Below are 121896 nucleotides of genomic sequence, written 5' to 3' on the forward strand. Positions count from 1 at the left end.
TAGATTCTTGTGTGTGTGTGTGTGTGTGTGTGTCTGTACAAACAGCTTCAAGCATGCCTGGATCTGTATATAGTGTCTGTGCCCTTTATCTGTTATGGTATGTTTTATGTGACTTGTGACAAGCATGAATGTGCCCTTTGACACTCATACATGTCCTGCGAGACATACAGAGTATGTGTGCTGTGACACACATGTCCCATGACGCACACTGCTGCCCTGGGACACTAAAATACTGTAGGCCCCAATTGGACGCTTTGCTGAATTAGAGTTTGTGAGAGGCTGGAATGATCTACTGCCCGAGGACTGTCATCCTGCAGCTCTGCTCTGGTTGTCCACCTGTCGTTGTGAACAGCAAGGAGAGAAATTTCCGGGCCATTCCAAGGTTAAGATGTATTAATTGGTGATGATAATGCATAAATGCAATCCTAAGCCAAGAGATAGCCTGGTCACATACTGACCGCAGTTTTCCTTGGTCAGTATTTTTTAAAATTAGGTCAGACTTTTTTGGGGGGGAATAATAGTGGTTTAGAGTTTGATGCAGGATCATGGTTGCAAGAAACCAGTTTACCCATGTTTTGATTTTTGACTGGGGAAGGGGGGGGTATATTTGTGTTCTGATGACACAAGGCAGGATTGTGTTGTGATTGGAGCCAGCGTGTATTCAGCAGTCTGAAACTGGAAACAACGGACACCGCTTTTTACCACTTTTGAACCGTCCCTCTGCATTAAATACAACAGGCAGTTCTGGGTCAGAGGGGTGATGCATGGCTACTTGGTCAAGAATGATCAAGTAACAAGGAATTCCTTTGTGACCGGTTTGAAAAAGAGGAGAAGGTCACAAGTTTGAGCAGCGCTAAACCTCACCCTGTCTCTTAGTTCCTCTTGAGTTTTCTTCAGCCTATAAAAAGCCTTGCGTTGCGCTGAGCTAGCCTGCACGTCCTGCCTGCAGAACGTGCGTTTCTGTGATAGCTTTCACATACTTGAAACTCCATGGGAACGGGACAATGTTTACATTATCAACGGAGCCTTGCCAGCTCTCTCTCACTCTGCCAGAGGAAACCTCCGCTGCACAGTCTCTGCCGGGCCTTCAGCGGGCAGATAAGATGCAGATTATTTGCCGGTTAATTTTTTCCATCTCCGGCGCAAAGGAGCCAACCTGGCAGCAGCCGCATTCACTCAAAGTTAAGCGAATGAGTTTTCCACGTCGTCTCGGCGTGTCGCGTTGCCGCCCCTGTGGTCCGAGCGCGCTTTGGGCGACAGAGAGGTTGCCTGTCTACGTCACAGGGCTGTTTTTGTTCCGTGCCACCTGCTCCTCTGTGACACGAGGGCTGGGCTGAGTTTGTCCGTCCCAGGGGCGCAAAGCCGGGTGGACCTGTCTTGGTACTTGTGGCGATCCCTCTGGGGCGGCGATTGCGAAACGGCAGCGCTGCTGGAACACGCAGCCCTTGGTCGGTGACCCCGTGACGTCAGACGCCCGGCTATCGCATTACACCGGCAGCACGCCGCTCCCGTGTTTGCACACACAACCCCAGCAGCTCCTGAACTTGGGCCAGGACCAGCAATGGCAGTCCAGCCTTCGTTTTCATGATGACTAGTTTTAGCATGACAGTAAGTAGTCATACATCTCAGGAATGCATTAGCACAATATCGTGGTTCGCTAATGCCATTGCAGCTCAACTCAAAGGCAGGATGAGTTTACGCTGCCATTTTTTATTTTGGAAATTGAACTGTCTTTGTTTTTGATACGCTTTAATTTTTTGACTGCAAGAAGCCATTGTTAAAGTTTGGATATATGTTGTTTTTTTCACATTTATGTGCAGGTACCTGTCCTCCTGTGGCATCCTGATGACAAAGACTTCCAGAATGCTTTGCTACCAAGACTGGGAGACGACAACCATTCCCGCACGCAGAACCTTCATTAGCTTCACCAACAAGAGGAAAGAGTACTCGGAGCGCAGAATACTGGGGTGAGAGGTGCAGCCTGGCTCAAAATTCCATGTATGAAAATATAACTGCAATCCTGCTGCTACTGTGCACAAGGGAGGGATGTCTGTCAAGCAGCAAGTCTTGAGACAAAACCTTAAACCATCATGAATCGGAGACTGTTTCTCCCTCCAGTTTTGAATTGGGACCTACTGTAATGTTAATGTTTATTTAGCAACAGGAAGTGAGGCGTAATGAGGCAGGGTTTGGAGAGCCTTTAATAACGCTGTCGCAGTAACAAGGGGAGTGTACTGGCCTGCTGTGCTTGTGTGGACATTTCCTTACACTGCAATGCAATTTTCGATACTTTTGCATTGTTATGATTGCAGATTAAGCTCCTGGTGCTGTGATAATTTACCGCAATTCAGAAGTTCACTGGATGAACTGCACAGAAAAAAATGGCGCATGTGACAAAGATTTTTTTTAAACGTTTAAAGAATAGTAAATCATAAATGGCCTCTTCACTGACTTTCTGTTTAAAAAAGTGAACACGTGAATTCTTGGGATTGTTGAAATGCACACCTCTTGCCCCCTCGGCGCAACATTATGGGGAGCGAGTGCATTTCGTAACATTCCGTCGCATGCTGCTCCTGTAGCATGGTCCCAGCTCCTTGGATTAAACGGCCCCCAGAGAAATGAACAGGAGCGAACTTGCGTACGATAAGATAATGTCCATTTCTGCAGTTAGGAATGTCTCCTCTCCCTGTGTGTAAGCAGGTACTCCATGCTGGAGATGTACAGCGTGGTTTCCAACGTCGACGACTACAAGCTGTTTGTCCCGTGGTGTAAGAAGTCCCAGACGATAATGAAGAGGAGTGGGCACGCCAAAGCGCAGCTGGAAGTGGGGTTCCCCCCCATCGTGGAACGATACACGTCCATGATCACAAACGTGCGCCCCCACCTCGTCAAGGTCAGTGCCTCCGCCCCCCCCCAACCAAAAACAGGACTTGGTGTTACGGCGGACGCGTGTCTGCGTAGGCAAGGGGCTTTGTCCCAGATCAGCTCAAAACGTCCAACTAACTAGATGAGAATGGCAAACTTACCGAAAGAAAACAACAGGACCATTCCAGAGTTACTGAGTAAAATGCTACACAGCCCACGCCAAAGGAATGGCTAATAAATTAAATTGCTGTTTTCATAACGAGTTCTGAGCTGGCTGAGAAGTCATCTTTACCTCTGGACTCAAGGTCTGATGTGCTGATTGTCGGAAACGATGGCAGCCGTCGGCAGACGTTCATGAACTCAGTGGTTAACACTGAAGAGGTGGTCTCTTAACGCCGGTGAAGGTGCTGACAGGCTCTTCTGCTCTCCGCGCCCTGCAGGCCGTGTGTACGGACGGGAAGCTCTTCAACCACCTGGAGACGATATGGCGCTTCAGTCCTGGGCTCCCGGGGTACCCCCGCACCTGCACCGTAGACTTCTCTGTGAGCTCCCTTCCCCGTGCCGTACCTCCACCAACTGGGGACCCCCAAACAAGCACTGCCACTGTTCCTCTTTGGGACATGTCTCTCTATCTCTCTCTGTCTCTGTCTCTCATATTTGTGCAGTCAAAATTTGTGATAAAACGTGTGGTGGTACAGCCACTGTTTACCCACTATAGACCATTTACGTACTCTTTACTCTGTCACACGAACAGCCAGTTTGGTGTATGTTCCTCCCACTGTAAGTCTAATGATTTCTATTGGTCACTCATTTATATGAATTAGGGAACGCATCATTGAAATGTCTCTCTCCTCTCTCTTTTTCTTTCTCTCCCTCTCTTCCTCCCTCCCTCAGATCTCCTTCGAGTTCCGCTCGCTGCTGCACTCCCAGCTGGCCACGGTGTTCTTTGACGAGGTGGTGAAGCAGATGGTGGCGGCGTTCGAGCGGCGCGCCTGCACGCTGTACGGCCCCGAGACCCGCATCCCGCGCGAGCTCATGTTCCACGAGGTGCACCAGACGTGAACGTGCGCGAGTGTGTGTGTGCCGCCGTGCGTGTGCGAGTGTGTGTCCCCTACCCCCCCAAATGCCATTTCAGTGTACGGTCAGTTAACGTGTTACCCCCCCGCCCCCAGCCTACGGGACACTCAAAACCAGAGACCCTCCTCACACTTTTATTCGGCCACACAGCTCCAGCTACTGCATGTCATGTTCCAAACGGATGGACCAATCGCCTGGGCCCTCTTCATCCCCCTGTCTTTACACTGGACCCGTTTTCAGCACCGATTTCAACGAGCGGCGCCTTCTACCTCTTAAACTGGGTCCCCGGTCCACACATCGCTGTTTTTACACCTGCCACTACGATCACGAAGTCACTGTGAATAATATCAAAATCGCCTCGCTTGATGAAGTGAATTGTATCGCCGCCCGCTAATTAGCGAGAGATTAGCGATCAGTTTGAAAAGCTGAAGTGTAGACGGCAGTTCTCCTGAGTTCACAGACTCTGGGCCCCCTGTTGAGGTCTCATTTTGAATGTTTGAACTGACAGCTGTGAGCGGTGAAGCCTGAACCCTCAGCGCTGAGGTTCGCTCTGTAATCTGTGACATCATCCCGATCCACCCATATTCCCTTGTCACAATCCTGGTGTCCAATCACGCGTGGCGTGGTTCAGTTGGCAGCGTGGCCTCATCGATGCTAGTGGATGGCATCAACAGCAGAAGGTTGTTTGGTCAGTTTTCGTATCCCTCCCCAGTTCCGTTTCCCCATTGCGCACAGCCATTACGGAGATACTCTTATTTCTTATTTTTAAAACTCCACGCCATTGCTCTTAGGTCTTGAATATCCTCTGAAATCAATAGGGACTCAATAAATGTATTAAACAAAAAACTGTTATTGCTATTTTCATATTCTAGTGCATTTTGGTTCCGTTTTATTAAACAGTGAATTGAAAGCGTTAAGGCTTTTGCTTGAATGGCGGCATCGTTTGAAGCCAGTCGGGGTTTGATAGGTTATGGTCAAGCATGTGTTTCTGTGTGTCCCCTCTTTTCTCTGAGGGTTTTCTGTGAGCCACCATTCATCTGGGAAAAATAATTCTGCACTTTATTTGTACAAAGGAAAAATTTGAAGTCTGGCTAATAAAACAATAGTCTTTTAGAGGAGGCTGATTTGTGTATTCACATATTATATATTCAGTGTTCAGTACACATCCAATTCTGAAATGAATTCATTCACTCCTTTTAGATGGTTTTAAATACAGCTGGCTCTTCGCCAGTCTTTTTGTTCTGTGGTTGGGCAGAGAGCTTGAAGGTGCTTGAGTTTCCTGTTAGTTTATTTCTTTCATGAAAATGTTCTTTTATCGTAACCAGGCGTACACTAATCAGCAAAAATAAATACTCTGTGGCAGTTATGTTTTCCACAAACTGAAAATCTAACTTAGTCTGGGTACAGTACAAGAGAGTGATTTTTTCAGTTTGACATTTTCCAAATGTACCGTTTGAAAATCATTAATTCACCTATAAAATCCTTCTAAATTGAATTGCTATTGAGGGACCTTGAGAAGTCTGAAATTTGCTTTAGAAACACTGTAGGAACCTTGTAGGTTAAGTGCCAGTTCCAGTGAATTGCTGAATTTGTACAGGTACCTTCTAGCCTGTGGCTCATTGAGTTGTGGGTGACACAGGTGTATGCCCTGACTGATTGGGTTGTGGGTGAGACAGACGTTTGTCCTCACTGGTTGGGTTGTGGGTGACATATGTGTTTGCCCTCACTGGTTGGGTTGTGGGTGACACAGATGTTTGCCCTCACTGGTTGGGTTGTGGGTGACATATGTGTTTGTCCTCACTGGTTGGGTTGTGGGTGACACAGATGTTTGTCCTCACTGGTTGGGTTGTGGGTGACAGGGGCGTTTGTCCTCACTGGTTGGGTTGTAGTGGATACAGGTGTCTGCCCTCATAGGTTGGGTTGTATGGGACACAGATGTTTTCCCTCACTGGTTGAGTTGTGGGTGACGCGGGACACAGGTATTTGCCCTGACTGGTTGAGTTGTGGGTGACGCAGGACACAGGTATTTGCCCTGACTGGTTGAGTTGTGGGTGACGCGGGACACAGGTATTTGCCCTGACTGGTTGAGTTGTGGGTGACGCGGGACACAGGTATTTGCCCTCACTGGTTGAGTTGTGGGTGACGCGGGACACAGGTATTTGCCCTGACTGGTTGAGTTGTGGGTGACGCGGGACACAGGTATTTGCCCTCACTGGTTGAGTTGTGGGTGACGCGGGACACAGGTATTTGCCCTGACTGGTTGAGTTGTGGGTGACACGGGACACAGGTATTTGCCCTGACTGGTTGAGTTGTGGGTGACGCGGGACACAGGTATTTGCCCTGACTGGTTGAGTTGTGGGTGACGCGGGACACAGGTATTTGCGCTGACTGGTTGAGTTGTGGGTGACGCGGGACACAGGTATTTGCCCTGACTGGTTGAAGCCAAGTGGGTGTAGAACAGCTGCTGTTAGCCTAGATATTTAACATTCCAGAGTAGTTTGAAATAGATCTGGTCTGTGTGGTACTTTTTTTTCTTTCTAATTGGGATGGACGCCTAGTTTTGTGTCATTTCATTTCAGCCAGCCTAAGCTCCAAGCAGCCGCTCTGCTAACCTTCTGCCAGAACCGTTCCAGCTCACATTTTTTCTCTATCAAACCTCACAAGTTTCCACCGTTACTGCAAGGGTAGCAGGTGGTGTTCGTAAGAAACATTTGTGGAAAAACTGTGACTGGTGGAACTTGGCCCTGAATTCACAGGGCCCATAAAGCCTTTATAACGTCTCTGAGCTTTCTTCATTGGTCATGCACAAGCACCCAAGGACAGAAATGGGTGTGACGCTTACATCTCCCTTGACTTTGGTTACTGAATAGACACTAAAATCCACTTTTAAAAGCTATTTAAATAGTTAGAATCTCAGAATTGCTACTCTTCGGCCTGTGGCTGTTGTGACTGCTGTAACCCTCAGCCTGTCAACAGCACTGAGTTTTCACTTTTAATGAGTGGGTTGTGTGTGTGTGTTTTTACCTGAAAGCTGATGTCTTTTGATGTCTTCTGGTGTCTTCCTGTTTCCAGGCAGCTCAGCAGACATTCTGCACACGCACACCTTGCACAAGCCTCACTGCACCAATCAAATCACGGAAAAGGAAGCTCACTACAGCCTGCGCCGTTAGGCCTCCGGGCACTCTCGTGGCAGAGCAGCTTAGCGCTGGTTTCTGTCAGGTCGATATTTCAGAAGCCCCATGGAAAGGCCCTGATCACAGTAATTCACACATTTGGTCAGTGATTTTTAGGGCCTAATGTGTGATTTATTATCCCAGAAGGAGGCCAATTGGGCTGAGGCGTGGGGGAGAAAAGACGTTGATTTGTCACCCAGGAATAAAATGGCGATATCTAATCAGATAATCTCTTTCGAACAAATGATCAGTCGGCGTTACAAAAGGCTTTGTGATCACCGTCGCTGTCTCTTTCCAAACGGCAGGTATTTGTCTGAATGTGCTGACGATGATCTTCCAGCTGTCTAATTTAGTCTCGGTTTCTGCAAGAGCGCGAGAGCTCGGATATCTGGCACTGGGGAAATGCGGGGCTGCATCACAGTGCCGATTCAGCCTGACCTGGTGTTTCTTTAATCAGGCTTGGGGCCTTGTGATTGGTGGATCCCAACACATAGATTTGTCGCTTGCAGTGACAGGCTAAAGAATCATCATGTTGCTCTTGATCCTCTGTCAAGCATTATTTAATGAATGTTCCGGATAAAAAGAACTGGGTAGAACAGTCTATGACCTGCACAAAGCCTTCCTGAGTACCGCATGATCTCTCAAAAGGGTGTAGAGTGTCAACATGTATGTCATAAATTATGTTCTGTTAAGGTGGCATGGTTTATGATTTGGTTGGTAATGTGGGAGATGTTACGATAGCGTTGTCTGATGACATATGGGCTTATAACCGTTGCTGTAGTGCTCATTACGGTCTAACGTAGGCCTAATGAAGGCCACATGCAGTTCTTATGTATGAGCCTTTGTAGGAAATTAGGTGAATTTCTCACAGAACTGGAACAGTTTGCAAAAACCATATTTTAGCCTGAATTGATGCAATCAGAGAGGAGGATCTTAATGAGCATAATGGATGTAGTTACGGTACCCAGTCTAAGTCTGAACCATTGAAAAGACTTTAGGAAAGGCTTTTGGGCTGAACTGAGTGGCTGTTCCAGTGGATGTGGATGGGCCCCACGGTCTGGTATTGAATCTGGACTGAAAAACAATATAGCTCCACATATTTTGCGGTTCATGAAACCTCACAAATCATTAGTCCAAGAAACTGAGAATTTATGGCTGAAAAAGGCTGAATTTTTGTAGGATCAAGGCACTCCAGTCACATTGTTTTCCAATTCACTAATCCTCAGATTGACCAGTTAAACAACAACAAAAAAAATTTCTTCCTTTTCCAAACATCTTTGTTCCAAATCGCAACTGTGAAAGTACCAGTTGAAGTTTTAAAACTTAACTCGACAGATCCATTTCGACTGACCTTGCCTTCACCTGTCCAAGTTCAGCAGTGTCCCATGTGATATTACGCCTCGTACGTTATATAATCATCCTGACTGCTGTTCCTGTAAATACCCATATCCACACTTCATTCACACAGCGTCACAAGGGGGGGGGGGGGGGGGGGGGGGTTTGATGAGTGGTGCATTTCCAGCAGTCGGGCTCGCTGACAGGCGTACGCTCGGGCCCGTCCGAATCCGCTTCGCCTGGAGCGTTTTCACCCGCCTTGCACTCCACCTGCTGTGGCCAGGGGGAATAAGTGAGGAAATGTCCCTTTGCTCCCTTTAATAACCTGTCATTATTATACTTGTTTATTAAATTCAGGATGTAGGGTGGTCGCGAAGTGTCCTTTTTTCCTGTATACTGTATATATGCTGCTTTTATTTATTTTTCCAATGCTGGTGAGGACCCGTCAGAATGTATGTCATTTAAAAAAACTGTTGTTTCGTAATGAAAGGGATCTCCACATTATATATAAGTGGACATTTGGGGCTAGGTGTGATGAATTTCAGTAAAAATGAACATTTTTAGCAGCACAGATTATTGTGGAGATTGGAGTGGGGGAGAATCCCTGCAGTTTGCAGTTTTGTGGTTGAATGTCCATCCATCTAGAAATTGAACCGAGCTGGTGATGGGTGGGTGTAACGACACTTGAAACTCTACGGTGCTTTATATTATATTAATATTGTGAAGAATGATGACTTTAGCATGGTTTAATTTTGATGACTTCACTGAATTTTCATGTCAGACAGCACTGCTGGCAATTAGAACTTTTTAGTTTTTACTTTCATTGAGTACCTGGAAAAATAATCTCATAGTATCATATATTATATCATATAATGTACTGTAGTATACTGTAATTTTCTGATTTGAGAGGGGGCTGCCCATAGTGGCAATACTATCACCAAGCATTTAAAATATTTTTTAGAAGACTGTTCAGTGTTTTTTGTGTATTTATGCCAGGGAGAATCAGGTATTAGAGTCTTCGTTTCTATGAGGAGGTTCACTCCTGATTGGCTCCTTTTGGAGTGATATAATTGGGTCTTCAGGCCCAGTGTATAGTCAGGGTGTGCCTGGTTCTGCTGGTCCTGGAGCTTTGAAGGTGCATTTCAGTGTCCCATTTGGCTTTGGTCATTTATCTCACATAAGATTGTGTAGATACTCACAAAAATTAAACTGGGTTTAGAGCTTGTTCAATTATTTATATTTTTTCACATATTCATTGCAATATTTTTGTCAAGGCTGAAACAGGGACATGTTTTGCGTTTTCATTCTATAACTTGACAAAAAACAAAGCTGACACAAAGCAGCTGTGGAACAATACACATAATTGTGCTTCCTTTGGTTTTAAACTGTAAATATTTTTTAAAAATGACTTTCCTGGGGAATGTCAGCTGTCAGGAGCAGGTGTGTGTGCATGTGTGTGTGTGCTAGTCTTGATCACTGTTCATCTCCGGTAATAAACTGACTCCAACTTTTAAATGAGCTGGCCTTAGGACTGTATTCATTGTAACCCCAATTCCCTCTGCTGTCATCATTGCATAGCAGAATGCATTAAGTGTTATTAATGCAAACGCAGAACAGATTACAGAACACCAAGGTAAAAGGAGGAGGAGCAAACTACTTAAAGGAACACTGCTTAATTTCCCCCATGCTGTGTTAGGGACAATGCAGAGATTGAACGGTACCCTGATGGAACATACAGTGCACGGTGGTCTGGGCTTGGGTCGACCTGGGTGTTTCGACTGCTCTTGAACCAGACTTGATTTGCGTTGGTGTGAGCAAGTCCTTACTGTACCTGGTCATTTTAATGGACTGATTGCGTCTCACTTCACTTCCTGAAATTCCCAACCTGGGTTTTCAAACAGGAAACTGCTTCTGTAAAGGCGTCACATGGCCCATTTCCTCCTTCGCCCTGCTTAAATCTTCAGTGCCAACCGATTGGCCATGCTTTGACCCTCAAGTCATGTGCTCAAGTTGTCACACACGATACTGGAAGCCTAAAGCAAAGCTTTTCACATACATACATATAATTTCCCGTGTTCAATGCCACCTTAGCTCATCCATGTATATTATTTAATTTGTTTGAAGAGGTTGTAAACTACTATATGAAATATTTAAAATAAAAAATTGAAGCTGCTTTTGTTTTTGTGTCGATCTTTTGTCAATCCCAGTTACAGGGGATTACACACTTGAATCAAAGGGTGTAAATTGTGTATAAATTGTGTTTATAGAAATTAATAAATTCATATTTTATTGTAAAAACACACAGTAAACATTCAATGAATGTATTGACTTTGTACAATAAAAGTAGAGTTAAAATATATGAATAATTACCAATAAAAGTAAAAATTTATTTCCTGGGTTTTTTTTTTTTTTAAAGAAATTGATCCCCTGATGTTTGACCTCCTCAAAATGAATCCAGGATCAAATGCTGGGGGATGGTAATGTGAATTTAACAGGCTGAGGAAAGGGGCTCTACCGCCCTTCATAAACAGAACAAATATAGAACCTGCCGGAACGGGAACGGAAACTGTGAAGATGCAGGGTGTGAATGTATAGAAAGAATGTGAAGGAACTCTGGACCCGTGATGTTTGGAGGGGGAGGGGGGTGTCGTCTTCTGCCTTTTCAAAGGGCGATCGGGGGTGGGGACAGAAATCAGAGTGGGGTAATGGCATTTAGGCCAGCTATTTATAAACCGTAGGCAGCAAGCAAGGAGCAACCATAAACAAGACAGACAATCGCTGCATTACACCACTCACTCTCCAGAATACACAATATAATGCCAGCAGAACACCATTTCAGGCACGGAACTTACCATGGTCTTCACTCAGCTAATCAGACTGGTGGAACTGGGTGGCTGTGGCTGAAGTCACACTCCAAGGACACACAGCCTTGACTTTACCAACCCCTAAAATGGACCAGAACAACAAAAACTAACTTCTCCCAAATATACTCTGGTCAGATTCAAGGCCATCTTTTTTATTTTAACACAAAATGAATTATAAAGTTCAGAATGTTAAGAAAAGTTCAAGATCGCAGATGGATTTTAATTCCAACATGTTCAGTGAAACCCTTGAACATGTATTATTGATAAACAATATCTAGGATTAATATGAAAATCACGTGACATTTATCAGAAGCTGTAATCCAGAGCAAACAACATCTGCATTTTTAAGCTAGTTTCCATTTATACAGCTGGATCTACAGTGAGCTCCATATCGTTTGGGACAAATACTTTTCCTCTTCTTGATTTGGGTCTAAATCAACAATTTTAGATTTGTATTTAAAAATGTAGAAATTATATGCTAATGCTTGTTGAGGTGTTGCCGTCAAACTTTCCAGACGCTCTCAAACTCCAGAACTCATACAGACCTGCCAGCCTGCCTGTACTCCTGACAGATCTCATTGCTCTGAGTCAGCGTAGAGCGAGGACCAGAGCAGGTTTCTATGGTGCTGTAGAGTCAGGTTATGGGCAAAGGTTATTACACTGCAGCCAACAGGACAGCCCCCATCTACTTGCAGGACATGATTCGATCCTATGTGCCTGCTCGACCACTCCGCTCTGCGGCAGCAGGGCGCCTTGTAACCCCTCCCACCCGACCAAAGGGATCACAGAGCTTCTCCACCCTAGCTCCCCAGTGGTGGAACGGTCCCCGTCCCTCTCCGAACCTCCCCCTCACTACCCATCTTCCGCCGCGGCCTGAAGACTCATCTCTTCAGACTATACCTAGACTAACCACCACCACGCTGTATATTTCACTCTAAAACCCCCCCCCCCCCCTTTTCATGACACTTGTTACATGTTGCCCCATCCCAGCACTTTTTGGTCATTTGTATTTGTCCTAATACTGTAGCTTATTCTTTTGCCTAGTTGGCTTTGCAGAGGTTAGGCCTGAATAGTGTTCACTGTGTGAACTAAACTGTGTTCTTGGCTAGAAATAGGTGTACAAATTAAGTATTGTATCTTACTGAACCTGTGTTTAGTAGTTGTCTATGACCATGAAATGCACTTTTTTGTACGTTGCTTTGGATAAAAGCGTCTGCCAAATAAATGCGATGTAACGTAAAGGGGAACAAGGAGACCTTCATCTCACGGTTGGTTGCATGTCCCTGTCAGACATTCCTGAGGAGGAACAGACCAGCAGGTACATCAGCAGCAACTTGTCCCTCAAACATACCAGTATGTCCCAGCACCATGAATGGCACGGTGTCAGTATGTGCAACTATGCATTTTGGCACAAAAAAGTGAATCTTAACATAATGCAGTAAAAAATAAAAAAAATTTTAAACCACAAAGTCACAAATACCCACCTTCACTTGGGGAACTGTGCTGGTCAGTCCTGTATTGTAAAAGGACCAAATAGAACCATTTTAAATCAGAAATAAATAAATATCACAGGAAACAGCGTTCGTTAATAAAAACATTTATTGGTTTTCATTTTTTTTGTTGCATTTTCCATTTTTTACTCCTATGCATTGCCCTCCCTTCCAAGCCCAATTCCCTGTCCCTCTACAGTTCCCCCTTATTATTCCCACCTCAATGCCCCCCTCACCGCCTCCACCCTCGTCTTCACTGCATTATCCAATCAGAGTAACCTGCGCTGTGACCTCACAATGGGACCAAAATCACACGGATATAAACTGGACAGACACGCACACGCCGACACACGCAGACCCGCACACACACAGTGCGTGAGGGAGAGAGAGAAAGAGACAGCAGGCCACACGCCACACGAGAAAAACAGGACCGTCAGACCTCACTAACCGAGCACAGAGAAGTGGGAAGCGCTGAAGCGAGACTCAGGCAGAAGGAATCGAGTGCACCCAGGTGCGGAGTGTTTGAGGGCCTGTGCGGAGACAGGTAAAGGTGCACGGGGGCTCCCCGTCCCGTTAGACCCGAGAGCAGCCCAGGAGTACAGCCTACAGCAGCCCGTCCAGGAGGACTCCCCTAACTACACCCCTCACTGGCCAGCACAGTGTTATTTACAAACAAAGCCGATTAAAGGGCTAGCCCCTTCCTGTTAATGCCGACTAAATAATGAAGCTACATAAGAGTAGAACAGCCTGCTGTGTGTACATGCGTACGTGTGTGTGAGCGCTTGTGTGTGTGTAAACCTGAATTCCAGCCTCAACACCACTGTCGGATTAGAGTTGAGCACCAGCAAAATAATAATAATACCACCAATTAAAAGCAGACAAAATAAACAATTCTTTTTTCATTACAACATGGATATCGCACACCAAACCAAGTCATCTAAAGGGGGGGGAACTACGTCAAACAAGGGGCGACCACTGGCGAGATCAGGACTCAAGTGCTCATTTAGGAGTAGCAGATCACTGAAGTGCTCCGATTTAGCAAGAAAAAAAAAAAAAGTACACACACCATTTAAACTCTAAAAATTTAAACTGGCTTCAAACGCACAAGACGGACTCCTGGACTGCTCCTTCCCAATGTTTCCTGGCTGCTCTCAAGTGGGGGTGGGGGTGGGGGGGAGATGAGGGGAGAATAAAAGAAACAACCAAACTGAAAACTGACCTCCGCCTCTTCAAGCAAAAGAAACCAGAAACCCAGCACCCACTGTACCCTTTTCCACAAACCGAGCTATAATTTAAATTAGTTACACCTTACCCACTTTACACTTCTCCAACACATCCGGGTTTCGGGCATAAAAGGCAGCGACTGAGGCGGCCAGCGGCAGGTCACTCTGATCAGAGAAGGCGGCTGCGCGGGCCAGAGGCCAGAAGGGAGGCTCGCCGAGGCAGGAGAGCCTCATGAGGACCGTCGATTTAAAGGGGCAGTACCCATTTAACTGGGGGGTGGGGGGACAAAAAAGAAGAAAAAAAAAACGGCCTGATCTTTAGTTTAACGGGAGCTGGGACAGGAAGCCAAGCGGCTCCCCCTTTCGTGGAGTGCTGTGGCGGGGAGTTCTCCCGCCGCGGGCCGTCCGCGCTGAAGCAGGGGCAAAGACGCGCGGGAAAGCTTTTTTTCGGGAGAATTCGTTCGGTTCAGTTTCCTTGTTCGTGCTGGCGAGATGCGGAGATTCGGCAAACGCTGGCAGCGCCGTTCGAGAGAACTCGGACCCTCAGGAGCAGCCTGCTGCCAGCCTCTGCCCTGTCAGTTTCGTTTGTGTGCGTGTGCGTTATGCCGAATGAGAGGGGAGCGGATTTGCGCTGGCCGGGCCTCCCTGGATCAGAGGACACTAAGGTGAGCGCTGTGTGTAAACACTGCAGCCATGTCACGGGCCTGGTGTGTTGTGGCGAGGTTGTGTTGTGCGTACAGGGTTGCAGGTTCTGACGAGCCGGATGCTTCCGGAAAACCCCCCGTCCTTATGAAGGGATCCGTACGCCATGATGTCAGAACGGTGGCTATGGCGGTTAGCGCGCGGCGGCCCGCCGTGTCAGTCTCAGCGTTTGCCCCGGCTTCAGCAGGAAAGGCCCCCTCACCAGCGGCCCCTCCTTTTAACGGAGCCAGGCTCGGGGCTTCTAGAAGCTTCCAAACCACGGCGTTGGGGTACAGACCTCATCGGTGAGATGCGGCGACACGAGACCATGCGCCATTGGCCAGCGTGGAGCACGAGAGCTTCACGATTGGCCGGTCGCCTCCCTGAACCCAGCGAAGAATAGGGTTCCTTTTTAATTAAGCTGCTAGACTTCAAACCAATGGCGCATGTTCTCAGTGGAAAAGAAGCACTTTCTAAAAACTCTGTTTTAAGCATGTGATGTTTCAAAAAGGGGGAATAAATACAGAAAGAAAAAAAGAAAAAACTTCCCTCTCTCTTTTTGAAAACTGTTTTTTTGTGTGAAAACATTTATCAACGAATACCACTTTACTTGGTAACCTAATGCAATCTAATGTAAAGGCCCTTTTTACAATTATATCTCGAAACTCATTTAAAAGCGTACTGTCTCTTTGAATCCCCCTCCCCAGGGGTAATCTTGCAGCTCTTCCTCCTCCTCCTCCCCTTCTCTCGCCCCTCCCCCCCGACCCCGTCCCGTTCTTTAACCCGACTTGGCCCCCACCAGCGCCATCAGCCCGTCCGTGCTCATGGACTTGGGGCGCTCCAGGGGGAACCCCAGGGCTCGGCTCCACACCAGCTGGGCCAGGACGCCCAGGGCCCGCGACACGCCGAACAGCACCGTGTAGTAGTTCATCTCCGTCATGCCGTAGTACTGCAGGGGGGGGAGAGAGGGGGGGCGTCATCACACCGCTCAAAGGATGCAGCACCGCACAAAACGCACGTCCCAGTGACGTCTAGGGATGGGGCAAATTCCACTTAACCCTCTGAAGTGTAAGATCAAATACGTGATTAGAATGTTCTGAATGTTCTAATGCTGATGTAACGATCACTACTGGCAACTGAAAGCAGTGGAGTTCTACAACATATACTTAGAATTTTTAAAAACATTCCACAAAAACCTACCATTCAAAGGGTTAAATTCAGTCAATTCTGGAAATGAGCAGAAACTCAATTCACGAACAATTTCCAGGATGACAATCCTATGAGCCCTTTCTCTCTCCAGTTAAAGAACTCAACTGCACCAAAGGCAGTACGGGAGACAGTCTTTCTGGGCAGGGCCTTGGAATCCACCTCGTTTGCATCCCTTTTGCCTCTCCAGGCTTACTGTATGACATTCAATTCACAAAACTATTCATGATTACCATTAGAGCTTCACTCACAAATGCACATGAATAAACTGAAATAACAGCATGTGCCTTGCTAAGCTCCAGGAGTACACAAGCATTAAAAAGAACACTTGGCTGGGATTCAATCAACATTCAACAATTGACCAACAGTTACAATCACGAGGTGCTGCTTTTCCTTTACAAACAGTTTGTGTTGTGAAAGAAGTTCAGCAACTGCGAAAACAGACTTGCCAAACAGTTAGTGAAGAAAAAAAGGTGACATTTGTGTTCAGATGCAATTGAAAGGCAGGTACAAATGTTGATTGAATGCAGGCCCTTCTTCATCTACCGTTACCATACTGCGTAAATGCATTCACAGCATCCTCTCACAGACTGTCAGTTTGAATTCTGACCTTAAAATGAGTTTTTAAGTCGCGTTCCTCCGAGCACCTGCTTTTTCCCCGGGTATGCACACTTTCGGCTCCCCCGCAGGGGTAGCGACCCCACACCCACCTGCAGCAGGACCCCGCTGTGGGCGTCCACGTTGGGCCAGGGGTTCTTGGCCTTGCCCTGCTCCAGCAGGACGTTGGGCACGATCTTGTAGAGCTGGGCCACCAGTTTGAACATGGGGTCGTCGGGGAGGTGCTTGAGGGCGAACTCGCGCTGGCAGGTGTACCGCGGGTCCGTTTTCCTCAGCACGGCGTGGCCGTACCCCGGCACCACCTGCGCCGAGAGGGGGCAGGAGAGGAGGGGTGAGGGGGGGCAGGACAGCCCAAACTCCCCATCCCTACTGGACCCATCTTACACATTCCAGCATCAATCATTCCCACGTTCAACCAATAAGGCTTTATTTTATTTTTCACTTGGCATCTACAATCCCATCTGAATTTGAAACGTCCAATTTGCGAACTGTGTACAAGCACTCTCATATACAGCCGCTGCTGCTGGACAGGAAGACTGAAGACAACTCGCGGTCCTCCTCCAAAACGCACGGTGTCAGCCAGCTGCTGGTGTTTACACAGAGCGGGGGCAGAGGAGACCCAATCATATGCACGCCCAGACAGCTAGCCACGGCCTGCCTGGATGGCCAACAGGGGTCGCTCGGACAATCAACACCGCTATATATGTCCCTCATGTATCTCATATGTCCCTTGGGCAACGCAGAGCTAATTATACACCGGCCCTGCAGGGCTGCCAGCCACAGTCGGCACAGGCACAGATTTGCCCCGAGGCTGTGCTGCTCACCACAAGCAGCACGTTTACCGAGTGAGCTCCCGACTCACATTTCAAACATTCCAGTCAGACACGATTAAAGCTCGTTTTAAGTGAAGCTTTCAAACTGCACCAGCCAATGGCCTACTGCTCGCGTGTCCCCAACAGCCGTTTATGTCAGCGCGCGACACTGAAACGGGCAGTGCTGCACAGGCGGGGGGCCTCCTCACCCTGCCGGACTTCAGCGTGTTCCAGATGTAATCCCTCAGCTTCTCGTCAGACACCTCCCCTCCCAGCTCCTTCTGCAGAGCCGTCAGCCACACCAGCACCTCCTGCAGGAGACAAAGGGAAAGGCGGGCGATCAGCATCCCCTCCGCGCTGGCCTGCTCAGTGCGCACAACTCTGCCAAAAGCACAGCGGTTATAATCAGTTTCCATACAGAAGATAAATACTTCAGCAACAAAGAAATCCATAAATAAATTAATACACAAACAGAGATGCAGAGAGCAATAAATGCCCCAAGATATATAGATAAACAGATTCATTAAAAAGTGGCTGCATGATGTTAGTCATCAAGATGAATAGAGCAGTGTTACAGATGAAGATTATACATATTTATAATAGTTAAGTTGGTACAGAGAGAGAAATGTATATGCAGAAACATGTAGGGTGCATCAAACAGAGATAAGTGGATGAACAGAAACAAACAGGGAGGGTGAACATTATTTAGAGCAGTATGAATGGATTCAGATAGACTTTAGATTTAGATAAGGATTCACATGCAGGGTTATATAAATGAGATGAATGGATATTGGGACACAGTGGGTAAAATACACAGACATGCAGTCAGACCTGGTTGGCCAGCCCGTGCAGGGGTCCTGCCAGCCCGTTCATGGCGGCGCTGAAGGAGAGGTAGGGGTCGGACAGGGCACTGCCCACCAGGTGGCTGGTGTGGGCACTGACGTTTCCACCCTCATGGTCACTGCAGTGGGGAATAATCACAAGAGCTGCCTGCGTCAGAGACTACAACATCACCACCCGCTAACGAGTGAGGCAACGACATCACCGCCTGCTAACGAGTGTGAGGCAACGACATCACCGCCTGCTAACGAGTGTGAGGCAACGACATCACCGCCTGCTAACGAGTGTGAGGCAACGACATCACCGCCTGCTAACGAGTGTGAGGCAACGACATCACCGCCTGCTAACGAGTGAGGCAACGACATCACCGCCTGCTAACGAGTGTGAGGCAACGACATCACCGCCTGCTAACGAGTGTGAGGCAACGACATCACCGCCTGCTAACGAGTGTGAGGCAACGACATCACCGCCTGCTAACGAGTGTGAGGCAACGACATCACCGCCTGCTAACGAGTGTGAGGCAACGACATCACCGCCTGCTAACGAGTGTGAGGCAACGACATCACCGCCTGCTAACGAGTGTGAGGCAATGACATCACCGCCTGCTAACGAGTGTGAGGCAACGACATCACCGCCTGCTAACGAGTGTGAGGCAACGACATCACCGCCTGCTAACGAGTGTGAGGCAACGACATCACCGCCTGCTAACGAGTGTGAGACAGCAACATCACCCGCTAACGAGTGAGGCAGCGACATCACCGCTAATGCGTGTAAGACAGACATCACCATCCACTAAAGAGCCCGAGATGTTGCCAGCTAACAAGCGTGGGACGATGACATCACTCACTAACAAGCATGAGAAATCCAAATTACCACCCACTAAAAAGCATAAGACTATCACCATCCGCTAATGAGCCCAAGACTAACACTGCCACCCACTAACACTCGTCAGCACTTCCACAGTGCAACAGAATATAAACATTTCATATTTATTAAACATTTTAAAACAACTTAAATGGTGTTCAGGCGAGTCAAACAGTAAGATGGCAGGAGAAAATAAAAAAGTAATAAAAAAAGAGAAAAGCATAAAATGAAGTACAAATACAAACATACTGATCCCAACTGTCAATTACTTAATACTGCACTGCCCCGTAATTGTATACATTCTTCCCTTGCTGTCCCCACAGTTACCACTAGAGGGCAGGGTCTATAAATCCAAATACAACAACCTCCAAAATGAGTCATTCTAAAACCCCCGTGGCCAAAGCACGGCCCTGGTCCTCGTGCACCAACACAGAAGTACGCAGCTGAGCTCTAATGGACTGCAGCAGTCACCGAACACCGCAATACAACGCAGAAAGATAGGGAAGACATGGGAACATTTAGGGCTTTTGAACTAAATTTAGTCACAATTGCTGCTCTTCTTTCCATATACTTTTTACAGACAGAGTAAAAACCGTAGCAACCACTAGATATAAATGATTACTGGTACTAATTTCCTTAAACCAACATGCAAAAACTATAATTCTAATTTCTACATACACATCATCTATTTTTACACAACTGCCACTGTAAACTCATAACAGCACACACCAAAAGCTCAGCGGCATACGTACTGCAGCCAGCCGCTGCAGCATACAAGCATAAACAGGACTGAAATAAGATTCTGAAACTATGAAAATGATCATGAGGTGTACAGGGCACAGTTCAGGGGCAGGGCACTGATTGGTCACTGCCAAATCACACCAATCACTGCCCTGCTTCGACTAAAGTACAGCCAAACTCACACATCAAGCGCTACACCGGGTGCAAGGGAAGGCAGACCGTTTCAAAGTCTAGATGCACATCTCTCTTATGGGGGCTATTAATTTGTACTGCATGACATTGCTAGTTAATATTTTGCAACTATTCTATATTCATTAGCAAGCTAGACAGCACTTAGCATGCTCCCAATTCCGTTGTCATGTTCCATCATGATTACTTTGCCGTGGTAGCCTCAACAAGGCCAATACTGGAAGTAGCCAGCTGTATGTATTTATTGGCTATTACACAACAGTTAGCTGCATGGCTATGTGTACATGACGTGTGCATTCTACTGGCAGGTGTCTCATCTGGGAGTGGTCTTCAGGCACCTAGTTGCCATGGTACCGAAAGCCACAGCAAAAAAAAATATCATTAAAATATTCTTGTGATGCGATACTAGAGTATTTAAACAGGGTACCTCTCTCCCTCTTCCCCGTAAAACAGAGTTCCGGCAGGCTGCTGGCTTTCGGTGCGTTTCGGCACTTAATGCAAGTCACTGACTGGCTAAAGTCCACACAGCTCGTTTCAAAGTGCGAAACTGGCAGCTGATTGAAAGGAAACCACGGCAACCTGCATGCCCTACAGCCTGCCAGGGCTCCAGTTAAACCCGTCTGTCCAGTTAATTCAGGAAGTAAATTGAATTTCGGATTCATTTCCTGAACGGAGGAAGCTGAGATTGGATTGACCCAAACCCTGATTGGACGGTGTTCCATCAGAGGGATTGCACCAAGCAGACTGGAGTCTCGCCTCACAGATCACAGAGAGGAACAGCCCTCACTGCAGCGATAGGCATATTCCAGGGCCAGTGTAGAACACGGGTTAGATTCTCAGAGGATGGTTTGCAAACTATACTGTATTTGCCACAGACCTCCTCTCACTATTCAACTAACTAAGCCATTGGTTAACTGTTGAAAAGTAGGCAGAATTATTGCTTCGAATTGGCAGGCTGAGAGCGGAATGGTAAGCAATAGGCTAACAGCACTCTGGCCTAGGTATAGTTCACAGGTAGGTGCACACTAACCTGTGAATGGTTAGCGCTAGGCTAAGTGCACCCTGGCCTGGGTATGGTTCACACTAGGCTAAGTGCACTCTGGCCTAGGTATGGTTCACACTAGGCTAAGTGCACACTAACCTGTGAATGGTTAGCGCTAGGCTAAGTGCACTCTGTCCTGGGTACGGTTCACACTAGGCTAAGTGCACTCTGGCCTGTGTGTGGTTAGCGCTAGGCTCACTAGGCTAAGCGCACTCTCACCTGTGAACGGTTAGCGCTAGGCTACGCGCACTCTCACCTGTGAACGGTTAGCGCTAGGCTATGCGCACGCTCACCTGTGAATGGTGAGGTATAGCCTCATGAGCTCGGTGAACTGAGGCTCGCTGTAGCCCAGCATGTTGGTGAAGTTGTGGGACCAGTCCAGGTTGGAGTCGATGGCGCCGATGCTGCTGCCCTCGCGGTACAGGTTGCGGTAGATCTTTGCCGCCACACACGGCAGCTTTGCGATCAAGTCCATGGAATCCTCATAGATGAACTGAAAGAGGCAGAAAAATCACTGCTTAACATCCCCATACCTTATAGTTAGACAAATATAACCAGTACTGCTATACTAAAGATTTGACTGGCTTGCTGTGCACTTCTTTCATTGCTTGTAGTTAATCCCTTGTCACTATGCATGCATAGTATGGAACATCCATAAAGCTGAAATGGATAAACAGGAAGAGGAAGAAAGGGTGTGGGGATGGGGCTTCAGGCAGCCTAACTGAAGTATAAGGTAGACTCAAGGTCAGCTGTCATTACGCAAGTCCCCATAAAGAAAGGCACTTCAGACATCCAACCAGTGTTGAGCAATTCAGACCAATTACTTTGGTTTCAATCTTAGACCGAGAAAAACACCCCTGCATTCTTCATATCTATTATACATGCATTGCGACAGCAGACATCAAACACATTAGTCATTCCAATTATTATCTGTATACAAAGCGAGAATGCAGTTGTGAATTATGCAGGGAATATTCTTGCCACCAGACACTAGCCTAGAGGATAAAATTTTAGTGAAGCAAGCAAAGAAGACCAAGAGATTTTTTTAAATAAGTGAAAGATTCACATTCAGAATTGAGGAAAATATTACTTTCTTCCCCCTTCCCTCCAGGGACATCATATACCAGCTTTATTTCAGATACTCTTTGTGAAGGAAAGAGTGGATTTTATAGGTGTTTTATGTTTTGAAACTTTCTTTCTTCAGAACAGTGTGAAACTAACCTTGTACAACTGCCTCCAATATCATAAGCATTGTTAAGCCCAGAAAACAAAACAAACTACTTAACAACCACCATGACAGAGGGCACAGCCTTTCATCACCGAGGGAAAACAAAGGTAATATCACAAATTGTAAGTCGAGCGGCCCCCGGTGCTGTCCTCGCTGTGAGCACCCCCTGCTGGTGAAGCCCCGCACGCGCGCTCACCTCCCAGTACTTGGCCTTGTTGACGCCCTCGGAGTAGGCGCGGGCGAAGCTGCTCTCGCTGTTGAGCGCGGTGATGGCGGCGCTGAACTGGGACATGGGGTGCAGGTTGGTGGGGAAGTTGTCCAGCATGGTGACCACGTGGGACGGGAGGGCCGCCCGTTTGGCCCACTCCTTAGACACCCAGCTCACCTGAGGCAGGGGGGGGGGCGGGGGCACACAGGCTCAGTCAGCACAAAACACATCCTCTTCTGAACTCTGACTCAGTGAAGACCCCCTGGGGAAAGGGCCCATGCAAGACCTCACTGGCCAACTATTAGCCAACACCTGTCAATCATTGCAGTTGGGTGCAGCCTTTGCGAAACATACGTCCGGTACAAGACAGGAAGAGAAACTGCTGGCAGCCGATTAAGACCTGAATGTTCCCTTTCAGATCAAATGAAAGTGTTTACAGAGTGTTAAACAAATCCATACATGCCTTCGAGTCTGATATGGCTGAAAAAATCATTCAACTACAGTGGTGTTTGGGTATTGGTTGGCAGTAAACCAGCATTAGCACTTTAGTGATGCTGCATCTAAATTCACTGGTCTGGTAATGTTCACCAGGACACTATTGCTCATATTAATCAGGTGAATCAGGTGAATGCCTATTACAGGTAAAGAATATCTGCTAAGTGAATGTAATGTAATGAGCTTCAACATATTTATAAAATTCCCGATTCTGCTTTCTTTTAACTGGGCTCAAGTTCATGCTGAGGTTCGCACAGGCGCTGTGATTTTCTCACTGATAAAGACACTCAATATAGCTGTGAAGTCCTCATAGCTCTCCAAATACAAGCATGAAGAGCAAAATGGAGAAAATGGCAGGAAACACCATTTCATTCAAAAAGTGTCAAGATAACTGTGACCTGCTGCTGGGGTGGCTGCCAGTGGTTGGTTGGAGCAGATGTTGCAAGGGGCTAAACCTGCACACAGGCCTACACCCGCACACAGGGCTACACCCGCACACAGGCCTAAACCTGCACACAGGGCTACACCCGCACACAGGGCTACACCCGCACACAGGCCTAAACCTGCACACAGGGCTACACCCGCACACAGGCCTAAACCCGCACACAGGGCTACACCCGCACACAGGGCTACACCTGCACACAGGGCTACACCTGCACACAGGCCTAAACCTGCACACAGGGCTACACCCGCACACAGGGCTACACCCGCACACAGGCCTAAACCTGCACACAGGGCTACACCCGCACACAGGGCTACACCCGCACACAGGCCTAAACCTGCACACAGGGCTACACCCGCACACAGGCCTAAACCCGCACACAGGGCTACACCTGCACACAGGGCTACACCCGCACACAGGGCTACACCTGCACACAGGGCTACACCTGCACACAGGGCTAAACCTGCACACAGGCCTAAACCTGCACACAGGGCTACACCCGCACACAGGGCTACACCCGCACACAGGGTTAAACCTGCACACAGGGCTACACCCGCACACAGGGTTAAACCTGCACACAGGGCTACACCCGCACACAGGGCTACACCCGCACACAGGGTTAAACCTGCACACAGGCCTAAACCTGCACACAGGGCTACACCCGCACACAGGGTTAAACCTGCACACAGGCCTAAACCTGCACACAGGGCTACACCCGCACACAGGGTTAAACCCGCACACAGGGCTCCCCTTGCTGGCCTCTCACCTGCTCCTCTGTGGGGACCTGCCCGGTAACCAGGAGCCAAAACAGGCCCTCTGGGAGGGGCTCCTGGCCTTCGGGGGCCTTGGGCAGCAACTGTTGACATTCAGGAATGCTGTATCCACGGAAACGGATTCCCTGGACACAAAAAAAGGGGGGGGGGGGGGCACAAGAGAGAGGTGAATCCTCATGACGGATGAAAGGTGAGGACAGGTAAAAACAGGTAAAACAGGTGGAACCAGGTTAAAATACAACCTGCAGGTGGTACATTACCTGAAAGCACATTCCGACAGGCTTGCAAACGTTCCTTTCAGATGGTAGTAAAATCAATCATTGATTTCCTCCACACAAAGCTCCGTAGTCACACATACTCCAGGAGTATGTCCCAATATTTCAGTAACCTTTCTTCCCCCTCCCCAACTCGGCCCACCCCATCCCAAACCAAGGTCAGCTGGCTCAAAATGGTTGCATAACCCGGGAGGCGTGGGAAGTCGCGTCTGCTGGCCAATGACTTCCCACGCGCAGGTCTCGTGATCTGGCGCGTTATGCACGCGGGAGATAGAGGCCTGGTTCCAGCCCCTCCCCTTTACCCGGGTTAGTGACTCACGCGCACAGCGCTGTTACTCAGCTACAGTGCGCTTGCATAACGGGAGGTCTCGGCACAGGCCCTTACATGCAGGACACATCCAGGGGCCACTCCCTACTGTACCCTGTACCCTGAATAGCTGTGCTTCAATTACAAGTCCCCTGCAGAGTCTAAATAAAGTTCGCTAATCCCAAATCAAACAAGTGTGGCTCATTTTAACTGTGACTGACCTCCCCCAGACTCCACTCACAGGGGAGTTAGGGCTGTATGTGCTGGGTGCAGGTGCACTGGTGTGTCCTTAAGTGAAGTCGCTGTAGTGGGAGACATGGCTACGCAGGGCTCCCTGAGATAAGGTCGTGGGGTTGCCAGCGTGGAGCGCAGGACTCACCTCATCTGGATCCAGCACAGAGGTCTCGTACACCAGGCCCTTCATCCCCCTCATGCCGCCGTATACCTGCAAAACACACCCACAAACACACACACAGACACACACACACAGACGCACACAGACGCACACACACACAGACGCACACAGACACAGACACGCACACACACGCAGAAAGTCAGTCAGCAGTAGAGCCCAGCACGGTCCCGTATTCATTCCTTTGACTGCACTGAACGCTGGCGTTACACTTCGGCTTGAGAGATTTTCCGACTCTCTCGCTCCGGTTTTACTCTCCCACTCTGATTTTAGATCGTACCGTTCCAAAGGGAAACCTCAGCCGGACAATGTTTGGACTGTCAGTGCAGGAGGAAGAAGGCCAGCAGCTGAGTCACTGAGCGGCGGCCATGGAAGGGCAGAACCCAGCCTGCGCACGGCACACGCTCCACTAAAAGACTAATGACTTAGTGCTAGGAGCGGCAGAACTCAACGCAAGACCGCTGTGACCTCCATTCAAAAAGAAACGGGGGTCTTGTTGTTCCCATTTACCATTTCAAACACTGACAGGCTACATTATCAACAAGACGTTGAGTTAAACAACATTGTTGTTCAATTAAGAGTTTACACAACACTCATTTACGTAACGGAAAGGCCGTGACCTGTAAATTAACCTTTGGGCATTTAAGACTTTAAAACAAGGCTGACACTGGTCTGAGAGTCCATCGCCAAATGGCTTTTCACCTCAATATCCCATAATAATGCAACCTTTTCATTCAGCCCTTCCTCCATGCAATGCTATACTTGTCTCACATCAATAATTAACTTTCAGACTGATGATGTGGGCGTGTGTGAGTGAGTGAGTGAGTGAGTGCATGCAAGCCCTCATGTCAATGTGCATCTGTCACGGGTCGCATGCATTTTAGCATCAGAAATCATGTGTGTGTCTGTGTGTGCGTGCGAGTGTGTGTGGGCAGCAGTGTAGTATAATGCGTAAGGATTCGGTCTTGTAACCCAAAAGTCACAGGTTCAATTCCCAAACAGGACACTGCTGTTTTACCCTTGAGCAATGTACTTAGCCTGTATTGCTTCATTATATGGATGCAATGTAAATGCTATGTAAAAAGATGTGCAAGTCACTGTGGATAAGAGCGTCTGCTAAATGCCTGTAATGTCAACTTTAAGATAAAACTTAATAGCATAAGGAGGATGTGGTAGTCCTCCACGCAGTAGGTGGCACTGGTCATTTCACAACAGAGGATTGAATCAGCAGTGCCGTCATGAGGGTACACTCACCATGTCCACAGTGATCTGGCCGATGTTGGTTTTGCCATACTGCTGTTTGAAGTTCTTGATCCTGCTCTGTTCTTTGGGGATGAGGTCTGAGAGAACATCCTTCAGGTTCTGCAACGGATCGGCCAACAAAATGTCACAAATGCACCACTCGTACACAAAATAAACGCACAAACCAACTACCCCATCAAGGAGGACCTAAAAAAGGCAGAACAGACCAGAAAACCCAGGCGGCTACGTGCTAACGGCGCGCGGTTCTGCAGACTCACCGCTGACGCGCTGGCGTTTCTGGCGGCCACGAGGACGCAGGCCGCGTTCTGAAAGAGAGCAGAGGAAGAGAGTCATGGACCGGCGGGACAGAGCGCCGCTTTTCAGAGTGAAGGACGCTGGGAGCCCCGGGGGGGCGGGGTGACCGCAGTACCAGCTGCTCAGGGAAGGCGGTGCCACCGCCCGGCTCTTAATAATGAAGGACAGCTGCTCCGTGCGTCTGCGGCACGGAGGCCGGAAACTGATACGAACAGGAACAGCTCAGGTGGAGTCACTGATCAGACAGGGAACAGGCTGACTGCCATTTTCCCACCATGCTTTCAATTCCTTCCCAGAGAAATGTTATTACTTCAGGGATGAAGGAGTCCCCATCTGAACCCTGGCAAGAGGCCCGGCTCGCTTTCTCCAGATCACTTCTGCAGAAACAGGCCCACGAGTCAGTATTCTAATCGTGTTATGAAATCCAATCTGATGCCCTACCTTTCTTCTCTCTCTCACACACACAACTATTTATCTCTAAAAATAGCTTAAAGGATTAAGACCAGTGATGTTACGCAGACGAGGCGTTCTCCAGGCGCGATCAGTACGACATGCACACGCACGTCACCAATCGCTCCCGATTCCTCTGCCACCCGGGATACCTCAAATTTCCACTTTAGGTGTGCCACAAGACTCAGGCCGGCACGGGGGAGGCGCCCAGACTAGGAGACTGGGAGGGATTAGGGGAGTGCGCAGGTCGGGAGAGGGGAGGCAAGCTGGACGCGGGCCGGAAATCCCGCCGCAAGCCTCGACTGGCACGCTGCCAGGTTCCGTAAGCGAGAGTGACCGTACCGAAACGGGACACCTGGGGGGGAGGGGGGGGGGCTGAAAGAGGAGTCCCGTCACTCTGGTCACCTGGACGGACTCCCGCAGCACACTGCTGCAGAGAACGGCCGAGGGCAGCAGAGTGCCTTCCACGGGCCTCGGTAGTTTCCAGAATAATCCGACAGCGACCGCGGGTTTGGATTACCGCCACACCATGACTGTGCCGGTTTCGTTCGCTAAGAGATCAGCAAAACTACACCCGGCAGGTCGGACAGAACGGTCACAAACAGAGAGTTGTCCATCCGCAATTGTGCTGAAGTGCGCGTGGGTGTTCTATTTTTGACCTTGGTTGCACCACTGCCGTGCATCTGCTTCGGATAACTACGACAGTCGAACATATTTTTAACCCCGCTGGTGGCATCATTCCACTTCCTACTTCCTGCCAAATCTGCAAAACATGAGTCCGCAGAACGGCTCCCTTCAGAACATGGGAGCTGGACCAACCGATTGCTGGTGTAAAGGCACGCGCTCAGATTTCTGAATGCCGTGGGAAATATCACGATTCACACTGAGGGGGAGCTGACTTCATAGAACTGCAGCCAACACAAGACGAGTCTGACGCCATTACAGAACTGGGAATCAGAGGGGAATCACTGGCAGCTTCTCAACGGCCACGTGCTCTTCCCTGCAGCTTCCGCCGTTCTGGCCTGACATCCATGGTTACTTTGTGCTTTAAAACAACTGAGTGGAATGGCAACACTATCAACAGGAGCATCGCACACTGTTAGTATGCACGCTATGCAAATACAACATTGTACTAAAGTGTTACATATTTGCTTTTTTTCAAATCTTGAAATGTAACCAAGTCCACGACTCTGGAATACAATCAATGCAGTCAATGCAAAACAAAAAAATATGGCCCTCCATCAAACACCTAATGCTACAGGGGTGCCTTATTTTAGAGGGTTGGGTAGTCAGCTGCATTAGGGGCAGACACTGGACAGACCAACAGTTTGGTGTCAGAGGGCATCAGACTATTAGCCCATCATTTAATTTATACATTACAGGCAGAATCTGAAGATGTCCATGGCAACACATTTTAACTGAACGGCTTGCTTTTGTGGGTTTTCTGATTATCATTTCGTTTTTAGTATATGTTTTCAATTGGCCCTGATAGAGTTTGATAGAGATGAAGGATATTTCAAGATATTTACAGAAGTCTGACAACTAGCAAGAAACATGCTTCAGCACATACAAAATTGTAGGGGCCAACTGAAAATATATACCAAAACTGAAACAGTATTTAAAAACTCAGTATTTAAAAAAAAGTGTACAAACCCTTTAACTTCCATGCAGCTGCGAAGGCCAATCAGAACCTAATGTGTCGAGTGGTTGATGAAGACAAACTCAACCCCACCTGCCACTGATTCTAGAATATCAAAAGAAGCCAAACACCTGCTTACAGGAATGTCAGCATTCTGTAGCTTTTTAGGCTGCATTTCAGCAGGAAGGTTCCCAGGGGGCATAGTCAGAGGTCATACTGCTGCTCGCTGGAAACAGTAGCAGAAATCACATGACCACCAGAAATAGAGCACATATGGTTTTTGGCGCACGGGGCACCAGAAGAAGATTTAACACTAGACGCTGCCCAAGGCAGTTAATGGAGCACACAGCCGAGGCCATGTGTGCTAGCCCTGAACGGACAGCCCCACCTGTTCACCTTTCACCTGTGCCTTAGAGTTGAGCCTGACAGGCCTGGTACGTCAAACCAGGCCAGCTGACACCCAGTTCAGGCAATCCTGCTAAGTCTACCTCCCCCATTAATTTTGTACAAAAGTTTCTCTGGTCATTCACAGATCAGCCAGCAGACCTTCTCAAAAACAACCTGACGCCTATCGGTCCGTTGTAGTTTTCTGTGGTTTAATATTGCAGACAAAATGACCTTCGGCAGTAACAAAACACTGCCATAGTTTTGCTTCACAGCTAGAAACTATACCATTGCATTTTTCCATCATCTTGCATTTCAGAAGAGTGCACATTTGATGACCCCCCCCAACCTAAAAAATAATCGCATACCAATCATAGCAACATTTCAACGCTGATAAGTCCTACCTAACTCCAGCCTATCTTCAAATCAGAGTTCATTGTAATTTCTTAAAAGCAATTTACAATAGCACCAATAGTCGTGGGATCAATGTGCAACATGACAGCAGGTCATTGGAACAGGGCAGTAGGACCACTTCCTTCTAGGTCACAACCGTTGTCATTGTGGAAATCTGATAATGCTGTCCCTTAAAATGTTATGACCTTGTACACAATAAGGGACAGGAGAGAATGTATGACTTGGCTCCACCCAACAGTCACATTAACAAATTTGGGAAAACAAAGTCGTGGTGACTCAGCTTTACAGGGGGTGCATTTGGAAGACCAGGAAGAGCTCTATCAAAAAGGTAATAAATTGCCAGTTTTCACTGAGCCCTTTCATGCAGATAAAACGATATCAATCGCCATAAAACAGTCCTTTCGGAGTCTGAATGTGCTAACCCGGGCTACAAAGAACAGATGAGATTACTTCTGAGCAATTTATATGACAAATATGCATTTGCCAACACATATCACAAAAACTAATTGTGCTTTTAAAGCGACAGACTTGCAATCCATAATTGTTTTTGTATTTATACTAGAATACTTAGGCACATTCAATTTATTGGTCTTTACAGCACCATAGCGATAAATTACCATATTAAAACACGTCTGTCCGGTCTGTACCATTTTCCTACAGACCATAGCGCGAATGCACACATTGAACTTAACTGATGGAATGTAATATGCATCATCCGTCTGTATCAGAAAATAGAGCATCCACCCAATAGCACAAGCCATAAAACTCAACCATCCAAAAGCCTCAGCAAAGGTTTTAGAGATAGGGACCGCGTCCAAAAGCGTAATGTACATAGGACTGTTGCTGCAGAAAGAAGTGCACTTTCTGCCAGAGGTTTTAAAAAAACTATGGCTATAGTGCTGCACTGCAGTTTTGATGCACCTAGTTAGATGGCTCATTAGCTAGCCCACTGATTAAGGCAGTGTAGCGGGCTTCTGTGGCCTAACGCCATTAAGGGTGGCTTGCTAACGAGTTTGAATATAGGTTACAAAGACATAGGTTACATAACAAAAACCTATACGTTCATTTAAAAGGCATTTATAGCCAGAAGCAATAAAAAAATAAAAAGTACCTAACTAACTAGTCGCCTAATAAACCCAGTTAACTTGCTAGTGAAGGACAACAAAGTTAACTCTGAAACTAGCCAGTGCTCTCAGCTAACGCTCGTTGGACTTCCTTCGCTTTAGTCACAAGCCATCAGGAGCATTGGTCGTCAACTATCGAGCTCTACTTAAGAAATGAATCAATAGTATCTAGCCAACAATTAACGTTAGTCCAAGTGTAACAGTCTTTGTGGAGGGCAAATGAATGACCATTGTGTCAGTAAATGTAAACGCGATCGACAATTTGAAAGGTAAAACTAGTCAAATAACTTCAGCTACAGAACCAGAAGCTAAGCTAGGTAACGTTAGCTAGTTACTTACGTGCTCGCGAAAATGAGCCCCCCGACCAGGGCAAACAGGAGGCCATCCGTGCCCGTAGCCTTTCTTAAACTCTCTAGCTAGGTATAGAATTAACTACACTACTAACTAGCTAGGCCGGTAATATCAGTCTTAACTTCAACAGGCTAGCTATCCAAGTGCTAGTTCATGTTCATCCATATGAATCGAATGAATTAAGACATTTTAGCTAGCCTTTGCTGTCTAGATAGCTAGCTACTTGAGCGTGCGATACCACAAAAGGTCTTCATCGCTCAGTCAGCTAGTTAGTTTGCCAGCTAGCTAATTACATAATTTAAACCGGCTAAATTAGTATCGATATCTTACCATTTATAATGGTTAGTGCGCTGGCCGGTGATTAAGGGGATACAATAATTTCAGTTACCTAAAATATCCAACCAGCAATGCAGCCAAGAACTTAGGGCTAGCGCTAGCTAGCGCCAGCCACCGTAAGACACATCGGCTCATACAACTCTGCAGACAAACAACACAGAGTTGGCATTGTTTCCCTCCTCTTACCTTTGAATTGAGGAGCCTAGGCGCTAGCCTGCTTACAGTCAGAAGGGACATGATGTTTCTGGAGAATATTGTATTTTCCTTTAATTATTAAGCCGCTGCCGATGCACAACGGAGCTTGGTGAAGGTGCCCCTCCTGATTCAGTAGAGTGAAGGTTGAAAGAGAGACTCGGGGCCGCAAGTAGTCGCAATTTGGATTGGACGGGGCCTAAAAAGGTGGTAATGGCGACGAGGCATGTGATTGGCTGGTAAAACCTTCAGAAAGAAATTATTGGATGCCAGTTCCTACATTTTGTAAAACAATTGGCTAAAGTTGGGTCAGTCAGTTTTAAGCGACTACATTGAGCAGCGGTTTCTGAAGTTGCCTGAAACTCAACCTGAAAACGAATGATAGTGTTTTGTCAAAGCAGGATCAGATCATTTGTTTGACTAAAGAACAACTGCTCCCTTTTTAGTTGAAAATAAAAATTATTCACAAATCCACCGTAATATTAACATTCTAGCGGCATGTCGTTTTTATTTAACACAGGCGCTATCATGAAAACCTATTTTCTAAAAGCGTGTCTCCGCACCATTTTTTGCATAAAATAAAAATAAAAATACAAAATGGAAGGAACTATATTGTATACAATGTATAATGCTGTTTTGTGAAGCCATGTGTCTGCGCTTCTTTGAACTTGAAGGTTAAGATAAGGTCACATTCAGAGAAATTTAAAGACTGTAAAATTTAAAGATCCATCCCTAACACTGTAGTGCGAGCTCAGTGAAGTTCAGCTTATATATAGTTTTTTTTCTCCCTGGTGAAAAATAAACAGAGGACTGAAGCCATCAAGAACACAGGTTTTGGGTGATTAAGCATCACATTTCTACCGTGAATAAGGAAGGGTGTGTCTGTGTTTAACGTAATTTGCACACTAGCTTGCTACTGGCTTGAATTTGGATGCAGCAATCTTACAGCCTTTTCACATATACACATTTCACCTTTATTTATTTGGAAGATAATGATCTCAAAACAATAGGACGCGAACGGTGCCAACAATCGTATCGGTGAAGTCACTCAGGTAATATTAGACCATAACCCCCCCACCCCCCATCCTTTTTATGTGCAATGTGCATATGAGCGAGTCCCAGTTCACAGTATTTTGAACCTGATCTGTGACAGTGAAGTCAAAGAACCCACGAGGTGATGCAACATGTTCGTTCCGAGATAGAGATCCACTGAGCTGACAAAACCACTAAGGTCAAACCAATAGGTCAGATCTTTGCTGTCCCAATACTTACTATAGGCTGTGAAATGGGCTAAAAGTTTCTATGTGTACCTTTTTATACATTAAACCTTGCCACTGAGTGACTAGTAATAAAGTAATACGTTGCCTCTTTCGCACCTCAAAGAACACAGCATCACAATAGCTTGTCTCAGCTGTCTGTCATCATAAGCTGTCTCCTGTTTGAACATATAGTGAGCTTCATAATGTTAGGGACAAAGACATTTTTTCTTGATTTGGCTTGGTACTCTAAAATTTTATTTTCCATACATAGCTCCCCCATTTCAGGGAACTGTAATGTTTGGGACATATTAATGTTGTGTAAATGAAAGTAGTCATATTTGATACTTTGTTGCATACTCCTTGCATGTGATGACCGGTTGTGTGTGACTCATAGACATCCCCAGGTGCTGAGTATCATCTCTGGTAATGCTCTGCCAGGCCTGTACAGCAGCATAATTTAGCAGAATGTTTGGGATCATTGTCTTGCTATTGGGTGAAGCACCATCCAATGAGTCTGGATACATTTGGTTGAACTTGAGCAGATGTTTCTGTACAATTCATTCTTGGGGGGGGGGGGGGGGGGGGGTGGCTCTTGCCATCATTCTAATACAAGGGAATCGTGGTCTCATCTGTCCACAATACATTTTTCCAGAACTCTCCAGGATCTTTTAAGTATTTCTTAGCAAACTGTAAAGAGACTATCCTGTTTCTGCCGCTAAGTAGAGATTTGCATCTTGCAGTGTTGCCTCTGTAGTTCTGATTGTGAAGACTCTGCAGACAGTAGTCAATGACACATCCATGCTGGCCTCCTGAAGTGTATTTATGATCTGTCGGGCAGGTGTCTGTGGGTTTTTCTTCATTATGGTTGGAATTCTTCAGTCATCATTTCTCGTGCACTCTGGCAAAGAAATATACCCGACATCTAGTGAGAGCCGATGGTTACTGGTACATTACTGTTGCATTTTTCCCATCAAGCACAAAAGAAGCAGATGTAATAATTGTTCAATAGGCCTTGTTGCATTTTGCCAAAAATTAGCGACCCCAACTGGCTCTGCCAGTGAATTCGCTAGCGATGAGCGTAGGATTGATTCTCAGCTAAGTTATCAGTGAACTGTAACCAGGCCTTTACGCCGGTGGGACAAGATTGACTTTCGCCACCAGGGCTGGGTGGATTTCAGTCAGCCAGGGTTACTGAAGAATCCAGTGTGCCAGGTGCCAACAGCTGTTGTCAGGGAGAACTTCCCTCTAGTTGATCTTGTGGTGCTGTGAGAAAATGGCCATTAGCTCATGGGTGAGAGCACTGGAGGAGTGCTGATGCTTCAGCTGCAGTGCACCTCACCTGGGGTGAGCTGCAGCAGTGATCTCTTGAGAGACACAACTAGAGATTCCACACTCAGGAGCATAGGCATAGGGGTCTTTTCCACTTTGGGGGAGACACACTGGCTTGCAAGTCTCACTAGCATACCAGCTCGTAGCAATTAACTCATGTGAAAATATTGGGGGTGAAATGTGTCCCTGTCTTCTCCCAAACCTATGCCCGTTCTCAGGAGAAATAAAATATCCTCTAATTTCTGATTGGGAACTTTGGAATACGATTTTACCAGTTTGAGGTCATAGACAACTATTGTTTGAGTTGTTGCATTCATTTTTAAATGAACTTACTAACAGGCTTTGAGTCTATTGAGCATAAAAAACCCAAATGTATATAAACCAAAGAAGACAATACTTTATTTTAAAAAACACATTAACCATACCTTTTCGTGAAAGAAAAATACAAAAAGAAACTTAATGGCTTAAGGGCATTCATTTACAAACAACATGCACATCACCACGTTTCCATGGCTTTGGTAGAGACAAAGCAGGCTGGGAGGGGACTGTGTGGAACTACAATCTAGTGCATTCTGGAACATGAAGTCTTGAGCAGGTGCAATGTTAGTCTATTTTTGCAGTTATTGAGTTTTCACATTTGCAATACAAAGGGAAAACAAAAGATATTTTCATTAAAAGTACAAAAAAAAGGGGGAGGAAATGAGGCTGACTTTAGGCGTACACGCTAGGTAGCACTCAGATATCTGGTTATTGCTCGTTATCTTGATTTGTCAGCTTCTAAGGAATGTAACATTTCCAATTGAATGATTATATCCTTACACAGTAGAATACAATTTTTTTCAGTGGGATATTACACTATATGAGGTTACAGGTAAGACACAATGAGAAATAAAAACAAATTCTTTTTAAGCAGCCAGATCATAAATATTGTCAACCATGCAATAAACCTGTATTAAGATACGCATTCACAATCCAGTCAAGTGAAACCATTGGGGAAAATTCTTCTTCATTCAGGGAAAGAGACTGACTCATTAGCCTTATAAGACATACAAATCAGCAAAAAGAAAATGCAAGGACTGCAGTTGCTTGTAAATACAGCAAAATGGGTGGAACCATGTGTTCAGCAATACAAATAATACTCATAATAAAAAAAGATCAATTCATTTTGCACAATAGGCTGATTCTCAGCCAGCAGAAAAGTCATCCCCTGCATTCCTAAGGGTGTTCTTTTCTGAACTGGTGCAAGCCAGGCATCCGAGCAGCAGTCTTTTTTTAAAAGGTGATCTTGAATCCCAAGCATCCACTAGCTGTTCCAGCATTTGCTTGTAAGTCAGATCCTCTGCACTGAGTCACACATACCAGAGGCGTGTAACACCTTGCGAGAGCCCCCCGCAACAAAAACATTTTATACAGGCCAACGAGGGAGTGCTTCATGCCGAATCCTACAGAAGGCCAAAGTAAACTGGACAGGTCTCTGGTATCAGCGCGCAGGTGATTCCACGTGCACTGATATGAAAAGAAATTTTTCTGCTTCCCTCGTCCCGCACCGCGTTGGACGGTCTGATCTGGGGCAGCGTCAGACCAGCATTGGGGTCCGTCATCCCTCCATCAGCTTGGGGAGGGGTGAGTGGGTGGGGGGGATTCAATAATGGTCCTCCTGGCTCAGGACTGCAGGGTAGTGGATGTGCAAGTGTGGAGAGGGAGGGGTTTATAAATTGTCCTCTCTTGACCCTCAGATGGTTTGTGGTAGGGGAAGCGTTAGCGTTGCTGGAGTGGGTGAGGGGGGGGGGGGGTAGCAGGGTGGGGATTCAGTAGGCATCCTCTCGGCCCTCGGCTGGTTTGGGGTAGGGGATGCGCTAGTGTGGCGGAGTGGGGGCGCAGCAGGGCCTCAGTAGTCCTCCTCTGGGGACTCTGGTTCGGGGGCGTAGGGGAAGTACTCCAGGCAGGCCTGGTAGAAGTGGCAGAGCCTGCGCTGGCAGTGCTGTCTGCTGCTCTCCTCTCGCAGGGCGTGGCCCTCGTCCGGGTACAGCTGCAGGGAGTAGTTGGCCTCCATCTTCACCAGGCGGCTGAGGAGCTCGGCACTGTGCTGGAAGTGCACCCGCGCTGTCACACACAGGCGGGAACGAGAAGGGGTGGGGACAACGAGAGGGGGCGGGGACAACGAGAGGGGGCGGGGTGAACGAGAAGGGGCGGGGACAACGAGAGGGGGCAGGAATAATGAGAGGGGGCAGGGAGAACGAGAGGGGGCGGGGTGAACGAGAGGGGGCAGGAATAATGAGAGGGGGCGGGGTGAACGAGAGGGGGCGGGGTAAACGAGAGGGGGTGGGGAGAATGAGAGGGGGCGAGGTGAACGAGAGGGGGCGGGGAGAACGAGAGGGGGCGGGGAGAACGAGAGGGGGCAGGAATAATGAGAGGGGGCGGGGAGAACGAGAGGGGGCGGGGTGAACGAGAGGGGGCGGGGTGAACGAGAGGGGGCGGGGTGAACGAGAGGGGGCGGCGAGAACGAGAGGGGGCAGGGAGATGGAGAGTGGGGGGGGGATGAGAGGGAGTGGGGAGAAGGAGAGGGGGTGGGGACAATGAGAGGGGGTGGAGAGAAGGAGAGAGGGCAGTGAGAAGGAGAGAGGGCGGCGAGAAGGAGAGGGGGCAGGGAGATGGAGAGTGGGGGGGGATGAGAGGGAGTGGGGAGAAGGAGAGGGGGTGGGGACAATGAGAGGGGGTGGAGAGAAGGAGAGAGGGCAGTGAGAAGGAGAGAGGGCGGCGAGAAGGAGAGGGGGTGGGGAAAAAGAGAGGGAGCAGGATCGAGAGAGGAAGAAAAGGAGGGAGGGAGAAAAAGGAATAACATTTCCATAACAAAGCAGAGGTATTCAGGACATCAATACAATATAAAAATGATGTTTTATTTAACAAAAAGGAAATGGAGAGCAAAAAATGATGGGGATCTATCCGCAGATCGTATTTTGAGATTTTAAGCTGTAAACCTTAATAAAAATCGACATCCTATATCACAGCAGTGTGCTGTATTACATTTATATAGTTTCGACATTTAGCTTATTAAAAACGTTAAACAGATTCTGAGCAATCAGCTTGTCTAATGCAAATTAATACTGCAGATTTTTATTATCTGAGGATAATGAAGCTTGGGACTCATCCGAATCCCCTTCAAGATTTCTGTTATTTTAATAATAGTGTACAGTATATGTTCTTCTGAAGAAATTTCTGAAAGGGAGTTCCCAACTGCATTTCAGGGAATCATGTGAAACTTCCTAACACGATACAGCAGCATTTTCAGTTTCCTATTTAAAATCATATTACAGAGTATTACAGTAAACAATAACACTCCTCTATTGTATGAGCACAAATGAGAAATTACAAATCTACAAATAAAAGGAGGACAGGACAAAGAAAGGAGGGAGGGTGTTATTGCTGAGAGAATTTCCTATTACTTTTTTAAAACATAGCTTAAAAAATACAACTCACTGTCAGCAGTGCCGTGCAGTAGCAGGAAGTTCTCATCTTTCAGTCTGTGGACTTCCTCTAGCACTGACGCAGCCTTATAAGGAGAAAAAATGGACACCCTTCAGAAACACAGATTCTCTACAACAGGGGGCCCTTGAAGGTACTGTAGGGGGTCCCTGGCCAGACTTGATAAGCAATGACTATATTTACAATTAAGAAAAAAATTTAAAATATATTTTTCAAATATAGCACTTATTTATAATGCGGTTCCCCTTTAATTCTGGGTGGGTCGGGGTCCCTGGTCAGAAAAACCCCTGGCTCTACATAAACCAGCACCATCAGAAGGAAGCTAGGAAAGGGAAATGAAAAGTCCGTAATAATGATGATTGCATCAGTGCCTTTAATCTAATCATGTAACGATAGTACAGTGCTGGTCATCTAATCCAGTGTTACTCAAGTTCGGCCAAGGGAACCCCTGAGTTATCAGAATTTTAACAAGCTGTTTATTACTCTTAAGTAAGCTTTTCGTGTCTGAGGGATTATTTACCCCATTAAGCCACATTATGTCAGACCTGTCTATGCATGCCATGAAGAATAAAAGTCCCACATTATGCTATATTGCAAGTGATTACATAAAGACCGGTAAAACATTTTTTAACTGATAAAATTAAAGACTGAAGTGAATCAACAGGCTCCTAATTGGTGAAATTGTGGATACATGGCCACTAAAACTCACCATTTAGTAGATAAAGAAGAATTCAGGGACAAAGCAAATGATACTGAGCCAAACCTGCATTTTGTTATCAGTTCAAGGGAAAAGCCATTAAAAGCTTAAACTCCTCCCCCCCCAAACCATTTGTCAACTTGTGTTGTGGCTACAAGACTGCTCAATGCAGTCATGACACGACCACTTTTCTACCTGTAATAGTAGAAATCAGTGTTTTGTACTCAGTGCATTACCAATGTCAAAAAACTTTAATTTCTGTCCCACTAACGGATGTCATATCGACCTCCATGACCAACGTTGACTAAACATCTAACCGACATCAAAACGTTCGGTGGGATTTGTTCAACAACCTTAATTGAGCAAGAGAAACAAAAACCAGGATACACCAGGTTCCCCCGGGACTGAACTTGAGAGCCACTGATCTAATCTGAGGATCTGAAAGCACTTCACTGTGAAATGGGGTAGGACACTTTTTTTCGATGCCTAGCACCCACCCCTTGGGAAAATGCGCGGCAGTCATTGCTCACCAGAACAATCACCACACACCAACTGAGTGAGGAGGGAAGTATTTATTAACACAATTAAACTGGGGGATAATTAGAGTTCAGAGAGACAGATGGGGAATTCACCTCGGATAGAATCTAATCCCCCCTGTTTGCAATAAGTGTCACAGGATCCTTAATGACTACACCGAGACACAACTTTGATTTAAAGTGATAGTTCACTTTACGGAATTTTTAAAATAATATTGCAGTTTTAGTGTAATAATGTTCATCTGGCCTAGGCAAATTTGTGTATGCGATGAAGGAGAGCTTATTTTTAGAGAAATTTCTGACAACCTGCCAGAAACAGGATGTCACTGCACAGGCAGCTTTGGAGTTACTTGAAGTGTTTTTTCTTGCTTTAGACTACAAACCACTGAATACCATACAACAGGCATGTCATATGAATATCTGAATATCAAAAATATACTTTACACCATGGTCTGGGCCAATCTAAAACACTTTAAAACCAAAAATATCAAAAAAGAAAGTGAACATCCCTTCAATATCTCATCTGAAGGACAGTATCTCCTAAAGCACAGTGTCCCCATCACTACAGAACCCTGGTTTTCTGATTAGTCCTGAGGTAATACTTCCCCTACACTGGCTACACTAAAAGCTGTGGTGTCAGCATGAGCTCTGCAACAGAGGTCACCACTAGGGGAGCTGTGCTCAATGTCAATACTGAAGGGTGAGGAAAGTATTTATCATATCAACTCGTGTTTCTAATCAGCTGATCAAACTGGGCCAGATCACATATCCTAGCACAGAGGTTCATTATCCTGGCACACAAAAAACACAGGTGTTCTCTATAAGAGAAAAAATTATCCATCATTGAAAAATATTATGCAGTCAGCTCACTGCACCCAGTTTCTTTGGTTTGAATCGGTAAATAAGTTTAAGGTGAAAACAAAAATCAGCTAAATCTGTGGCTCTCCAGGAGGAAGGTTGGCCAGCCCTGTCCTAGCCGCTGAAGGTCAGGGAGAGTTGCTCTGAATGGGTGGAGACAGCCTTGTGCCAGTTTTGTAAACAAACAGTCAGTGCATGAGGGACCTCACCGTATAGAAACTCTCTTCTTTGGCAGGAAGACCCAGGAACCTCTCCGAAAAGGCAGCACCTACACACAGAGTTTACCTCATATTTAAACACCTCTAACACACAGCACAGAGTTTACCCCACATTTACACACCTCTAACACACAGCACAGAGCTTACACCACGTTTACACACCTCTAACACACAGCACATAGCGTACCCCACATTTACACACCTCTAACACACAGTACAGAGATTACCTCATATTTAAACACCTCTAACACACAGCACAGAGCTTACCCCACATGTACACACCACCCACATGGAGGACCAGCCAAAGACTTACTATAGAGCCGGAAGTCTGTTATGGGAGCCATCACAGCTGCACACTTGAACAGCTGGTCTGTGGCAGACAGCATCTTTAGGGTTAAATAGCCTCCAAAGGCCTGTGGGAAATAAAACAACCAAAGTACAACAGCAGAACAAGAAAACATATTCATATATATTCCACATATTTGTATTTTTAACAAGGAAAAGCTACTTCAGTTACATCAGTATAGTAACAATTACAGGTTTGGCATATAACTGATAATTGTATAACCTATGCAGCTTTTCTAAAGCATTAAGGAAGTATGTTTAGATAACATTTTGTGATATAAATGTAATTCCTTAATGCTACCAGGCACCTGACATGGAAAACAGTATGTGTGTGTGTGTGTGTGTGTGTGTATGAGTATTTGTGTGTTTGTGTATGTCTGTATGTGTGTGTGGTGTGTGTGTATGCATATGTGTGTATAAGTCTGTGTGAGGCCAGGGACTCCAGAATATTTGGGATGCAGGGACACACCCACACACACCAAAATGATAATGTCACATGACACCTCTGAAAGCCAGAGGCCCCAAGCCCAAGGAGACCTGCATGCAGGCCAGCAAGGGGCCCGTTCTGTCCGGCAGGCCACAGAGCGCAGATCGCAGCGTGCTTTAAAGTCTCATTAAAGAAAAAGTACCTTCCCGTAAAGAGCGATCCGTCTGTGGTCTATGTAAGGCAACTGCATGAGCCACCTGCAGGGAACAGGATAACGAGGCAATTAGTTCACTCAACGGTCCTTCTGTGCCGTTCTGCCCCCTTCCCAATTCGAGGAGGGCCCTGCAGTAATGGGCCAAGTCTATGAACCTAACGGGGATTTCCAAACTGGAATTTAAACTTAAGAAATACAAATATATATACTTTCAAATGAGAGTATTTCATGGCAGTTGATCTTGAGGGTTCTACCTGACTGCTACCGTTAGCACACACAATTCAAAAGACTTAAGCATGTAAAACAAAACTATTATTTGCACAAGGACGTTGTCAAGGATTTGTGTGGCTTCAGCGTCATGTACTTTCTGTGCCATGCATCTTATAAAAGAGTCTGATAACAGCTATACAGCAGCGTAGTAACACAAGCACCAATGGTTAAAAGGTAAGGAGTAATGGCAGCTCAGTGGCAGTATATCTGGGTATGAAATTCTTAAGAAGGGCTGTTTTATGAGTGCAAAAATAGAATATGAGTTAGACCAGAGGTAATGTTGGACACCCCTGAGTTGTAAAAATATTTTTTTTGCTCATAAATAAATAAATGGGAATGAAAAGGATGAAAATATTTTAAAACTATATCAGCCCTGTAGGACCAAAAACTGAAAAATAGTTTCAAGAGAATCATTGAATGCATAATTTAAACTCCGGCAATAAAAAAAACAACATTGGCCCCCTAGTGGACAACTCACTCAACTACACCCAGCTGATCCTTGACCGCCAGGGAGCCCAGTTTTCGGGGGTCGAGGGCGGGTGACTTCTGACCCCGCGCGACCCCGTTCCTGCCGTCCACCCAGGCCAGCGCCACCCCGTGGGAGCTGCACAGCGCCTCCGGCCAGCCTAACGAGAACTCCTCTGTGACTGCCTGGCTGCCAGGGACTCCGTCTCTGAGGGAAAGGAGGGGTAGAAACAGGAAAGTGAGAGACAGAGAGATCGGGAGAAAGAAGGGGAGAGCGGAGGATGCAAGACAGTTGATGATTTGCTCAGAGGATGATTTTAAGAGACAGACGGCGAAATAGTATGCCTAAGATCTGTCATGGTCCTGTTTTCCTGTCTGTGTTTCCCTTGTTGGGCCGCCAGATGGCGGCACTTCTGTTTTGTGTCCTGCTCCCCCCCTGTTAATTGTATGATTGTTTCATTGTCTCGTTATCCCGTCATTGTTCCCACCTGTGTCTTATCCCCTCCTTTTGGTTTGATTGCTTTTTGAGTTCACCTGTGTCTTGTTACCCCTGTCTATTTAAGTTCTCTGTTCCCTTGACTCGGGTGCTGGTTCCTTGTGTTTGTTGCCCATGAATGTTCAGACCTTTTATACCTGCCTGTGTTTTTTTTTTTACCTGTTTGTGTTTGTTCCCGAGTTGTGTTTGTTTCCAATCTCTGTTGCAAACTGTATTTACCTGCCTGCGTTTGTTCTCACTTGTGTTTGTCCCCGAGTTGTGTTTGTTCTGACTTATGTTTTGTTTCGGATTGAATATACCTGCCTGTGTTTTGTTTGACCTGTCCTTGTGCTCTGTTTGACCTGCCCTTGTCCTCTACCTGCCTGTGTTCTGCCCTGCCCATGTTTGTGAGTTCCTCTTGTTTTCTGTTTTATTTAGATATTTTTTGAGTTGGTGTTTTTGCCCTTCGTGTCCTTTTATGTTCCCTGGTTGTTTGCCCTGTAAGTAAAGTCTTTGTTATTTTCCCCTTTTTGAGTTTCGTGTTTTTTTTTTCCACTCTGCGCCTGGGTCCCAGCACCCGTACCCTTACAGAAGGAACCAGCCAGTTTGGGACCCAGCAGAGGTTTTTTTTTTTTTTTTTTTTTTTTTTTTTTTTTTTTTTTTTTTTGTTTATCATGCCACCGGGGTGGTGGAGTGACCCGGAGGACTCGCCACCCAGCGACTGGGAGTCCCTCGCCCTTGAGCTTCCCAGCGCCCGGGGCGGACGGTCACGGAGGCGCCGTGGTCGGGCTGCCTCCCGTTTGGCCAGACCTCCAGCTGCCCAGCCAGCGGTTCCCGGCCCTGCATCATTTGAAGGGTCTCGACTGGCGATCTTCCCAGGGTCCGGCCCGCGGGGGTCCCGCCGGTCCCGTCCGGCTGCCCAGCCGGGTTCCCTACAGCTGTGGTCTGTGTTCCTGTCCCCTGCCCAGCCCAGACGGCAGGGCCCTCGCCCTGCTCCACCCCAAGTCCAGGAAGGGCCTTCACGGCCTGCTCTGCCCCAAGTCCCGGAGCGGCCTTCACGGCCTGCTCTGCCTCAAGTCCCGGAGCGGCCTTCACGGCCTGCTCTGCCTCAAGTCCCGGAGCGGCCTTCACGGCCTGCTCTGCCTCAAGTCCGGGAGCGGCCTTCACGGCCTGCTCTGCCTCAAGTCCCGGAGCGGCCTTCACGGCCTGCTCTGCCTCAAGTCCCGGAGCGGCCTTCACGGCCTGCTCTGCCTCAAGTCCCGGAGCGGCCTTCACGGCCTGCTCTGCCTCAAGTCCCGGAGCGGCCTTCACGGCCTGCTCTGCCTCAAGTCCCGGAGCGGCCTTCACGGCCTGCTCTGCCTCAAGTCCCGGAGCGGCCTTCACGGCCTGCTCTGCCTCAAGTCCCGGGGGGGTCCCCAGAGCCACCTGGAGCCCCGGAGAGGCTCCCAGATCCGCCTCGAGCCCCGGAGAGGCTCCCAGATCCGCCTCGAGTCCCGGAGAGGCTCCCAGATCCGCCTCGAGCCCCGGAGAGGCTCCCAGATCCGCCTCGAGCCCCGGAGAGGCTCCCAGAGCCGCCTCGAGCCCCGGAGAGGCCCCCAGAGCCACCTGGAGCCCCGGAGAGGCTCCCAGATCCGCCTCGAGCCCCGGAGAGGCCCCCAGAGCCGCCTCGATCCCCGGAGAGGCCCCCAGAGCCGCCTCGAGCCCCAGAGAGGCCCCCAGAGTCGCCTCGAGCCCCGGAGAGGCCCCCAGAGCCGCCTCGAGCCCCGGAGAGGCCCCCAGAGCCGCCTCGAGCCCCGGAGGCCCCGCCTGCTCTGACCCTTCCGCGAAGGCCGCCTGCTACACCCAAGTTTCGGGCTTTACTTGCGCCTCGAGCCCCGGGGGGGCCTCCGGAGCCGCCTCAAGCCCCAGGGGGGCCTCCGCAGCCGCCTCGAGTCCCGGGGGGGCCTCCGGAGCCGTCCAGAGCTCCGGAGAGGCCTCCAGAGCCGTCCAGAGCCCCGGAGAGGACAACGGTTCCATCTGTTGTCCCGCAGGGGCCGCTGCAGACTGCTCTGGCCGCCCCGCAGGCTAAGCCACCTGCCTTGCCCCCTAGCGTTCGTGCTCCCCCTAGTGTTCTCGTGCCCCCCAGTGTCCGTTATTCCCCTAGTGTTCTTGCTCTCCCTAGTGTCCACACCTTGCCCCCTAGCGTTCGTGCTCCCCCTGGCGTTCGTGCTCCCCCTGGCGTTCGTTCTCCCCCTAGCGTTCGTGCTCCCCCTAGTGTTCTCGCGCCCCCCAGTGTCCGTTCTTCTCCTAGTGTTCTTGCTCTCCCTAGTGTCCACACCTTGCCCCCTGGCGTTCGTGCTCCCCCTAGTGTTCTCGCGCCCCCCAGTGTCCGTTCTTTCCCTAGTGTTCTCGCTCCCCCTAGTGTCCACACCTTGCCCCCTGGCGTTCGTGCTTCCCCTGGCGTTCGTGCTTCCCCTGGTTTCGTCGCTCCCCCCAGTGGTCGTCCCTCCCCCGGTGTCCGTCCTTCCCCCAGTGGTCGTCCCTCCCCCGGTCTCGTCGCTCCCCCCAGTGGTCGTCCCGCCCCCGGTCTCGTCGCTCCCCCCAGTGGTCGTCCCTCCCCCGGTCTCGTCGCTCCCCCTGGTGTCCATTCTCCCTTTGGTGTCTGTCCTCCCAACCGTGTGTCCGTGTGTTCCCCGGCCCCCCTGTCTAATTGTCTGCCCGCCTGTTTGTCTGTTAGTCTACCCGTATGTGTGTCAGCCAGTTTGTTGGCCTGTTTGTCTGCCCCCCAGGCCGTCAGCCCATCGGCCAACGTGTTTGCCCGCCTGTCTGCCTGTCTGTCTGTGTGCCAGTCCACGTGTGTTTTGTCTTGTTTGCCTGTGTGTCAGTCCCTATGTCAGTTGTTGGGTTCCCCCCTCGCCTTCCCTGTCTGCCTGTCCCTTTGTGTGTCCATCGGTGTCGCCGTGTGCCTCCCCGCCTGCTTGTCCCTGTGTCTGTCTTTTTAGGTCTCCCTATTGTGCCAGTATCTGGCAGTCTGTTTCCCCCTCAGTCTTGTCCAACCCAGTCCAGTGTTGTCGTGCCCCGTCTCGTTGCTGTCCTGTGTCCACCTCGCCCCAGTCCAGTCCTGTATGTCTGCCTTGCCCCTGTCCTAGTTCCCCCTGGTTTCCTGAGTCCCCCTGTCGCCCGAGTGCGGGCCCTGATTTTCCCCCGAGTCGCCCGATGTGCGGGTCCTGAGTTTCCCCCGAGTCGCCCGATGTGCGGGCCCTGAGTTTCCCCTGAGTCGCCCGATGTGCGGGCCCTGAGTTTCCCCCGAGTCGCCCGATGTGCGGGCCCTGAGTTTCCCCCGTGTCACCCGAGTGCGGGCCCTGAGTTTCCCCCGTGTCGCCCGATGTGCGGGCCCTGAGTTTCCCCCGAGTCGCCCGATGTGCGGGCCCTGAGTTTCCCCTGTGTCGCCCGAGTGCGGGCCCTGAGTCTCCCCGTGTCGCCCGAGTCCTGTTCCCCCGTCCGAGTCCAGTCCCGAGTCCTGTTCCCCCCGTCCGAGTCCAGTCCCGAGTCCTGTTCCCCCCGTCCGAGTCCAGTCCCGAGTCCTGCGTCCCGTTCCGGTCCTGAGTCCCGTCCTGTTCCTGTCCAGTCCTGTTTCTGCCCTGAGTCCTGTTTCCAGCCCCGAGTTCCCGTCCAGCCCCGAGTTCCCCTCCAGCCCCGAGTCTTGTTCTTGTCTTGTTCCTGTCCTGCCCAGTCCAGCCCCGAGTCTTGTTGTCTTGTTCCTGTCCTGCCCAGTCCAGCCCCGAGTTTTGTTGTTGTCTTGTCCCTGTCCTGTCCAGTCTTGTTCCTGCCCCAGTCCTGTTCCTGCTCTGTGTCCAGTCCCTATTCCTGTCTGAGTCCTGTTCCTGTGTTCTGTCCCTGTTCTTGTCTTGTCCTGCCTCTAGCCCCCATCCCTCTTGACTCCCTCCCCGGGTCGGCCTCCTGGGACGTCAGGAGCCGTCCCTTGGGGGGGGGGGTACTGTCATGGTCCTGTTTTCCTGTCTGTGTTTCCCTTGTTGGGCCGTCAGATGGCGGCACTTCTGTTTTGTGTCCTGCTCCCCCCCTGTTAATTGTATGATTGTTTCATTGTCTCGTTATCCCGTCATTGTTCCCACCTGTGTCTTATCCCCTCCTTTTGGTTTGATTGCTTTTTGAGTTCACCTGTGTCTTGTTACCCCTGTCTATTTAAGTTCTCTGTTCCCTTGACTCGGGTGCTGGTTCCTTGTGTTTGTTGCCCATGAATGTTCAGACCTTTTATACCTGCCTGTGTTTTTTTTTTACCTGTTTGTGTTTGTTCCCGAGTTGTGTTTGTTTCCAATCTCTGTTGCAAACTGTATTTACCTGCCTGCGTTTGTTCTCACTTGTGTTTGTCCCCGAGTTGTGTTTGTTCTGACTTATGTTTTGTTTCGGATTGAATATACCTGCCTGTGTTTTGTTTGACCTGTCCTTGTGCTCTGTTTGACCTGCCCTTGTCCTCTACCTGCCTGTGTTCTGCCCTGCCCATGTTTGTGAGTTCCTCTTGTTTTCTGTTTTATTTAGATATTTTTTGAGTTGGTGTTTTTGCCCTTCGTGTCCTTTTATGTTCCCTGGTTGTTTGCCCTGTAAGTAAAGTCTTTGTTAATTTTCCCCTTTTTGAGTTTCGTGGTTTTTTTTTTCCACTCTGCGCCTGGGTCCCAGCACCCGTACCCTTACAAAGATCATTGTTGCGTGGAGGTAAAATGTCTCATTTTTATTTTATGGGATCAAACATATTGTGGGACTTTCGTGTTTTGAAAAGCTGAACTGTGGGGAGATTTTAAAAGCACAAGCTGAAATCTCACAAAGAAAATTCTGTCATTCAGCACCAACTGCTGCCGTTAAATCTGAGAGAGAAAGTCACAGATCTTATGACAGGAGTTGTGGTTCATGTGAGCGCTCTACCTCTGGAGAGGAAGGGCCCCCCCGCTGACACAGCTTGCTTTGAAATTTTACTCGTAAAAATTGGACGGCTTCCATCCTGCCACAAACACCCACAATGCCTCTCTAGATGGGGCTGGGCGGTGTATTCATGAAGTATTCATTTTTAACAAGCAGCTGGAATGAATTTTACATTAAACCAGCCTGGACAATGGCCAGGGTCCTAACAGAATTTCACTATTCAGAGGTGCAGAGCCCTGACGCTTGCGGTCCTCCAGGCAGTTCACTAAAAGGCGGGGACTGGCATTGGTGTGTGGCGTGTGGCGTGTGGGCAACGGCGGGGTGGCCTTACACTATGAGGAGGAGCGGGTGGAGGTTGCTCTCGTACCCCAGGGGCAGCGCCATCTTCAGGTGAAGATCTGAAATGCAGAAGCAGAGCTGGTGTTTCGCTCACACAGTCAGCCTGCTCCTCTATGCAGACCATAAGGAGGCTGGCGGCTCAGGGCTGCTCTCATTATCCCAGAACCCCAACAGGGCCCTGAGAGGGGCGCCTGAGCACTGCGTCCCAAATACACCAGAGTCCCTGTCCCCACATGCACTTATACACACACACACACACACATACACACACACACCGTTACATACACATGCACTTATACACACACACACACACACACACACGCTGTTATACACACATATATACACATGCACTTATACACACACACACACACACACACACCGTAATACACACATATATACACATGCACTTATACACACACACCATAATACACACATATATACACATGCACTTATACACACACACACACACTTATACACTCTTATATATATATAAACACACACACACAAGCTGTTATACACACATATATACACATGCACTTATACACACACACACACACACACACACACACACCGTTATATACACATGCACTTATACACACACACACACGCTGTTATACACACATATATACACATGCACTTATACACATACACACACACACACACACCGTAATACACACATATATACACATGCACTTATACACACACACACACACCGTAATACACACATATATACACATGCACTTATACACACACACACATACTTATACACTCTTATATATATACACACACAAACACACGCTGTTATACACACATATATACACATGCACTTATACACACACACACACACGCTGTTATACACACATATATACACATGCACTTATACACGCTTATACATACACACACACACACATACACACTTATACACTCTTACATACACACACACACACACACTTATGCACACATATACACAAACACACACACATACGCTGATACACACATATGCACACACACCTGGAAGATTGCTCCTTTGGGCCATGGTAGAAGAGCAAAGCAAAGCCCCCCGTTTAACACAGCGACATCAAATGGCTGCATTTTTTATGCGATGCTGCCATGGTGACGCTTCACTGTCTGCATCAAGATATAACCGAGTCGTGATTCACTCGCAGTGCATCCTCAGCATTTGCCAAATAAGTACCCAGACTAATAAAATGCTGCTCCAGGCCGTGCTGGCGGGTCTGTCCCAGTACTTAGTCATGCCAGAGTGGGTCGCCTCTGATGGAGATTTGTGTGAGCAAGTGCTCCACAGGAACCCAGTAAACCCATCAAGAGGGTTCAGTGACTGCCAAACAGAGCAGTGCGGGACAGCTAGGGCCGTCGCACGCACTTACCGAAGTCCACGTCCGAGAGGGTCTGAAACTGGATCTCTGGCAACCGCTTTCCCTCCAGGGCCTGAGACAGTGGCCAATTATCCTCCAGCACAGTGTATCCTGGGTGGTAAAAAAAACCCACTGTGATTGGACAGCAAGGCTTCACGAGCCCACCCACCCCTTCCAGTTTGTAGTACGTCGGCCCTGTGTTGTCATTTGCATTTGCATACATACATAGGGTATGTTTCAGGCCTCAAAGCAAGTATAGACCCTAAAGCAATGGTGTCCATCTCCAGTCCTGGAAGGTACTTGGTGGTTCCCTTTCAATAAGCAGCCAATTAAGGCCTTGAGTCTAGGCGTGTAGACTCTTCAGACAATGAATGACTTAAATTAATCACTTGTGCTAAAACACACCAAAAACTGGCAGACAATGTGGCCCTCCAGGACTGGAGTTTGACACCCCTACCCTAAAGCCTATAATACCTGGGGTGGACAATAAGGGCCGATCTGTTTCAAGATTGTGTTGCAACTTCTGCTCTTGATAATTCATACCTCGGTAATAATAATCAGTCATACCTCGATCTGACATCTGTATAAGCACCAGTGAGATCCACAGGCTGCAAGTGTATCTTAAAGAGTTTACTGTGCTCAAGTACCGAAGTGAACCAGTATAGTTTATAGTGCTGTCAGAAAACTAAATCTAAGGTAATTGGTTGGAACAAAAACCACCACGCAGACCAGCCCTCCAGGACCGGTGTTGTGAACCCCTGTTAAATACTAAAAATGTTACCCTTGAGGCGAACAGTACTGCTGAAATTGTTTACTACAGGGATGTCAAACTCCAGAACTGAAGTTTGTCCAGCAAAATTCTATGCTGAAGTAATAAGGATCAAAAATATTACATCTGAGTCAGGTGCTTCCAGGAGCACGGCATATGTGGGTTTGCAAATACTGTCCTCTAGTGGTCCTTATAGGAACCACGTCATATTAATGGGTCGCTGTGCTTGTTAGATCCGAAGACGGTGTAAAAAAAAAAAAAAAAAAAAACACCACTCACTGTACGGATCATTTGTCCTGTGAACAGTAACTTTGGGGATACCAGGGCCTGGAGTAACAAAAACAAACGGCACAGGAATGTTACTTCATAAATACAGAATCAATGAACTGATTACATAATTCTGTTTCAGTTAATAAGGCAAAAAGAGAAACAGGCACTGAGACCTCACCCAAGCAATGGAGGATGAACTGAGTTTGGTTGGGGCTGAACTGAGCCTTGAAAAAGCTGCACCCCTCAATAAGATTGCAGGTAAGGCACTGCCTCAGGAATACTCCCCCAACATCCACACTGTGTAAGAAACAGAGATGGAGAGAGAGAAAGTTGGAGTGGGTGATGTTAAACAAACAAAAAAAGAAAAAAAAACACAATTCTGCAGTTTCTCTTTCCTCTTGGTGGAATTCTGAGCTTCAATGAAAGCTGGTGTGTTACTGAAATGATGAGTTGCTGAAATGTTGAAATGAGCTGACTGAAACTGAGGTGGGGGATTAAAGATAATAAATTGGTAAAGCTAAAACTGTAAAAATAAATAAATAAATAAAAAGTATTTAATTTGAACTAAACCCTGCTTATGAAGTTTGGAGCTGCGGTCAGAACAATTATGCTGAGCAAAAGAGAATCTAGATTGAATCTGATGACTATGTGAAAAGACACAAGAAAGCAATATTTCAACATCAAATGAACAATCAGAAGAAGGTTTTAAAAAGAACATATAGCGCCTCGTGCCCCTCCCCAAACCCAAACTCCCTCTTCCCCTCCCCACACACATTGTGCCAAACTGCATTTCGGACTCATTTAGGGCTCTTCACAAAGGCACTCTGCTTCACAAACGACTCCCCAGGCAGCCCCACAGAGTGCAGCGTGGGAAGGCAATGTTGGAGAGAGCTCCCATAACTGGTTTCTGAGCCCATTGCCCTCTGGCAGTGCGGTGCTGTTTCAGTGGGAGCGGTCCGCTCCGATCACCGAGTCAGTCACCCAGTCCGTCAGTGACTGACAGGGGCCGCCGTTTCCTGCAGGCACAGCCGACCGGTGGAAAAGGACCACAGCCTCAGAGGTGGAAGGGAACGATAAGGGAAGGTAAAGGGACGCATCACCAGAGTATTTCTGCTGAGGGAGGGGGGAACATGATACTCCAGCTATACACGTTGCATTAAAAAATGTTTTACATAGAGTCCAGATTGCATTCATTAACTATGGATTACTAATGAATGTGAGGTGTTTGTTTTTGTTGTTTTTATTGCTGTTGTTGAGAAATAAAATGATTAATATGTAGTACAAAAAGGAGCAACAACAGAAAAAAGAATGAGATGGATGGTTCTTTCATGAACTGGAACACTTCCTATTTCTGCAAAACTATCGAAGCGGGCAAACAATGGTTATCAAAACGAGGGTCATTTTTTCTCTCTGCATCTCACCAGCCAGCACTGCTCCTTAATGCAGCTGATGAGTTAAAATTCATTATTCCATCCATATTGGTCCTTTTCCAAGGACGAGGAGTTTACTTAAATTAAATTAAATTTAAATTTTGCTTTCCGGGAGATACAGTAAAAAAGAGCAAATTTGGCGTTGCTTCCTGGATGACTGCCCCTGCGTATACAGTGCAGCCGGCTCCCTGGCAGTCCGATACGAGGCTGAATGAAGCCCAGTAAGGAGGGCCTCCAGCCTTAATGAGGACCGTACATCAGCGGGCTTTTCACACGCCGATGAGTCACGCTGTCGTAGCCGTCCGCGCTAAATGAGCGAAGTGGCCGTTTGGGAGGAGGAGCTCCTCCGTGCGGCAGCGGCGGTCGCCTCACTGGTACCGCCGAGGCGCTGCTGGGACGTGTGAAGTGTGTTCTCCGTGACTTCGGGTTTCATTAATGGAACGGCCCCCTCCTCAGCCCGTTCCGTTAAATCTGCGCTGCCACCAACGCCATTTTCCATTTTCCCTGCTAATTACACGACAGAGGTGTGGAGAAATTCTGCATCTTGTGTGTGTGTGTGTGACAGAGAGAGTGAGCATAGGTGTGTGTGTGAGAGAGAGAGAGAGAGAGAGAGAGAGTATTTGTGCACGGTTGTGAGTGTGTATGTGCGTGCATACGTGTGAATGAGCAAGCATGGGTGTGTGGGTGTACATTTGTGTATGCATGCATGCATGCATGTGTGAATTTATGAGTACACGTGTGGGTGTGTGTGTATATGTGTGCATGCACATGTATGTGGGTGGTGTGTGTTTAAATTTCCATGTTAATCCTAAGTACATAAACAGTCACGTGAGGAAGGCAATAACATTATAGTAACAGCCCCCACTGCTCAACGAGCCAGTAGACTACGTAAATAGAAGCGCTGGAAGGAATTTCTCTTTCCTGGATTTGGAGCCATGTGATTATTTTTTCTGGGATATAACTGTCACTCCTGTTTGTGCCAGCAGAAAAAAATATGCGTGTTGGAAACATCAAGTGTGGCACCTACTAACCACCCACACTATTAATATTCATGAATACAGCCATAAGGATGCATTTATGCATCTCAAAACTGTGCTTCTAAGCATGGCGACACTTAAGGCCGTTGTGCAGATGGTTTCTATGCCTATATCTTGTGCATTGAGCAATAAAAACTCATAGATGCGTTTGTTTCCAATCCCAACACAATATTCTCTCACGAAAGAAATCACTGCACTGGGACTTTAGTGTCTCAGAGCTCCAAAACAAATAAACTGCTGAAAAAATAAACGGACCTTTTTCACAGGGGGCAAGGAATGGGTACATTATTGTCACTTGCAATAAAAATGTCGATGTTGTTGCAGACAACATCTTCTCACAGGCAGTCCGCTGGTCTAAGTGTTGATTTCCTTTCGGTGCATCAATTATTGAAACTGTTTGAATGAAAAGCAGGCCCGCTTCACAAACTACCTGAATTTTAACGATAAGAGCACTGCTCCTTTAAAAAAGTCCCCACAAGTACTTTATGAGATGTGAAATACAGTGCCAGAGTATAGAGACAAATCATTTTAGAGTATTGAAAAAGCATTAAATAATGCAGGAAGGAGGGAACTGATAAAATAGTTAATAACCTGATAAAGGCCTCAGGCGTCCTGAAGCAGCAGTCTTACCTGTATAAATGTCTGCTCTGCCTGGATTCTTCAGTGCTCAGGAAGTATCTGTAAGCAGCAAACAGGGCGGAGGAACGTCCTCACACTCATTCCACACAAAAATGGATATTTATGCATTATGACACACAAGACCAGGGCCTCTGAACAGGCCGTGTAGGTAAGCCAGTCACCGAAAATGAGAAAGGATCAGCCCGTAAGCTCCAGGGCGTATAACCCACAGGCTCTGACTGAGACAGAGGTTCAATTCAATCGCTGCAGGGTTTCTGAACTTTTGAGCGCTTTACTCTCGAGAAAGCTGCTGAATTGAATCTGACAGGAACTTTTTTTTCCTTTTTGGGGATATGAGATAGCCCTCCAAATTTGAAGGGGAAGGCGGGGGTGTTGACATGGCAACAGTGTTCGGTCCCTCTGCGTTGGCCTACTCTAAGGTCACTGCCACTAAAACGGGGCTAATTAACACCTGGTTTTTATGGTCAAAACTTGTGAAAAGAAACTCCGCAAGGTCTCATGGTGTCTTATAAATGCAGCCACTGCTCTACACATTTGGCAGCAACATTGTTATCATCATTTCCCATCTTGTACCTCTAGATGTATGCAGATACCCTTTTAATTAAATTGTTGTTATACTGGTAATTAGGTGCCCCTGTATTCTCAGCGGTTTAAATATAGTTTTAATTACGATCAGCTGGCTCCAGTAATAACAACGCGCTGCCATATTCTGAGCATTTCGCCTCCTCACATTCAGCTCTACATGGCACAGTTTAGTGGGTAATCTGTGCTGCGGTGCTCTGCTGCTATTAGCCGCGCGTGCTAATCTGTGCTGCGATAGCTCTGCTGCTATTAGCCGCGCGTGCTAATCTGTGCTGCGATAGCTCTGCTGCTATTAGCCGCGCGTGCTAATCTGTGCTGCGATAGCTCTGCTGCTATTAGCCGCGCGTGCTAATCTGTGCTGCGACAGCTCTGCTGCTATTAGCCGCGCGTGCTAATCTGTGCTGCGATAGCTCTGCTGCTATTAGCCGCGCGTGCTAATCTGCGTCGCGGCACTCAGCCAGGCGTCACACCCTCCCGTACATTTTCCCCTGCTCCTCGTCCAAGGCGCACAGTGACGTGACGTCCCAGTTTCCCGACGTCAGGAAGCGAGGGGGGACAGAGGGGACGGCGGGCTGCTCAAATGTCAGGGAAGAAAGAAAGAAAAACAAAGGGAAGAATTAAGGAGGGATGAATAAGAAGCAGACTCAGGTTATATCATCAGTGGTGCTGTTAGCATACTTTAATATCAGTCCTTGGTTACCCTCCCAGGCCAATAAGTACCATGAAATGTACCAAGCAGGCCCTCTGAGGGAGGTCGTAATGCAATTACTGAAGGATAAAAGAATAAATCGCATCATCCGTGCTCACTATTTGACTGAAAACAGAACTGACAGAGAGATTGGTACAGCTGCAGCATGATGTTAGCAGCGCTGGAATTTGTGCAGTCATTGTCATTGTGCAGAGATAGCTTTCACTACCAGCCCATAAATCATATGGGCACAGAATGGCACGCACGCACGCACGCACGCACGCACGCACGCATGCACACACAAAGGGTATTATTGTCTCCTGGCTGACCTGAACCGGAAGGGCCGCAATGTGTCGGAATTCGCCGCGAGCGCCCTGCTTGGCAGGGAGAGTCAGGTAGAACACGGAACCATCTCCAGAAAACAACGGCACCTCCTGTTGGAAGGGAAATGCAATGACGCTCAGCACCAGCGTAATCTACTGAGTTGCCAGCAATCAATACTTTCACTTTGTTGGGATGAACCTGGATCTAAATCACTTGAAAGCAGGACAAGACAGCTTACGGATGAAAGGAGATGTGAAAAAATACGATTCGGAAAACCACAAACTGCAAACTGCAATTAAAAAACAACAAAGTATAGAATCACAGGGTCCAAATTGCACAATGCAGCAAATTATCCCAGCACAAACTCTAAAAAAATGTATTCCGTCTTCAAGGCTTTCTGTCTTCTGTAAGAACTATTGATTAATGATCTGTCACTAAATTCAGCAAAGTTTACAGTATTTGTGTCAAAATATTTGTATCTCGCAGTGGCTCTGTGACAACAGTTGTCACAAATGCATTGCTGGAATTTTACACAAATACAATTTTTGGGTAGTTTATGAGCTCCTATGATATGATAGCCAGAAGTGGGCGAATAATAATTACCTGCCGCTGATCCTGCCAGACATCCACAGCCATTTTGTGTTTCTGGGATTGAAGAAAAAGGCAGTGAAATCATCCACGACTGTCATGAAAAAACACTCTTGGGAACTACCCCATTTGACACCCACATACATGCACACACATACGCATGTATTCCAATCCAGTCTCCCTGAGGTCTGTATTCCCCACAGACTCATTAACGGTTAAATCAAACATAGGGCAGATATTGGAGTGGGCCACTGTGGATTGGCACATGACCTTTGACCTCTCACCTCTGAGCACGCCCCGGTCGTGGCCTCACACACAGAGAGCACTGATTGGTTCTGAGGCCTGTTCAGCCAGCGCACGGCGAGGCGGGTGCTGCTGATCCACTTCACCATGGAGATGTAGTAGTTCCTGTGCAGAATGCTGGCTTATGAGGAGGTTTATATACTGTAAATAACATAAAGTAATGGCCCTAATGTTGTTTATATGCGGATTCTACTCCATAATTTGGTGTATTACATACACTGCACCTCAAGCATAGAGGCTTCTAGAATGAACAAAAAAAATTTCAGTCACACAGTCTTAAATGTCACCCAGCTCTTAGAAACATTTTCAAACATGCAGAGGTTCATCCGTCTCCAGGGAAATTTACTGGATGCTGGCGCAGCACTTGAGTGAAAAGATATGAAAAGATGGAAATAAAATATGTGGTTTAGCTTGATGTTAGATTTTGGGAAGCTCTACCTAAAGGGTACAGAAAATGTAATAGATTTTTTTACTTGGGGGTGGGGGCGGTTACCTGGTCCTGAATGAGTCTGGGGGAATCATCTCCAAGGTGTGGGCGGGGCCGTAGAGATTGACGACGAAGAGACCCACTGCAGGGATATTGGCACCAGCCTATAGGAGCAATCGTGCGTCAGGCTGAGAACCTTCCTTCCATTTTACACCAAAGCTAACCTCAACTCTTCACCCATTTTGTAAAAACACACAGCCTGAAGACCCTGTTAATGCATTACACCGGCAAACACTCTTAGCGAACTTGCTTTTAAAGGAGTGCAGGTTGCTCCAGATTTCATTACAACATGCTCTGTTCAAAGCATGACATCCAGCAATGCCAGCCTTGGAGGCTCTTTCCAGCTAGAATATAACCTAAATTTGAAGAATAAAAAACTAATGCTATATATGAGAAGAAGTTTCTCTGAGTTTAATATTGGCCCTAAATGACCCATAATCAAAGCCATGCCAAGCAGAACAAGCAATGATCAAAAACAGTCCTGCATTTAACTTAACTCTTCTGCCTTAAGCTGACAGTTCAAAGCAGATTAGAAAACGTTCTAGCCTGTTTCTCTCAGACCACGGCTCACCTTGGGATAAGGGTAGAACATATTGGAAGGGTAACCCCCACCCAGGAAGTGAGGTATCTCCATAAAGGGCGTGGCTGAATTGTTGATGGTGAGGTAAGCCAATCGAGCTCCATCCCTGGACCACCAGTGGGCGGGGTACGTCAGCAGCACCTCCTCTGTCATTTTCAGCCAGTTGGGATTCAACAAGGAACAGAGAGCACAACAATGACGTTTTCCCAATATTCTACAAACGTTCTTTTTACATTTTGCCTACCAGCTATTCTCAGAAAAAAATTTTAAAACAAGAAATGCAAGTAGACATGAACCGTTTAGATTTTTTCCCTTCTTATTAAGCCAATTACATCAAATACCTCATAAACGCCACTGTATTGATCAGAACAAACAGGCGCCCTTAATTAGCCACACTGAGGGAAACTAGAATGAGATGTAAATCGACTGAAATTTGACAGATGCCCAGAACCTTTCTTACCCCCATAGATCCAGTCAGTCACTCCGTTGACAACCAGACCCTGCCTGCCCGAGGATGTGAGTTGAAGGGGGCCACTGGACACCTCAGACTGGTAGTATATGTTGTTATCATAGACAAAAGCCTAAAAAGAGGAGAGTATTGTTCAGTTAGACAGGAGAGTATTGCCCAGTTAAAGAGGAGAGTATGGTCCCTTTAGAAGGGAGTGCAGTCTTACCAGCTGGTTCCCTTGGGGTCCCCATGCAGCATACTGCACAACAGCAGCCTCCATCTCAGGGGGCTTGAGAGCAGATAAATCCCTGGAACATAAACACACACACACACACACACACACATGCATATACACACATACAAGCATACACACATACGCGCACACATGCACACAGACACACAAACACATACACTCAGTGAAACAGAATAAATTTTAAAGGCGACATGAAGGGATACTAATGTAGGTATAACTAAGATTTTGAGGCAGGGCTTCACAGTCCATCCATACCTGTAAAGTACCTTGAGACCATTTCCCCCAAAAAACAGGATGCAAATGCAAACTGAACAGAAAACGTGGGCATACCATGCACAGAGAAAAATCTTTGGGACAGATCTTTAAAAACAAGCAAACAGAATATCCCGTCCCAAGACATTCTCAGGAGGCTGGGTTACTGATCGCAGTCACTTGTGGGGACTGGCCAGTCCCACACAGCAGGCAGTGGGGTGGAATCTCAGGCAGTTGCAGCCCCCCGCTTACATTCTCCGGAGCAAGGCCTTCCATCAACAAACAGATGACGCAAATCCTAATGGATGAACGCAAGCAACAGGGGCTCCTGACTGTGGATTGAGTTTTGAGTAAAACACACAAAACATTGCCGGCACGGCCCTACATTAAACGCAAAACTACAAACCTGAGACTGCAGCTAAGAGGGCAGATGACGCAGGCCTTTTCTCTGGGACGTGGGGACCCACAGTAACACTATGCGTGGGAATCAGATGGAGGGGATGCCGACGGGAATGGATGGGGCATGTCAGACTCTGGGAGCCAGGTTTCTGTGGCTGCGAACATGCTTAGGAAAGGGCCAGAGAACAGCCTGGCTCTACATACCCAGTGCCCACACTGTAGACCACATAGGAGGCTGTGTAGGACTGAGAGAACACCTGCAGGAGCAGAACACAGTGGGGACTCAATTCTGCCTCGGTCACACACACACACCCGATCTGACTCGTACAATCACACACGCGCGCACACACACACACACGCACACACACACACACACACACATGCACGCACGCACACAGACACACACACTTATACATGGCCACACACACACACTATGGCCTCTTTTCAATCTGAAAGAAGAAAACACCAAATGTTTTTTTTAGTGCTTCATTTCAGTGAGACTTGCTTCTCTCCCACAGCATTGTGAGTTTAGTACTTGCTTCATTTTAAAAGGTAACTACATCAAATAATCAAAGGTTTATTATACCGTTTCTTCCCTTAAAGTTTAATAGGGATGCCAGTATCCTGCTTCACAGAATGGAGAAATCTGTTTCCTTCTGATGAAACTGAGGTCAGCAAAGGACACTTCACCACTTCAATGAATAGCTGATGAACGGATGCATGCCTTCAAACAGTATCTCCTTAGCCTTCAAAGAACAGATGGTTATCTGCTATGAACCATTAAACCTTTAACTTTTCAGTGAAATATCGATATTCCTTAAATGCACATAAACTGGCTGCATGCCTCGATTTTCAGTCAGCGTGCAACTAGCAATCCGCTAAAACCGCTATACATTTAAGTTTCATCTAGTTAAGACACACACCAACTTAGTTTACAAAGCGCGTGCTATATGCACTGCCAAGCAATGCACCCAGTTTCTATATTTCTATACTTCAACATTTAAGTGATCAAGAGAAGCATTAAAGAATCAGTGATGCGACATAAAAAAGCCATTTGCATTTGAGAGGAGAAGTGGTGGAGAGATTAGTTCTGGGTTTTGAATGGGATTTGATAGCGGGATCTAACAAGTAACAAACAAAAACAAATGAAAATTTCCAGTGAATAAATAAACTATAGCAATTAAAGGAAAGGCATAACAAAATTACAATTCAGATTTTCAGGGGCTACCGTTCAGACATTGGGAATCTTTCAAATATACCGTTACAATGGTGATTCAAATTCATGGACAAAGAACGTTGGCGTTAGATTGAATAATCTACAGCTGTACTTCTGTCAGTTGTAATCAAACATCATACTGTTGAGTATATAGAGGAACATTACCCAACCTGAGCATAATCAAGCAGCCTAACGCAGCTACATGCAGAAACCAAGGCCCGTGGAAACCCCCAACGTTCATCTCTCTCACCAGCACCAGGCTATTATCTGTCCTCACAGGCTTCAGTTTTGATTTATCCATCATATCATTCACGACAAAGTCATCAAACTGCCTGGGAAATAATTAGTAAGCGCATCGCGATCAATTCCGCAGCTCGTCTGAGAGTCCAGGAGCGGAGCCAGCGTCGGGACCAGCAGAGGGAGGGCTCTAACGGGGAGGGCGGGGCCGTCCCCACGGCTCAGTGGCGCAGTTACCGCTAATCTACCTCCTAACGAGCGCGACGCGGAGCGCTGCCTCGGCTTCGATGGCCTGTGAGAACGGCGACCAAAACCGAGGCCCGCTGAGCCAGTTTGGCCACTAGGGGGTGGATGTTCTCTTACAGTTTTTTCTGATTGCTTAGGCACTATCTTTGAAACTACAGGCTATTTTTGCAAAACTCTACACATTAACCACAAAACCTTACACCAAACCAGCAAAACATACATACACACAGGTATCCAAATGTGTAAAGTATGGATGTGTATTCTGAACATAACACACTATCAATACAAATAATGGGAAAAATGTATATTTTTTTTCCTCAAAATGTTATAACACTCCTCAAACAACAAAAGCGCAGTAGAAGAAAACAAAAACATTTGTGTTAGAAAAGAAGAACAGAAAAACATTAGGCTAAATCTCGCCTTCTTTGTGGGTCTGGTCCTCCTCTAGTTCTCACCCCTTTTACGTTCTATCCAGTATTGGCCTCCATTGTTGTCCAAACGAAATGTTTACCTGTGGCCTATTTATAGTTAGAACATTTGCAAAACACAATTTTTTAAAAGAGTTTGAAGAGTTTTGCAAGAATTGTTTGCTTTTGCAAGAGATGTATAATGTTTTGCTGGTTTGGTGTAAGGTTTTGTGGTTAGTGTGTAGAGTTTTGCAAAAATAGGCTATAGTTTCAAAGATAGTGCCTAAGCAATCAGAAAAAACTGTAAACCGCTCTCGTTTTTTTAAAACGGGAGGTTGACTCACGCCTCTTACCAATGAGCACAATCTATTAACAACCCACACAAAGACGTTATTGATTCCAGGCACGGTGTCTCGCTGGAGAACTTCGGCCAAAAAGGAGCTGAGGTTGTCCCAGTTTGAGTGCTGAGCCTCTGTGAGACTCCATACCTGAGCGAAGAGTCAGTCCGTAACGAGGCTGGGTCCACAGCCTCCACGGCATACTAAAGAGCAGTGGGGTTATTTTCTTATTCCCACCAAGGCCTGCCTTCAGGATGGAGATGGGGGGGGCGGGGGTGGGAGTGGGGCGGTGCTGCAGGATAGGGGGAAAGCTCAGGCGGCTGGGTCGGTTTTGCAGAGATTGCTGATCCGCATAGATCTCCCAGTCTGTTAGATTAATGGCATGGTTAGAGTTTACACAACTCCGCCTATCCTCCCGGTTCCAACGCGGGACCGTGCAGCAATGAGGCAGGGCGGCCTCCGATGGCCACCCAAACAAAGCCATCCATTACAGGGCCGCGTATCTCTCACATCTGTCAGAGGAGCGGGAGGCATCTGCAGAGTAATGCAGTGCCGAATCCCGTCTGGGGCCCGAACGCAGGCTTCAGGACCTCACGATGTTCCCATCACGCCTCAGACCTGCTGAGCGAGAGGTTTCACAGAAAACTTTTAAGGAAAAGTTTTCATCTTGGTGGTCAGCGGTGAAGTCAGTGGATTAGCTGAGCTCACTTTAAACGCAACAGAACGTGCGCATCACCAGCAAGGATTCATATTAGTATCTTACTAATCTACCGCAACCAATTCACTACAGAAATGAAGGAATGTCTTTCTCAGACGTACATTTCCCCAAATGAAAATGAACATTTAGTAATAAAGACTGGAGCAGGAGTGTGCCGGGGGGTGGGGGGTGGTCTCACGCGTCAGTCCTACCTCAGGAGCCGCACCATGGGAAACACAGTATTATAAGAGAATGACAGCTGATATTAAAACGGTGAGAAGCAGCAGCAGCAGCCATTAAGACCAGAGGGAGGGAATGGCGCTCATGAGGCTAAATGAGCTAATGAGTTTTTACAGGCTGTGGGGCCGGGGGGGGCGGGGGGCATGAGGCGCAGGGCGGGGGGGGGGGGGAGGGAGCAGACTCGTCAGCTTAATTAGCTGTTTCGGATTTGTCAACAGCCGTGGCTCCGGCTCATAAGTCACTATTAGGGAAACACGTGCGAGTCGCCCAGAGCAACAGGATGAATCTCGATGAGGCTTCGCAGAGCGTGGAAAATGGGAGATCCCCCCACCGTGCCTCAGCAGAACGCCTGGCTCCCCCCACAGGCCTCTCGCTATAATAGGGCTCGGAAGGGGGGGAGGGGTTTGAGTGGGAGAGGAGGGGTGTTAAGCACGTGAAAAGGAGAGGAGAGGAGAGCGACAGCGCCGTGGCTCTGAGGAGCCCTTTACACAGGCCGCGTAAAGCCGGTTTTTAACGGGCCAATTAGAGCGGGGGCCCTCGGGAGAGCGACCCCACGCCCGCGCGCGTTCTCCACGCACACGCTTCTCCCTCATTCCTTCCATTCACTGTTTGACTGGGCGGCGCCGCCATCTCCTCCTGTTCTCCTTCATCTCTCCAATAACGCATTGTCTCCTATCATTCCTCTCCTCTTGGCCTCCTGTCTCTCCCTCCCTCCCTCCCTCAGTCCTGCTGTGTCTGTACACCTGTGCAGTTCTGCCGCTTTCACCTGATACGACCTCTCCGTTCAGCTGCAAGGTGTTTCCTGCCACACGTGCACCCCCCCCCCCCCCCCGCCCCCGCCCCCCCCTATCAGAGCCGCACCTCCTCGTATCAATCTTTCCGTCTTGCCTACATATCACCGGCCCTCCAGTGAACCACAACGTCCACGGCACTTCGCTTACTGCCCCGTTGCAAAAGAAAAAAAGGTTTCGATTTACACCGAGCCCACGCTCCCCCCCCCCCCCCGGCACTCCCGGCACTCCCTCTCCCCGGCCCTGCGTTTGATTGATACAGGCTGGACGACTGGCACGCGTTGCCTCATCCCTCATCTGCCGTGCTCAGGCCTGGCAGCCATCTTCCGCAGACCGCCCCCCTCTCAGCCTCCCCTGCGAACGCGGCAGCCAGCTTTCAGCGCAAACCGCCCCAGTCAGCAAAAACAGCCCTACAGAGAGAGCGGAGGAAGGAGGGAAAACGGGAGAGAAGAGGGGGAAAAGCCAACCTTTCCTCTCGCACGTTCACGGACGCATCCTCACTCACTCCAGGGTGACATGGACGCGCGTCCGATTACAAAAAAATCCCCGTAAATCGTTGAAAGGCGCACGAGTCCCTCACACACAGAGGTATGAGCGCGCACACGCGCTCTCACGCATTCCAGGCTGCGGACGCATCTGCATGCACGCAGACGGCTGATCCTTCTGAACCTGGAGCGAATGCAGATTGGCAGGAAGAGCGCATGCAAAACAAAAGGTGCATACAAAGAGGCAGCAGCCCGCTTGCGGTCCTCCTCCAGTGGGCCACGCTCGCTCGCACGCTGCTGGTAAATGCCAGCGCAGTCCCTCGAGCGCGACCAAAACCAGCCCTTATCCTGTAAGAGAAATCCAGATCGAAGGCTATTTGGGACTCTCGGTAACCAGAGACTGCTGTTGGAAAATGCTTTTTTGATTTAAAGTGCAACGATGACAACAGAGTAATGCCAAAAATGTGATGTACAGCGTAAAGGGCATACGCGTGTACACACACACACACACACACACACAAACACAAAAGAGAACTGTGATATATATCAGTACCAGGTTTTAATAAGCAATAAGAATTGTGCCGACAGAGGATTTTTCTCTCTAATACCCTTTCTCTCTTTATTTCGACTGCTCTCCCACAGCACCTCTCTGTCGCTCTGCTGGGAAAAGTGAAAACAATTTATTAAGCGCGGCGTTATTTACGCTGTGGAGAGGGTCAGCGCAGGACTTCTCGCTGGCGGAGGCGACGGGGAAAGACGAACGCGTTTCATTCGGTTCGCAGAGACGGCGAGGTGATTCAGCCAGCCTGCGCTCTGCCTGCGCTCTGCCTGCGCTGTTCCCAGCGCTCTGCCTGCGCTCTGCCAGCGTTCGCCTCGCGTTCGCGGTCACAGGAGCGCGCTCAGGGAAAAAAAGGGAAACGGCGGGGCGATCCGTAGAATCTGGCACACAACTTTCATCATGAGAACCCCTCCTCTGTTACGCTCGCCGCAGTTCTGCGCTGGCACGAAGCCGATTCGTCTTCCCACTCGCATATTCCCCCCCCCCCACCCCCCCACCCCACCCCGTTTCCCCCCTCCCGCCCCCGAGTTCGAATATTCAATTCCCCGCACGTTTTCTCCGTGATTCGTCGCGATTCGCGCAAAGAACAGAAAATGCAGCAGCGGGTGCTGGCGGCTCTCTCTCCCTTTGTCTTCGCGGTGCCGCCGTTACACGCCTGATGCTCTCTAACGGCCGGCAGCCAGCGGGAGAAGAGCGTCGGATCAAAGCAAATACTGAATAAAACCGCTGTGCGTGGAGCAGGGCTGCTGTGCCTGTCCTTCACAAAGGAAACTAGGCCAGCGGCAGACCGAGGGGTCGCCTCAGCGTCTTTAATGCAAACGGACACTTCCCTCTCCGAGCCTCGTGCCAGCGTCACTCTCTCAGCTATGCAACAACTGTGCGTGTGGAAAGGTAATGATGAAAACTACTTTGTTCATTAGGGCAGGGTTTTGGAAAGGACTGCATCTCCCATGATGCTGTGCCTGGAAGGAGAATGGTTTCACCGACGCACATCTTTCTCACCGGGTGAATGTCATAGGCCAGCAGGACAAACTTCTGGTCGGCAGACACCTGGAATTTGATGGCTTTCAGGTCCTTGGAAAGCAGAGGGAATAAGAGAGAGAGAGAGTGAGAAAAAGAGGAAGAGAGAGAGAGTGAGAAAAAGAGGAAGAGAGAGAGGCGCTGGTCAGGCTCTGCCCCAGAGGACCTGGCTCATCTGCCCCCTTGTGTGTCCGTCCCCGAGTTTAACCGTGAGCCTTAGCGTGCGGGAGCACTGGTGTGTGTGTGTGTGTGTGTGTGTGTGTGTGTGCAAGTGCGCGTACGTGCGCGCACGTGCGTGTGCTGTACATGTGTATACGGGCCAGTGTGTGGGACTAATGAAGGTGCATATCAGAGAAGCGTGGTGTGGCACAGGAGGGAGTGGCAGAGAGCTCTCTGAGTTTGACAGAGACGCGCTGAGCTGCGAGGGGGGTGACCCACATACATCTCTGCGCTGAACGAGGACGTTTCAAAGCATTGCCATCGCTCCACTATCTCTTTGAAGCCAGATGCAAAGGCTTGGTTTGTGAGTCAACCCCATGCATTAGAAGAGAGAGGAGGCAGCCACTGCATGAGCATACTTGGGTGCTCTATCTCTCTCACACTCTCTCTGTCTCTTTCTCTCTAACTCTATCTCTTTCTTGTACACCATCTTTCTCTATCTCTCACTGTCTCTCCCACTGCCTGCCTCTCTCCCTCTCTCTCTCTCTCTCTCTCTCTCACACACTCTCTCTGTCTCTTTCTCTCTAACTCTATCTCTGTCTCGCACACCATCTCTCACTCCCTGCCTCGCTCACTCTCTTTCTCTATCTCTCCACCTCTCTCTCCTCCTCTCTCTGTGTCTTTCTCTTTTCACACCCTCTCTCTTTCCCTCTCTCCCTCTCTCACTCCCTCTCTCTGCCCCATTCTCCCCCTCTCTCTCCGGCCAGTGCCAGAGCCAGCGGCTGGGCAGTGACTCACGAAGGTGGAGTTGTCCAGCAGGGTGGTGGTGAGGTTGAGGTGGAGGCTGTGTTTCAGCACGTATCCCGCCCGGCTGCGGAGCGCCACCTCGTTCTCTGCGACAGGAAACGCAACTGGAATCAGGCGGAAACAGGAAACACTCCGGGGGGACAGGCAAGGGATCCAAACAGGGGTTGGGGCCCCAAAAGGGTTATGAACATGTGTGTATTTGTGGGGGATCCTCAGAAAATTTAAGAATAAAAATATATTTTTTGAAAGAATATTTTGTTTAGTTCCACAGTTCTTGAATGATGGATTACAGCCATTTAGATGAAATAAAATGGTATCTGATTTACACGTCCTTATTAATATTATCATTATTATCATGTATTATATGTTTATATTTATTATTACATTTTAATCAGTCTGAAGTTGATATATAATCTAATTTGAGACATGACTGAATGCAATAGTATGTGAAATAGCATTAAAATTTAATTGCTGCCTGTAGTCACAATTGGATAAAGAATTTTTTGTCAACGTTCTATTAGCCTCTGGTGGTCTGTGGCTTAGCTATTCAAAGGCATGGCAGTTTGATTGTTACAGTCAGGTAAGGACAGCATTGGGAAATGTTTTATCTCAATTCAGAAGGTGATACATTTGGACGGTTAAAACCATGAAAACATGCACGAAGGGGTGCATAGGAACAATAACCCCCCTGGATCTGTACGGCAGCTCTCACCATTCAGCCAGGTCACGCAGGGGTCATGAACTTTGAACTCCTCAGTCTCCAAATCCTCTACAGTCAGGGGGGACAGGAGAGTGAGCCGAGACTCATCTGAAAAAGGGAGGGGGCCGCAAAGGATGAATGAAAACACTTTCCTGTCTTACTTTCCTTCCAGAACTCAACTGCCAAAGCTAATGAAATTCACAGGCGGTCATAACGGTTGATGTCAGTTATCAGTGAGTTCTCAGCCTGCCATAAAAGCAGCTATATTTTATTTTTTAAACATGTGTATGTGTGTGTGTGTGTGCATGTACCTCTGTCTGTGTGTGTGTGCATGAATTGAATATGAGTGTGTTCACCTCCCCCTCTCCATCAACACCCCCCACCCCCCCGGTCCCCCACCACTCCCCCTCCCCCAGCCCTGCACCCCCCTTCAGGCCGTCTTACCAGGGCTCAGTAGGATGACAGCAAGGATGACCAAAGACATAACCCCCAGGATCACCACCATCGCAATCCCAATGCCCTTCCAGTTTCGGGGGGGTCCCCCTGAACCCCCCAAGTCCTGCTACAAAACACAAATACAGAAACAGTTACAATCACACACAGACAGACACACAGTCACACAGATAGACAAACACTTCAAACACACATATACATACACACACAGGTAGACAAACACTTCAAACACACATATACATACACATACACACAGACTCACTAATTCAAACACACACACACATACACACGCACAGAGACTCACGAATTCACACACACAAACACACTAATTCACATACACACACAGACACACTCACTCACTCACACACACACTCACTCACACACACACACATGCACACACACACACACACACACACACTTGCTCCACACACACACACACACACACACACACGCAAGCATGACCAGGTTCGTTTAGTTCTCACTCGTAAAACTAAGATCAAACACGTTCCTTAAAAAGCGATGTTTGCATCAAATGCACCGATTAAGAAAACATGCATAACTTGTGTGAGGCAGGAGATTTAAAATTTCAATGGTACATTGACATTATCAGCTTTTGTGAATACGCTGTACATGGAGCACATGCCACACCACCCGTGCTCATCAGAGTGCCCAGGATAAAGGGAAGACATATGGATGCGCAGGTTGCTCAACCCTTTGCTATCCACTCCCCCCTTCCCAAGTGGCCTTGCATAAACCACCAAAATCCCAAAATGCCTCAATACAAGAAGAATATTAAAACAAACCAACAAATAAAACTAGATAGGCGATCACAGAGAAATACAGCAATATGAGGTCTAGTGAAATAATTACACCAGAATTAATCCTGCGACAGAAGCACACACACTTTCACAGACACACACACACACAAACGCCCCTCCATACTCACACACACACACACACACACACACTCTCACACACATATACACATACACACGCACACTCCAGACTCTCTCTCACACACACACACGCACACACACACGCGTACACACACACACATGCTGGGTAAGGCGTTTCTCAGGCGCTGAGAGGAGCACATCAGTGCCGCTTCATTTCCACAGCCTCGCTGCAGGGATTGTTTCAGAGGCTGGATCAGTACAGAGGGCCTCCGGAGGGAAGAGAGAGCGTAACTTAGAGGGGGGGTTCAAGCATTAAATGAGAAATTAATTGCCGTCTGTATTTTTCTGTCAAAGACTAATTTCACCTGTAAGAGTATTTGCCTGTGTGCAGGAGGGGGGGAGAGGGGGGCAGCTTTATAGTACCATAAATAAAATGCATAAACTCTTCAAGCCCATGAAATATTCTCTTATCAATACTGCAGCCTTTATGGACGCCGTAAGCAACTGCTCTTTGGCGCAACTTAATTAAGCAAATTGACTGCTCCTGTCAGTAAAAAAGCCAAATAAAGGAAGACGGAGGAATTATGTAAAACAGTTAAACGCAGCAGTACTAGAGGTCTGAGTCTGTGTGGTTTGTGTTTCTCTTTGGTCTGTAATAAATTGTGGAATAACTGCTGGTCACTGGGACCCAGGCTCAATGACTCGGAGGAGGGGAGCGGTGGCTTTAGTCAGAAGCGATCGTGGCCCTTTTCAAAGGCAACGTGAGCTCCCTGGTAATGATGGCTCAGGCAGTAACGTGTGGCCTGGCGCTGCCACAAGGAGCTCAATCACGGGCTCCTGCCGTAAAACCTTAAACCTAAAAACCATAAAACAGCCTTTATTATCTCCGTCTTCATGGCTAGCCTCTCAGGCCGGCCCGAGATGCACCCCCCCCCCCCCCCCCCCCCACTCTGGTATGCAGCCAGGGCCCCTGTGTGCCACCAGCTGTCAAGAAGCTGGGGCCAAAAGAAACAGGAACACCCTAACACACACACAAACACACACACACACACTCACACACATACAAACACACACATACTCACACATGTGAAAACACACACACACTCACACGAACACACATATACTCACACATGCAAAAACACACACACACACACACACACACACACTCACACATGCAAAAACGCACACACATACACACACACACTCACACATGTGCACATATACACACACACACCTGCACAATCATACAGTCCAAACACAAACACATTCATACACATTGAGTTGCATGCTTATACAGTATACACACAAACACACTGATACACATATACATTTATGCAGCATATATACATACCAAAATGCGCTCACTCACACACGCGCATACACATTTATGAAAATAAGCACAAACACATAAACGTGCTCCCGCACCACAGTAGAACACAGATGGGAACCTCAGAGTTACTAATAACGAATACAACTTCAAAGCAGCGTAATGCAATCACGTCTTTTCAAGCTTTCTTATAAGATACAAGTTTCCCTAACACACGGCAACCATTAGCACTGATGCAAAAAGGTGAGCATTAAGCGGTAATGGGTCACACATTCCCTTAATGAAAAAAAACTGGAAAACACTCCCCCCTCTATTACTGTGTGTCGGGTTCCATCTAAATTCGGACAGATTTTGAGCTGAGCAAGTTTCCAAGGGAGTGAGTTAATGAAGCAAATCTGTGGTATCTATTTGTGTACAATAAAACACACATTTCGAAAAGCTGTTTGACATTTTAAAAGAATCATGTTTCTTCCCCCGTTTTCACCCCTGCACTAGGTGCTTTGGGGTCACACACAGGGCGTTCTTATTTATTTTTTGCTTAAAACCACAAACCCCTGGATGCCCCTATATCTGTCACTGTAAAGCTAGCAGGTCCTCAGAAACGTCAATAACGTAAATATCTGCAAACTATCCCTTATCGCACACAGAAACAGCCTGGGCCAATCGCAAACACCGTAAAACTGAAATACTAGCGAAGAGCTCCGGGAAGGGAACTTTGAGCGGCGCTGGGGACTGAGAACCCCCGGCTCGCAGGCAGACCACTGCGTCCCATTAAACGTCCCCTCTCTGCCCCCGCTGTGTCTTTATTGGCACGGCCAGACCTGCCCTCAGCGTGCTTCTGACTCACAGTCTGGCCCGAGTCTGCTTCTACACAACACTTCTCTCCCCGTCAGTTTGGTCAACAGCTTTCAGGTCCTCTGTAACTGATATACATACGTGCACGTTTCTTATGCATTTTTTCCACTTTACTTAGACCGCTACAGACAGCGGATGGGATCGCGGCCCAGACAGTGCCACGGTGGGGGAATCTGTATTTGGGTTGAGAGTCGGCCACCGCGAGGACTGCACCACGCAGTAATTTACAATGTCTTGTGGGTGAGATCAGAAGAGACATCGTAGTATTTTGTGCTACCCGTTTTCAACTGCACACTTTATTCTGATGCTGCATGCAAACAGTAATTACAGCATGTCCACCTGAAGAATAGAAGTATCTCCATATTTTGTGAGCCAACTCCGCAAGCATGAATATCTGAACCCACTAATTATCAGGGACTATCAAAATTATACAAGGGGCATCTCTTTCACTGTTGTGAACATAATCAAGAACAAACAATATTATACAGTACCTATAAATACTCCTGCAAGCATGTATATTTACACACACATACATGTATGCACATGCTTGTAATTGCATACACAGACTAACATTTAATTCGTTCATTGAGACTACAGTTAACACAAAATAAAGGGCACCAGATGTTTTGACGCTGGGATGTCTTAAGACTTTGAATCTACTCATTGACGGTGTCGCTGGCAAAACAAGTCATAATTCTCACAAGGACTGTTAAATGGATTAATCGGTCCGTTAAACTAGACTCTCACAGCAGTTATTCGGGGACACAAAAAGCAGCACCTTCTCCATACCAAGAGGCTGCCCATGATGGTGGAAACAGAGCAGAACATCCTTTCATTTTTGAAGAGGCCTCTTACTTGCAACCCTCTCACAAGTAGTCAATGTATATACCCCAGACAACCAAACATAAAAATGATAAATTGGTTTTATTGGTATTATTATTATTATTATTATAGGTTTGCCTGTGTGCTTAGCCCAAACAAAACACATATGGCATACACACATTTCCTTGCACACATATATACAGACAGGTATACATACATGCTCTCTCACACACAAAATTGCACAATATGCACACAGAAAATAAAAGCCCAAATCATCCTTAATCACTTGCGACATAATGACTATGTCAGTTATGATGGAAGCAGTGTTAGAATGGTGTGGAGCAGCAACTGTAAATGGCACTTGCAAACACACACACACACACGCACGCACACACACACACACACACAAACGCACGCACGCACGCACACGCACGCACGCACACACGCGCACGCACGCACGCACGCATACACATGCTGCACAGGTGTAACTGACATTATGCTCTTATGGAAAGGCAGCAGTGGGACCAGAGGGGCTGAGATTACATCATAAATCTAAAGACCCAAGGCCTGATCACAAAGTATAATGCCGCTAAGCCCCAGCGCAATTCTGCTCCTCCCACCAACCAGTCAGTTGACTCCCCAACCAGTGGCTGGGGAGTCAAGGCTGCAAACTGATATGGCTGGTGCTATTAAAAAAGACCCTGTTGGTAGGGAATTATATGAAAATGTAGGCCAAGCACAAGTAGAGCTTGATAGTCAATAATTCAATTTCTAATCACATTTGTAGATCTGAATGTTTTACCAAGCAAACCCCATTCTAAATGTCAGGGTTTCTGTGTAAGTGTATGAGATAGGATGGCGGCGGTAACAGTACAGAGCTCCCTTTCACGTTTCAGATAATCGACCAATCACTATCGCAGTCGGACTGGCCATCAGGCAATTCTGGCAGGTGGCAGATGGACCAGTCCATTCACTGGGGCACTTTTGGACCACGATCCTAACAATCCCCCCCTCCCCCCTCCAGGTCCACGATTCTAACCCTTCTCCCCTCGGGGTGGGCCAGTCGAGTTGCCAGAACTTGATTTTCCTCCCGGTCTGGCCCTCGTCACAATGACAAATAAACACAGAAATGTGGGAAGAGAGACGGCTGAAGGGGCGAGGAAGAAGAGAGGGTGGGTGTTAATCAAAATGAGAGAACAGCAAAAGGCTGAGTTTTACTGCAGGACCAATTTTACTGTCCCTTTACTTTGAGAAGTAGCCATCACCCTCCTCACCTTCCTACCTCACGTTCTTCATTGGCGGGCTGATATTTATTTCTTGTGTCACATAAATTTGTGGCTCTGTTCTTAATTTCATTTTCAACAAATAAGTTCTGAGGAGGTAAAAAAAAAGATATTGATCGCTCTGCCGCGTGGACTCCAGCCAAAACCTTATTTTTTAAAGGCTGTCCCAAACACCAGTGCTACAACAACCCCCAAATTAAAACCGCTGAGCCCTGGCCAATGGGGACACGTCCGAACCGATGTTCTGCCTCGGGGCAGGCCAGCTGTCACCAGCAGATCGATGGGTCGGGGTCGGCTTCATCAGCGGGGGATCCGGGAAAACACAAAACACCTACAAGGATAAAACGAGCTGCTCCGTGACTGCCGTTGTCTTTTTTTGGATTTAATCTCATTACGGAGATTCAGGCGCACACCGCCCGCGTCGCCCCCTTCTCGCACCGAGACACGGGCGAGGCGCGCGCCATTAAAGCGCCGCGCGGGGCGAGCACCCCCGGCTCAATTTGTGTAATTTGTTCGCCTGGCTGATCCCGGCTCTGACTCTGGTGTTTTTATTTCTGAGTTGTCTGTATAATTACGGTACGCCCAGATAACGTTAAAACTCCTCTAATGGGATTCACTGCGGCTCCGACTACGTCCCCCCCCCCCCCCGGGTGTGGAAATTAAGAGGACGCTTTCAATTAAAAGTGGCGCGCTCCGGGCGGAGGGGGGGGGGGTGGCAGGAAAAGGCAGCGGCCAATGGAGAGGAAATGTGGCTGTCACGCGGAGAGGAAGCGAGGCTGGAGACTTGGGAGCCCGGTGCTGACGCAGACGTAAGGCTGACGCAGAGATACATCGAATAACAACAGCTGCGGGGGGGGGGGGGGGGGGGGGACATGCACACATCGGCCTCAGAACATTGATTTGGAAAGGCACCGCGAGGCTGACATTACAACGAACCCTCGATGGATCAATCAGCCCATCGGAAACGCGCACAACAAGGGAGGAGCGGGCGTGGGCGACCCCCCTCTGAGACGAGGAACGGGGCCTACCTCTCTGAGATGGGGGATGGGGCCTACCTCTCTGAGACGAGGGACGGGGCCTACCTCTCTGAGACGAGGGACGGGGCCTACCTCTCTGAGACGAGGGACGGGGCCTACCTCTCTGAGACGAGGGACGGGGCCTACCTCTCTGAGATGGGGGATGGGGCCTACCTCTCTGAGACGACGGACAGGGCCTACCTCTCTGAGATGAGGAAGAGGGACTACCTCCCAGCCCCCCCTGCCATCGGCCGGGCGGCTGGCACAGCGCTGAGTTCGCGTGAGGAATCGGTGCCAGTAGCCAGTGGTGCTGGGAGAGTTTAATACATCCAAAAGAGGTAGCCAATCAATATGAAGAATGACCGTTTGGCTCCAGGGGAAACAATTAATTGAAAGAACACACTACAGGATGGAAGCGGATAGACAAGCCTCCTGGGGACGTCTCTCCCTTGTAAAGTTCAATAATACACCCCCCTGGAATCCTAACGTGATACACACACACATACACACGCACATACACACACATATACTGTACGCACACAACACTTCCTTTCTCCTCTGAAAAGCAACGTGGCAAAATTTCACTTTCTTCCTCGCTCAAAATCTACACTGCCAAATGGGAAGTCATTGTGAAGATCAGAAACAAAGAGGGAAAAAAAGCACCTGAGCTTCGAAACCACGAGCAATTATTCAACCAATTCCCTGTGCGCAGAGACCACTTCCAGTAGATTCTGCGCAGAGTCAACAACTGAAGCGATTCATAAATTAGACTCGCGGGATCACCTGCAAAAGACGGCATAAACAACACCATAAATCATGCTGAGAAGACTTGTAACACTACTGCAGCTGTTGCTGAGGCCGCTGGGTGAAATCTGCATAATTGTATACGACCAATTACGCTGCCATGCCTGCCATAACCGTGACCAAACCCAGCAGCCTTGGAGCAAATGGAGCCTACTCAAAGCAATGGAAGAGCATGCGCATTTATGTCAGAGACGAAGAGACTGCTCTCCTTTAAAGTTGTGTTTAATCTTTTTGTTTTTTTTTTGGAACTACTTACTGTGGTGCACACAAACTGAGACTGCTATGCTCGTAAGTACGGGCAGAATAATAAAATGAATATTTATGTCTACAATTGTAAATAAACACTCTTACAAATGAATCTGTTGATATGTAGGCTGCAGCCTTTTAAAGCTACCTGATGTTCTGAGAGCTTCTGAGAGCTTTTTAAAAGTGCAGCTCCGAAGCTTATGATGTGAGTTTTCTTTCTTTTGGCCAAGAAACCCTAAAATGCTCTTATATCAGCCACTGGTCTTCAGAAACTTCTGCATGTGTCTTCATTAGGCTACAAATTATTCATTACATATTCTTCATTACACATAAATACCATATTGGCAAAGCAAAAACATACAGTAGAGTTGAAAAGAATAAAAAAACAAAACAGAATGTGAACAGCCTATTCCTTCAAAAAAAAAGATTCTGATTGTTGATGGAAATATTCCAATTTTGCGAATGAAGTTTTAAGAATAAACATCCAACTGGTCTTACTAAATCAGCATTTAAATTATTTCATGTACATAAAGATAATGCTATCATGAGAAACAAGAGAATTTCCAATTGATAGCATGCATTCCACCCATATATTCTGCCTCATCAATTTCACATTCACCAGCTACCACAAGCCCTTTGTGAGCTATGCTAACAGTTCCCAAACCACAAATTACGAATTAAATTCTATTCAATGAATGTACATAATATATGAAAAAGTACCAATTTTACATAAATTTTCCAGTGTGACATTTAAAGGCAGAAAATTTCCAACTCACCAGGGAAGGGGGAGAGAGGGGCAGCTCTGAGCAGAGCAAGAAAAAAGAAAGGGGGAGGAGCTAGCACACACACAAAACCATAGTATAAGAAAACAAATTATAATCCTGCTTACTGTGAATAATTTTGTGACAAAATATAAATGTAATAAGCAATATAAAAAAAACTAAATCACTACTTATTTCAGAATTCATGAATATAAATGATGTCCTTGGCTCTACGGTTCATAAATATGGCCAGCTGAGATCCTGCAGTGTGCACAAGGAGTAATCAAAGCGTGGAGACTCAGCGGGTGAACCGCTCAGAGACAAGAAGCAGTGACTAGCTTTGCATGCTTCAAAGAGGAGGCACGCATTTCTGAACACGTCTGAACTGACTTAAGACATTGCGGTGATTGATGAAGCAACCAGATGCATCCAGGCACTTCTCAGTCAAAAAGGAGAAAAGTAATAGAGGGAGAAAAAATAGGGGATGCACAGTTTCTTAAAAGATAACTAAATGACACACAGTAGTTATGCACTGCCACTGATGCACCACTTGCAGCTATAAACAATTTCTATAAATTTTCTATTAATATTTCTTTTTGAATTTGTACATACAGAAGAGCCCCATTGATTTATTTTAATTTAATTCAACTCAATATATAAAATCATGGCATGTGATTTCTAGTGCGCCTATTTCTAAAGCATTAGAATTAAAGTCAATGCCAAATTTTTGGTGAAGAATATCTAAAATAATTTATATAGTTTATTTTAATTAGAGGAAAATTTGAATAGTAATCAATGCCCCCCCCCCCCCCCCCCCCCCCCCCCCCCCCCCCCCCCCCCCCCCCCCCCCTCGACAACCCATCTGCTCAGCCTCCCTTCCCCCTCCAACCCCCTACCACCAAAATGAATTCCTGGCTATGCCATTGGTAAGCTTAGCTCACAATAATAATGCTGCATCCCAGTAACAACCCACAAAACCATGATAAAAGAATTAAGATTAACTCACAGTGTTTGCACCCTGTAGATATCGCAGGAGCACATGTCTTTTTCAGGTTGACAACCTCTAGCGTGTTTTTAATGGATAAGCAAAACTGTAAGGACAGTGCTCTGAAAACAAGAAATCAAAACAAAAACCTGACCCAATTGCTTGAAAACAAAGGTCTGCATGTATTGTATTACAATACATCTAAAATTTGTAATGAAAAATTATTTCCAAGTTTGGGACCAGGTTGGTCGCTATGACATAGATAGCGTATTTAGGCAAAGTTGGATTAATGTTTTCTGTTGGCACACGTTATTAGCAGGGACACTGCAAGGTAAAGTAGCATAACATGGAGATTTGCATCTCTTCAGATGCTTCGTTACAGGCGAACGGAGCGTCAGGAAAATCGCAGGACCCGGCATCTCCCGCCCGCAGGGCTCCTCGCTGTCCCTGTCATACGCCGCCCGCCGCTGCAAAGAAGCACAAAAGCCCCCCTCGCCTGAATCCCCCCACCCCCTCCCCTCTCAGGCACATAATCGCTATCCAGCCCCTCCCCTCCGGCAGCCATGTTCCGTCTCCCGCCGTTTCCCCCCCACACACTGCCCTAATTCAGCCAGCGCCTGACAGGCGGTCTCCCTAAACCCGACAGGCAGAGTGTCCCGCAGCCCAACAGGCAGAGAGTCCCCACAGCACGACAGGCAGAGTCTCCCTTTAATCCCCATTACTCAAATCCCAACTGCCACAAAAACACACAACCAAACGGAGACACTGCCCCAAGATTCAGAATTTTGCTTCTTTTTTTGTCCAGAGACCTTTCCCCATATAGACAGCTCTTATTCACGCTAGGTAAATGAATGCTGTTATGTCACACAGTTGAAGCATCCAGAAGGGAGGGTAAGTGCAAATATGAGCGTTTCCAGAGCAATCCCCACTTCTTCATTCTAACGATCCCGCGGGCTCCCGGTCCAGAGAAGCCGGGGCGCTATATATGGGCAGCACATGGGAAGAGACAGCGAACGCATCGTAACGCGAGCGAGAGAGCGGCGTGAGGTGTGCTTCTGCATCGCCCCCATGACCCGGCCTCCCGTTACGCTGTCCGAGGCCTGACCCTGCCAGCGGAGTCTGTCCGTCGGCAACGCAGACTGGCGCATTAATAGCGCTCCTGCTGCTGTCGCCCAGGGAGGGAGGGATTCAGTCCCTGGGGTACGGCCCCCTCCTTGTAAAAGAGTCACTCCTTTGCTCGTTGGCGGGCCTGCAGTCTGGTTTCTGCATAAGCAGCTGAACTGGTGCAAACGAAATCGCTGCAATTGGGGCTGACCGCAGAACCCAAAGTGACGACCAGGCTATGTGCGTTAGGGGCCTGGAGGATGCATGTGCTTGTCAGGCACTGAAAGAGGATGTAAGAGTGAAGGGTTGAGCCTGCAGTTACAACTGGACTTTACAATTCAGGAGAAGAGAAAAATGCAATAGAGAAATATAAAATAACTGTGTGACCTACACTGTTTGGATAGCCAGAGAAATGTGACAGAACCATCTGGACGTGCACATAATGGGAAATTAACTGTCTGTGTGTGTGTGGGGGGGGGGGATGTGGGGTCATTTTCCATTTTCTGCTTGTCTAGCAGAACATTTGAGAACATCTGCTGATTGAGAAGTCTGATCACTGATGAGATGACAGCCGCAAACAACCAGAGTATGCGTGAGACACCCCTGACAGCAGGATTGTATGTTTGGGACTTTTGTGGTATTTTTCACACTGTGTCCTCCACAGATGCTGAAACATCTTTGTTTACCTTGCTGTAAAAATTAAAACCCTTCAGTTGTAATTGAGTCTTGTCATAACAGGGCCACAAATCATAGGTCATAACAGGTGTCTCTGTAGGAAATAAAGCAATATGTGGCCATACTGGTGCACTGTACTACTACAACTACTACTCTAACTTTACTCTTACCCTTTTAAGTTTTGAAATGAAAGCAATAATGTGTGTAATGTGTTACAGCAAAATTATGGATGACCGGTGCACACACACACACACACACACACACACACACACACATGCCCACAGAACACCTTTAAAAGCAAGCTGGGAGGAGGAAACAGCTCTTCTGCTCCCTGTTTCAAAAGACTCAACAGGCCTTTTCTGAAGCCAGACATGTTGCCGGTGTTCTCTCCTCCAGCTCGCTTTTAATGCAGCCAGTGGGAATTACCTTTATCTTATCTGTAAATCAAACAGATCGGATTTACTCTATGTTTGAGAAGTTCACCTCAGTTTCTCTTTTAAACACACACACACATAGAGGCACACACACAGTCAACAGCCACGCACACACTCACAGACACACACACATGCACACCCATAGGCAACAGGCACACCACACACACACACAGTGTTTTGTATGGTCTGTCTTTCATGTTGTTCCTGAATAACTGCATCTGTATACACATGAAAATAATGACTGTACACCAAGTAAACCACACAAGACAAGGTAATATCATGAACGTTTCCAAGTGACAGTGCTGCATCGCTCTTGAGGCAGCCCACAATGAGAGAAATTTTTCTATCTTCTAATAAAATGAATTAGCATATTATAAATGTATGTTTGAACATAAATAATGTATAACATACATGCCTAATGTAAATAACTGATTAAAATGTGCACTAGTTGTAAAAATAAATTCGAAAAACAATAATTTTACAATAGTGAAAGAGATTTTGTTTTGTTGGGTTTCAAAGTAGAGATTCTTTTTACATGTGAATCCTTTTAAAGTGCATTCACCAGAAATTGCACCTTGTTTTTTAGGTATAATTTGAATTTATCACCATGATATTCCAAGTTATTGTGGCACGCGTTGAAGTACCGCGCTGATTAAATATTTCTGAGATCAGCTTGCGGATGTTCATCCCTACTTTGATTCTCAAAAACAGTTATCAGAATCACCAGACAGAACTAAAAAGAACAAAATTAAGAAGGGCAACTAACACCAACAGGGGCCACATTATGCTAAAACTGAAGAACATCACAGAAGGAAGTTTTGGTTTCTCACTGACGTGTACTGCAGATTCCACTTGCCTGCTGAAGAGGCCATATTTCCCTTTGGAGGGGCCTGTGCTAATTGAAAGGCGATCGTTTCCTATGCAGTAACTACTCTGTCGTGGGATGAAATATCAATTCCATGATACGGTCAGTTAACTTGCGGTCGCCCACTTTATCAAGCACAAAAGCATATAAGCCATAGCTAGCTGACTTATCCACGATCCCCTGGAAATGGATCGGCTATCCCTGTATGAACATTCTGACAGGGAGACTGATCCTTTTCTTATATCAATCGGCCGAGGAATACATTGGATACAGATGAGGCTACTAAAATTCAAACTGGGAAGCACGTGATGATGTTGCAGTCAGAAGCAATGCCATAACCTCGATAAGGATGAGAGAAAAGAAGAAATTAACCTCTTCAGTAATGGAATCGGCCTCAAAAGGGGAAATACAAAGAGAAATCGATCTCATGGCAAAGCACAAAAGAGTTGCTGCCAGTTTTGATAAATGGCACTGATCGTAGTAAATATAGTTGACTGAATACGCTCTTCGAATAGCCAAACGCGGTCGATGCCACAAGTGAGGAGGAAAAATGGTAAATGCTGGAATGTGAAGAGAACAAATAATTTGAGAGAATTTAAAATTCTACATAACGATGAAGAAAACAAATAATAGATGATGGAACATGAAATGGCAGATTGCAAGGGTCCCAGGGGGTTTGGGGGAAGATTTATTGAGATAATCTCTGTACTCCAACAAAGAAAAATTGGATGAACGACCCCCTCCAAATATATATATATCAGATATCAATACTATTGGAATTGTGTTAATGAACAGGGTTATTTGATGCATGGCGATGGAACTTTCCCAAGGGACAGAGATTAGGCATCGCATTTCCTGAACAGTTTCTGAGATATTGGGTCAGAAAGATACTTTAGCATAATCTTTGGGAAGTTAACATCTAAAGTTGAGTGCATTGAAGAAACCTCCTAATTATATTCTTAAATGACAAATTCTGTGTTATAATAACCAATGCAGGCTGAAGTATTTTGTTTTCCCTGTGCATACATAAAGTAATTTTCTAAATCTGTTTTAGAAATGGTTCTGTTTCAGCTATGCCAAAAGAAGACAAAATATACCACAGGACCAGAACAGAAAATGGGACTTGCCTTCTTCTCACTGGAATAAAGTCGATGCAAACAAGGTTACAATTTTGTCGCTCCCCTTTCACTGGTTTTGGTTTTCCGTGACTATGATAGACCCTTTCTTAATTTAGGAATATTTTTTGGAAGAAACATTTTTTAATTAAAAGGGTTTGGTCTCCCAGACTGTAAAAAGTCTGCACACTCCCTCCAAAACTCCTATGTGGCAACAAGTCATCGGAAAGGAAGACAGGTGGCATTTATCTTCACTGTGGGCCTTTGTCCAAAGCAAAGAAAATGTCATTTTAAAAAAACAAGTATAAAAGGTTCAACTGTGATTTCCGTTTGCCTGATTTAAACTGATTTAATTAGGGCATCATATGTAATAGGAAGCCTGAAAAGGCCATTGGACATCGGGAGGTGCAGTTAAATTAATCTCTGAATGTTTTTCTGTAGCACTGGAAGTTTGTCTGCAGAGTGTAGATTACGTATAGTATCTAAAAGCAATTATAAATGGCACTTTTAACAGCTAACACAGAACAAAGACAAAGATAAAGGCGTTTGCTCATATGTTCAAACAGAATGGGTAGGATGTTAGTCTGTTGTAATAAATGACTGCTATAGGAAAGAGTGAGATACCATCAGAATCATAGCTACGAGTACTGAATTGCTGAGCTCACGGATTTCTTACAGGCGAAAATAAATCCCGAGGGGTCGAGATATCAGGGAGTCCTTAACAAATGTCCAACATAATTTACAACTAGCAGTTTAGCTTTGACGATAACTTAAACGGTGCATATTTGATGGTCCTGAACTTACCTGCACACGGTCCTCAAACATTGATCACTAATAACAGAAATAATATAAACAATGTAGTAACATACCACAAAAATGATAACTACAGCGCCTCAAAAATAGTAGTAGTAACGTCCTTTTCAGGAATTAATTCCTGACAGGGAGAAGCCGTACAAATTAGCTCGTGTAGGGTTTCCTCATAATTTCAGGAATGTGTAGCTACAGGCACATGGAATCCGTGATACAAAAAATAAAAATAAACCGCTTAATAAGCAAGTAAATAAAAATATAACGGGGTTGCGTAGACGGTGAAAGTTCAGAATTTTCTGCAGTAGGTGAAATTGATAACAGACTGTTGGCCGTAGAGGCTGCATCGGCGGGAAGTGTATGCAGTCGTGACAACAGAACATACGAGAGTTCATTTTAATCCTTGGTAATGTTGTGTAACAATGCCTGTATATTGTACCGCACGGAAGGGTAATAATTTAGGAACAAAGTGGAAGATCCTGAATTGAAATTCAGGAAATATATCTGAAAACGGGCAGACTCTACTGCCTGGACAACCGACTCATTATTTAATTTTCTGCTCATTTTTATTTTGTTCATTCCTATCCATCCACATGAAGGCTAGGCTACGTTCAGGGTAGCGCGAAAACGTCTGTTCCTATGTTGTCATTAAAAAACCAGCAGCAAACTAAGCCAGATTTTAAAAAAATATTAGCAAAAACTGGGCGTATATTCGCGCAAAACAACTAATTAATTTGCAGAATGCAGATGTAACAATACCTTCAGTACAATTTGCAATCGCGGTCATTTGCCCCCAAGATCCACAGGGCAATGTTTGGGTAGCTACATATTGCTTCGTGCCGACACTTTCCACAATATAACACACAAAAAACTCATTTGTGGGGGCAGGAGGTAGGTATCCCTTGTCTGCAATACGTTTCTCACCGCCCATAATTAAGCCTGATCCTTCTCCGGTTCCGCTCATGTCGTCACGCTCGACTGCTTTTGAAACTGAAATGAATTTTTATTTCACGGGAGCAGCGTAACCGCTTCTATGCAATGTGTACTGCCCTTGAAAAGCAGCCGTGCTCCCGCATTCCCCTCCTTATTATTCCAGGAGCATGCAGGTGCAACGGCAAAAGCAATACAACAGCAACTTTTCGTACTTTTCATGTTGCGCGTGGGTGACGGGTGCAATGAGGACTGATGACCCAAGTCCCGTGGTGTGCAAGCTCCTTAAATATGAAACGTGTGGTGATTTCTTGTCAGCCACCAGCAAATGAGACGTTCATTAAAGGCAGAATATGGCAGAGAAGAGAAACGGAAGAATCGCGGCCCGTTTATAATCCTGTTCTGCACCAACAAATAACTGAATTTTCTTTCAAGGGGGAAATAAATTTAACTATTTGATTTCTTAATTAACCGCAGCCAGCCACAATATACTGTGGACACGCTCACTTAAAACTAAGCTTATGGTATTCCATGACTACTCAAAATCGTTTCTACTTCCATGGGAATACACTTAATGTAGATTCAGTAACTAAACCTCTAAGTACAGTATTTGAAAATGACAAAGTACTTGTTTGAGGATTTCAGAGTGTATACTGTCATGGGCATGCACATATTAACATGTCAACATCGAGACCTTATTGGCACCTAACTAATCACACAACTCATCACACACACGCACATACAGACAGACAGACACACACACAAATAATATCAATATTAAAACTGTACAGCCCAACCGTTGTTATTTCTGTGTTTTCCCCATAGCTAATATACTTCAGATGTACAAATGAGCAGCTTCAGTAATTGCAGATGCAAATCATGCATCTTCACTATCTGACAATTACAGTAGGCTACTGCCTGCGTCTGTTCTACACACGCATAATGCCCAGGCCAAGCGCACGCAATCATACCAGACCAGAAATATTGAACTACAGTCTGGTTGAATTAAGCAACCTAACGAGTTTCGCAAAACTTTAAGGCAGCGATGATCGATATAAATGGATGGAACTGGTGGAGTATTAATTTAATCACTGAGTAACGTGGATACGGTACCCTGTGTGCCTAATAGGAAAATAGAGGTTTTGCAATTAGCAACGAAGAAGAAAAGCATTAAGTCAATGGAAGTAATTCTCAGGCGCACACTGCAGTAGGCTACACAGAGTAGGCTACAACTAACTACGGACAGCGATTGATTTTATAGGAAGTGTGAATGGGATCGTGAGGAGAGCATGACGATGAATGAACGGTAGCATTACAACGGTCAACATGGTTTCGCCTGGGTTTAAATTGCAAATACACAGAAACAATTAAATGGCACTGCATTCTTCATATGAGGGACCTCCTTCCGACACCCACATACGCACGCACACAAACACCTACACTCACATTATCACATATGCACCTCACGCACGCACGCACGCACAAACACATCGTGCTACGGCCGAAGTGGCTTGCGGACCCGGTGTAGTTTGCTTATGTCCCAGTGAGCGGCTCAGTGACAGTCCCCGGGTGTAACCAGTTTCATTTGACAGTCTGCGCTCACTGGTAATTTCTGTCAGTTTGGAATCTTCCATGCGGTTTATCAAGCACGACATGCTGAGCACATGCATTTTGGTTGAGTTTACCAGCTCTGTGGTCATATTCTGTTGCGTGGTGGCGATCATCCTTGCAGTTTTCAATTAGGCTACAGCTTCTTGCTAAATGTTGGAGCCCTCAGTTCCTCCGATTTCTTAAGCGGACCCTTTGCTTTCTTCCTTGATCCTTTGAGCGCCTCTAGTCCTCAGCTCAGTGCCGAGGGCTTTTTATTTTTTGCGTTAACTTGCTCAGCTAGAGAATGTGAATAACTGATCTGTATAACTGCTCTCTCTCTCTTTCTCCCCCCACCTCTCTCACTCTCTCTCTCTCTCGCTTCTTCCCCCTCCTTCTCCCTCTCCTTCTCCCTACACACAACGACCATAGAGCGTACCAAGATTCTCTTCCCTTTTCGCCTTTGTCAATACTATTGACCAGCTGGGAAATTAATCAAGACAGCACGCCACCTCGGCTTTTTCAGTAGTCCTATTCTGCTCGCGATCTTTCTTTTGTCAAGTACCTGCCCATAGAGCGATTTAATAAGGTGAAAATAAATGTAATAATTGTAATGGTTATGATGATTGATGTGATTATGACAACATTAACAACAATAATAATAATAATACGAAGAAGAAGATCAGTTCTGTGGTTTTAAACGTTTACTTGTCTTCAAATCCATAATTTGTTCACATGGTCATTTGTGATTGGTCAAAATTAACGACCATTTACAAATTACTGTAGATGGCCGTCGAATGTAATGGTTAAGGAACTAGCCTTGTAACCGGAAGATTGCAGGTTTGATTCCCAGGTAGGACACTGCTTGAGCAAGATACTTAATCAGCATTGCTTCAGTATTTATCCAGCAGTACAAAAAAAGCTGAGTAGGTGACTCTACATAAGTGTTAAATGCCTGTAATGTAAAAAATGTAATTTACTGCCTATTTGTAGTATCACACCGTGCATTACAGTGTTTAAGTCCCTCTCTCATGAGGTTTGTAAAAGTCCATTGAGCATTTTTCTTCTCATGCAGCCACCATTAACTTATGTTTCTATAGTCTCTCCTGAAATCCAAACACCCAGAAACAGACAGTTGAAGCCTCCTGAATATATGTAGCTACACATTGCCAGCTAGTGGCCAAACCACACATTTCCTGCAACTACATAACTGTGTTTGGAGTGTCCTAGTTCAGATTTTTTCAAAGTGAGGTTCAACTCAGTTCCCAGAACTGTGCTTATGAAAAATTGGTGACTGGGTCCTGGTAGCTACACTGCATGTCTTCCATTGCCTGTTCTCGCTGTATACTGTGAATAGGAATTCTGCTGTGCCAGGGATCTCACCTTTTAAAATTATCTCTGTGTACGGTTAGCCTGTGGCTAATATCTGTCTGGTTACTATTTATACTCTTTTCAGCATTTCTAGAAGCACCTAATCTCTGTTTCTCTGTTTCAGACCAAATCTCTTTGACAACATTCCCACACTTGCTCCTGGCTTGTTTGAAAAAAGGAGAGATTGTATATTTTCTGTTATGTTTATTCTTATTAAAACTTCACATCCTGGGGTAAAACCATGTTTCAATGTCTAGGCAAGAATATAATTGGGGATCCTTTTTTCCAGGTGCAGTGGCAGTTGGTGAGCTGAAAATGGGTGGGTCTGGAAACTTCCCCTTAAACTGATTACTATTCTCAACCTGTTTTCAGTGATTTTCCTTGATTATTAATACAGCAACGAATTCACAAAATGCTCAATATCATCAGATATAGCCAGCTCTCCTCTATTAGGCCATTTAGCGAGTAATAAAATTATTTTAATTTGCATTGCAGTTTGATATTTAATCCTGATCAGTGTAGTGATGAAGCATGCAGTTTGATATCTAATCCTGAGCAGTGTAGTGATGAAGCATGCAGTTTGATATCTAATCCTGAGCAGTGTAGTGACACAGCATGCAGTTTGATATCTAATCCTGAGCAGTGTAGTGACACAGCATGCAGTTTGATATCTAAACCTGAGCAGTGTAGTGACACAGCATGCAGTTTGATATCTAATCCTGAGCAGTGTAGTGACACAGCATGCAGTTTGATATCTAAACCTGAGCAGTGTAGTGACACAGCATGCAGTTTGATATCTAATCCTGAGCAGTGTAGTGACACAGCATGCAGTTTGATATCTAAACCTGAGCAGTGTAGTGACTCAACATGCAGTTTGATATCTAATCTTGAGAATGCTGAATGTGGCAGGCAGTTCTGCTGGGTGCCACATAATTGGTTATTGTGTCACCCAAGGAGGAAGTTTTTCATTCGGCAGGATTGAGCCCTATGACAGAGTGATTTATTGGGGGCCATAAGCCTCACAGTTCCAAGGTCACAGGACACTTCTTCAGAGACACTATGTGGAATTTTTTGTGCTCAAGCAAGCAAGCTACCTTAAAAAAACAATACTGCATGTAGGTAACAAGAAATGTGCGGCACTCCCTTAAAAAATGCAAAATGATGAGGTAGATTTGCATTTTTGTACACAGGCCCTAAACATAGGCGACAAGGGTGGCTGCCTAGGGCACAATCCATGATAGCTGGTCCCCTGGTCTGTGATCGCAGTTTCCCCCTGCACCCCAGTATGTGATTGCAATTTTCCTGTTTCCATGTTTCTTGTAATAAACTGTTAAATATTTTGATGCTCTTGTTAATCATTAATCAGCACATCAACAGACGAACTATCAGATTGTACTGCCTGAAAAACATAATCCTTACAATGATGACACATACTAGACTGGTTATGTGACTCTTTCATTTAGAAGCTTGTGTCCTGTTTCAGCCCTGAACTCCAAAAATTCTCCTGCCATTAACGACTACTGCACTGATGGATACATGTATAATTTTTCTTTAAAAAGTGCAGGGTGTTCCAGGCATAGACCTCTGTAGGGATTTAGCCTTCCGCCTCTTTTCAAACACAGACAAATATTTTTTATAAGTCACAATGTATGTACATGTTATTCAACTAATAATAGCCTGTTAGCACATTCATTATCAAAAACTCAACGCAACAACCCAAAAACTTTTAACAAGAGAACTAAATTATATAGGCTAGTTAAACCCAGGGCACTCCTGTCTACCAACAATGCTTTTTAAATGGTCAGGATAATAGATCACATTTGCACATATTAGTTTTTTTACAAATTTTTTTTGCAGCAAGTAGCTACAGTAATGTTTTTTTCCCCCACACATGGCCAGAGGCAATTCTTATGAACAGGCAATGCAGGCAACTGCCTGGGGCTCCAAGCATTGGGGGGCCCCAGAGGGCTTAGTTTGAGTGATTTTCAGTAACAGGATGACAGTGGAAGTCAGTCAGAAGGGTTGCATGGGATTTTCTGCCTAGGGCTACCCCCCAGTCTCTAGAACAGCCTCTGCATATGGTTTAGGTTTTTATGCCAGTTTTCTCGTAGCTAAATATACTTTAGCAATTAAAGGGAATATCACATCTATCATTTGTAGCTTTCCTATTTGTAGGTTATTTCCTTACGCTCCAGTGCGAACCTTAAAAACTAATAAACTTAGCTGAGTGCTATATCAAGTAAAGTTCTGGAGTATAACCTTAGCTTGCGTCTGGCCCCACCCACTCTTACGTTACCCTGCACGTAGGCGTGTTGACGGAAGGGCAAAGTCATTGGCTGCCGGGTAAATTTGAAATGTAACCGAACTGCTCGTAGGAGGAAACGAACAATTTGCTCCTCTGTTGGATAACTTGGACGGGCAGGGGGAATCATTCGGATTAATTCCGCAACTTTTTTTTCGTGGAGCCGAAATATTCGGCAGCGGAGGACAATAAAAGAGTAAGTTTACAGTTGTATATAACCATAGAACTACGTGACCGCTAACGTGCTCAAAATTAGATAGCTAGCTGGAATAGACTACACTTTAATCTCACGTTAACTAGCGACGTTCGTGGGTGTACCAGCGTTTTGCAGATTGATCCAAATTCTTGGGTTCACATTGGTTAAACGGAAACATTGTTGCTATCTCTGTTGATATTTTATGTTCGTTCAGTTAGATAACTGCTGTCTAAATACAATTGGCTATATAACGTTAGACAGTATCACAACATGCTTTGGGTGTCATTGTTGTCCACGTTAGCTAGCATTAACTCACAAATTTGCTTGCTAGCATGTCCATGCACGGCTAACGTCCCTACACGGTCATGCATTAGAACTAGCTGCCTACAAAATTCAGAAGATCACTGGCCAAAAATAACTTTCAGACGTTTACTCTTCATGTACGTGACTCTTCAGTTTACGTTTTTGAACACTTCAGGTTAGGCAATTTGGAAATGTTTAGTGTGTACTTCTATGATAGGTAGATTTAGATCTCCACTATTTGAAGTGCTCGAGTCTGTTTTGAGGAAGTTGCTGGGATCAATCATCACAGTATGTGCCGTTTCCATTTGCCCCAGGACATGGACACCGCGATGGTAAACGTGCAGGGCCTGTTTGATAATCTGCGGGCGCACGTGGAGGTCCTGAGCGAAGGCGTCGAGCCTCGTAAGTAGTCACATTGAATAGCAGGATATGAGTTCTGGAATCACAATTTTTGGGGCGGGGGTAAAGGTAGGGTTTGCACTGACACCCACACCTCTCCCGTCCTCAGAGTTTATCCAAATGGCGCTGAACTTTGAGGACTGCCGGCGGAAGTGGCTGAAGCTGGAGCAGGACCTGGGATCTTGTAAGGAAGTTCTGGCCAAGGCGGAAACAGAGAGGGGGTCCTTGGAAGTCAAGCTCAAGCACGCTCGCAACCAGGTGGACGTGGAGATCCGCCGGCGCCAGAGGGCAGAGGCTGACTGCGAGAAATTGGTGTGTTTTTGTGCGCTATCGTGGCTTGTACCTGCCTCTGATTCAAACTATTACATTTGTGTTTGAATATTAATTTGTCATTTGACTTGTGTATGTAACCTATCGCGTGCATTCTACTGTACGTTGCATTGAGATCCTAAGAATGTAAGTGCAGTTGACTCAAGGTCCTTGGAAGTGTTAAAAGATGGAGAACATGAAACTGTCATAATTGCATGTTTACATTTTTTTCTTCTGCTTTTCGGATCGGTTTGGAGTTGGGTTTTGTGATCCACAGCATGAAAATACACTTTGGGCAAAGAAGCTTGTGCGAAGTTTTGTTTCCAGAGGGTGTACATATGAATATATTAATTTCATAGAATATATTCACGATTATAAACATAAATATCAGTTTTTATATTGTGCCAGTACTTAATTCCTTGAGTGCAGCGGTCTTGGGTAGCACACACCATAGGAATCCAACCAAAAATAATACTAAGCATAATTTTTGAAGAATAAGCTGGTAATATACATATATATGACCTCTAGAGGCATAATAGTACAGTGCAAACTGCTTTGGACACTACAACTGAAGTAAAATTTTTGGGGGGGGGAAATCTCAGAATGTCAACTGTCCCTGAGTATAAGTCTAAATACAAGTTTTCATCGCATTCAAAGACAGTGGACAGGGCACAGGCTGGCATTATCTATGCTGAAATGCAGGCAGTGAGTTTGAGCCGAGCCCGCCTACCTGAGGAAGCGTGGGTAGAACAGCGCGTTCTCACCCCCCCGTTTGTGCTGCAGGACCGTCAGATCCAGCTGATCCGGGAGCTGCTGATCTCGGAGAGCTCCAGCAACAGCATCCAGCTCAACGAGGAGCAGCGGTCGGCGCTGGCCTTCCTCAACGCGCGCTCGCAGGCCTCGCAACTGAACACCAGCCGCAGGTGAGGCCCCAGTGCGCTCGCCGCCCTGCTTCAGCTCAGCCAGGGGCTGCCGAGCGGCACGCAGTGTCGCGCGTGCTCTCTGCTGATTCACTGTTATTATAATCACACCGTGTCTCGCTTTCCGTTGCAGGTTAACCACAATAGACGAGTCTGCCTCCAGTCTGTCGGACATCAGCTACGACCAGACCAACGAGTCTCTGGTAAACGCATCCAACGCAGATGGTCTTTGTGTGCACTCTGTGTGCAGTGAGCAGTTTGGACCACTTTCAATGGATGCTCTTAACAAATTTGGGCTGAGGCTCATAGATTATTAATTTTTTTCATCAATGGAAAGTAGAAGCAGCTTTAGTATATTGGAAGCGGTCTCTGCTTTGTTGTTCGGGTAGGAGACTGGTCATGCCATGCTGAACACGGTCTTTTCTTTATTGTGCAGGACTGGGACTCGTCTGCGGTGAAGATGGTGCGGCTGAAGAAGAGGCAGAAAAGAGTGAGTCCCCTTTACTCTCAGAGCCAGGCAGCGAAAGGCCGTTTTCACCCCATTTATCAATCCAGCTGAAATGCTCTCTCCCCCTTTTGTGACATCAGCGCTCCTCCCGAAATCACACCGAGGGGCCCCTCTCTGTCGCCAAGAGGTCCCGTTCCACTGGCCGCCCGTCTGATAAGGTACGGTATGGTGCGGCCAATTAAAAGGGTGGAGACTGACTTTAGGGGTGGAGCCTGGGGGGTGGGTACAGGGGCGGAGACTGGGTACCTTATAAATGGCATCACCCCTATTTTTCCTTACAAGCTTGTTTCTTTTGTGTTGGCCTTCCGTAGCTGAACGAGTCCATTGTGGCCAGAACCACTCTGACGGTGCCTGCAGATGGTGGCTCCATCGAGGCTGTCGCCACCATAGAGACAGTGCCCTACTGGACCCGCAGCAGGAGGAAGACATGTGAGAGGAGGGGGGGGGGTGGAATCTAACTCACCGTTTCCACATACATCACCACCCTGGCAACCATCCAGAGAATTAAAGTTCCACCAACAAAAGCTCACTGAGCTAACCATTCATCAAAGACACAACTGAGGCATGACTGCTGAGGGCTGATTCATCAAATTGGCCCTCAGCAGAGTTTAGTTCAGTTCCATTTTAATTCAGTCATTGGGGGAAATTAAGTGAATGTTTTTTTTCCATTTGTCAGTTGGTTAATTAAATTTCAGTTGGCTTCCTGAATTGTCGGAAATTAAATTAATTGACTCCACCCACCTACGTGTAGAAGGTAGTTTGAATTCCCTGCCAGTTCTGGCCAATCGGTGCCCTCTCTCCTTAAAGGGCGCTAGGCTGTGATGCCTAAGTAAAGCTTGTCAGTGCTTTGTGGTAGACGTGCTGGATTTTGTGAAGACCCTTTCAGTGGGTAGTTTATATGTGGCTATGTTATCAGTGTCTTAACATGGCCCACCCCTTTCTCAGCAGTAGTTCAAGGCTGGGAGTCTGATTCCACCTCAGCTGAGAACGTGCCAAAGCTGATCAACAAGCCGGAGAGGGTCCCTGTGTCCGAGCCCAGCACCCCGCAAGGCAACGGAGGGGTCCGCCTGCACGAGTTCATCTCCAAAACGGTAGGGGCTCCAACCCCCTTCCCCCCCCATGCTCATGCACACAGACTAGGAATGTGAACGACACATTTCTGACTGTCGACTAGTTACTGTCTGAAATGGAGTAAGAGTTAGACTTAGATAGACGTTTTTTTACCGTTTGATGTAGGACACCGCTAATAAAAACGTGCTATGACTTGAATCAGCGTGGGACCCGAGATTAAAACATTTAGAAATAATCAATAAGCATTGATTTGTTTTTTCCAGAATGATTATATGCTGCTTCGCTCACTGTACAGGTTAACACATCACCCAGGCTTCAGGTTATAGTCACATAAGCCTCGGTAGTTAGTGCTGTCCACACAGATGTTTATCACAACATTGTCGGACTTGGATAGAGTGGTACGGAGAGAGGCCGCTGTTTCACTACATTCAATTTGAGTGATGGTTTGTCATGCAACAGTACATCGCACAGGAGTATATTTGGGCTTGACAAATGGCAGTTGGTCCCTAAACCCTTAGCCCTTTACCATGCTTACTGGGAGCATGTCTTTTGTTGCCATTTTAGCTATTAAATCTGTTGTAGTTTGAGCTGGACAGCACTGACATTGATGGGGTCTCACTACAAAGGTGGGTTCTTGTTTGCTGTGATCTCTTGGCCTTGGGTGTTAAATTCTTAGGTGGGTTAGCATCATTGATGTTAACGTGTGGAATTTGGCAGCACATATTTTGCACTGACAGTGTTTTCTTCAAAATCGGTCCACGCGCCACATTTTGCAAGCTGGCCATCTTTTCAACTGACCATAAGTAACGTTAAAATGTTAAAGTGAATGACAACAGGCCCCGCCCCTCCCCTCTATTTCCCATTTAGAGCAGTAGCCTAGGTCACTTTGGTGGTCTTATTTTGAACGGTCTGAGCGTTTAAAAAAAAAAAAAATTAAAAAAAACTTCTTGATTATTTCATTTAACATTCAACATCGACAAATTGTTCACGTCCCTAACAGTCTACACACGCTCTCAGAATGTTAAATAAAAGTGATGCATCTTTAGTGTGTCTGTGGCCAAGCTTGTTCACCAGGGTCTGTGTTCTTGCCAGAGGCCACTTTTACAGAGCATCATTGGGTGACAGCGGACTAAGAAAAATATGTTGACAGTACCTGTGCCTAATATGTATTTCATTGTGGCTTTCTCAGTTTAAAAAAAACTAAATACAATTTTTTAACTGATTTATTTGAAAGGCTGTCCAGACCCCCTGCGCTGCAGTTATAATGTACTCATCCATTAGGGAGGAGCCGGTGTTGTGAGCTCTCTCTGGCAGGCTCGCTCACCTTAAACGGCCCCGCTCTGCCGTGGCGGACAAGGAGCGCCCGCATGCGTGTGTGGACGGCATCCGTAATCGCGGTGGAAAAACACCGAAACCACAGAAAGCACCGCGCCGTGGAAACGCCCTCGGGCTCCGCGCGGGAAAGAGCACATGAAGGGTGAAAAACTGCCCGTTCTGAGCGTGCTCACTCCTTCCCGCGCAGGTCATCAAGCCGGAGTCGTGCGTGCCGTGCGGGAAGAGGATCAAGTTCGGCAAGCTGTCCCTGAAATGCCGCGACTGCCGCGTGGTCTCTCACCCGGAGTGCCGGGACCGCTGCCCCCTGCCCTGCATACCCACGCTCGCCGGCACCCCCGTCAGGATCGGAGAGGTACTGCAGCCTCCCCATGGTAGCTCTGTTTTGCTGCATCTGCTCTATGACTTTGAGCGGGTTCACTGAGTCTTTCTCTCTGTGTCCCCAGGGCACCCTGGCAGACTATGTCCCTGCCTCATCTCCCATGATTCCCTCTCTGGTTGTTCACTGCGTCAATGAGATTGAGCACAGAGGGCTGCATGAGGTGAGTGGATTTAGATTTTATTTTTTGTATTTGTTTTTGTGCATTGGATAGAGGAGCCTGTCCTCTAAATGGATTTGCTGTCTCTTGCTTGGTCCTACATTCAGCCCACTGTGTGAGCAGCATCTGATGTTCAAAAGCAGCAACTCCATTTTGCCACTAGAGGGCGAATAGGCCAGGCCATAGCTGTTAAGCTATACTGCTGCCCAAGTGCCCATAGTGCAGACTAGTATGCACACAGACTGCAGTTGCTTGCCCAAAAGAGTCCCAATTGTATACATCCCTGTTAGTGTCCTGTGTGATTGGCAGGCTGAAACTGCGTGCATCCTTTGGGGGCCGGGCTGTACCGGGTCTCAGGCTGAGCTGTATGTTCTTTGCAGGCCGGGCTGTACTGGGTCTCAGGCTGAGCTGTATGTTCTTTGCAGGCCGGGCTGTACCGGGTCTTGGGCCGGGCTGTACCGGGTCTCAGGCTGAGCTGTATGTTCTTTGCAGACCGGGCTGTACCGGGTCTCAGGCTGAGCTGTATGTTCTTTGCAGGCCGGGCTGTACCGGGTCTCAGGCTGAGCTGTATGTTCTTTGCAGGCCGGGCTGTACCGGGTCTCAGGCTGAGCTGTATGTTCTTTGCAGGCCGGGCTGTACCGGGTCTCAGGCTGAGCTGTATGTTCTTTGCAGGCCGGGCTGTACCGGGTCTCGGGTATGGACCGCACGGTGAAGGAGCTGAAGGAGAAGTTCCTGCGGGGGAAGACTGTCCCCCTCCTCAGCAAAGTGGAGGACATCCACGCCATCTGCGGCCTCCTGAAGGACTTCCTGCGGAACCTCAAAGAGCCGCTGCTCACCTTCCGCCTCAACCGCACCTTCATGGAGGCCGCCGGTGGGTCAGGGGTCAGGGGTCACACAGGAATCCGCTTTTTCACCACAGATTCCACACAGATGCACCGCTTCAGTGTTCCCTCCTTCCTCTCTGCTCGATTACAGGAGGTTCTGGGTGGTTAAGGTTCACACGGCTACCATAGTCCATTGTCACGCTTTTGTACTTGGTCACGGCCTCCTAATTTTCAGAAGATAACTTCAAATTGCAGTGTTTTTGCTTCTGTAATAGAGACAGAACTTGTTAAGAATGGAGAATGAAGCTGGGGAGACATCCTGTCAGGGTTTTGGCTTCCCCACCATTTCCTCCCTCTTTGACCTTTTCTGCTTACCCGTCTGAATAAAGTGGGAAAATACATGAATATATAAATAATGTAAGAATACAAAGCTGTGTATCTAAGTCTAAAGAATGAATTCTCCACAAGGATGCTGGGTAATTGTTGCTGACTGGGAGGGGCGGGGGGATGCAGTCCTGTGGCTGTGTAGGCACAGGTGTCCCAGACTCTGACCTCTGAACTCTGCTGGATATCCAAGTTCCATTTAGCAGTTTCCGCAGACTGATTTATTTTATGTTTAATACTCTCATGAGCTGCACGGAGCTCTTTCCAAATGATACTTCTTAGATATTCTGGAGAGATCATTGATGAATAGTTCAGAGTTTCCAGCCATGATGATGCCGCTGTTTTCGCTTGTAAACAAATATCTTCTACAGAGGATGAAATTTATCATGTGAGATTGTGTGAGTAGGGCGAGGGATGTGTTCAGCAGGCAAAAAAGTCTGAAAAAGTGCAAATTCAAACGTGCCACCGTTTTGTTTACACTTCTGAATACTAGTTATTCAGTTCTAACTAAGCTAATATATTTTCACCGTTCAAATTATGCTCGATTTGCAAAATTTGTTCTGAGAGTCCTATTCTCAGCTAGGAACCTCTGCAGATTTGCAGAGAGACTGATAAATCACTGCATTGAGCAAAAGTGCAAACCTGAGCTTTAACGGATTATAAAATGTGCTACGTGGTCTGGGTCCAGACTTTGACTTGTGGTAATCTATGATCATCAAAAAGCTTCACAAAAAAGGGCTCTTCTCATAATGTACGTTATTTAAGACGTCTAACCGAAAATGTTTCAAATGTTACAGTTTCTGGAACAGCTTGTGTGTTGGGCTGCTTGCTGCATTTTAACAGGCTCTGGCTTCTTTCCCAGAAATTCAGGATGATGACAACAGCATTGCCATGATGTACCAGACCATCAGTGACCTGCCCCAAGCCAACAGGGACACGCTGGCCTTCCTCGTCATTCACCTGCAGAGGTAGAAACGCACACACACACACATACACACATTCAAATACACGCACATACACACACATGCACGCACATACACACACGCACATATGCATACACACGCTCATACACACACATGCGCATACACACACATGCACATACACACACGCATACACACACACGCGCATACACAAGTTAATTCAGTTCTCTTTTTCTACTGCATTGTACTGTGAAAGACAGGGCCTGAATCCCCAGATAAAGGCAAGGTTCCCCATAGTGGGAGAAAACAATTGTGGTGAGAAACTGGTGCACATACTTGCACTCAATCACAAATCCCTCTCAGGGTTTCCACGGTTCTTCAAAATCCTTGAAAGTATTTGCATTCTGGAAAAGTCAGAGAAAGTGCTCAGTTATACTGTTGTCCTCGAGCCACCAGTAAATTGGCCAATTTAAAACAAAAAATAGACAAACTGTAAAGCAAGTGAGATGCATCCATCTTTCTTGCTAGCTCATTAGCACAATGTCACTTAGTGTGCCGATTATGCTAACAAATTGGAAAGCTTTTTATTGCATTAAGTCACCTACAAAAAGCCATTGCTCACTGGAGAATGAGGCGTGTGCCTTTGTACATGCAGAATATTTTGAAAATAATGTAGTTACACCTCAAAATAGCCCTACTGCCCAAGGCAGCACTATTACACCAAAAAAAAAAACCTTGAATTCTACATTCATCTTCACAATGTCATTAAAAATATTATCTCAAATAAGAGTCCAGAGAAAATCAAGCTTGGGGCTCATATCTCAGGTGTCTGATCATGAACCCTCATCCAGGGTCAGGTTCACCCAGTCCATAGCCTAGCCACATCCATTATGAGCTAAACGGCTAACCTGGCCATGAATCAGTGTACCTTTTCTGAAGCACTTTGTGAATGCAGGCCCTGGTTGAGTGTTGAGCCCAGGGTAGTGTGCCCTGTAGGAGGGCGCAGGTTTTGACTGGTCCGATTCTGAACCGGGTTGTGCTTCCAGGGTCGCTCAGAGCACGGACACCAAGATGGACGTGTCAAACCTGGCTCGCGTGTTTGGCCCCACGCTGGTGGGTCACGCAGTGCCCGACCCGGACCCCCGGACCATCCTGCAGGACACCAAGCGCCAGCCTAAGGTACTTGCTTTCCCTACCCAGGGCTTCAGCTAGCTGTCCTGCGGTCTCGCAGCAGTCGCCTCAGCTCTTTCATTACCTACACCCGTCTTCATCTTCAAAAATATTTGTGTAAATGTGTACAAGTCATGCTACATTTTAGACATGGCTGAACTGATGTAAGAACTTGCATTCCCCTGTCTGAAATGGCTTATAAGCTGTTTTAACTGAGATGAGACTTAAGAAAGCTGGCTAGTGTTCCTTAATTGGCTCAGAACTGAGCCCTCCTGTCTTTATTGACCTTTTGTGGAGCTGATGCAGTGTGGCTCAGGGCGCTGATGTAATTAGTGTGTGATTGGACAGGTGATTGAGCGTCTCTTGAGCCTGCCTGTGGAGTATTGGAGCCAGTTCATGATGGTGGATCCTGACCAGGCCCTCCCAGGTCACATGATCATTGAGAACACCAACTGCTACGCCACCCCTGAACATAAAGGTGAGTCCATGCCCTTAATGCACTAGCACACAGAAGAGGCCACACTCATAACGCACTAATACAAAGGTGAGATCACTCTCATAACGCACTAGCACAAAGGTGAGATCACTCTCATAACGCACTAGCACAAAGGTGAGATCACTCCCATAATGCACTAGCACACAGAAGAGGCCACACTCATAACGCACTAATACAAAGGTGAGATCACTCTCATAACGCACTAGCACAAAGGTGAGATCACTCTCATAACGCACTAGCACAAAGGTGAGATCACTCCCATAATTCACTAGCACAAAGGTGAGATCACTCCTATAATGCACTAGCACAAAAGTGAGATCACTCCCGTGATGCACTAGCACACAGAAGAGGCCACACTCATAACGCACTAATACAAAGGTGAGATCACTCTCATAACGCACTAGCACAAAGGTGAGATCACTCTCATAACGCACTAGCACAAAGGTGAGATCACTCTCATAACGCACTAGCACAAAGGTGAGATCACTCCCATAATGCACTAGCACACAGAAGAGGCCACACTCATAACGCACTAATACAAAGGTGAGATCACTCTCATAACGCACTAGCACAAAGGTGAGATCACTCTCATAACGCACTAGCACAAAGGTGAGATCACTCCCATAATGCACTAGCACAACGGTGAGATCACTCCCATAATCCACTAGCACAAAAGTGAGATCACTCCCATAATGCACTAGCACAACAGTGAGATCACTCCCATAATGCACTAGCACAAGGTAACTGTTACAAACAATAGTAATTTCTCTATCTCTTGCAAATGACAGAAAGTGGGGAATGGGAAGTTATCCATAAATTGCTTTTCGGACAGATGGCCTAGTTTCACACCTTTATTGTAGAGATTTACACATTGTAAAAAATTATTTGTGTAAAAAAAAAAAAAATTTAAAAAAGCAAAGAAGGTCACACTAACACAGCTGGTTGGTCTTCAGAGCGTGATTCTGATTGCTGCAAATTATGTTTTTATCAAGTACTTTTTGTGGATATTTCTCACTGTAAAAAATGTGAAACTTCAACTTCCGTCCAAGAACCGATTTATGCGAGTTCAGTCTATTCCCCTCTTTATCGTTTGCGAGAAATGGAGAATTAATCTTCTTGAGTCCTGCACCCAATCAGCTGCTGTGTGGCTCATGGTCTGTGGCGGGAGGCCCCCCCCCGTCACTGATTAACGGCTCTTATCTGTGTGCCTCTCTGCGCTCCAGTGAGCATGCTGGGGCCCCTGACCACCCCCGAGCACCAGATGAACAAGACCCCGTCCACCAGCTCGCTGTCCCAGCGCATGAAGTCCACCTTCGGCCGGAACACTCCCATGTAAGCCCCTCCTCTCCCGGATCAGCCCGTGACCGCCCCCCCCCCCCGTCCCCCCCCGGTCCCGCTCGGTGATTCTTCAGGTGCGGGACCTGGCTAAGGTTCACGCGTTTGTGCCGGCTAGCTAAACGCGGAGAGGACTTTGCACTCCGGGCAGACTCTCGCCTTTTCCGGGTTAATCTTTCACCGTGTTATATGGTCGACCGGAGTCTGTTCCCCGCGGGGTGCATTCTGAACATGCGACCTCGCCGGAGCTCGATAACAGCTTCACTGTCCTTCACGCCCGACATCTCAGAAGTGATTTATAACGTCGGCTTTTTATGCTGCCAGCACTTTTTTTCCCTGTAGAGCTAATGGGTTGGTTTATGATGTCTGGATCTTGGTTGTTTTTCAGATTCGGATGCAAGACCAAGTCTGCGACCAACTTGGGCCAGCAGTCCGGCTTTTTCTCTCCAATCGTGTAGTGGCCCCGGTGCATCCTGGGAATCGGCTCTGTTTCCGTCTCTGTACGAGGCACAGGGCGGGGCTACGAAGCCTTGCAATATTTTATACCCATTTTTATTTTCTAACTAATTTTACCAAGTAATACTTCCAGAGGTTTTAGGTCTTCTTTACTAAAATGCCTTGTATCCTGTAACACGACTACATTTTTAACGTCTTTTAAATGTTCAAGTAACGTATTTATAATCAAAGGGAGGAATAAGCTATGTATGGCTCTTCCGTCAGTGTTTTTATGCTTTGTTTCTGTCTTGCCAGAGCTCTGATTTACCTCCATATACAATATTTAGAAGCTCTGCTTATGAAACCAGATTGTGGTTGAAACTGTTTGATCCAGCGGTGCCCAATCAGGTGCCGTGGGGGGGCCGAGGGCTTGCAGGGTTTCACTGCGCCAATCGCTACGCCTGCTGATTTAGCTAACACACCTTCAACCAGAGAAGAGGGCACTAATTGGTGGAATCAGCGGGCGAGATGATTGGTTGGAACAAACACCTGCATACTGCCGGCCCTCCACCTCATGATTGGGCGCCGCTGGTTTAATCTAAACCCACATTGGCTGTGCGAAGCGCGTTGGTATTTCCGCACCGATTTGGGTTGCGTTTTACCTGTGTTTTTACTCTCACTAACCGGCAGGCTGAGGTGGTTAATCTGTACCCCACAGCTGCGCAATCAAGTGTAAAACGGTTCACTGTATTTGTGTGATTCAGAGACCAGCCATGTGCACAGGGGGATGGCAACACTGGCACAATGTGTTTTGAAAAATGAAGAAAATACTGAAATTTACCTTTAGGTAAATGTAAATATAGCCACACGCCCCCTGTGCAGCTTTTATGAACAATTTTGTGAATTGGTGATCATACTGATTAATTTAAAAATATTCAGAGTAGGAAAAAAGTATCACTTTATATTTGAACCCAGTTGTGTTTTATATGTTGTGCCCCTCAGTATAATGGTAAAAGCTTAGGAACTGTCGCCTTGCAGGCACAGAACTTTGTAATACGGGCCTGTAAGAATTTCGAAGCGGTTTCCATAAGAGTAAATTACAGTAAATTAGGTCGGCAGGGAACAGTGGTTCTGATCTGCCTTGGTTTAAACTGTACTTCAGAAAAGTTTGCTACATGTATTTTCAGTTTTATATTGTATTTAATTTCCCCAATCCATTTCTGATCACTATTTGAGTATGGTCAGCATGTTCCTCTTCTTCAGTGGGGAAAGTATAGCCTTATCGACTCCTAACAAACCTGTTTGAACTTTCTGGTACGTATTCTTAATATTAGAACCTGTCTTCCGAGCTAGCATACTTTTCTCATGCATCCGGTGTGCAATATAACAGGGTTACTTTCCATGCAGCTAGTTTCCAAAGTACCGCATCGCTACCCTTTGTCCAGGTGTTTAGTTGAACTCTGTCTGTACCAAGGGGTCGCGATGATGACCTTTTGCCACTAGAGGTCGAGGTTGGGGAGAGGGCGTGCAGTGCGTTTGCATATGATGTTTGCCTATTTGTATTCTACGAAACGCTGGCTCTGGTTACACAATGGGCATTGTCTCCCTCGCGAATCAAAGGTGGGTTTGCTCTCCAGGTGGCCTTGAGCCATTGTGTCCAGGGGCTAAGGTGTCAGGAAGCTAACTGCGCTCACTCCGCGAACCCTTTATTAGTGCTTTATGGGACCTGGGCAATGTGCAATTGCGCTCTCTGATCGAGAACCCAGCTGCTCTGTGCGTCGGCGCCCAACGTGAAATGATTGAGCAGCAGCCTGCTCTGCCCAGAGGACCCTGCTTGGGAACGGCGTGCTGGCGAAGGGAAAGGGTTGTGCTGGTCTTTGTTTCTGGACTGCACTCCTCGAAGCCGTGTGGGTTTACATCCGAGTGCGTGAATACATGTTGTGTGCTTGGACACGCTGTCCTGTTTCTCTCCAAATACAGTAAACATTTGTAACAATCAAATTGTCTCGCTTCGTGATTTTGCATAAAGCTGATCGTACTTTTATTTAGTGCACATAGTATAAATGGCAGGTGTATAATTCATATTTAAAAAATTGTCACAGTACAACAGAAAACCGCTTAACCCCGCTTTGTAACCGATATGCATTTTAAACACTTGGGATTTAGTGCTTTTAGTCTGTAGAAGTGCTTTGGCTGTCACTGGGTGCCCTTTTCACAGAAACTGCCGCTGGTCTCCCATTACCAAAAGCCTTGGGCTAATGCAGAAATGTTTTGCTTTGAGGTAACTGATGTAATAACACCGCATGGTCCCTCTGCCAGTGATTGGGGCGAAAGCCTGATTTATACTTCATCAAAAATGATGTATTTTCAACAGAAGAATGTGTTGCCCGACACTTTCAGTGTCACGCTCCTCTAGAATTTTATGTCGCAGAACTTCATAATTTGTTGCACAGGTTGACAGCCAAATGGAACACACGAAATTAATTGTCAGGAAAACGTCATTATTTTCAGTTTATATGAGTGACAGACCGCCTTCGGTTTTGTTTGCATCATTTTTTGAAACTGAAGTAGATCTAAAATTAATGCCTCCCTTATTTCACCGGGTGTCGCAATGTTTTCACAGATGTAAACATCAGCAGTTTGGCGTCTCGTTACCATAGACAACAGAACCCTCTCCACAGCTCATTGCTGAAGTATAAATGCAAAACGTCGTGCGACACTCATTTGTCGCACGGCACTTGTCGAAATGGTCATGCAACAAAGTATAATCAGGCTTAACTATACGCCAAGATAAACTCCCTAAAAGGAAGCATGGCCTATCACTGGAGGCAGGGCCAAAGGCTGGGCCAGAGGAGAGGAGTGTTTCTGAGGTAGTTCTGGAAGGCGGGGTCTGACCCCCACTTCTTCAGGGCCTGCTGCTCCAGAATGGGGATCCCGCTGACGTGGCGCAGGAGGAACCAGAGGAAGAGAGGTGACACCACGCTGAGGTGCTGGACACCCCTCATCACTGAGGAGGCGGACAGGAAGAGGCCGGACCACTGCAGGATCTCCCCCAGGTAATTAGGGTGCCGGCTGTACGCCCACAGCCCGCTCTGGATGAATTTCCCCTGTTGGAGGAGAGACGTACAGGACAATTTAATGGCAGCGAAGGATGATGGGTTTACAAACTTGCTACCTTTCTGCTTACTGTCCACTAGTGTGCTTTTTTAAATGATAAAGGCCCTACTAAAATGGGGGTTGCATACGGCGTTATCGGGGTCCTGTTTAAAAATCCACTTCTGCTGGTCAGCAATGGCCTCCGTGGCAAAGCCCAACCCCCACAGGCCCCACCCCAGGTAATCCCGCGGACCCAGGGGCTCATCTCGGTGCTCATTGTTTAGAATCAGGGTGGGCAGGAGCGTCACAAACACCCACAGAGCTGAGAGAGAGAGAACGAGAGAGAGAATGTAGTGGGTGCTTCACTTCCTTTAGTGGGGTGGCTGAACTGTTTGGTGTGGTTAGTACCTTGGACTGTCCAATACACAAAGAAGGTTCCGGGGCTGTCCCTGACATTGTTAAACCTGCGGTCGTGCCCGTCCTTCATTATCCGCAGAAAGAGGTAGGTGCCCAACCTGCAGGAGAGGAATGCTGTCATGTTGCTGCCATGCATGGCCTTGTGTGATAAACTGATTGGCCCAAGCTGTAAAGTTTTATTGCCTTCGGTATTGCTCAAAGACCAGCTCGTTTGCAGGAGACACGGAACAATCAAGAAATCGGAACTCAAATGAGGGAACTCACTGTACTACTGAATCTCACAGAAATATGAGCGCAACATTTAATTTAGTCATTGATACTTTTAAAGGAGTGGGGATTAAAACGGTTTCGTTTATTTATTTGACTAAAGCACTCACCTCAGTCCCCATGCTGTCACGAGTCCAGTTTGCACATTCTGCCGCACATGACCGCTTCCTCCCCATATCCGACTAAGATGGGCTAATAATATAAATGTACCGGACCCTAAAAATGCATTAAATCAACAGTTAAACGTAATATCTGATGCTAGCTCTACTTTGAGCACGAAAAACCGAAAGTATGGTCATTTTCCCACAGGGGAAGTGTACCTGCTGGAGAACGAGGCGTGCACCAAGAAATATTTTACTCAAGAACATGCAAACTAAGTACCAAAGGTCAAGGGCATAGTTTCAAGTGCACATAGACCGAACGGTTGCTCAGGGCGCAAGACATCATTGCATTCAATGGCATTATTCTTTCATTGGATCTGACTGGTTCTTTGAAAATATACATGAAATGCACATTTTGAATCAAAAGTTGGATGTTGCCAAAGGATCAATTAATCGAGGACGTTCGGATAATACTCAGAATTGACAGTTCGCCACAATATTCTGCTAGACCGCTCTGCTTCTGTCTGATGGTAAGTTTAGGACTATTTAATTGGTTGCTAGCTGGAACCACACGTACTACTATATAGGTCTATGAGTAAATGCCAACACAGTAAAAATGTATAGTAGAATTAGCAAGGTCTAATGAAAATTGAACAGCTTTCTACAATTGGTTATTTTGACTGTCTGATAGCTAAATCTCAGAACAACCTCATTTTCATTGGTGGCTCAAGGTTTATACGATTTTCTTCTGTTTAGTACTTCATACACTAGATTAATGTATAAATAATTTCTTGCCTAGCACGAGTAGGCTAATGAGCGCTCAAAAGCCCACACGTGGAGCTGTACACTAGCTTATTCTCGGCTGCTACGCTAGCCTACTATACAGAGACTGGATCATTTGAAGTTCGTTGCTGTACTTATATAATCGTTGTTTTGTAACAACGATCAAATGATCATAGATGGCCCCCTAACAACAAAATGTGCGCAATATAAATGAAAAAGTGAAATGAAGTTATATTATTTTGTGAAACCTTTTAAATAGAGGATACTACCTAAAGTTAGGTTTCCTTGAAACATCGATTCTTTTGGCAGATCTCTAGGAAGCAAATTTTAAATCTGAACAAACTAACAATAGTTAGCTATATCTATATTTTAATACTCGCGCCGATTTACCTGCTAAGTCGTAAAATTTCTCCGTTTTCAGGGCGGCGGCAACAGCCCAGCCGACCCACTGGATCAGTAGATCGGTGGCAGCACATTTCACAAACGTGCTCCCCATGACGATATCCAACATATCCTGAAAAATCAAAATATTCTGTGACATCAGCACCCCGACCTTGGAGAAACCCCTGGTTAAAGTTCACTTCTCCGCAAGCGCTTCGGTTTGGCGTACGGATCCGCCCCGCGACCCGCAAGTACTTGTTGGGACTGTAGTTTTTGTGGATATGATCTAAATCCTGTTGTTGTGATCAGAAATTAGCGTTTTTTAAGTACGGGGAAGTGGCCAAAACGTTGTCCTCAATGTAGCATAACGTTATGCGTTCGGCCATCCTATGTTTTTCGCTGCATTGCTGGTTTACCCACCTTCGTATTTAACACTAGACTATATCCCTGGGAACAACAATCCCCAACTAGGAGAGGATAAAATGGTTACGTGGTGAAAAACAGTTTAAGAATTAGGCTAGGTCATTGGGATTAACAACCTTTCAGCCAACACTTCGTGGAGTCGTGACCACGGTTACATCCGTGCATGTCCTCCTAGCCCCATAGTGAATGAGCTATGGTGCCACCACTAGATGGCAACGTGGAGCCCTGCGAGCTGTTTTGACGGATTAGTGTATTTGAGTATTTTTATACGGTTTATGATTTGAGTCAGTTAGCTAATATTTTCTTTTTTTGTTAATGTCGGTGGGTTACCTTTCCCTAGCATCTCGGTACTCAAAAGCCCAGTTTAGATCAGAACCGTAAGAGCAGAAGAGACGAGACTGGCCTGATTATTTAGGGAATGTTTGACTATTGTCTGAGCGAATTAAATACTACACAGTCCAAAACGACGGTTAACAAATTACATGACTGTTTCCATAACAACGAGTTTTGAGTTGGTTGAGCGGCGCTTCTGCCATGTCTCGTCAACTCTGCCATGACTCTGCCTCTGGACCACAGAATACAGTTCTATGCTCGGAGACTACAAAATATCCGATAAACTGCTTTAAAATACTAATTTAAAGGCTTCTGAGAAAATGATAAAAATCGTATCATGCAGCAGAAGTAAATCACAATCAAAGTGGAGTCTTGGGGAAAGGTACAATTTTCAAAATAATATTGCTTTGACAGTTTCACTGCTTCTAACCATCACTTGGGGGGTGTGGTGGGGGATTGTCTTTCCATGATGTGTAGAAATCACTGTCAAGTTTGGTGTGGTATATTCTGTCCTCAAGATGGTGTGGTCATAACTCATGCAGGCATGCACAAACACTCAAACTGATATTGTGCTAATGTGAGGAGCTCAAATCACTGTTGAAAAGATAGCAAATGTGGAACAGGTGTTGGTGTGTTTGTGTGAACTGGTGCTGTCTCACTATCCTCCTCTCCCCCTCCCACTCCCCTTTGAAAGATATAAAAAGCTGCTGCTGGTTTGCGAGAGGAAAGGGTGAAAAAGAGGAAGAGATGGCCGAGGGTAAATCGGACAGTAACTGTAATGTCAGCCCCGGGGGTGCCGGCCATTTCGCCAAACGGTTCCAGAGATCGCTCAGCCGGGCACAGGAGAAGGTAAGCCCTGCCCAGTAACGCGGTCACACGTCTGTGCTTCTGTAACACGGTCAACTGGACCATATTTGAACTGTCAAAATAAATAAGCTGTCAATGAGCCAGGGTCCCGAAGTTAAACAGTTCTGTGTCACATCTGCAGTCATCTGTCACATCATATCACATCACATTTAACAGATTGCTTTTTAATTCAGCCTGGATAAGACAAAGTACATGTTGTTTACTTTAGATTTCTAGAAGAGTAGCTGTTGCAATAGAAGAAGACAAATAACACTCTTTGAACCAATAACACTGAAAAACAAGTGGTAGAATGTACTGTACGGTTAGCATATGCAGCATGTGCTATCCATACTTTCAGCATGTAAACAAGTGCTAAGAATTGAAGAAGTGCTACGACAGAGAGGCCTGAGGTAGGCACAGGTACAGTTTGAAGAGGTGGGTCTTCGGTTTGGGCCAGGGACCTCACAGTCCTTAGGCGTCTTCTCCATCTTCGGTCCCTGTTGCGCTGCTGTTGATTTGCCCCTGCTGGGAGCTGATGCCTCTCTTGTGATGTCATGCCAAGGCCACGGACGGCCGTTCATTCCGATCGTACGAGGAACACAGAAACGAGTGGGGCCACAGCTGCCGCTAATCCTGTGCATTTTTTGTTGATGACTTATTGCGGCGTCATGGAGATCCAGAACAGTTACATTCCTCAGTCCTCGGCTGTATCTTACCCGGAAATGTTGGCAGTGCAGCTCTGCAAATGGAATCACTTAGTTTACATTAAACAGCAACTGGAGAGTATCTGTTTATTTGGTTGTATGTTTTTGGTTGTGTCATATGTTTTCTGTGAAAGCTGCTCAGAGTTACTTGAAATGCATTTTCTTGCTTTAAACCACAAACGCATTGACAATTACAACGTTCTAGCAATTGTAAAGTCAGGAGGTCTTTGGAAAAGTTTGCAAGTGTCTAAAATATCCTTCATTTCACAATAGAAACTCTCTCGGCCAAGTGAAAACATAAACTAAAACAGAGATAATATCAAAATCTCCAGAAAAGGGAACCATCTGGTCCGATGATATAAACTGCCTTGTGGGAGAGCAGCCAGCAGGTGGCACGTTAGAGGACCTGATCGGCTGTGTCGCACTAAGCTTTCCTTTATTTATTTATTTCTGTAAACAGCGCCTAAATTGTCCATGATTGAAGTGTGTTATGATCTAAACTTGCTGGGCAAATGGGTAATCATGTCCAAGGACATAATTACACATTTACCCAGCTCGTCTGGGCCGAAGATCAATTTCAAAATGAAACAGTAATATCTATCAGTTACACTTACACAATGACATTTATCAATTACACAATGCATTTATCAATTTGATTTACACCAATGCATTTATAAACTGTATTTAAACAATGAAATTTATGAAATAGATATATGGTCCCATTGGGTAAATCTTATCCATTGGTCGTAGTAATGCTGACTATTGTGATGATATTATAGCGCATTGGAATATAAGTTCCTGTAATATATACATATCATTTGATAAACTTGGCTTGTGAATCCAAGGATGCAAACTATTTAAAATATGGTAGATGAGGCTTGCACTCACTGGTGTATAGTAATGATTTGTCTTTTTTATTGGTTAACTGGCAAATAAAAATGCATTTTGGCTACACACTGTCATCAGTTTTCTCTGTGTTCACCAGGGGTGCTGGAAACGGGAGGAGCCCCCCCAATTTTGACCCCCTCACTTTTTGTGTTTAATGTCAGTTAGTCTCTTAGTTAGGGCTGAGGCCACATGCCATGTTTCATTAGAAAGTTTTAGAAATTTTTAGCAGACTGTGCTTCATCCAGCGATAGCACCAGCAAGCATGTTAGTGATTGGGAAATATGCAGCTGTGTGTCTGTGTCTCTGGGAGTGACCTGCCTGCATTCCTGCCTGTTACCAGCACTGCACAATCTATGACAGGCTGTATGCTGTGCTGACAGATGTACAGTCTGTGACAGGCTGTATGCTGTGCTGACAGATGTACAGTCTGCGACAGGCTGTGTGCTGTGCTGACAGACGTAAAGTCTGTGACAGGCTGTTTGCTGTGCTGACAGACACAGTCTGCGACAGGCTGTGTGCTGTGCTGACAGACGTAAAGTTTGTGGCAGGCCGGTGGTTCCGTTTGCCCCTCCTCATGCCTCGAACCCAAGTGAATGGGGTGAATGGGAAAGTCATGACAGTCATATGACAGCCACTAGTCTCATAATCACATTCAGCGCTTACCGACGTTGGTCGGCAGCATGGTGAAACGACCTTTTTGGAAGATGCCTGCGGTTGCTGCTTTGTTTTATTGGTGTACTCTGTTCAAAACACAAGGATTAAAAGGGTTAAAAAGGCAGGGTTATCACAAATGGCACCCAAGTTTACATTTCCTGTCATCACCATGATTTAATTTCCGTTTATGTTTCTAGCCCAGGGCCTAACTTCTACTTTAGGCTTGACTATTTTTTTTGGCACATTACACGTGTAAAAACAATCCCCAAAAAAAACTGCACAGTAGAAAATCATTAAATATCAGACAGCCACACAGGTTTAATATAGTCCCTTCCCTTTAAAGATCAAACCTGGAACCCTTTTCTTTCTTAACCCCTTAGCTCTGCCTTCATAGTAAGAGAGGAGAACGCCAGTTCAAACTGAGCCAAAGTTAGCCTGTGAGAATGTGTTTTAAACACCCCTGAGATGCAGTGTAGGTTTCTGTGCTCTGACACTACACCAGTGTCAAACTGCACCGGCAGAGCTCACTCAGTCTGCTTCCTGTCTCAGGTCCACTTCCTATCCCATGGGCCCTTGCAGCAGGATTTGGACCTTTTCACCAGAATGGATAAAAACAATGGTGTGAAGTCAAGCTGTGATTTTGCTTATTGCACACAATCTTCATTGCACCAAAACTGTTCTAAGGGGCTGTGTTGACAAAAAGAAATGTACTCAATGAATGGAGTGGAGCCAAGGGTCTGTTGAATGTTGTTGTGAAATTATAAAGTTGCTTAAAAGGCACTCATGCACATGTTTTAGAGTGTTTATTATTTTAAGAGGATTGGGTTGGAAGAGGTGACATTTTGATGTGAATTGCAGGTATTGCAGAAACTGGGGAAGAGTGCGGAGACCAAAGATGAACAGTTTGACCTGTACGTCCAGAATCTGATGAAACAGCAGGTACAGAAAGCTAAAATCCCCACTTTTTCTCCACACTGTCATGCAACTGCCCCCTAAAAAAACCCCCCTGGCTGCTCCCAGCGCCTGCCTGCGATACCATTTCTCTGTGACACGCAAAAGAGTGGAAGGCCTGGCTGGAGGAACAGGTCGCTAGGTCATGCAGCAGAACTGGAGAAGCTGGGGCTGTTTGGGGCCCAGCTTGACACAGTGCCTGATACTCTGGGCTGTATATGAATGAGGAGCTCTGATGGACTACTCTATGGCCTGTTCTCATCATCATATATTCGTGTTCTGTTGTTGTGGTACATGCATTAGTTTTTATTTTCTAGAAACCACAGAAAAGGAAATGAGGACATGTTTGTGCAGTACCTTTAACAGTGAATTATGTGCTGGGATGCACTTAACTCACAGGATCACAGGATATGTCCCTGTTAAGAAAGATCTTTTTTTTCCATGACCATTTATAACATTAATTAGCCATTGATCAGTACAGTTTGTGGTGAATTATTTGTGGGATTTTATCTGATGGCTGAAATTGTTTGTCATTTTGTTTGTTTGTAACGTTTTGGTTCTTCTCTACCCACAGACCGATGGGAACAGATTATTCAAAGACCTGAAAACATACTACAACTCTGTGAAAGGTACACTCTGCTTCTCGTCCTCACATTGATCGAAATGCTTGTGATGAAGTTGTTTCCTGGAATTAAGAGAGATGGATGAGATCTGGGAAGAAGTATTCTCGGCAGAATCAACCGATGTGGTACATGCCTGAAAGTTTTGCTGACCATTGCTGACCATTTTGCGGGTTGACTGCTATATCCTCCTAAAACCCATTTTTTGGTCCTCTGTAGGGGACATGCATCTCAGATCTTAATCTCAAGAACCGTATATTCTACTATGCTGAAGCCTGTTGTTGTGTGCCAGGACCTAAAAATAAAACGAATAACTGTTTTTGAAAATGTTTTCACTTCAACATGTTTTTGTCATCTAAGACACTTGTATTATGAAAAAAATCAAAATACTTAAAATAATTCTCTTCTGTATCTCAGAATATGGTTTAGTTAGGTGTTGCCAAGACTTGCATAATGAATGATGACCTCATTTATTTGATAAGATCCTCAGTTTCATTTATCTCCTGCATGCTTTCATCTTGATTGCTAAACATGGTTAGAGAGAGTTATTATTTTAGTTTAAATTCCATTACTGCTAAGAGATTGAACCTGGTCCAGCACTCTCTGCTTGGAGTCACTGTGATGTTACTGTGGTGAAAGTGGAGTTCCTGTCCTGTTTCGCAGCGATGCGCGAGGCCTCCAAACGCCTGTCCCAAACCTTGCTGGATGTCTATGAGCCTGACTGGATAGGGGATGATGACCTGCCTGCAATCGTGGAGGTCAGTCACTAAGTCAGTTCTCCCTAAGCCAGGGAAGGAACGCACACCATGTTGCCTTATATGTGTTGTGTACCACTGTGTCTCTCTATCCTGTTTTTCAAATGACCTCACTTCCTGTCTCCCTGTGACCTGTCCAGGGTGAGGACCTCCTGTGGATCGACTACGAAGAAAAGCTGGCCGACCAAGTCGTTCGCACTATGGACACCTACATGTGCCAGTTCCCAGATGTCAAGGTTAGTCTTACCGGCACATACACACACACACGACACATACACACACATGGCACACACACATGCACATGCACATGCACACACTCACACACCTACATATACGACATACACACACACACACGCACACGCAATAGGCACACACACACTACACATATGCCATGCATATGCAAATGGACATACACACCATAATTTAGAAATATTATGTTTCCATTACTCAAATCACTTTGCAGATGCACCACAGTACTGAAAAGAAGAATGTTCTCCACACCCTCAGTGCTCAGCAGTGTCTCTCTCTCCTGTCCCCCTTTCCCACCCCCCCCCCCCCAGGAGCGCGTGGCCAAACGGGGCAGGAAGCTGGTGGACTACGACTCCTCCCGCCATAACCTGGAAGTGCTGAAAAATGCCAAGAAGAAAGACGAGGCCAAAATAGCAAAGGTGAGACACTAGATGTGTGCCTCTCCCTGCAGTGCATGGAATTCCCGCCTGGGCGTAAGCATGTGTGTCTTATTTTAATTCAAGTCCCACAGCGAAACATAATTACTGTCCTGAGTGAAGTCTCAGGGGTGACTGTCAGTAAATATGAGAATCTCCATCAGCTGTTCTCCCCTGGCCTTATTTGGCCTCTGTAACAGTCTCCTGTCCAATCATGTTGCCCAGGGGGAACAGTAGGCATCTACGGAGAGGGCCAGTTGTGTTGTCTGGTGATGTGTAATTATGTGTAACTGTCTGTTCAGAGCAGGGAACTGAAGCCGCAGGCCTTTCTTACCATGCAAGACCACTCTGGCCAGCCCACATAGTTATCTAAATGATTGTAGTAAGTTAAATGATATTACCATCCTAAGACCCATGCACACACTTCCCCAAACACCCATAGCAACCTGAGAGAAATTTTGGCAACTATGCTTTTCAATGTGTCTGCCAGTCAAGTTAAATGTTGCCTTGTTACCTCATGTAGGGAAATTGATTTGGTTGCCGTTTCCGTGCGCAATACACAATTACAAACTTAAAAAATATGAAAAAACACCACATCAAAGAGGCACCAATTTAATTATCTTTGTAAAACCTTAAGGCTCCTGGAATTAGTCAAAATGAGTCCCCATATTTCGATTTGAACATTCAGGAGACATTCTGTGCTCTCTGTGCAGAAGACCTGGCCTCTTAGGGCGGAATCTGACTCTGAATCAGGATGATGTTTCCATCTGTAACACATGGACACAAATGTAGCACTATCACTGTGGTTTGCACTGCCAGCAGAAACATAGCGTTAGTACTGTGCTTTGCGCTGAAAACACAAAGGTAGCGTGTCCACTGTGCCTCTCTCTGTGCAGGCTGAGGAGGAGTTCGCCTACAGCCAGAGTGTGTTTGATGAGATAAACACAGAGCTGAGGCAGGATCTTCCAGTGCTGTACCAAAGGTGAGACCACACCTGCAGACTGGGGCGACACATACCTATCAGGGCTGCCTACATTACTCTAACATCCCTCATACAGCCGTGATTGTATGTGCTCGTAGATTCAATAATAATAACAGTAATAACCATAATAATGATGAATTATTCTTATTTTCATTTTTCATGAACCTTAAGATTCTGGATAGGGATAAATTAACAAGTGTGTGACCAGGAGTCTGTGGCTGCAGTGATAATTAACATATGGCCATTTAGCTCATGCTCTTATCTAGTGCCACTGTAAATACTATCCATCTCTTCAGCCATTATAGTATACTGTCACCTGAACAGGTTTATCTGTTAACATTTATATCCAATAAAAAATATCAATAAGTTATAAAAAGGCAGGTATTTCAATTATTGTAAAGTATGCTAAACCAAACATGTTCCCATGGTACTTTTTTCCTCACAAAGCACCCTTAAAAATAATTAATCCACACCCCTGTTTTTTTTGGCTACTGAATGTAATGGAAATCCCCCCCACCTCCCCCCCCACCCCCCATTTCCCTGCAGTCGAATCGGATGCTATGTGACAGTATTTGAGAACCTCTCCAGCTTGCAGGAAGTCTTCCACAAGGAAATGAACGCAGTGAGTAGGGTTTTGTTGGCCGTGTCTGCCAGGATTGTGGTCTGGAAGTTAGTGAGCCTTCAGGCAGGGGATTCGTACTGTATAAATGTTGGCAGATAAAGAGTCCATCTGATCTGCTGTGCTTGACTGCCTAACCCTCGACACCAGCGCCATTGTAGTCCATCTGCAGTGAATTCACAAGGTCAAATATGAATGTCTATATCAGTTACAGTGTCTCACAAATATATGCCTCAGTAGTTTTTCATTGTATTGAAATGTTTCCTTCTCTCTGATCTGCTGAAATGGAAGTCTTACATAGACAGTATGTCCGCTAAAGCACAAATTCCCTTTGTAGCGGTTGGATCCATCCGTCGAGGCATCGAGTCTCACAAGCCAATATGTAACTGGCCACAGCACCCCCTGGAGGGGTGCAGTATGAGCTTCACTTGTTGACTGCGTCTGCAGTCTGCATACATCAGTGGCATTAGCTGTTTCGTCCTGTATAGCTCTGCTCAGTGGTGGACTGTGGAGTGAAAAGAAGCAATGGCTTCATATAGTGCACGTGTGCTACCTTTCAAATTGACATAGGATGCTACAGCAATGAGATGGGGCTGTAATTTTAACTGATTTTCCTACATTGGGGAATTAAAGTACGGGGATGATTATCTGTTAAAAATGGTCACTGACTGTTAGGGTCAAGTCCTATGTGCTTATCTGTGCTTGTTCTTTAAGTTTGTTCTGATTTCTTTCAGTTCAACAGTGAACTCCATGGCATGATGAAGAGCTTGGAGACTCAGCACTCAGACAAGGTGTTCATCATCAAAGGATTACAAAGGTACCTTTTTCATTTTGGGTCTGAGGTTAGAGGAAGATGAATAATTTGCCCTTCTTTCAGGTGGGAGATGCAAATGCAGAGGGTGCTTCAACCATGTTAATTTGGGATTCATTCATTTTCTGTGAGTTTTACCAGTTCTATGTATAGTTTAAAATAATTGAAATTGTATCATACATGTTGAGCTGCTGGCAAGAGGAAGCTTATGTGGTTATTGGTTAAACTGTAAGAGAGCAGAACTGGGAGGGACTTATGTAATCATGTTGGTGTCTGTCTCCTCCTCTGTTCAGGTCTGCCTCTAAAAACTCCAAAAAGAGAAGGTCCTTTAGGATTTCCTCTCCCTTCCAGAGTAGCAGCCCCTTCCCTGCTCTGGACCAGAGCATCAGCCCTGTCCGCACCCTGAAAAGAAGCAGCAGAAGCTTCAAGGAGGACCTGGAGGCCGAGCCGCCAGCCAATGAGCAAGCGGCAGACCCCACATCTCTGCCCGCTGAGGAAGTGGGCCCTGCGGCTCCAGAAGAGACCTCAAGTGAGAAGCTGGAGGAAGAGGAAATAGAAGAGGACGAGAAAAAGGAAGAAGATCCTACTGTTGACCAGTCAGACCAGAACTCTGACCAGCCCAGCGCCTCTCCTTCCACCGACCCCGGGGCTTCTGAGCCCCGTATCATAAATGGCACTCAGGAAGACCCCCCAGCACCTCTCGCAACCCCCGAGGACCTGGAACCAAAGGGGGAGGAGACCGGAGATGCCACCAGCAGCACAGGAAACTTGCAGAATGGCCCTGATGTTGACGGCGAAGTCCTCAAGGTGAAGGGAAGGGAATCCATCTCTGTGGAAAGGCCCTAACATATGCAGTATATGGTGTCACAAGTAGCTCCAACAATGTGTTTCAAGTCTATGGCTGGGGGCGGAGTTGGGGTGAATGTGGCCCAAGCCTAGTTTACTACGGACCTGGAACCTTCCGGTGCTGATTATAACACTGTTCCCAGGCAGTCTACAGCTGGAGATGCATTCATTTCATGCTCATCCAGCTGGTGACTCTTTCAACCTGCATTCTTGTTTTCAGACATAACTGACACAACAGGCAGCTGACCTATTGTGGAGCAGGAAGGCGGGGCGGTGGGAGTGTTTTATAGGGTTGTGAATAAGGTCACCGTGCTTTGTTCAGCCAGCCATTGATATGGTGATGGTTTATTCTTCAGTTAGTTTCATGATGCGCCTGTCCTGCCCATATGTAGGCTAGCCATATGTGTACAAGATTCTACTACACATGTTCAGAGCGAGATACTATAACAGTTAGCTAGAACAAGCATTTTTTCACTGAGGGATTTAACTAAGTAACCAAATTATGCATAGTTCTAGCACCTAATTGTTCCTGTTATGATTACTTCTTAAAGAAAGATGGCAATCATTTTACACATTATGTCATCAGATATGCTTATTTTTTTCTGAACCAGTAGGCCAGCATTGTTCGCTATTACATTGGGGTTATTTTGCCTTAAAATATTCCAGGAAGCAGGGTGGAAACTTTAGCAAGGGAATATGATGTGTAATCTGAGTTGACAGCTCCCAATATTACCTAGAATTCCCTCTTTCTGTGGAAATATTACTCAGCTCAATCTTTCAAGGGTGGCATGATATGGCAATACATGCTGCATTATTTATCCAGATTGATTTTCCATCACCGGCAGACTGGGAACCTGACCAAAGCAGATTGATCCAGTCTCAACTGGCCACATGATGTTGGTCTGTGGTTGGTCTGTGGTCTGTGACTAGACTGACATTCCGCAGCATTGGGCCTCCACTAAACTGTAACTGCTGGGCTTACACTCGGACGCTGTAATATGAATGTGTTTTCCCTTTGTTTCTCACATTCAGGGAGATATCTCACAGGATGTAGAGGAGCTGCACATCCGGGAAGAAGAGGTCAGTGTTCATTTTAAGCAGGAAATTTTCCTGGGTACACCATAGCTCAGTATTCAGTGTTTCACTAAAGTCTAGCTCCTGCACACAGTTCCTCAATGACAACTGCTATTTTACTTTTGGAGCCATTTTGAAAATGACAAAGATTAGCTTGTCTACAGGATGGAATATGATAAATAAATAACCCTGCAGTGACGTAATATTAATTATGAATTGGTAGTTGCTAATTGTGGGCTGCCTGGTAACTCATCCTGTTAAAGTACTGTTCCAGTGTGTACATAATGCCCCACACTCTGGTATTGGGAGACCAGAAAAGAAATACTGGTCAAAAATTGAAGACTAAAACTCTTGTTAAACACTGTTTGAAAGAGGAGCGTCACGTTAAAATGGGCCCTGTGTTTCTCACGCAACCCTCAGGCTGAAGGCATTGCGGCCGGAGAAGAGAAGAGCCACCTGGTCGGGGAACAGGAGCCCCAGAAGCCCAAAAGGGCTATCCAGGCGGACGAAGCCCAGGGTGTGGAGGCACAGTGAGGGCAAAGCCTTTTTTGGATGTCTGCTCCCTTTGACGCCAGGGGACAAACGCATACAGATGGAGTGACAAAAGGAAAGATGCGACACCTGCAAACACCACATCAACACGTCGGCCACACAGCTTGCAGGAGGACAGCCTGCTGTTTGTTTTTTTGTGTGGTTGTCATGACTATCCCTTGCCCTTCCTCCTGACTGAAAACCTGTCTGACGTATGTCATCTTCATGGAAACCAAGACTGGTGTCCTAAAGGGAAGTATCCAAGAGGAGGAGAGAAATTGCAGTCGATCAAATTGTTCAATAAGCTGTGTTCAACCTTTATGGCCTTAAATCAAGCCAAAATTTTTCTATATTAACTAATCATACACTATTATTCCACAAAGGGGAGATTTATTAATCAAATTAAACCTGGAAATTTGGCACCAAAAGTGAATATTTTGTAGTTTGGTAGCACCACCACAAACACTCATTATCAGCTGTGAAAAGTTTGATACATTTTCACTGTATGAATGTGTACCTTCGAGACTAGTAGTAGTTTGACATGGTTCCATACAGAAGTCACATGGAATCTGAAGTGTCCTTTACATCCTTACTGTAAGTATATTCCAAATGCATTTTCAGAAGGTAATTTTAAATAATTTCAGTATAACATTTTCTGGGTGAATGGCCTACACCGGCTCTTGTCAGGGCAATTAAAATATTTGTTGTTGCGGTTTTTTAATGGGTGCTGAGGAACACGCTGATATCCAAATGATTTAATTTTCTGAAATATGTTTGAAATAATTGCTTATTCAGGTTTGACAGCAGAATGTTTCTAACTATACAAATTTGATGTAAAATATTTTGAATTCACTCAAATAAAAGTGAAATTTAAGCAAACGGAGATGATCTTTTCGGAACTTGTTCTTGTTGTCAGTGTTATATCAACCTCGTGTTTGCCGACAGTCTCGTGAAACTTAGCATTCACATACATTTAAAAATAGCATGTTCTATTTCCACACCAGTGTAAGTTACACACGTGGCAAGTCACTTGATGGGGTAACTTTGCATTTCGTAGTGGCATGTAGTCATATTTCGCAGGAGTTATTACATTTGTAACCCCATAATAAAGCGTTAGGATATTTTTGTTCCTTGAATCAGGTTCATTGTCTTATTTTCCGCGGGGACGAGCGAGAGGCGGAAGGCTCATGAACGCGCGTTCTATGAAACCTCGCGGCACCCTCCGACCGTCTGCTTTGTCGGGACGTCTTTTGAAGTTTAGCCGCTGCCAAGTAAGCTAGGTTTATGTGTTTGTTCCGTTTAAGTATGTTGTTTTATCCAGCTATTTAGAGAAAACGATACTGTAATTGTACCTTACAGCAACTACTTAGTTAGCTAGCCAACTCCGGTTTCAAACTCGTCCAGGTAAGTTAAACATGTTCACACAGCTGTTTGTATTCGCGAATAGTTTGAAACGTTTTTAAAAGTAAGTCGTTCGTTTCAACTAGGTAGACATTTAAACTATTAGATATAGCTGTGTAAGACACCTATAATTAATATAGCATTTCAACACGCGGATAGACATGGTTTAAATTGTTAATATGCCAAGGGGGCTTTCGTTGCCTATTTAGCGAGGTAATAGAACAAAAAGGGCGAAGAGCTTGCTCAAGCTAGGGTTCGAAAACTTCAACTATAGTGAAGTGAACTCAACTCTGTTGGGTTTAGCGTGTACACAGCAACGCTTATGCGTCATTAACATAATTGGCTTTAACTAGATAGACAATTGACAAGTTAGACGAAGCGAAACAAAAAAAAAAATGTACGTATGTCATACGCTGATTAACTTCTCAGAGGCGACACATGGTGTCATACACACGCGTTTCTTTACAAGCTTGCTCTTTACACAATACAGTGTTGATGTGAAAGGGGAAATTGGTCAGCCGTTTCATGGGGATTGGTTTCTTTTGTATGATCAGCTCTGTTTGTTAAAGGCGTTGTTAAAAATTCTCTCAGCGAGGTTACAACCTGACGTTTCGATTTATTTTTTAAATCAGCAGCGAGCAAGCATCACACGTTTTAAGTTTAAAACGCCCCACACACAAGTAATTGCAAAAGAAGAAGATTTTCCTAAAAGTTTCTTTAAAAGAACATCTTGTGGAGGAAGGATATTTGCGATTTGGGTCACGAATATTTTTGCGGAATTTGCATTTTTGCATACTTTCTGTCGTCTTATGCCTTCTTTAAGACCCAGTAATTTGTGAACCGTGCATTGTGGAGGACACCGGTATTCTTACCTTTAGAGGAGTTTCGAACTTGAGGTTACTGGTTACAGTATTTTTTACAGCAATTTACCAGTGTTGAGAATGATAAATGCTAATATTTCTTTTTATTTTTTATTTTGCTGATATTTTTATGTAGCCTACTGATTTCTAAACTAACGCTTCCGTGTAAGCCTATTGAATATTCGAGCCTCTAGTGCAGTGGTGTCAAACTCGTTGCCATGGAGGGCCGTGTGTATGCAGGTTTTCATTCCAACCAATTAATGCTGCCTTAATTGAGTCCAATTACTCATTCAGCCATATGCGTTTAACTGCATTGAAGCACAGAATATAAGAAAATTTTTATTTAGACAATGCGGGTCACCATAGACGTCGGGTCACCATTGTGCACAAACCTGCATCCCTAATTCAGCAAATAATTTAACTAATTATATAATCAAGATCTGAGGCTGGAATGAAAACCTGCATACACACGGCCCTCCATGGCAACGAGTTTGACACCACTGCTGTAGTGCTTTGAGTTACAGCCAATTTTATGTGGAGTAGTTTTCAAAGAAAGCAAACGCCAATATATGTTTTAGATTTAGTACAGAAAATTCATATTAAGGACATAGTCTGAAAAATGTATTTCTCCCGTTTAAAAAATTGTAGAACACTGGGGGAAAAGGCCACTCAGCCCATACTGGATTTCAATTTACCTACTTGAGTATCCACAACTGCAAGCCTGGATACTGAGCCAGCATAAACAATTAGTGTACTCTTAAAATGTGTTTAGCTTTAGCAAAACAAAATAATTATGATTTTGTACTTAAATAAGCAAATGAGTGGTTAAATAGAGCAGTAGTGTAAGAATTAGCGTTGCGTAGCAGCCCAGTGTGTTGGTTGCATGCAGCTGTAGAATCTTGTCTGTGGCATTTGGAGACGAGGTCAGACAGTTGCTGCCCTCATCCCCAGGACATTCCAGGAAAAAAACAGTTAATTGTCTGCTCAAGCTTTGCTGTAGATGTTTAAAATTATTTTTATTTGATTAATTTTTTTGTACTTGATGTGCTCATGCACCTGGAAGTTGAGCAGAGAAACATTTCTAGTGCTTTATCTTTAGCCACATACTACCTGATTGCGCCAATTCTCCAGTCATATCTGGTAGTTCGACACTGGGAAACCTTTGACTTCAAAAATGTATTGGTAATGTCATTGTTTTTGATAGATTGTTTTTGTCATTTATTTCAGGTATTCAAACAAACCCCTTGATCTGATTGTTGATCTGCTGTCACCATGACGGTCGCGCCACTCATTACAAGTAAGGGCGACTGTTTTGTTTTCCACTGGAAAATATTTATGCCCACACTCGCACGTATCGCTGACCAACGGTTTTTGATGTTATCCACTTCCTCCTGACATGGTATGTCCTGTAAAATACTGGGGAAATAGATATTGAAACCTGCCATTCAAGCTCTATGGGCCTGTTTGGGGGGAGTATGTTTGTTAATTTTCCTTAAAGGTGCGTATTTGTATTTTATAGAGTTAACTTAACAATAAGTTTTGGTTCCCTTGTGCTTACAAGTAAAAACATAGAAGCATCCATCCTGCTGCAGACCTAGGCCTGTGTAGTGCATAAGTTTTTACCAGGGACAGCTGAACTGTGCAGTACTGTAACATGATTACAGTTGCAGATGTTTCAGTTAATGTAGCTAATATGATAATGAGTCACATGTGGAAAGAGACGAATTGGAAGAGGACCGGAGGGGGACCAGACTGGTGCTATCTCTTATTGCCCTCGGGATGAGTCAGTCCAGGGTGGGACCACCATTACCTGAGCATGTGGTCAGAGGAACAGCATGCAGCTGATTAGTACCAGTCTTCTTTTAAAAAAGCGTACAGCAACAGCAGCTTTGGGCCTGTTTCCACCCACTTCAGTTTTAAAAGACATGAGTTGGGGTTAATAGTGAGAGCGCAGAGGGGAGGGAGGAGGAAGTCGGTAATGCATCATAGGCACATGGGTGGAGCCTGCGAGGGAGAAAACAATCCCGCACCAGTTAAAAAAATAAGATGAAAAATCCTGTCTGTCACTGTTCTGAATAGGGACCTCCTGTAGCAAATGCCTCTGTATCATTGCTTCCTAAAGACAGTATTTTGGCAAAATAAACCCAACAGGACTCGAGTGCTGTCCTTATGCGGTTACTCCCCCGGCAAGGAACCACATCAACTAAATTATGATCCATGATCACTACTACTAACAAACTACGAAAGTGCAAAATATAGAGCTACAAAACCAATAGAAAATGGAGCTGGAATGGAACAAGGAAAGACTGAAGGATTTCTAGCTAAACTAATCTAGAGGGAAAAAAACAATGTCCAGGCTGTTACAACTCGACTGCAGGTGGCTTGAAATGAGCAGGTTAATTTGTGCATTTGTGTTAGATTGGTCTGAATACATAATACTTACCCATCAATCAAGAAGAGGGGTGGAGATGGGGCTTTACCTGCTTATGTAGATACAGGTTTTTACCTACTTTTGAGTCTCGGATGTGGGCTGGTCTCCAGGCAAAACAAAACTTTTCACCTTTGGGTAGCAGTGTGTGGCTATTTGTGTGCTCAAAATGCAGTAGCACAGCTTAATTAGATTTTTGTTTTTCTTTACTATGGGACTGATGTGATCAAATGGAGACAGGATAATCTGCTTTAGAACTTTTAATGTGATTTGGTGTTTATGACCCGTTTAAAGGAGCGTGCTTTATACTGTCATACAGTACAGCCTAAACTGCACACCAAGGGCTGGACTTACTAAGACCTTTAGCACGTGCCAAATCCTTTTAGCACATGAGAAACCAATAACATGACCAATGATTGGTCTCTGTATTTGTTTTGCACCAATCATTGTTGTTATTAGCTAAAATATTTTGCATATGCTAAAGGTCTTATGAAATGAGGCCATAAGTCAGTCCTTTTAGCATCAGGCTGATAAAGGTTCTCTGTCACAGTGGACACACATGTCTATGTCATTTCCAGTGACCCAGAGTTTTCCTGTTTGGAAATGCAAAATGAAAGTGGAAAAGGTAGCAGCACATTTCCCTAAGCGTTTCTGTTTATAATCAGATTACCGAAGTGCTGATTTGGGCTGTGAGCAGAGTGTTGTGCAATCCCTCAAGTTGATACTAGTGTGCACAATGTACCCGCACTGGTTAAGCTACACTGATGCATTTTATGGTTTCGCCCTCAGCTCCAGATGTAATGCCGCACACCACTGCCGTTCCCCCCCAGACGGACTCCACTGTGATTGGAGGTAAGAGGGAGGGGGATGTAGCCTGTAGACACCAGCGCTCAATCGGGGCTCCACCATGTGATGTCTGTTCCAGCAGCTTCCAAACCTGTTCCTCATGAAGCTGTGTGAACACTTGTTTTTTCATGCAACACGTATCCAGTTCATTGACAAACCTGATTGTGGCTGAAGTTAGTGCGGTATGGATTGGATCTGTCCAAATCGCATGGAATTGAATTGCATTTCGATGTAGTCTGAGTCAGATCCTGCCAGTACCGGATCTGAATGAAAACACAAGAACAGCCTATTTCTGTCCTCAGCAGCCTCTTGTTGACAAGTGAAATCTGCCAGCTGCAAGACACCCTGCTGTAGAGCTGGTCATTGGGTTGGAACGCCAAGAGTAACGACCTAAAGGCACTGAATGGGGTCAGTGCATTTAAAAGCATACAAGGACAGCCACATATATTAGAAGTATAGAAGCCTGAATTGCTATCTATTGGATATGGGTATAAACTGGGCCTTAAATGACCGACCAGATTAATTTATGATGCCTTTATCCAACGTTCACTACAGGCTGCAGTGCAGCAGCTATTAAACAAACTAGTACAAGGAGGCATGTCTGATTCATAATGTCATTGCATCACGGATCTAATACAGACATGTATCGTCAGTACAACGCTAATATTTAATGATTGCAATTATATCAATATTGACATGGATGTATATGATTTATGAAGTATGGATCAGCGGGCTGAACATTGAAAGGGGTAAGTATTTCAGCATTTCTCTGGGCTTGTAGGATCCCTGGCTTTCAGAGCTCTTGTTTTATATATAAGCCTTTCATGCAGGAATATCTTATGCTCCAGGCATTATGCTTCCTCTGGTTAACTGTGCTGCCTCAGACTGGGATATGCTGCAGACGATGCCAAACACAAATCTCACCAAACCCACACACAGCCTTTCTGTGCGGTTCGGCTTTTCTGCGGGCCTAATCCTAATGCGTGACCGCCGGTGCTGACGCTTAGAAATGCACCGATATGCATGATGGGCAGTTGCCGATTTTATTTTCATGGATGGAAAAAATATATATTTGAACATGGTCTTGAATTCAAAGCTACAGCAAATGGTACATTAATTAGTGTTCTTCCTTCCTTAGCTGTAAATAACCTGTCTCACTGGACACATTGGTTCAGGTAGCTGTGGGTACTGTTTGTCTTTGTTCTTTGTCTTGTTCAGAGCAAAAGGTAATCAGCAGACAAGGCGGTTTTAGAATGTTTTCATAAGAAACTTTGTTCAGTGCAAACTTCTGAGTTGTAGAACCAACTGCTGTTGTCTCAGCTTTTGAGTACAGCTTTAAGGAAAGGACACATCCATTTGACCAACATGGAACTAATTGTTGTGAAAACGGTCATCATATTCAGGGGCTTCAGAAAGTATTCAGACCTCGTCCCTTTTTCGTTCCCCCACATTTTGTTGTCATAGACTTTAAAATACATTGTGTTGTCTTCAATCTGCACACGGTAACCCACAATGAATGAAAATGCGTTTCTTGAAAATTTTGCAAATGTATTAAAAATAAAGTATTCAGAACCCTTATTCTGTGCTTTCTAATGGCACCTGTATATATAGTTCCATGTATAATTTATGTTTTGATGTGGACTGCTTTGTCTTTACTCAGATTTATTTAATTCTCTGTCTCCTCTGGTTGCTCAGTTTTGCTGTGAACCGGGCTTTTCAATAACTGATGCTCTCCCTGGTGTGAGTGGCTGTGGCGGTGTGAGACCAGAAGGGTTAAAGGTCATTCCCTGGTTGTGTTCCCAGTGGTGATCGCGCTGGTGCTGCTGACCATGGCCGGCCTGGCCTTCCTGCTCTACCGTTACCTGTGCCACAACCGGGGGGCCTACAGGACCAGCGGAGAGCCCGCCCCGGGCGAGGACTACGAGCCCGTCGACCCCAGCGACAAGAAGGAGTACTTCATCTGAACCGGGACCAGGACAGGTGCATGGAAACCAGGATGGAGGGAGGGAGGGAGGGAGGGAGGGAGGGTGGGTGGGAGGGAAAGAAAGAAAGGGGGAGGGAGGATCTTGAGT

The 121896-nt window shown here is 46.2% G+C and overlaps 6 protein-coding genes across 16 annotated transcripts in view; 3 read left to right on the forward strand and 3 right to left on the reverse strand.

Moving 5' to 3' along the window:
- si:dkey-190g6.2 (coenzyme Q-binding protein COQ10 homolog A, mitochondrial) overlaps window positions 1–8186 on the forward strand; it is a 9312-nt gene extending 1126 nt beyond the window's left edge. Inside the window, exons 2-7 of one of the 3 annotated variants that reach the window (XR_004761520.1) lie at window positions 1821–1967; window positions 2701–2893; window positions 3306–3407; window positions 3760–3912; window positions 4093–6317; window positions 6362–8186. Coding sequence is in view for 2 of the 3 variants with exons in the window: in XM_035382537.1 (XP_035238428.1) it covers window positions 1821–1967; window positions 2701–2893; window positions 3306–3407; window positions 3760–3912; window positions 4093–4218 (721 nt within the window). In the remaining variant the exon portion in view is untranslated. Of the gene's footprint in view, window positions 1–1820; window positions 1968–2700; window positions 2894–3305; window positions 3408–3759 lie in introns of all 3 variants that reach the window. The other 2 variants (XM_035382537.1, XM_035382539.1) reach the window with 2 other exon arrangements.
- Window positions 8187–12895: 4709 nt separating this feature from the next.
- cs (citrate synthase) lies at window positions 12896–31773 on the reverse strand. The gene is made up of 11 exons (XM_035382302.1): window positions 31602–31773; window positions 26681–26728; window positions 26415–26522; window positions 25128–25193; window positions 24160–24291; window positions 22445–22633; window positions 21314–21513; window positions 18176–18305; window positions 17554–17655; window positions 16625–16834; window positions 12896–15657 (listed from the first exon to the last, which is right to left on the reverse strand). Exons 1-11 carry the CDS (start codon window positions 31650–31652, stop codon window positions 15487–15489), a joined length of 1407 nt encoding a protein of 468 aa, XP_035238193.1. The 5' UTR covers window positions 31653–31773; the 3' UTR covers window positions 12896–15486.
- A 2795-nt stretch (window positions 31774–34568) lies between these two features.
- LOC118207214 (inactive dipeptidyl peptidase 10) lies at window positions 34569–83120 on the reverse strand. Of its 4 annotated transcripts, none has more exons than XM_035380566.1 (25): window positions 82827–83120; window positions 66208–66325; window positions 65776–65871; window positions 65055–65149; window positions 64080–64151; window positions 58066–58118; window positions 57184–57265; window positions 56970–57090; window positions 56501–56655; window positions 55936–56033; window positions 55424–55547; window positions 55155–55196; window positions 54557–54661; window positions 54020–54111; window positions 52949–52996; window positions 50030–50148; window positions 49861–49908; window positions 48825–48923; window positions 47429–47495; window positions 41722–41916; window positions 40962–41016; window positions 40301–40400; window positions 39979–40037; window positions 37673–37745; window positions 34569–36298 (listed from the first exon to the last, which is right to left on the reverse strand). In XM_035380566.1, the coding sequence occupies exons 1-25, from the start codon at window positions 82863–82865 to the stop codon at window positions 36084–36086; spliced, it is 2370 nt and encodes a 789-aa protein (XP_035236457.1). In that variant the 5' UTR covers window positions 82866–83120; the 3' UTR covers window positions 34569–36083. The 4 variants fall into 4 exon arrangements, with proteins under 4 accessions (XP_035236457.1, XP_035236458.1, XP_035236459.1 ...); XM_035380567.1 differs by lacking the exon at window positions 82827–83120 and adding an exon at window positions 80274–80349; XM_035380568.1 differs by lacking the exon at window positions 82827–83120 and adding an exon at window positions 73079–73148.
- A 3255-nt stretch (window positions 83121–86375) lies between these two features.
- Window positions 86376–99532, forward strand: racgap1 (Rac GTPase activating protein 1). 3 transcript variants are annotated; one of them, XM_035381509.1, is made up of 17 exons: window positions 86376–86597; window positions 87215–87302; window positions 87409–87611; window positions 88392–88531; window positions 88662–88731; window positions 88965–89018; window positions 89117–89194; window positions 89348–89465; window positions 89982–90127; window positions 91630–91794; window positions 91886–91981; window positions 92651–92849; window positions 94049–94154; window positions 95153–95285; window positions 95625–95754; window positions 96996–97104; window positions 97496–97565. In XM_035381509.1, exons 2-17 carry the CDS (start codon window positions 87218–87220, stop codon window positions 97563–97565), a joined length of 1902 nt encoding a protein of 633 aa, XP_035237400.1. In that variant the 5' UTR covers window positions 86376–86597; window positions 87215–87217. The 3 variants fall into 3 exon arrangements, with proteins under 3 accessions (XP_035237400.1, XP_035237402.1, XP_035237401.1); XM_035381511.1 differs by having other exon boundaries at window positions 86403–86597; window positions 89985–90127; window positions 97496–99532; XM_035381510.1 differs by lacking the exon at window positions 86376–86597 and having other exon boundaries at window positions 87218–87302; window positions 97496–99532.
- Window positions 99533–99556: 24 nt separating this feature from the next.
- On the reverse strand, window positions 99557–103173 carry si:ch211-210c8.6. Its single transcript, XM_035381517.1, has 5 exons — window positions 102597–103173; window positions 101433–101538; window positions 101047–101153; window positions 100788–100960; window positions 99557–100649 (listed from the first exon to the last, which is right to left on the reverse strand). The coding sequence occupies exons 1-5, from the start codon at window positions 102745–102747 to the stop codon at window positions 100362–100364; spliced, it is 825 nt and encodes a 274-aa protein (XP_035237408.1). The 5' UTR covers window positions 102748–103173; the 3' UTR covers window positions 99557–100361.
- bin2a (bridging integrator 2a) lies at window positions 101055–115172 on the forward strand. Of its 4 annotated transcripts, none has more exons than XM_035381515.1 (13): window positions 101055–101140; window positions 104038–104192; window positions 107294–107374; window positions 107961–108015; window positions 108670–108764; window positions 108902–108997; window positions 109322–109429; window positions 110323–110408; window positions 110955–111030; window positions 111762–111844; window positions 112132–112645; window positions 113717–113764; window positions 114179–115172. In XM_035381515.1, the coding sequence occupies exons 2-13, from the start codon at window positions 104091–104093 to the stop codon at window positions 114290–114292; spliced, it is 1458 nt and encodes a 485-aa protein (XP_035237406.1). In that variant the 5' UTR covers window positions 101055–101140; window positions 104038–104090; the 3' UTR covers window positions 114293–115172. The 4 variants fall into 4 exon arrangements, with proteins under 4 accessions (XP_035237406.1, XP_035237403.1, XP_035237407.1 ...); XM_035381512.1 differs by lacking the exon at window positions 101055–101140 and adding an exon at window positions 101720–101953; XM_035381516.1 differs by lacking the exon at window positions 101055–101140 and adding an exon at window positions 102752–102838.
- Window positions 115173–121896: the final 6724 nt, after the last annotated feature.

Source organism: Anguilla anguilla, chromosome 11 (assembly GCF_013347855.1).
Source record: "Anguilla anguilla isolate fAngAng1 chromosome 11, fAngAng1.pri, whole genome shotgun sequence".
NCBI lineage: Eukaryota > Metazoa > Chordata > Actinopteri > Anguilliformes > Anguillidae > Anguilla > Anguilla anguilla.

Bases quoted from the DNA above. Each gene is read 5' to 3' on its own strand.
- racgap1 (XM_035381509.1), top strand. From the start codon at position 87,218: ATGGACACCGCGATGGTAAACGTGCAGGGCCTGTTTGATAATCTGCGG. The intron at 91,982-92,650 runs GTGAGTGGATTT...TGTTCTTTGCAG, and splicing joins AGCACAGAGGGCTGCATGAG to GCCGGGCTGTACCGGGTCTC. The intron at 95,755-96,995 runs GTGAGTCCATGC...TCTGCGCTCCAG, and splicing joins CGCCACCCCTGAACATAAAG to TGAGCATGCTGGGGCCCCTG.
- bin2a (XM_035381515.1), top strand. From the start codon at position 104,091: ATGGCCGAGGGTAAATCGGACAGTAACTGTAATGTCAGCCCCGGGGGT. The intron at 108,765-108,901 runs GTCAGTCACTAA...TGACCTGTCCAG, and splicing joins ACCTGCCTGCAATCGTGGAG to GGTGAGGACCTCCTGTGGAT. The intron at 112,646-113,716 runs GTGAAGGGAAGG...TCTCACATTCAG, and splicing joins TTGACGGCGAAGTCCTCAAG to GGAGATATCTCACAGGATGT.
- LOC118207214 (XM_035380566.1), bottom strand. From the start codon at position 82,865: ATGATCGCCACCACGCAACAGAATATGACCACAGAGCTG. The intron at 49,909-50,029 runs GTGAGGTCTCAG...TTGTTACTCCAG, and splicing joins GTTCATCCTCCATTGCTTGG to GCCCTGGTATCCCCAAAGTT. The intron at 40,038-40,300 runs GTAAGTCTTTGG...CTCTGTGTGTAG, and splicing joins AACAGACTTCCGGCTCTATA to GTGCTGCCTTTTCGGAGAGG.
- si:ch211-210c8.6 (XM_035381517.1), bottom strand. From the start codon at position 102,747: ATGTCACAGAATATTTTGATTTTTCAGGATATGTTGGATATCGTCATG. The intron at 101,539-102,596 runs GTAAATCGGCGC...ATGCATTTTTAG, and splicing joins GAAATTTTACGACTTAGCAG to GGTCCGGTACATTTATATTA. The intron at 100,961-101,046 runs GTACTAACCACA...TCTCTCTCTCAG, and splicing joins TGTGTATTGGACAGTCCAAG to CTCTGTGGGTGTTTGTGACG.
- cs (XM_035382302.1), bottom strand. From the start codon at position 31,652: ATGTCCCTTCTGACTGTAAGCAGGCTAGCGCCTAGGCTCCTCAATTCA. The intron at 25,194-26,414 runs GTGAGTGTACCC...TGTGTTTTGCAG, and splicing joins GCCAGATCACTGTGGACATG to GTATACGGCGGCATGAGGGG. The intron at 21,514-22,444 runs GTGAGCGCGCGT...TGCCTCTTTCAG, and splicing joins ACAAGGCCAAGTACTGGGAG to TTCATCTATGAGGATTCCAT.